Raw genomic sequence first — 129,778 nt, forward strand, 5'->3', positions numbered from 1 at the left:
AGCCATCGTGCTTGCTGGGAGTTGTAGCTTCCAAAGAGAGTTTTCCTAATTTCTGAAGACCTTGGGTGCATTTACACTATAGAGTTAATGCAGTTTGACACTACAGTACTTTAATTGCCATAATTCAAGGCTATTGAATACTCGGATTGGTAATTTTGTGAAACATCAGCACTTTTTCACAGAGAAAGCTTAAGCCCTTGTAAAATTACCATTCCCATGATAACATCCAGTTGAGACCGTTAAAGTGGTATCAAACTTCACTAATTCTATGCTATAGAATCACCCTTTGACGGGTTGGATATGCATATGTATGGATGAGTATTTATAGGAAAGGGGTTTTCTTTTAATTTGAATTGTTGTGTTTGTTTTTCTGTGTTTTCTGGACTTCGGGGGGTACTAATGCATCTCTGGGCACTATACATCCACTTTTAAGAATCTTCAATGGAAATGCTGAACTGTATCTCCTGAGACCATGATCCACTTTTAGCTCAACATGACCTGCAAATGCAAGGACTTTTTCCAATCGGATGAAAGCAGCAATGATTCACTTTTGTAGCAGGAAGTTGAGAGGCACATTCAAGGGTACTAGCAGAGAGAGACTGGACCTCCCCTTTATGGTCCTGGCATCTATGATGGTAGTCCACACCTCCCCTCAACTATATCCCACTCATTGGATGATACAATCCTCAGAAAATCCATATAATCAACTAAGTAAAGTGGGCAAAGCTTTTTCTGGACAGATTGGTTAGAAGAAGCTGTCCATACCAAAGTTTGAAAAGATTACTTCATGGAATACACATCTCTTCCCATTCAGTGCATGTATGAGACCCAAAAGGTGTACAAAGTTCTCAGAATACTTCATCCTCTTGTTTTTCTGCACAAGCAAAACAGCCAGACAGGTTGATCACATGGATAGGGATTGGCAAAGCGTTTTGTGGGCTTATGAGCCATCCACCCTTTCTGGGTTGGAAAACTATAAGTTAACTAACAATTTACTTTATAAATAGGTTAGAGCCCCCTTACAGTTTAATTTTAAAACAAGCAAGAGAAGGATAGAGAGATGGACTTCCAACCATTTCTGATGAGCTGTTGGCTATTTTTGGAAAGTCTGCACAGTTAGCACCAGGCTCCAAGACAAAGCATTGGCTCCTAGACTCAGCACAGTTGCCCACCTCTGCTCCTCAGCAGACACTAACAGAACAATGCAGTAATAAAGAACACTGCAAATGACAAGAGTCCAATTAATGTTTGTGGTTTTTCTATACATTATAACTGTATTCTCAACTTGCTTCTGACACAAAAGATAAATAAATAAATACATAACCCTAAAAATATTGAGGAGCATTGGAACAAACTGAAGACCTCCATCATCACAGTCTGTGAAGAAACCACTGGATACCAAACTAAGAAACATCTAGACTAGTCTGATGAAAATGACAAAGAGATCCAACAGTTATAAGAAAAGGAAGGCCTTCCAAACATGACAGAGAGACACCAGCTGCGCTGCTGAGAAAAAGACTACAGAGTCAGGTCAGGAACAACAACAAGCAATAGTCAAGGTTATAATCCAATAGTCAGATACTAGTAGTCCAATGACCAGGGCTCATAGATCAAAGACCAAGAATCTAGGGGTATTTATTTATTTATTTATTACAATATTTATATCCCACCCTTCTCACCCAACAGGGGACTCAGGGCGGCTTACAATAAAACGTATATATAAAATTGTACAATACACTATAAATCAGTTACAAAATTAACTTACATCGGACATTCATAAAACGCATTATAAAATACAGATAGGCATGTTCAAGTTTAAAATACTGGGTCTGTCAATTGAGTTCCAGCGTACATAATAGTAATTAACGCTGCTAATTGTTATTCGAAAGCCTGGCCCCACAACCAAGTTTTAACCTTCTTATGGAAGGATAGGAGGGAGGGAGCCTGCCTGACTTCACTGGGGAGGGCGTTTCATAGGCGGGGAGCCACTACTGAAAAAGCCCTGTCTCTCGTCCCCGCCAGCCGCACCTGTGAGGTACAAACGGAAGTCAGCTTTAAATAGTCAAACCAGATAGTCAAGAATACAAACTGATGATAAAGTCAATCCATGAAAACCAAGAAGTCAACCCAGAAGTCAGAGCCCCATGTCTTCACCTGCATGGCCCCACCCTCCCTGACAAACTACCAAGATTCCATAGGATGGAGCCATGGTACTTAAAGGACCATCCAACTTCTATACTTGTGCAGTGTGAATCTACTCTATAACAGTCTGAGAACATGGATTTTCTTCCTGTCTTGTATTTTTGGTATGTGTGGGGAACTGAGAGATGTAACAGCAGAGTCCTCAAGTCACCCTGGATGTTCACCGAAGTCAGCAGCGTGATTCCTAGTGTCTTCTGTTCCAAAAACTGCTTTTAAAATTGGTAACTACTCAAATTCGAAACTGCAGAAGGTAAAGTACGTGTGTGTGTTATATGTAAGCCAAAGGGCAATCAATAACTGGAGCATTCAAACACAGGAAGGTTCAGAGAGCTGGTTAATCTGTCTTTACAGTTGGCTGGTTTGATTGCGAGCAAGGAAATCCTATCTTCCCAGCTTTAGATCCTGGCTTCATTACATGCTGTGGATGCATATATGTGTGTATGTGTGTATATCTACTTTATTAGCAGGCAAGCCACATTCTTGCAACCTCAGAGAAAGACAAAGACAAACACTCTCTGAACATATCTTGCCAAGAAAATCTTGTGATAGGGTTGACATAAGTTGAACACTTTGTTTTTGTGTATTCCTGCATGGCAGGGGTTGGACTGGATGGCCCTTATTGTCTTTTCCAATTCTACAACAGCACACAACAAAATTACCTTTCCATTCAAGCAGATCTTCGGCAGATCATCTGGGTTACTCCAAAGAAGGCTGTTATATTGGATGGGTGCTACTGCAAAAAATAAGTTTGTTGGAAAATATTTGATTTTAATACGTTTTCTTTGCTTTTAACTTCTAGTTCTTTGTTAGCTACCTTACATCATGTCTGTGGGGAGAAAAGCATGGATGGTGTCAATGTAGTGAATAAAATTATTAACCTTTTAGTTTTTAGTACACGTGTGCTTTAAAGTTTGTTTGGAAGGTTCAAAGGTGTTCAGTACCCATGTTGGAGTGATGCGGACACTTTTGTGTTGCTTGTGGCATTATGACAAAATATTTCCAGATGCATATGCTGTAGAAACACTGCCCCCAATACAGCACGTGCCACAAATAAAATCCTGTGCAGACTGCAGACGTCTTCTAAGGAGATATAATTCTCTGTATATTCTCAAGATAGACAGCAGAACAGGGTTTTTATATTATATAGAACAAATGGACCATGTCCTAGGTATTAACACTATCCTAGTTCAATCCATGAAACACATTCAGTTCAAACAGTCAGGTATCAAATAATGGGAAAGACCCTCCTGTACCTGAGACCACAGAGAACTACAGGCAGTCACTGAGTTACAAACATCTGACTTACAAATGACTAATAGTTAAGAATGGGGGTGAGACAACAGGAAATTAGAGAAATCTACCCCTTGGAAGCGAAATTCACTCCTGGAAGAGCTATCACGGGGAAAAGGGGTCTCCACTGAAAATATGTGGCAGGAGTTACCATTTAAAATTTACCTGTTCCGACTTACAAATTCAACTTAAGAACAAACCTACAGAACCTATCTTGTTCGTAACTTGTGGACTGCACTAGATATATTTACCTCATCCAGGAGAGAAACAGCCTGCATCTCAGAGGAAGATACTTTTTATTGTTGCTAATGAAGTTGGAAGTTATTGCCTAGCTTTTAATTACTGTCTCCCAATGCTTACATGGCCATAGAGGGAGGCAATCTATGCTGGCTTTGATATCCTTCCAGACCATCTTAACTGATAACAAAAATCTTGATGAATATAGGTCTCTGACTTCTACTGGGTTTCTTTAACACCTTTAAGCAAGTGAAGAAGCCAGGAGAGCTCCCAAAGCTGGCATGTTTTGTGCATTTTTGGTTGACCCAATATATATATGTTTTGTGAATCTTGGATGTTGCTGGATTTTTGTATAATGCAATTTCCCAACTTCTTCCAAATCCAAAGATCAGAAGAAAGGCTGGTCATTATCAGATAAGTTGGTCTGAAACATGACAATTGGAGCACCATTGGTGTTAAGCAATAAAAACAGATACTTGGCTAGCTCCTTGGTGTCATGGCATAGTTTTGCAGATTCTAGGGAATCAATAATGAAGACAGAGACTAGAGGGATATTGCTGGAAACCTGGAACAAATCTGACTGAAAGTGTACTGAATGGCATCACAGATTTTTTGTTGCTGTGACCATTGAGAACTATTACACTGTTATTCAAATCGACAATGGAGCAATCTTGTCTCCTGTTTGTCTAGTACAGGGGTCCCCAAACTAAGGCCCGCGGGCCACATGCGGCCCATCGGAGCCATTTATCCGGCCCCCGGGGTGGTGGCTCCCTCCTCTGCCAAGAAAGTGTGGTGTGGAGAAGGAGGAGAAGTTTCTTGTCAACCTCTCCTCATGGGCACTTTTCCGGCCGCTGCCGCCGAGGAAGGGCCTCATGAGGCGAGGAAAAGGTGTGCGGCTTTCCTCCCTCACACCATGGGCAGCTTTCCTGCTGCCACCACTAAGGAAGGGCCGCACGGGGCGAGGAAAAAGCATGCACCTTTCAGCCCTCGCCCCGCGGGCAGCTTTCCTGCTGCTGCCGCCGAGGGAGGCAACGGGAAAGGTGCGCGCGGGGTGAGGGAGGAAAGAAAGGTGCACGCCTTTTCTTCGCCCTGCATGCACCTTTCCCGCTGCCTCCACTGAGAAGAAAGAGCCGCACTGGGCGAGGGAAAGGCATGTGCCTTTCCTCCCTCACCTCGCGGGCAGCTTTCCCGCTGCCGCCGCCGAGGAAAGCAGCGTGAAAGGTGCGCGTGGGGTGAGAGAAGAAAGGCTCATGCCTTTTCCTCGTCCCACACACACCTTTCCCGCCGCCGCCTCTGACGAAGGCCTGCACGGGGCGAGGGAGGAGGGAAAGGTGCACGCTTTTCCTGCCTCCATGCTCGCCTTGCATGCTCCTTTTCCGCCTCCTCCCCCACCTGGGATGGAGGAGTCAAAACAACAATGGAGGCATGCCTGTGGCAAAAGGTAGAGACCTCCCGTTTTATCTTGCCACGTAGACTCCCTCCTTTGCAACCCTGTCATTTTTCTTGAAGGCTAGCACTCTGCCAACCCCGAACATTACAGTATTATTATTATTATTATTATTATTGCCATTGTTGGTCAGGGGTGCTTTATGTTTTGGTTCACAAAGGGAGAAAGGGGTTGGACTATATGGCCCAAGGGGTCTCTTCCAACCATGTTTATTATGGTGTTGTTGTTGTTGTTGTTGTTGTCATTGGGTGGCTATCTGTCAGCGGTGCTTTGATTATGGTGTGGTGCACAAAAGCAGAAGGGGGTTGGAGTAGATATCCCAAGGGGTCTCTTCCAACCCTCTATTATTTTTATGATGATGATGATAATGATGATTAACATTGAGGCTGTATTTGTTCCCTTTTTGTTTTGTTTTTTACTTCAAAATAAGATATGTGCAGTGTGCATAGGAATTTGTTCATAGTTTTTTTAAAAACTATAATTTGGCCCTCCAATGGTCTGAGGGACCGTGAACTGGCCCCCTGTTAAAAAAGTTTGGGGACCCCTGGTCTAGTATTATTGAATACATTTCAATACGTGCTTGAGGATATGGGCAGGACCCTTGAGAGGTGACAGCCCCTATTTGCAAGCCAGACCCTTGCTCTTGTGGCTTATTATTAAATAGGCCAGAAAGGGATAGATCAAGGGACTAGATCAAGGATTTGGCCTGTGTTAGAAGAGGTTATATTCCCCCTGAAGAAATAGAAGGTTGCAATTTGGATGTACTCCTAGACTCAGCTTTGAACCTGGAGGCTAGGTTTCTGTGGTGGTCAAAAGTCCTTTTCAGACATTTAAAGCATCTGCACTTGTTCCTTGAGATGTTTGGTTTGGCCATGTTTGGACTACTGCAACACCCTGTAGAGTCTCACTTATCCAACATTCGCTTATCCAATGTCCTGGATTATCCAACACAGTCTGCCTCCCTCCCAGATCCACAGCTGTTTCTCTGGGCAGCGAAGACTGAAACTTTTACGCATTTAATTTCCAACAATGTTGTTACTGTAAGTTCATTTTATGCAATTCTATCATTATTTGTGGTCAATTTGTTAGTAGCCAATGTTTTTGTACTCAATGTTTTCAATACATTGCGATGTTTTGGTGCTAAATTCATAAATACAGTAACTACTACATAACGTTACCATGTATTGAGCTGCTTTTTCTGTCGATTTGTTGTAAAACATGTTTTGGTGCTTAATTTGTAAAATCATAATGTAAATTTGATGTTTAATAGGCTTTTCCTTAATCCCTTTTTATTATCCAACATATTCGCTTATCCAACGTTCTGCCGGCCCATTTATGTTGGATAAGTGAGACTCTACTGTACTTAGATCTCTGGTAACCCATTACTGTTAGTTTATTCTTAACCAAGTGTATTATTTATAAGAATGCCACTTTCTCTAAAGTAATACTTACAGTATTGTTGCATATGTGCCAGTGCAATAGGTTGTCACTTTCAGTTCCTTCACTCTAATTCCACATTAGTATTCTTTCATACATTTAACATTTACAATATAACATATACCCGCAAAAAAAGAGAAACTCTCCTAGAAGTGGTTTTTAAGGTGACAAAACACTGATATATTACTTTTAAAAATCCTAGGGAAACAATTTAACTTTTATTGAAATTGTTTGAACACTTTGTTACATTAAATCTGATTCCCAAGCAGAAACCACCTTAAGGAAACCAGTGTGATTAGGAAAAGGTATGAACAAGGAAGAGTGCCTGGCCAGTCCAAGGACTGCTTCATTATGTACTGGAACTCATGTATTCCCTGCGAGCCCCTTGAGAGACAACTGAGCAGAATGAAGTGAAATCTCCATTCAAGTCTTGCCAGCAATGTAGTTTCATCACTGAGGCTCCTGGGTTACTGGAATAGTTAGCAACAGTATCCAAAGGTGACCTTTTTTGCATCTTCTTTTCACCTATTAGCAGAAAAGGAGTATGTCTCTGTGCAACCAAGGCTTTTGAGACCTGTATCTTTAAAGTAGATATACAACTCCTGGGAGGGCAGTGAAGCTGATGTTCCAGAAATTCTAGTTTGGCTTGGAATAAACCATTCTCATATGGCAAGGCCACAAGCTTCCTCCAGAAGGAAAAGGATCCCTCCTTTCTTCTATGGCCAATGAAGCAGAATTATTTTTTTTTAGAAAAGTACAGCTTTTTCCCTCTCATCATGACAATTCAGTTAGGAGGAGCTGTACCTGTGAACTAGTCCTTCCATGCTGCTCTTCCAACAGCTTTGGAAATACTGATGAGATTTCATACGATTGGTACCGAAAAAGACTTATCATGCAAAGGACAGCCACTGTCCCAAGGCTAAAGCTATAGAGATTCGTACCTTCCAGTAAAAACATGTTTCAAATCATAACAAGTCATTTTAAGTTAGGATATAGGAATCAAATATACAGGCAATTTGAAACAGCTCCAAAAATGTACACCAAAGCAACCAAGCAAACATACACAACCTTCTATCTCCACTTCATATGATGTGTGAATCTGTAGAAGAAATACCCTGCCTGCAGGAAGAACTCATTGCCAATTATTATTTCTGTGAACCTGAGTTGTGAGAGCAATAAATACAAAGGAGAGTGTTAAAATTGCAAGTTTCATGTTGAAGCTGAGGGGATTTTGTTCAGATCTGACCCCACCCTTGGAAAGCATTACGCCATTTGTAACATCTATAGAGAAGGGAGAAGAAGAATAATCATGGTTCAAACTCACTGAATGCTAGAAATCCAGCAATCACTAAATAAATTGTAAACTAGGATTGACCCTCCTTCCCCCTTTCCCTTTGAAACAGTCCCTTACAGAAGGCATTTGAAGCTAAAGTCTTCATATTTGGTTGGAAGTGTTTTGTTGTCCCGCCTCAATACATACACATGGAATTGTGAATAGGCACAACAGGAGGTTTAAACGTTCAACAAGTCCTCATCGCTGTCATCATGAAATGATGCTGTGTTTGTTGAGTTCTGTAGCTTCTGCTGGCCAAAAGCAATGCTGCCTTTGCTTTTCTTGCTGTTACTAAGCAGGTTAGCTTTATCGTTGCTTGAAAGATTAAGAGGCTTATTGTAATGAGGCCTCATTGTGCCTAAGCCTCGAGACTGAATGTCTCTAGCTGAATGGATTTTGACCTCTGGTATTGTCAAAACTTCATCCTCGCTGTCCATGTCATCCACTTGAAGGGATGTTAGGGCATCTGATTTGACTGTTTTACTAGCAATGTGGCCATTTCCTTGCCCTTCATTTCCTGACTTCTGATTTGGAGCAGCAACTTCTTCCATAAGCCATTCAGTTTCATTTTCATTCACTTCTTCTGTATTTATCTGTTATGTGGAATTAGATGGAATTAGTAAACAGCATTTTAAAAGATATCCACAGACATAGTGCAGATATTTGAAACAAACCTGACCTTGGAGAGGAACTATAACTTAATGACAGAGTACATGCTTTGCCTCAGAATAACACAGGCCCAAGGTCCAATCCTTAAAATATTTAAACTTTTAAAAAAAGTGTGCTTGATAGGAAACATCTCAATTGCAAATTCTGGAGAGCTGATGTCAATCAGTGTGCAGAGTACTGGGCCAAATGGACAAGTAGACTGACAAGATATCATCACAGCAGCTGCATTCACTTATATTACTCCTGCTGGGAACTTTCTTATAAAAAATACAGAAGTTTAGCTCAAGTGAGCCCAGTGCTGCCTCTTGGTGTCAATGCACAACTTTCAGCATCCCTCAATGTTAGCTATGATGGTTAAACCCAATGAAGGCTACAGTTCAGAAACATTTGGATTGCCATACTTTCCTCATTCCTAAGTGACCAAAGCAATTCATGTTCACTCACATTTCACTGCTCTACAAATGGAGAAAATCCTATAGGAACACATATTTTAAACATTTATGGCCTTTTTTGCAGAAACATCCTCTACCCACCCACATTTTAGATCATGGGTGAAATCCAATTTTGTGCTAGTGGTGATTGTGGACCTTTTTCCCCTCCCTGCTGTGTGTGCCATGTAGAAAACGATGCCAGATGGTCACCTGGCTCTCTCCTGGAGTCTGTTGCTCCATCAATGGTTGATTCTAAATTTCAATTAGAACTGGAATTGCCCATAAAAGTGTGGTCTGCCCATGGTATCAGTGAGTTTCTTTCTTGTTGCTGAACTGCTCTACCTTAATAATCTAGCATAAATTCCCTCATATACAATCAGCTAGACATACTGAATATTTCCCTATGCTATTAAGACATGAAGATCAGAAAAGGCTCCATAAGTTATCTCCATAAGTGAAGTGAAATAAAATAACACTCTCAACGATTAGTGTTTTGAAACAATTTAAGCTTTGTATAACAAATAATTTTGTGACAGCACCTTTAATGATAATACCAACCTACTACCTAGTTGTTTATATCTCAGGTGGCTCATTCTCACATGGAATTTTAAAGGATTTTAAACACCATTAACAATAGTGAACACAGTCCATAGGCCTATACAACAATATTTTTGATATACCTAATACACATAGAAAAAAGTTACCTTTGTATACTTATAGGAAACATTTGACGTTCTCTGACAGCAATTGGCTATCTTTTGCTTCATAGTCTCCCTGCAAAACAAAATGTCACTGTTATTATGCACTGTAACAATATTATCTGTACATCCTCTTATTCAATTGGCTCTATTGATAACTGCTAACCCAGTCCTACGGCAGATTTTACAGCAACTGTTCATATTTCTATAGTAATGCATGAAGGAAAAGTTGCAGGATCTCTGACTAAAACTAAGGAATATACAGTAGAGTCTCACTTATCCAAGCTAAACGGGCCAGCAGAAGCTTGGATAAGCTAATATCTTGGATAATAAGGAGGGATTAAGGAAAAGCCTATTAAACATCAAATTAGGTTATGATATTACAAATTAAGCACCAAAAATCATGTTATACAACAAATTTGACAGAAAAAATAGTTCAATACGCAGTAATGTTATGTTGTAATTACTGTATTTACAAATTTAGCACCAAAATATCACGATATATTAAAAACATTAACTACAAAAATGGCTTGGATAATCCAGAGGCTTGGATAAGCGAGGTTTGGATAAGTGAGACTCTGCTGTACTAAGAGCAAACTCCTTTGCTCTCCACTGCAAATCCAGCACTAAAAGTATGAAGGGAAATACTAGCAAAGGGCAAACTGACATGTTAAAAGCTGAATGAATAGGTGTGTAGGTATCTCCTATGTGATATATATGTTCCGAGAGAAAAGTGGCAGGAACACTTGAGCATGAACTGGGGCTGAAGAAGGAGGGAACATTGTTTTATAATAATAATAATAATAATAATAATAATAATAATAATAATAATAATAATAATAATAATAATTATTATTATTATTATTATTATTATTATTATTATTATTATTATTATTATATCCTGCCCCATCTCCCCAAAGGGACTCGGGGCGGCTCACAACAAGAACAAGCCCGAAACAACAACACAACATATTTGACAAAAACTTAAAACATTTCAACGATACACAAAATAAAATAATGGACAATACATTAAAATCCAAGCAGATAAAATCAGAGTAATTAAAAGCAAACCAGCGGGGACAGGTTTCATAAAGTGCTGTACCAAGTATAAAGTATCAAGTATTTTACATGCAAGGATGTTCTTAGGGATTAACTCCCTCAAAAATAATTATCTCAAAGGAAGTTAAATGTCCTACAAACTCCTCTGGCAGGACAGCTCATCTGTTCAAACATGGGAAATGTTGATTTGTGAATAAGAGATTAAGTTGCTGTAAATACAGTAGAGTCTCGCTTATCCAACCTTCACTTATCCAACTTCTGTATTATCCAATGCAGTCTGCCTCCCACCCGGATCCACAGCTGTTTCTCTAGGAAGCAACGCACAGCAGGCCTGTTGTTGTATTTTGGGTGTAAGGGTGAAATGATGAATCAAGTGTTTTTTACTGTTTGCAACTATGTATACCAGATATGTGTTCCAGCAACTTAAGTGTTAACGGAAGGCTAGTTTGAGTGATAGCCTGCAACAACCAATAAGTCATGACTTCCAGTGGGAGAGGACGTTGGTCATTTCTGCTGTGGAATGTGCTCTTATCAGCAGTGTCTGTGTGCTTGGCTGATCGGCAAGGAGAAAGCATGTCTGCTATGAGCATGGACTCTGCAACTTGTAAATATCTTGTATATATGGAATAAAGTCTAGGAAGCGCTGCGTTCAGCTGATTAACGACTGTTGGTGTCGTTTGTCAGTACTGCTTCTTCGGATGGGCAAGCAGTCTGACCGAGGATGAATTGGTGAGAGTCAATGGATCACCAATAAATCAGGGTGCTGCGGAGCTGATGTTTTTTAAAACCCCACACCCTGACAAGGCCAACACGCCCAACAACAACACAAGTGCAGCCACGCTCCCAAACAAATGGTAGACTGGTTGTTAAACATGATGTTTTGGTGCTTAATTTGTAAAATCATAACATAATTTGATGTTTAATAGGCTTTTCCTTAATCCCTCATTATCCAACATTTTTGCTTATCCAACATTCTGCTGGCCCATTTATGTTGGATAATGCACTCACCAACCTTGTGGCTCGGAGGTACAGTAAACTTAGTCTTTGATGGTTTGGAAACAGTGAATGAACAAGATGGGCAGAAGAGACCAAGAACTCACAGAGCCTCTGTAATCTTTTCCAACTTACCTCCTTTCCTTTTTGTAAAGTAACATGATTATGAGGCACACTGTAAGAACCACCAGGAGGAAACTCAGTAATGCACCAACTGCTTGGCTTCTTCCTGAGAGGCCTTTATAAGAATGGTCTTCCACATATGTTTTGTCATTTGTAGTCTCTGAGGTTCTGTAGATGATACAGAAAAAAATACTGTTTATAACTAAAGAACTGGTCGATTGAGTACTATCTTTATTTGGAAACCACTTGTCAATTATGATACTTGTTTAAAAGATTGCTACTAACTAATTCATTAAATAGTGATTAAAGAATTACTATGGACACATTTATTATTAAATTAAATTACTCCAGTGTGGCCTTCTGTGACAAGCCCACCCTCTGCCATCCAAAAGGTAAGAAAGCTCAGGCCTTCCTGTTCAGAAAGGCACACTTACACCAACGGGCACACTGCTGAAGTGTACCAGGTAAAGAGGTATTGGCAATCGGAGGACTCATGAAGGAATTCAGGGATGCCTTCTCTGGCCTGCTCACTGCAGTGGAAGAAAATGGTTGAGGACACAAATTTGGTTGGATCTCTGCCACATTTGGAGTCAGAGGAAAACACGACATCAAGATCATCATCTATGAAGAGAGGAAAGATTGGCATGATTTCACCAGAAACTGCAACATTTCATTTCCCCCACTGCCAATACCAAGAGCTATAAACAGAAGATAATATCATGTAATTGCAACTACTAGGATGAACCCTTCAAGTCCAGTATTATCTAAATATTTTTAAATTGTTCCTTACTTTACAGGGAAGTAACTTTGGGCTCTAGCCTGCCTATCAGTTAACGAAATGTTTTCCAAAGTGCATCAACATATGCCCTAAAGAGAATACATCCTGCATAAAATATATACGTGTAACTGGGCAGGTCACACTCTCTTGAGCCTTAAAGGAAGGTAAAGGCAAACCTTCTCTGAAGAAAGCTTGCCAAGGAAAACCCAACTGCAGGTTGGGCTTAGAAATGACTTGAAGGCACATAATTTAAGTGATTACAGCTGTAGTCCATTTCTGTATGCAGGCTCCTTGGAGAGCAAGGAAATAATGAGCCATTTAAAAGTAGAAACATGGAAATAGAAATGGAGAAAAAGCAAAAGAAAAACACTTCATACTGTGGTATCCAACTGCACTTGTTATAGTAAAAATTGTCAGACCAAATGCGTATTTACCTTGAATGTAATATTTTGCCTTGTCGGAAGATCCAATTCTCCGTTTGCGGGATTCTGATTTTTTAACCTGGCATATGTTCGCTCCCAAGCATTCCTCATTCTTTGAGTGAGTGATAGAAGAAAGTTGAATCTCATAAATGTAGATATCACCATTTGCTCTGATATCACCAGAGGCATTGTATAATCTGAACCAGAGCAGATTTAAATCAAATTAAAATACAAATGTAAGCACCGTCAGTATCAAGATAAAAGATATTAGTATAAGATTCAGCATCCATTCTTATTTACAGTTCATAAGAATTTTCTATCCAAGGAGGTTTGTGCAGCTTTACAATTTTCAAGCCCAGTTCCATCTAACAGGGGAGAACAACATCTGTTCAATTAATCTGTGCTTGTACATGTTGCTTTCTGCAAAACTTTATTCCAGCCCCAACAATCTATTGGAGTTTGAAAGCCTAAGGGCAAGCTCAGAATCCTGTGTTTTCCTGTGTGTTGTGAAATTGAGGGAGGTACAGTGGATTATAGTCATTATCTAAATCTTCTAAATGGCAGGCAGTGGCAACCATATTTTGCTTGATTTTTCCCAGTCTTTTCAGAGAGAGTGTCCTGGAGTAATTTAGCCCTTCCTTTTCTATTGGTTTTATTATATAGACTTTGGGAGAGACTACTTACTTGTAATAGATATCACCCAAACTGAAATTTGCCCCAGTCACTGGATTTATCACTGTGCCATTCTTTATAGTCACTTCTTGAGGTTTCACTGCACAAGCTGCCCGTGTTTCCCAGGTGATGTAATAGGCACAATTTTCTTCATCAATCCTAATAAGAAAAATTTCAAAAGAGAGCTACAATTTGGAAACAATAAATGCCAGAAGGGGAAGAAACCAGGAGACTCAAAAGCAACACCACCACCCCAGAAAAAAAGATTGTATCACCATCTTTATTTTTGTCTGAGGTTAGGTAACAGAGTTATCAGTGTCACCCTTTTTTAAAAACCCATCAAAATCTACTGTCTATTCCAGAGAGAAATTTAAAAAGGAATTATTCAGCCTGAGAGGACTACATTATACCAGTAGACAGCAAAATGACAGAGTAAACAAAACAACACTTGATAGTGAAGGGACCAAGACAGAACTGACACAAGACACAACTACCAACATGTCATAACAACATGCCTGGATGGAAAGAACTGTCCAAGAGATGACTTTAGAGAGAATGTTTAAAAGATGAGGTTTACACATACTCTGCAGCATATTAGGAGTGTAACTAGCTGCAGAGAGGTATTCAAGGTATTAAGATTAAGATTATGAATTTCTATTTATCTTGCTTTTCTCCCCAATATTAGCAACCAAGGTGGCTTGCAAAACTAAAATATATACAATGAAAGCAAAGTAAAAGTATGTACACTATTATTATACTTTAATTCAGCTATTCCTAAAAATTAAATTCCCTTTAATACAGATTGATTAAAAACAGAAAAACAGCACACCATGAAAAACCCTCAGTGTCACTTCCTAGAAATATAAAGATACAGTAGTCCTATTACACAGAATAAAACAATGCTAACAGACAAATTATAATCCTTACAGGCGCATGAGTAATACACAAATACAAACTATTTATAGCATTACATCAAACATTATATTTGTGATGACTCATGGGCCATGTAGTCCCGTTCCTAGTACTGTTGTGAATGATGAAGAGGAAAACTTGGGTTTTCCACCATTTCAGCCAGAAAAGGAACTATCCCAGCCAGAAATTGAGCCTTTGCACCTGCAAGAGATTTGTCTTCCAGAAGTCTGTCAAACAAGCCCCGAGCCAAAATCTCCCCCGTTTTCTCGCCATGATTTTTGTAAACAACAGAGGGGAGTTCAACAGGCGTCTCGCAGGAGTGCTAGGATAGCTGCTAAGCATTCAGCTGATTAAGCCTGCTTTCCATGGGAAACTTTAAGGAGTCATGCATCTGGACTCAGAGAATAGCTTTCGTTTCTGGTTCTCCAGAGAACTGCTCTTTGGCGGGAAAACTAGACCCTATTTAGGTGTTTTGCCCACGGAGGGATCTTGCGGAGTCAATTCGTCAGCTACCGGAGCAGCGTGTGTGGACAGCTACTCCTGCTTTCAAGCCTTTGTTCCTGTTCCAAGCCTTCGTTCTCAGCCTTGTTTTCTCCCCGGATCTTGCCTTGTTTCCAGGACCTCGCCAAGTAATTACCACGGATCTTGTTCTTGCTCCTCGTTTCCTTGTTGCCTTGAATCAAGCTTTGTGTGCCAAGAATCAAGTTATTTCCTAGCCTTGCTCAAGTTCATGGACTAAAGGACCTTGTCATCTCCCCTCACTTGCTTGGCAAGTGAGAGTTTCGGTTATTGGATTACAACTTTGGACCTTAATATTTCATATTGGACATTGCTTTTTTGGACTAATTTTGACCTTTCCTGAAAGGTCTACTTCTGGACTATTTCCTATACTTGTTTTTATTAACTTTATATATTTCCTTAATAAAGATATTAGATAGAATCTGGCCTCTGTGTATGGTTATTGGTGCTCTGCAGCCTGGGTCGTGACAGTTTGACTCCGCCACCCTAAGCACCAATTAACCTAGGCCAGAATGTCTACCGGAGCCGGACCGGGGGCCCAACCACTCAGTTACACCATCGACAAGGATGAAGTGGACCGCATCCGTGATAAGCTCAATGCGCAGGAGGGAGAAATAAGGGGATTGAAGGAACGCGGAATCCGTCTCCCGGCCCTGGCGCTGCCAACCAAGTTTACTGGAGAAGCTTCTAAGGTTCATGTTTTCCGTCGCCAATGCCAGGCTTATCTAGAGGCCCGTAATGCCGAGTTTCCCCAAGAAGACATCAAGGTGGCGTGGATCTACAGTCTCCTAGACGGGCCAGCGGCCAACTGGGCGACGGCACTGTTCGACCAAGACTCCCCACATCTAAGATCAGCGCAACAATTCTTGGATCACATTAAGGCGACTTGGGGGATTGAGGACAATTTGGAGGCAGCCGGCCACAAACTCCGGCGCCTCTCCCAAGGGGACAGACCCATGTCCCAGTACATAGCCGAGTTCCGAGTGTTGGCCCATAACACCGGATGGAACGATATAGCCCTCAGAGGACAATTTCGGGAGGGTCTCAACATCGAGATGCTGGAGGAAATCTCCAAGGTGGATCCTCCACACTCTCTTGAAGCACTCATTGATCAATGTTTACGAGCTGAAGTCATGATTGCCAACAGAAGACAATGGATCCGAGGCCAGAGCGGTAGGACCGGAGCGAGACCTCCCGCTCCCACCGGCGTCCAGCCGCGCCCAGTGTGGAGACCCCCGCCACCAGCCCCATACCCCAGAGGAAGCGAGGAGGTGCCGATGCAGTTGGGCAATGTGCGCCCCAGATTAGATGCCGCCGAGAAGGCCCGTCGCCAACGCCTAAATCTCTGCTGGTACTGCGGAAACGGGGGCCACTTTGCCAGAGAGTGTCCAGCCAAAGGGAAGCCCGCCGCTCGTCTGGCGGCGGCGTCCTCCACGGAGACGAAGACGTCTGAGGCGGCTGGCGCACAGCCGGCGGGGGAAGCCAGCGACCGGGCGTAGAGAGGCTCGCCAACCCGGTCAAAAAACCCACTCAAGAGCCGCCAACCGGGGTCCTATTTCTTCTAGTGGTCACCTTGTGGTCAGTAAAAAAAGGACCCGTCATGGTCCATGCCATGATAGACTCAGGAGCCACAAACAACTTCATTGACAGAGAGTATGCCGACTCTCTGGGATTACAATATCACGACTTCAAGAACGCCCGTGTGGTGCAAGCCATCGATGGCCGCCCCCTCAAGACAGGTCCAGTAAGCCAGTGGTCGGAACCCACCAGAATGTGGATAAGGGAACACATGGAAGAGATTTCCTTCTTTGTTACCGAGGTTCCCCACTTCCCTGTGATTTTGGGAATTCCATGGCTGACACTCCACGACCCAAGCATCTCCTGGTCCAACAGAGAACTGCAGTTTGCTTCAAAATATTGCCAAAACCATTGCCTTGTAGCCAAGGTATGCCATGCCACAGACGCTGAACCCATCATCACCTTGCCCAAGAAGTACTCGGAATATTGGGATGTATTCAATGAAAAAGAAGCCGAGAGACTACCCCCACATAGACCTTATGACTGTGCCATTGACTTGGTGGAGGGGGCCCCGATTCCGCGAGGACACCTCTACTCCCTGACTGAACCAGAGCAAGAAGCTCTCAGGGAGTTCTTAGAGACAAACCTCCGCAAGGGGTTTATCAGACCCTCTCAATCCCCAGCCGCTTCCCCAGTGATGTTTGTGAAAAAGAAGTCAGGGGACCTACGCTTGGTGGTGGACTATAGAGCATTGAACAATATCACTAAACGAAACCGGTATCCCCTGCCTTTGATCTCAGACCTCTTAGACCGGCTTCGAGGGGCTAAAGTTTACACCAAACTGGATCTTCGAGGAGCTTATAATCTAGTTCGCATCAGGGAAGGGGACGAGTGGAAGACTGCCTTCCAGACAAAATTCGGTTTATTCGAAACCCTGGTTATGAATTTCGGTTTATGTGGAGCTCCCGCAACGTTCCAGCATTTTGTCAACGATATCTTTCAGGATTATCTAGATCGGTTCCTGATTATCTACCTGGACGATTTTTTGGTGTTTTCTAATTCACAATCAGAACATGAGAATCACGTCAGAATGGTGTTACAACGATTGCGGGACCACGGACTTTATGCCAAGTTGGAAAAATGCGCTTTTGATCTGCAAGAGGTAGATTTCCTGGGATATCGTGTCTCGCCACTAGGGCTCACCATGGACCCGGCAAAGGTCACAGCAGTATTGGAATGGCGGGCGCCAACCAACAAGAAAGAGGTGCAACGATTCTTGGGGTTCGCGAACTACTACCGCAAGTTCATTCCAGACTTTGCCCGCTGGTCTGACCCAATCACCAGCTGCATCCGTGGGAAACAGCCTTTCCGCTGGACAGATCAAGCAGAGAAAGGGTTCCGGCAACTAAAGAAATTATTCACGTCCCAGCCAATCCTTCAGCATCCAGACCCTGAAACCCCTTTCGTCGTGCAGGCGGACGCCTCCGATGTGGCGATTGGGGCTGTACTCCTACAACCAGTGGGAGATCATCTCCATCCTTGTGCCTTTTATTCCCGTCAATTGACCGCACCAGAGAGAAATTACACTATTTGGGAAAAGGAACTTTTGGCCATAAAGGCAGCCTTTGAAACTTGGAGACATTGGTTAGAAGGGGCCAAATTTCCCATTGAAGTACATACTGATCATCGGAATCTAGAGCATCTAAGAACTGCCCGCAAGCTAAATCAGAGGCAACAACGCTGGGCTTTATTCTTTGAACGTTTTAACTTCCAAATTCATTATGTAACCCCAGCCCAGACCAAGCAAGCAGATGCCCTGTCACGGAAACCGGAATACGCTGCAGGGCGCAAGGAGACCTCTGAGTCCCAGCTGCTACAACCCGAGAACTTTGCCACGCTCACAGTGGGAAACACCAAATCCACTCCCATTGAATCAACTCCCTCTACTCCAGGGCCCCTTTGTGTTCAGGAAATCAGGGCTAGTCAGCAAGCAGATGCTTGGGCACAAGACCAACTTCGCCAAGGGCTACGTTTTCCCTTTTCGCTCAAGGATGGGCTACTTTGCTATAGAAATCATGTTTACATCCCCCCAGGACCGGGCAGGGAAAAAGCACTCCGTCTGTGTCATGACTGCAAGCCAGCAGGGCATTTCGGACTATTCAAAACCATGCATTTGATCCTAAGAGACTTCTGGTGGCCCAAGATCCGCAAGGATGTGGAGAAATATGTCAACACCTGCCCAGTATGCCAGCGCTCCAAGACAAGAAGGGAAAGACCCTCAGGGCTTCTACATCCCCTCCCTACCCCATCCCACCCATGGGAAATAATCTCTGCGGATTTTATCACTGATCTACCACCTTCCTGTGGATTCACCACGATCCTAGTGGTGGTGGACCTTTTTACCAAGTTAGCCCATTTCATTCCCTGTGATGGCCTTCCCACGGCCAAAGAGACTGCAGATCTATTCCTTCAACATGTTTTCAGATTACATGGATTGCCCAAGAGTTTGGTCACAGACCGTGGGTCCCAATTCACCTCTCGTTTCTGGAAAGCACTACAAAAACTATTGGGCATAGACTCTCGTTTATCTTCGGCTCACCATCCCCAAACGGATGGGCAAACTGAGCGCACCAATGCCACTTTGGAACAATACCTTCGCTGTTATGTGAACTACCAGCAGGACAATTGGGTTTCCCTGTTACCGCTGTCAGAGTTTGCCTACAACAATGGGGTCCAGGCTTCTACTAAAGAAACCCCGTTCTTTGCAAACTACGGCTTCCATCCACGTTTCTTTCCTCCTGTCATTGAAACCTCAGAAGTTCCCGCAGCAGAGGACTGGCTGCAGGAACTCACAGCGGTGCAACAACTTTTGCTCCAGCAACTGGACCAAGCCAAGGAGGACTATAAACGCCACGCTGACAAACATCGCCAGCCGGGCCCCGAAATCAAGGTAGGAGACCGGGTTCTTCTGTCCACTCGCTTTTTGCCCTCCCATTGCCCTTGCCGGAAATTAGATGCCCGTTTCATTGGGCCCTACCCAGTGGTGGCGCAACTTAACCCCGTGACTTTCAAACTCCAACTTCCGCGCTCTATGCGCATTCATCCAGTGTTTCATCGTTCTCTGCTCCTTCCGGCGGAAGGTGTGCGCCCTGATGCAGACCGTCCGGCCCCCCCTCCTGTTTTGGTGGATGGGGAGGAGGAATTCGAGGTTCAGGACATTTTGGATTCTCGCTTTCACCGCCGCCGTCTACAATATCTCATTGACTGGGTGGGTTTTGGCCCCGAGGAACGTTCTTGGGAAGACGCTTCCACAGTCCATGCCCCCGATTTAACCCGCCGCTTCCATCTGACCTATCCCGCCAAGCCGCGGCCTCGCGCCTCGGGGAGAGAGCCCTATTTTGAGAGGGGGCTTGAGGAGGGGGATAGTGTGATGACTCATGGGCCATGTAGTCCCGTTCCTAGTACTGTTGTGAATGATGAAGAGGAAAACTTGGGTTTTCCACCATTTCAGCCAGAAAAGGAACTATCCCAGCCAGAAATTGAGCCTTTGCACCTGCAAGAGATTTGTCTTCCAGAAGTCTGTCAAACAAGCCCCGAGCCAAAATCTCCCCCGTTTTCTCGCCATGATTTTTGTAAACAACAGAGGGGAGTTCAACAGGCGTCTCGCAGGAGTGCTAGGATAGCTGCTAAGCATTCAGCTGATTAAGCCTGCTTTCCATGGGAAACTTTAAGGAGTCATGCATCTGGACTCAGAGAATAGCTTTCGTTTCTGGTTCTCCAGAGAACTGCTCTTTGGCGGGAAAACTAGACCCTATTTAGGTGTTTTGCCCACGGAGGGATCTTGCGGAGTCAATTCGTCAGCTACCGGAGCAGCGTGTGTGGACAGCTACTCCTGCTTTCAAGCCTTTGTTCCTGTTCCAAGCCTTCGTTCTCAGCCTTGTTTTCTCCCCGGATCTTGCCTTGTTTCCAGGACCTCGCCAAGTAATTACCACGGATCTTGTTCTTGCTCCTCGTTTCCTTGTTGCCTTGAATCAAGCTTTGTGTGCCAAGAATCAAGTTATTTCCTAGCCTTGCTCAAGTTCATGGACTAAAGGACCTTGTCATCTCCCCTCACTTGCTTGGCAAGTGAGAGTTTCGGTTATTGGATTACAACTTTGGACCTTAATATTTCATATTGGACATTGCTTTTTTGGACTAATTTTGACCTTTCCTGAAAGGTCTACTTCTGGACTATTTCCTATACTTGTTTTTATTAACTTTATATATTTCCTTAATAAAGATATTAGATAGAATCTGGCCTCTGTGTATGGTTATTGGTGCTCTGCAGCCTGGGTCGTGACAATATTCATGTTTGTATGTTTTTTCAGTAACAATTAAGTCTGTTCAATAACTGAGTACAACACTTTAAATTCCAGTATTGTCCCACGTAGATAATCCTTGTTGTTTCTGCATTCTTTTGTTCTACATTCCTTTATGGTTTATATTCCTTTTGCGCATCTCCAAAACATTAATTTACATGGGACTATGATAAAGTTATCTAAAGTGTGAACCACAGTACATAGTTGTTTACTCCATTGACCAAGCATTTCTAAGACGTTTATCTACGCCTGTAAGGATTATAATTTGTCTGTTAGCATTGTTTTATTCTGTGTAATAGGACTACTGTATCTTTCTACTTCTTATAGATTTCTGTGTACTTTAGTGTTCACTTCCTAGAAAGCCATGAAATGATGACAAATCCCAAAATCTAGGAGCAGCTAGTCCTCTTTCATGTTCCCACCAAGCACATCTAGGAAGGTAGTGGGACTGAAGATCTCAATGCCTGGCAGGCGCTTATAGGGATGTACTCTGATTTGGTAAGTAATTGCAGTAACTATCCAAGAGATCCAGGATTATCAATAATCAGCTCAGAAAAACTGAAGTAGAGGGGCACTGCGAATTCCTAACTCCTCTCCAAATACTTCTGCTTGAAAATTGTTTCCAGTTCCCCAGCTATCTGAGGGATGCAGAGAAAGGAAATGTGCTTTATCAGCAGAGCTAGAAATATACTTATGCTTACCTATCAAATCTTGGCATGCCAACTGTTTTTGCACATTTGAGCTCTATGACAGTTGTTGCCTTCTTCCCCCTCTGTTGACATTCATGACCATTGGAGTAACTGACAAGGACTTTATCATCTGAAACAAAATGAACAACAAAAGAAGCCCTTGAATTCAGAGGTTCTCACTGGTGGAATACGTACATTTGCTGCAATGCAAAATTAGTCTAGATTGGATGCAGAGTTTTAAAAATAATTTTAAGAACTATTCCTCACTCATCCTCCTGAGAGTGTGATATATTTTGTACCAAGCCAGCATGCTATGGATTATTCATCTATGCCATTTTCAACATGTTACCATTCTAAGTGCAATTTTCAGTTTTTGTGTTTTACTTCTAGCAAAAAAAGTATTCAAAAATACAACTACAATTTTCATACATTCTCTGTTATTATAGCAATAATACCTAGCATAATTACTATTTTCAACTGTTGTTTTAATTCCAACAATACTAACTGAAACGTTTATGCCCTTATAACATACCATAAGTGATAACTTTAATAACAGATTAGACATATCAGTGTCCTTCTAAATTATGTTCGCAAAAAAATAGTAAGCAAAGCTTGAAAACCAAAGAAAAAGAAAGAAAAAAGGAGAGACCAAAATGTTAAACCATGTGAACCATCACCAACGCCCTGACACTAGTATCCATCCCTTCTGACCTTATTCCCTTCAGAAAACCTGACTGGTACTGTCCCTTCTCAGACCAATATTTTAAAGTATATCATGTGATGTTACATTATTCAACTTATGTCTCAGCTTTATTTCCAATATGAGATGCAAAGCTGAATGATCACTGTGTGTGGTGAATTCATCTTTTTATCTTATGAAAGGATTAATCAGTTCCTTCAGCAATGTTTAATATTTTGGGAAGAAGTTGGGCTTTTCAACCATTACTGGAAACCCTGCACAAACCTTACATGTTTTGCTATAAATCCTAAGGATGTGGATTTCCCCTCATGCTCCATGTTAAAGTTTGTGCAGGGTTTCCAGTAATGGAAATACACATCCTTAGGATTTATAGCAAAACATGTAACAGTTCAAACACAACTGGACTGCACTTATGGATGTAATGAATTCAGGTTAAGGAGGCAATTAGAAGTCTATTTTAAGTCGACCAAGTGCAATGAAATATGAATTTTAACATAGTTTTTAAAATTAAAGATAAAGTTAATAAAATACACTTTACATGGAAGATTTTCTACAGATAATCACGGAAAAGTCATTTATTTATTTATTTATTTATTTATGGTATTTCTACCCCGCCTTTCTCCCCTAGGGGATTCAGGGCGGCTTTTATTGTGTTCCCTTTCCCATTGCAAAAAAGAGCTTCAAAAGAGTCAATATACCTGTCACATTCAGTTTCTGAGTATGCACTAATCCCAGAACCTGCACAGCTCCATTTGGATTTTTTCGGCAAACGCTTGCCTGTTCAGGGCAGCCTGTGGGCCCTTCGTGGACTCTCTGACAGAGATTCATGTAGTAACTATCAACAAGAGAAAAAAGGAAAGATTCAACACAACACTGCAAAATGAACAGGGCCCATATAAATATAATATATTCATATGAACAAATAGTTGCTTACCTGTAACTGTGGTTCTCTGAGTGGTCATCTGTGAAATCCGCACATGTGGTAGTTAGTTGCACATGTGCAGCTAATTCGGAACCTTTAACAGCTGTTTTCAATTAGAGGGCTATGGCCCCCGCCCCTCCTCCCCAGAGGGTATATATATGGCATGCTTGGGCCATAGCCTTAGTTCCTCCGCCGTGTAATGGCAGAGTCCCCAGGCATGACAACCAGCGGGGAGGAAGGGCGGGGATGTGCGGATTTCACAGATGACCACTCAGAGAACCACAGTTACAGGTAAGCAACTATTTGTTCTCTAACGTGGTCTCTGTGAAAACCGCACATGTGGTAGATTAACAAGCTACTCACCGAGGCAGGTGGGTGTCATGCCACCGCTGAAAAAAGGACTGCTCTTCCGAAGGCTGCATGGCGTTTCGATAGAATGTCCAGTTTGTAGTGTTTAACAAATGTTAATGGTGTGGACCAAATTGCTGCTTTGCATATGTCCTCCAAAGGGACACCATGGTTGAAGGCTATCGAAGTTGCCACTGCTCGTGTAGAATGCCCTTTGATATGCATGGGGGGGGGGGGTCCTTCCCCGCAATCTGGTAGGCTAGACGGATGGTGGCAACCACCCATCCCGAGAGTCGTTGTGGAGATACAGGGGAGCCTCTAGTGTCCTTACGGTATTTGAGAAATAGTTTGGGTGAAGAACGAAAAGATTTGGTTCTGTTTAGGTAAAAGGAAAGTGCTCTCCGTACGTCCAAAAGATGAAGGGAGCGTTCTAATGGTGTGGTCGGTGTTTGAAAAAAGGCTGGTAAAATAATATCCTGTGAGATGTGAAAAAGAGATGCTCTCTTGGGTAGGAAGGATAAATCAAGTCTCATTACTATTTTATCTGGGTGAAAGCGGATATAGGGTTCATCTGAACGGAGAGCACAGAGTTCGCTGGCCCTACGACCCGAAGTTACAGCTACGAGAAAGACTGTTTTCCACGTGACATATGAGAGATCTACTGTTGCCATTGGCTCGAAAGGCGGTTTCATGAGTGCGGAGAGCACAAGGTCAAGATGCCATGCTGGTCGTGGAGGGGCATGGGGAGGGTTGATATTTTTGAAGCCTTGCAGAAAAAGCTGTACCATGGGGTCTTGGAAGCAAGAAGAGTGACCATGTCGTCTTCTGTATGCGGTGATTGTGGCAAGGTAGCAGCGGATGGATGAGAGTGAGAGGCCAGCGGCTGCGAGGGAGGCGAGGTATTCCAAGAGGACAGAGGTAGGTGCTAATAATGGGTCTGCTCCATGAAGGTGGGCGAAGGAAGAGAATTTCAGCAAATCGACTCATAGGAGCGTCGGGTAGATGGCCTATGAGCTGCATGTATAATGTCCATTACTGCTTGAGAGAGAGGTCTCCGTGTATCCTCCAAGCTGTGAGGCGGAGGCGATCTATGTCTGGGTGGCGTAAACGACCTTGGTTGGCTGTGAGGAGGTCTGGGCAACGTGGAAGAGTGACATAGTTGCCCTTTGCCATGGTTGACAGAAGCGGAAACCAAGGTTGGCGGGCCCACCAAGGATACAGTTGGCTTTGTCGCTGTATACCTTGGCGATCACCTTGATGAGAAGAGGTACCGGGGGAAAGATGTAGAGGAAGGGACCGTTCCAATTGAAAAGGAAAGCATCGCCCAAACAGTTTGTCAGGTTTGGTGGGGATGCCCGGGCACAGTAAAGACGGCATTTGGTGTTGAGTGATGTTGCAAAAAGGTCGATTTGAGGTTAGCCCCATTTGTTGAATAGCTGTAGAGCTTGGGTGAGATGAAGGGACCACTCGTGCGTAGCTAGTGTGGCCCTGCTGAGATGGTCGGCCAAGATGTTCTGTTGGCCCGGTAGATGTATGGCTATGAGAAAGATGTTGTGATCGATGCACCAGTCCCAGATTGCTAGTGTGATGGCCAGGAAGGTCTTGGACCGGGTACCTCCTTGTTTGTTGATGTACCACATCACCGTTGTGTTGTCGGTGCAGACTTGAACTGTAGTATTGGATAGTATGTCCTGAAACACCCGCAAGCCCTTGAAGAGGGCCAAGAGTTTGAGGACATTGATGTGGTGTGTTATTTCTGTAGAGGTCCAATGGCCGTGGGTTGCAAGGTTTCCCGAGAATGTTCCCCATCCAGTGAGGGAGGCATCTGTTGTGATGGTGGTGGATAGGTCGCTTGGGCGGAATGGAACGCCCACGCAAATGTTGTTGCGATGAGTCCACCATTGAAGGGAGTGGCGGATGTGACTTGGGAGTGAAAGTCTGGTGTGTGGAGAGTCCTTTACGGGGTCGAAGGTCTTGATAAACCAGGCCTGAAGCGGACGCATCCTTAGGCGGGCATATGGAGTGACTGCCATTGTGGAGGCCATGTGGCCTAGAATGGTTTGTATGTCCTTGGCTGAAGAGAAAGGGTGGTGAAGAATGAGGAGGAGAGATGTGCGTAGAGCACGAAAACGGTCTTCTGGGAGTTGAGCTGTGCACGTGGTGGAGTCTAGTAACATGCCGATAAAACGGATCTGTTGAGTTGGCTGAAGGTGGGATTTCTTGAAGTTGACTACGATTCTGGAGAAGGGAAAGGGTAGTGTCAATATTGTGAAGGAGGGATTGTCGTGACCTCCCAATTAGAAGCCAATCATCCAGGTAGGGGTAAAGAGTGACTCCTTGCAGGCGGAGGTGGGCTACTACTGCCGCCATGCATTTAGTAAAAACACGGGAGGCTGTAGAAATACCGAAAGGTAAAACACGAAAACAAAAAGCTTGGTCACCGACCATGAAAGCAAGGCACCTGTGGTGTTCTGGAGCTATAGCCACATGAAAGTATGCATCCCGTAAATCCAGGGTAGCAAACCAGGCGCCTTTCGGTATTAGGGGTAAAATTGTGGTTATTGTCACCATTCTAAATTCCCGAGAACTGATATAAAAATTAAGGGGTCGCAAATCAAGGACTGGGCGTTGGCCCGCATCTTTTTTTGGGACCAAGAAATAACGAGAAAAAAATGAAAATTGAAAAAAGGAAGGGTGCAAGGGTACAATTGCCCCTTTTTCGAGCAGGGTACTAATCTCCTGGCAAAGGACAGGGGATGGGGTTGTGGATCTGATGTAGCCTGTCCTTGGCTGTGTGTGAAATTCAATAACATAACCATGTGATACTACATTAAGCACCCACTTATCTGTGGTAATATGGTGCCATTGATGTGCAAAGTGTGCTAAACGTGAACCAAAATAAACAGGAGGCTGGTGATCAGTGGAGGGAGGAGTAACAGGGTGGTGAATGTGTGCCCTTAACTCAGTGAGGGGAAATGGGTTTGGAGGTGAACAGGGGGAAGGTTTGTTAAAAACGACCCCGTGATCTAGGTTGGTATCGTCCCCTGCCCTGTTGGCGAGAGCGAGTAGATGCTGGCTGCCTCGAGGGCGGGGGGGGGGGGTTGGGATGGTTGCGGCAGTTGTCTGGTATTGGAACCGTAAGGCCTGCGCTGGTAAGATGAGTATGGGGTCCATCTATTCCTGGGAGGGTAGTTACCAGAAGAAGTAAAGCCGTAGCTATGAGTTGTCTTTTTCATCTCCTGAGTACTCTTTAATTGGCCATCTGTGTCCGGGTGGAACAGGGCATCATCATGGACTGGTAAGCTCTCCGCAGTATCTCTTCCCTCCTCGGAGAGTGTGGAAGCTCGAAGCCATGCATGTCTACGAAGAGCTGTCGCCGTTGCAAACATGCGACCTGCAGTATCCGCTGTATGTTTCGCCATCTCCTTTTGGGCTCTAGCAAGGGCAATGGCTTCATGGTGGCATGCCGTAGCAAAAGAGCGGTGTTGTGAAGGTAGCATGTCGAGGTATGGACCGACCTTCTTCCATAAGTAATCCTGGTAGGAAGCCATATAGGCCCCATAGTGAGCAAGCCTAGTCACGAACCCAGCGGTGAGGTGAACTTTTTTACCTAATCCCTCCAGTTTCCTGCCTTCCTTGTCAGCCGGGGTAGGGCATGACTTGGAGGAGCGCCTATCCTGAGTGACCTTTATTGCTAAAGAATTGGGCTTAGGTGGTCTTGCTGCCCAAAGGGCGGAGGTAAGGTCAATCCTATAGAGGCTGTCGTATCTCCTTGAAACCGGTGGGACAGCAAAGGGAGGGGTATCTGGGGTTCTGGCCAGTTGTAGGAGGTATGGTAAAGGAGGAAGTACCATAGCGGGGGTTGGAGTTTGTTGTTGTTCTGAAGGAAACAACGGGTCCTCTATAAGCTTCTGTGGGTTGGGTATTGGTAATGCTAAGTCTCGTGATAAGGGCTGAAAATGTTAACATTTCTTCAGGTGGTGCGGGGTCTGGCGGTGGTGGCCCCGCTTGGTCGCCCTCAGATATGTAAGATTCTGAATCGGAGGCAGAGAGGTATTGTGGTGGCTCTTCATGTTGGTATGAAGGTTGTGTCATGGGTGGGGTGTCTTGTGGAGAGAGCAAGGGTGGTTGAGCTCGATTAAAGGCTGCGACTGGGCCAAAAAAATATTCTCTACCACCAGGAGACCGGTGAATAAGGTCTTCATGTAGTGAAGGGAGTGCACTGTGCATAGGTGGTTCACTCCATGTAGCGCGACGAGGAAGAGATTGGAAGAGGTCATGAGAATAGGAGGCAGCCTTTGGTGAAAGGAGGTGCTGAGCAGGAGAGATTCGTTCAGGCGACGGGATGGTAGGAATGGAGGTGGTTGCCTGGCCCTCCTCTGCATTGTGAGCCTTGCGTGCCTCGGTCCCGAGAGCATGGGCCCGTGTGTCCAGCCTCATCGGGGTGGAGAGGCTTTGTTGAGACAACGGTGCGGGGGGATTGGCTGACTCCTTTGGGAGCAGGGCCGTTTCCTCACCCCGTGAAGGTGTTGCGTTCGGAGGCTGGGGTTGCCCCGCCTCCTGGCTAAGTTGACGCCCTGGTGTGGGCGGAATTGGCAATGGCGCCGCCCTCGGAGCGGTGAAAAGTGAGTGAGAGAGAGACTGGCTGGAGGAGGAGAAGCGATGCTTCTTTCGCTTTTTCTTCTTCTTCTCCTTTTCCCCTTCAGCATGCTCCTTGGTTGTGGAGGAGGAACGGCTGCGTTTGGCTGCCGCTGATGGCATTGGGGGAGAGACTGAGGCGGGAGACAAAGAGAGCGTCCTGGCGTTGGAGGTGCCGAGGGGTTTGCTTGAGCTGCCTGAGGAGGGAGGAGCGCTCGCTCGTAAAGGAGCGCTTTAAGTCTTGTTTCTCTATTTTTCCGCGCCTGGGGTGTGAAGGCCCGGCAGGCAGAGCAAGAGGCTGTGGAGTGAGCCTCTCCTAGGCAAAGAAGGCATTTGTCATGCCTGTCGGTGTCCGGGAGCTTTCCCCCACACGACAGGCATTTTTTGAAAACTAGAGTCGCCATGTTTGGCAGAAGGAGAACGAGGTAAGTAAGGGAAGGAAAGGGAGTTACAGGAGGTTCCTATAGACTGCTGCTTACACGGCGGAAAAAAAAGGAACTAAGGCTATGGCCCAAGCATGCCATATATATACCCTCTGGGGAGGAGGGGCGGGGGCCATAGCCCTCTAATTGAAAACAGCTGTTAAAGGTTCCGAACTAGCTGCACACGTGCAACTAACTACCACATGTGCGGTTTTCACAGAGACCATGTGAGAGAAGCATTTTTATCTCATTCCTCAGTCAAGAAAAATGGTCTAAAATTGGAAGTTTAATTTCTGCATGTATACAAGTTGAATCAGGAAACTTGGGAAAATTATGCCAACTGAGTAACCTTGCATAACTGCACTGATTTTTCCAGTTTATTCTGGCTATAACTACCTTGGCAGGTGTTTAAAATCTCATTCTCAGCCCTGGAAATCTGATTCAGCAATCTTTCTGCCATAAGAGATTCAGAAGACAGTTCATACACATTATGAATTATATTTTCATGGCTATTAGAGTTAAAGGGTCATTTTCTTTAAGATATAAAAGATATTGAGAGAACTGATTGCCATGCCCAATTATCACTGTTTATGTGTTCACATGAATACACATAATGAGAATATTCCCATTTATTGCCTTCATGATACCATTATGTGCATTTGTTGTGGTTGTTGCTATAATGTTATGTTGTCATTGTTTTTATGCTTATGTATTGTATATTTTTTATGCAGCACTTTGGAGTACTTTTGTAAGCTGTCCCAAGTCCCTTCAGGGAGATGGTGGCAGGATATAAATAAAATTTGTTGTTGTTGTTGTTGTTGTTGGTGTTATTAATTCTGTTCTTAAGACATTTTCCAGAACATGTCCTGTTATAACTGTTTAAATATTGTTCTTTCAGAGAAAAATGGGTGCAAGAACACCTACGATACTGGGAAAATGGTACTGGGAGCTATTTTTGGCCAGAAAGATGGACTTTGCCTACCTTGTTCTACATTAAATGAATTGAACATTCGTAATTTCCAATACTATTTCCCTTCCAGGGCTCCCATTAATTCTCCAGCATGATATAGGAGTTTCAGTGCTGGATAAGGGACTCTAGAAACATGGAGTTCAAATTCTCTCTGAGCTAAGGAAACAAACAGACGACTTTGGACAAATTGTACTCCCTTAGAGGAAGGCAACAGCAAACCTCTTCTAACCAAATTTTACTAAGAAAACCCTATGAGAGGGTTGCTGTAAATCTGGGGCAACTTGAAGGGATAAACCAAAAACAACAAATAAACCTTCTTAGTCATTTTCTAAATCCTTCCCCGCCTAGCAATTTCTTGAATTATTTCAAATTGGGACAGGCAGTCTCCGAGTTACATCCAATTTACACAAAACAATAGAAAGTGAGAGGAAATCTCCCCCAGGAAAGGAAATCCACTTCTGGAAGGGTTGTCATGGGGAAAAGGTGTCTCCATCGAAGCTTTCTCACCAATCCTTGTTTTCACAACGAGCCTTTTTTTTTTCAAAATTCAATTATTACAGGGAGAAATTAGATGAAATCTTCTAAACAGAGGCACAGATAGCAAAGCAAACATTACAGGGGTGTTAACCCTTCCATATGCTATCCAAAACTTTTATTTATTAGAGCTGCGGTGGCGCAATGAGCTAAACCCCCCGTGCCGGCTGGACTGCCAACCTGAAAGTTGGGTTGCTGATCTGAAGGTTGCTGGTTCAAATTTGCAAATGGGTGAGCTTCCGTCTGTCAGCTCTAACTTGCGGGAACATGAGATAAGCTTCCCAGCAGGATGGTAACACATCCGGACAACGACTCCCTGGGCAACGACTCTGTAGACGGCCAATTCTCTCACACCAGAAACGACTTGCAGTATGTTCTCAAGTTGCTTCTGACACGATTTAAAAAACCATTTATCTATCTATCTATTTATATTTGGCTGAAGTTACATTAAAATTGTACCTGTTCCAACTTACATAAAATTCAACTTGAGGACAAACCTACAGAACCTGTCTTGTTCATAATGCAAAGACTGCCTGTAGTCGAGTAAGACCTGGCCATAGCAAAGAAGCAAACTGAGCAGCACCATTTCATACTGGAATACCTTATTATGTACCTTTCAGGCCCTTGCTTTCATTATCATTTTATTGATAACAAGTACATAGGGACTAGAAATGACTTAGCCAAGAGGGTAAAATTGGTCAGTAGGTCTTGATTCAGGATATTCAATTCTTTAAGTAATATTTTTAAAAGCTTGCTAACTGAGTAATGCACACATAGTTTAAATGTGTTTATAACTTTGTTGTTGACTCACCTATTCCCATTTTGATCTATTTTTACTTTTACCTCTTTAACTCTTGTTATGAGCCACTATGGGAGAAAGGCAATAACAGTCATAAATAAATACAACTTCCAGCTGTGTTTCCAAATGAAACTTTTCTGGACCCAATAATTTCAGTGTGGAAGAAGCACTTTCCTCAGACCAAATTCTATGATCACAAGACCTAAAGCCATCTACAAAACATGGAAGTTAATCATTGTAGCAGTTTCCATTATTATTCTAATATACACTCACGATGAGCTGTCTTTGTCAGCAAAGACCCAGGATCCTGTGAGGGAGGAAAGCACTCTCAAATCATAGGTTTTGTGCTTCTGAATAAACTTGCACTCCATTTTCCTGGGTGGACAGACAACTTGTGTTTTCCATTCAAATGTTACAGCACAGCCAAGTGTCTCACTTAAAAGCTGAGGGCTCCCATTTCCAGCATTATCATCACATTTGAAAATAATAGTTGATTCTCGATGTCCGAATACTGCAAGACATGAACATTTATCATCATAAACTACTGTAAAAACCTAATTTCTGTAGATATACAGTGCAATGCCCATATCTTCTCTTCCAAAAAATCCCCCCCCCCAGGCCCAGATATTTAAAACCATAGATAATAGCATACTTTATATTTTGACAGTACTTTGAGTTGGAATAACACTGGAGGATTTAGAGAGGCCTATAAACACTTCCGTAGAGGAATATGTTTTTGAGCATTTTGAACAAAATAGATTTTAATAGCAATAAATGTTAAGATATTACATCCAGGCGGGAAAAATAAAATGAACTAAGATGAGCGATAACTGGCATGTGAAAAAGATATAGAGGTCTTAATAGAACACAAACTAAACCTATGTTAGCAGTGTAAGGCAGCAGCCATAAACACAATATTGCATTGCATTTGTCAGACCACACCTAGTAGAATTTCTAGTTCTGGGCATCATTGTTAAAGGAGGATATGGACAAGCTGGAACATGGCCAGAGAACCGTGACCAAGATGATTGAAAGTCTGGAAAGCAAGGCTTATGTGGAACAATTTAGAGAGCTTGGAGGAAACAAGTCTGAGAGCACATATGATAGCCATCTTCAAATACCCTGAAGGTATGGCATGTAGATCATTTTATTTTATGCTACTCCAGAGGCTAGAATATGAACCAATTGATCCAAATTATCAGAAAAGAGATTCCACCATTAGGAAGATCTTTATTACTGTAAGAGCTGCTTGACAGAGGAACAAACTGTCTCAGAAGGTGGCGGATTATCCATCTTTGAAGATCTTGAAACAAAAGTTGAATGGGTATCTTTCGTGAATGCTTCATTTGTGTATTCCTACTCATTTGTGTATTCCTACAAGACATGAATCTGGGCCAAATGAATTCTATAGTCCCATCCAACTCTACATTTTTATGATTAGGACAATAAAGAACTATGGATATTTCTATGTGTTACTGGATACCATGTTTGTATATAATTATGTTCCTTATTGCATTCTGATTCAAAATTGAATACATATATTTCTTCAATGCTCTCATCTTAAATCTGTTTTCTGTGAAGTTTATTTTTCAAGAAACCACAGGAGTTCAACCATTTGTTCCTTACCCCTGGCACTGTCAATGTATGCAACAAACTATATAATAAACATATTATATTATAAACAGGGAGTGGGGAATCCTTAGATTGAGGCATAAATACAAAATATAGGGATTCCCCATCTGTTCATAATGTTCTTCTATTGCTATTGAAAATCATTGGTCAAAGATGAAGTGGATATTCAAGTCCCATGAAGTTCTGATTTGCAGCTGAGCTCACTTTGTATATTGAGGAAAGGGAGCAAGGATTGCATCTTACCCCACTGTGTGCCAATACAATATGAGTAACCATTCTCATAATGTCTGAACACAGTTGTGTATTCCCACTTCTTTTCCTCTGGCTGCTACTACACATCCAGTTACCAACTTGTTCCAATGCTATGTAAAACAGATTTTCAGTTTAACCCACCACAGAAAGCAGGACTTGCTTACCATTCCCACAAAAGCCCCACTTGTTGTCTTTGTCCATGTTTTCAGTTGTGGCACACCATGGACGCTCATGGTCTTCTCTAATACACTCAGAATAGTATTTACCCTTGTACTGGAAAGGGAAGACACACATTTCACCCATTTCGGTCACTGAAAGTAAAATGAGAAAAATCAGAAACATGTACTGGGAAGGAGTGCACTTCTCATATGCACATGGCAGTGTAACATAAGCAATTCTTGACTATACCATATACAGAGGAATTCCTTTTGTAAAGACACGTCCATATCAACATTTCTAAAAGCTGCATCTTATGCATTATGGGAACAAATAGTTGCTTACCTGTAACTGTGGTTCTCTGAGTGGTCATCTGTGAAATCCGCACATGTGGTAGTTAGTTGCACGTGTGCAGCTAGTTCGGAACCTTTTAACAGCTGTTTTCAATTAGAGCGCTATGGCCCCCGCCCCTCCTCCCCAGAGGGTATATATATGGCATGCTTGGGCCATAGCCTTAGTTCCTCCGCTGTGTAATGGCAGAGTCCCCAGGCATGACAAACAGCGGGGTGGAAGGGTGGGGATGTGCGGATTTCACAGATGACCAGAGAACCACAGTTACAGGTAAGCAACTATTTGTTCTCTCACGTGGTCTCTGTGAAAACCGCACATGTGGTAGATTAACAAGCTACTCACCGAGGCAGGTGGGTGTCATGCCACCGCTGAAAAAAGGACTGCTCTTCCGAAGGCTGCATGGCGTTTCGATAGAATGTCCAGTTTGTAGTGTTTAACAAATGTTAATGGTGTAGACCAAATTGCTGCTTTGCATATGTCCTCCAAAGGGACACCATGGTTGAAGGCTATCGAAGTTGCCACTGCTCGTGTAGAATGCCCTTTGATATGCATGGGGGGGGGGTCCTTCCCCGCCATCTGGTAGGCTAGACGGATGGTGGCAACCACCCATCCCGAGAGTCGTTGTGGAGATACAGGGGAGCCTCTAGTGTCCTTACGGTATTTGAGAAATAGTTTGGGTGAAGAACGAAAAGGTTTGGTTCTGTTTAGGTAAAAGGAAAGTGCTCTCCGTACGTTCAAAAGATGAAGGGAGCGTTCTAATGGTGTGGTCGGTGTTTGAAAAAAGGCTGGTAAAATAATATCTTGTGAGATGTGAAAAAGAGATGCTCTCTTGGGTAGGAAGGATAAATCAAGTCTCATTACTATTTTATCTGGGTGAAAGCGGATATAGGGTTCATCTGAACGGAGAGCACAGAGTTCGCTGGCCCTACGACCCGAAGTTACAGCTACGAGAAAGACTGTTTTCCACGTGACATATGAGAGATCTACTGTTGCCATTGGCTCGAAAGGCGGTTTCATGAGTGCGGAGAGCACAAGGTCAAGATGCCATGCTGGTGGTGGAGGGGCATGGGGAGGGTTGATATTTTTGAAGCCTTGCAGAAAAAGCTGTACCATGGGGTCTTGGAAACAAGAAGAGTGACCATGTCGTCTTCTGTATGCGGTGATTGCGGCAAGGTAGCAGCAGATGGATGAGAGTGAGAGGCCAGCGGCTGCGAGGGAGGCGAGGTATTCCAAGAGGACAGAGGTAGGTGCTAATAATGGGTCTGCTCCATGAAGGTGGGCAAAGGAAGAGAATTTCCGCCACTTCGATTCATAGGAGTGTCGGGTAGATGGCCTATGGGCTGCATGTATAATGTCCATTACTGCTTGAGAGAGAGGTCTCCGTGTATCCTCCAAGCTGTGAGGCGGAGGCGATCTATGTCTGGGTGGCGTAGACGACCTTGGTTGGCTGTGAGGAGGTCTGGGCAACGTGGAAGAGTGACATAGTTGCCCTTTGCCATGGTTGACAGAAGCGGAAACCAAGGTTGGCAGGGCCACCAAGGCGCAAGTAGGATACAATTGGCTTTGTCGCTGTATACTTTGGTGATCACCTTGATGAGAAGAGGTACCGGGGGAAAAGATGTAGAGGAAGGGACCGCCCAAACAGTTTGTCAGGTTTGGTGGGGATGCCCGGGCACAGTAAAGACGGCATTTGGTGTTGAGTGATGTTGCAAGAAGGTCGATTTGAGGTTAGCCCCATTAGTTGAATAGCTGTAGAGCTTGGGTCGGATGAAGGGACCACTCGTGCGTAACTAGTGTGGCCCTGCTGAGATGGTCGGCCAAGATGTTCTGTTGGCCCGGTAGATGTATGGCTATAAGATAGATGTTGTGATCGATGCACCAGTCCCAGATTGCTAGTGTGATGGCTAGGAGGGTCTTGGACCGGGTACCTCCTTGTTTGTTGATGTACCACATCACCGTTGTGTTGTCGGTGCAGACTTGAACTGTAGTATTGGATAGTATGTCCTGAAACGCCCGCAAGCCCTTGAAGAGAGCCAAGAGTTCGAGGACATTGATGTGGTGTGTTATTTCTGTAGAGGTCCAATGGCCGTGGGTTGCAAGGTTTCCTGAGAATGTTCCCCATTCAGTGAGGGAGGCATCTGTTGTGATGGTGGTGGATAGGTCGCTTGGGCGGAATGGAACGCCCACGCAAATGTTGTTGCGATGAGTCCACCATTGAAGGGAGTGGCGGATGTGACTTGGGAGTGAAAGTCTGGTGTGTGGAGAGTCCTTTACGGGGTCGAAGGTCTTGATAAACCAGGCCTGAAGCGGACGCATCCTTAGGCGGGCATATGGAGTGACTGCCATTGTGGAGGCCATGTGGCCTAGAATGGTTTGTATGTCCTTGGCTGAAGAGAAAGGGTGGTGAAGAATGAGGAGGAGAGATGTGCGTAGAGCACGAAAACGGTCTTCTGGGAGTTGAGCTGTGCACGTGGTGGAGTCTAGTAACATGCCGATAAAACGGATCTGTTGAGTTGGCTGAAGGTGGGATTTCTTGAAGTTGACTATGAGTCCTAGATTCTGGAGAAGGGAAAGGGTAGTGTCAATATTGTGAAGGAGGGATTGTCGTGACCTCCCAATTAGAAGCCAGTCATCCAGGTAGGGGTAAAGAGTGACTCCTTGCAGGCGGAGGTGGGCTACTACTGCCGCCATGCATTTAGTAAAAACACGGGGGGCTGTAGAAATACCGAAAGGTAAAACACGAAAACAAAAAGCTTGGTCACCGACCATGAAAGCAAGGCACCTGTGGTGTTCTGGAGCTATAGCCACATGAAAGTATGCATCCCGTAGATCCAGGGTAGCAAACCAGGCGCCTTTTGGTATTAGGGGTAAAATTGTGGTTATTGTCACCATTCTAAATTTCTGAGAACTGATATAAAAATTAAGGGGTCGCAAATCAAGGACTGGGCGTTGGCCCGCATCTTTTTTTGGGACCAAGAAATAACGAGAAAAAAATGAAAATTGAAAAAAAGAAGGATGCAAGGGTACAATTGCCCTTTTTTCGAGCAGGGTACTAATCTCCTGGCAAAGGACAGGGGATGGGGTTGTGGATCTGATGTAGCCTGTCCTTGGCTGTGTGTGAAATTCAATAACATAACCATGTGATACTACATTAAGCACCCACTTATCTGTGGTAATATGGTGCCATTGATGTGCAAAGTGTGCTAAACGTGAACCAAAATAAACAGGAGGCAGGTGATCAGTGGAGGGAGAAGTAACAGGGTGGTGAATGTGTGCCCTTAACCCAGTGAGGGGAAATGGGTTTGGAGGTGAACAGGGGGAAGGTTTGTTAAAAACGACCCCGTGATCTAGGTTGGTATCGTCCCCTGCCTTGTTGGCGAGAGCGAGTAGATGCTGGCTACCTCGAAGGGGGGGGGGGGGTTGGGATGGTTGTGGCAGTTGTCTGGTATTGAAACCATAAGGCCTGCGCTGGTAAGATGAGTATAGGGTCCATCTATTCCTGGGAGGGTAGTTACCAGAAGAAGTAAAGCTGTAGCTATGAGTTGTCTTTTTCATCTCCTGAGTACTCTTTAATTGGCCATCAGTGTCCGGGTGGAACAGGGCATCATCATGGACTGGGAAACTCTCCGCAGTATCTCTTCCCTCCTCGGAGAGTGTGGAAGCTCGAAGCCATGCATGTCTACGAAGAGCTGTCGCCGTTGCAAACATGCGACCTGCGGTATCCGCTGTATGTTTTGCCATCTCCTTTTGGGCTCTAGCAAGGGCAATGGCTTCATGGTGGCATGCCGTAGCAAAGGAGCGGTGTTGCGAAGGTAGCATGTCGAGGTATGGACCGACCTTCTTCCATAAGTAATCCTGGTAGGAAGCCATATAGGCCCCATAGTGAGCAAGCCTAGTCACGAACCCAGCGGTGAAGTGAACCTTTTTGCCTAATCCCTCCAGTTTCCTGCCTTCCTTGTCAGCCGGGGTAGGGCATGACTTGGAGGAGCGCCTACCCTGAGTGACCTTTATTGCTAAAGAATTGGGCTTAGGTGGTCTTGCTGCCCAAAGGGCGGAGGTAAGGTCAATCCTATAGAGGCTGTCGCATCTCCTTGAAACCGGTGGGACAGCAAAGGGAGGGGTATCTGGGGTTCTGGCCAGTTGTAGGAGGTATGGTAAAGGAGGAAGAACCATAGCGGGGGTTGGAGTTTGTTGTTGTTCTGAAGGAAACAACGGGTCCTCTATAGGCTTCTGTGGGTTGGGTATTGGTAATGCTAAGGCCCGCGAGAGTCTCGTGATAAGGGCTGAAAATGTTAACATTTCTTCGGGTGGTGCGGGGTCTGGCGGTGGTGGCCCCGCTTGGTTGCCCTCAGATATGTAAGATTCTGAATCGGAGGCAGAGAGGTATTGCGGTGGCTCTTCATGTTGGTAGGAAGGTTGTGTCATGAGTGGGGGGTCTTGTGGAGAGAGCAAGGATGGTTGAGCTTGATTAAAGGCTGCGACTGGGCCAAAAAAATATTCCCTACCACCAGGAGACCGGTGAATAAGGTCTTCATGTAGTGGAGGGAGTGCACTGTGCATAGGTGGTTCACTCCATGTAGAGCGACGAGGAGGAGATTGGAAGAGATCATGAGAATAGGAGGCAGCCTTTGGTGAAAGGAGGTGCTGAGCAGGAGAGATTCGTTCAGGCGACGGGATGGTAGGAATGGAGGTGGTTGCCTGGCCCTCCTCTGCATTGTGAGCCTTGCGTGCCTCGGTCCCGAGAGCATGGGCCCGTGTGTCCAGCCTCATCGGGGTGGAGAGGCTTTGTTGAGACAACGGTGCGGGGGGATTGGCTGACTCCTTTGGGAGTAGGGCCGTTTCCTCACCCCGTGAAGGTGTTGCGTTCGGAGGCTGGGGTTGCCCCGCCTCCTGGCTAAGTTGACGCCCTGGTGTGGGCGGAATTGGCGATGGCGCCGCCCTCGGAGCGGTGAAAAGTGAGTGAGAGAGAGACTGGCTGGAGGAGGCAGAGCGATGCTTCTTTCGCTTTTTCTTCTTCTCCTTTTCTTTTTCCCCGCCAGCATGCTCCTTGGTTGTGGAGGAGGAACGGCTGCGTTTGGCTGCCGCTGACGGCGTTGGGGGGAAGAGACTGAGGCGGGAGACAAAGAGAGCGTCCTGGCGTTGGAGGTGCCGAGGGGTTTGCTTGAGCCGCCTGAGGAGGGAGGAGCGCTCGCTCGTAAAGGAGCGCTTTAAGTCTTGTTTCTCTATTTTTCCGCGCCTGGGTTGTGAAGGCCCGGCAGGCAGAGCAAGAGGCTGTGGAGTGGGCCTCTCCTAGGCAAAGAAGGCATTTGTCGTGCCTGTCGGTGTCCGGGAGCTTTCCCCCACACAACAGGCATTTTTTGAAAACTGGAGTCGCCATGTTTGGCAGAAGGAGAACGAGGTAAGTAAGGGAAGGAAAGGGAGTTACAGGAGGTTCCTATAGACTGCTGCTTACACGGCAGAAAAAAAAGGAACTAAGGCTATGGCCCAAGCATGCCATATATATACCCTCTGGGGAGGAGGGGCGGCGCCATAGCCCTCTAATTGAAAACAGCTGTTAAAGATTCCGAACTAGCTGCACACGTGCAACTAACTACCACATGTGCAGTTTTCACAGAGACCACGTGAGAGAAAATTTAGTGACAAGACCTCCCTGGGGGAAGTCCTCATGAAACATTTCTATCTTGGCCTGAGTTACCTCTCTAAACTGGAAAACTGACTTCAAAAGAACTGCTGCAAGGATATCAAACAAATAATCTTACGAACACCTTAACCAAAATTCTGAATAATACATGACTTGGAAGCACTCCTTTAGTAGCAGCTCTAAGAAGCCTTACCTGGAGGACACATATCACCACCCTTATACTGCAAAATGACAGCTTCATCTTGATGCCGGTAGTCCATTTTCATTTCATTTCTGTTGCCAAATGAGGTAGCCTTGTTGTCAGAGACCAAGCATACTGCTGCATCTTTGCATTTTCCTTGGGGCACATCTGCTGCATCAGAACAGACCCCTAAATGGTAACTCCTGCTTCCAGAAAGGACCTGAATGGGCAAGCAAAGCCACACTGTCAACCAAATGCAAACAGGACGATATGAATAGCCAGAATATCTCCACACACTGCCATTTAGTAACTCTGGAGCAGAAACCTCAGTCTGGTTGCCATTTCGGTTTAACACTAGGAACAGCAAAAGAAAGTGCAGTGAAACCTGCCCAGGAATGACAGATTTACTATGGTTGTTCTTTGTGAGCAGATACTGATGTTGGTTTCAAGGGAGAAGTGGTTTTCAAAAAAATATGTATTACTAAAGCTGTGGTGATACAAAGTCAAAAGAATGTAATATTCTCCAACATTGCTCCCATGTAGCCCTCTGGAGTGTCTCCTATTCCAGCTTAGGAAAACATAGCATACTTCAACTTGAAGCTTCCACTCTAAAAAAGGAATCATGTCTAAATTGTGGGAGTCCCTAAAGAAGTCTTCAGAAATGAAGATGTACACAACAAACCTATAAAGAGTTGTAAAGCACCAAATTATAAGTATTTTGGGAGGGAGCACATTACTGTGGTTGGTATATAACACTACTACAGATCAAGCAGGGATACTGGCAGATTGTATTATGCACAACATGTGTAGTACCACTGACTAACAGCATGCAGCTAGTACCAATACTTATTCTTTTCACTGTCATGAAAAAAGGAATCACAAAGTATACCGCTCCTTTATTTGCCAAAGCAGCATATCACCTTGTAAGATTTTCCAGAAAAGCTTGATAGATTGAAAGGGAAGTGCAACTGCTCATCAATCACGGAGCAGCCAGAAACCTCCACTTTATCAAGGCAGACAACTGGAGTGTTCCATTCAAATATATATTCACAGTTGGACTGGTCTATCATTTTGGGTTTGCCCTGTTGACAAAAAACAAAAAAGGAAATAAAGTGGTTCAGGTATGAAATTCAAATGCCTTAACAGCAAACTTAAAATAGTATGATTTATGCTTTTAGAAATTAATTCTGTTATATAATTTTTGTTTTAACATGCCTTCCCCATTCCACCTAGCTCCCACATATCAGACAGAATGGCAGCTCCCAGAAGTAGTCTCTCAACTGGCATAGTTGGCTGAGAGATTCTAGGTATTGCACCCCAGCACATCTGGAGGTACCAGGTTGGGGAGGACTGTAATAAGATGATCCACTTACCTCAGAGGCCTACTCTTCTGTCAACTGATTAATAGAGGTGTTAAAGATCATGTGACTTCTTCTCACATACTTTGGTGGCACAAAACTACTGTAGCCATATGGGAAGTGCAGTGCTGCTACCTTTCACTTCAGTGTGCCTGAAATTATCATTAACACTCCCTATATGACTAAGTTTCCTATTACTGGGTTTTTATTGAAGGAATTCCCATGCCCCTAGAGGCAAAAAAAGGGAGGGGGGCAAATATTGTATTTTCATGCCAGTTTTGCAAGGAGAAATTCAGAGAAAAAAACAAAGCAACTGTGTGTACTATGGTTTGTGCTCACACCTAAGAAACCATCTGGCACAAAGTCATATACTGTCTTTCTGCATAATTTGTAGAATCCTTAATTACTGTTGCCTTATAAGTGAATAAGATCAAGAGAGGAGGTTAGGGTTTCGTTTGAAATTGACTGTATAAACCTGCTTCTACTTCCAACATGCAAAAATGCTCAACTATGGACAATTGCAATGACTGAACTTGCAATACAAACATATCAAAAAGGCACTCCAAGAACTGAAGTTTTCATTCAAAGATTCAGAACCAGAGCCCTCATCCTTACAAGATTCAGTGCCTTTTCTCATTCTACTCCTTTTGTTGTCACTCCATTTATTACCCTAGTATTGTCCTTCATTCATCATTAAACATTAAAATCCTTTAAAACCAGCTCTACTATTTGACCTCTTCTATTCAGAAAGCAACTAGTGCCTTCAATCACAATATTATGTTGGCAATAAAAGTAAAAAAAACAAAAAAACAAAACAAGGTCAGCTTCAACAGATGTCTTTACTGCTGCAATGAGAGAGGATGGGAAATCTTAATTTCTGCCCCTTTATTTTGATTTGGGATGCAAATTCCAAGGAACAATAAAAAAAACAGGACTCAGATCTGGATTGGGTTCCAAACCAAACTGGAGAAATCCATGAATACTCCTAAATTGCTGTCCCTATGTCATGAAAGACTAATGCTCAGACAGTATCTTTAAATTGAGGGCCTTGTACCGAGACTTCTGCAGCAAAAAGATCTTACAAATTAGAACTCTGGAATTTTCCTGATATGATTCTGCAATTTTGTCTCCAAAACAAAACTCTTCCCCTCAAGCCTGGCAGTAAACAAGGATTCTTACCAAATTTGTTCCTCTATTGCAATGAAACAGGATACGGGAAGAATAGTTGAGGCTTTTATTTTCTGGACAAGGAGTGTTACTTTTGTAAACAATGAAGACATCTTTGGTTTCAGCATTCAACTTAGGAGGACCAATAATGCGACCAATATCCTAAATGAAAAACATTACGTGAATTGGTGCATTTTAACATAGTAGTTATCATAATGTTTCCATTTGTCATCAACTGGTGTACTTATGCTAACAAGAATACTTACCACTGGAGGACTAGCAAGTGGGACCATGCAGGCAGCTACTCCAGGTGGACAATTGACACCTCTGATGGGGTTCAGAGGTTGACAAATGTTTATATAAAAATCTGGACTGAGGTCAGAAGTGTCAGATGAGACATATGCCTCATAGGAGCCAGATGGGTGTATCAAAGGAGAAAGGTCAATTATTGTACTGCCATTCTTCACTGAGCATTCCACCTGTTTAGGTCAAGAAAGGGAAGCAAGAAGACAATTTACAAATCAGAATGTCTGAGAATCAGCAAGCAAAACTGAATAGTTTGTAAAGGTCTTACCACTTTTTCCATCTATCAGACATGACAATGCACTGTTTTTTGTTTCATTCCTGCCTAGATCTTCATTTGCTTTGTTGCAATCCTTTTGTACATTTCTGAATCCTAAACTAGACAACATTCCTCAATAGCAAATACCAGTAAAAGTCAACACATGTTCAACTTGGCTGAAAAGGTTATCTTGCAAATCCCTCAACAGCAAACCAGGAAGGAGCTTGCAGCATTGCCTAGGAAGAAATCAGCAAAGCATCAGCCAACTTAGAAATAACAAAGTCTGCAAACCTGATGGGATCTCTTCTGAAATCATTAACAAAGGTAGACCTGAGCTGACACAACAACCCAATAAATTCATTGAAAAAGTGTGGGTGACAGAACTCCCTAGCAAAAAGGGAGAAAGAATGGACTGTGGAAACTATTGACCTCTTTTAACCTCTGCTGGAACAATCTTTCCAAGAATCCTCACAAACCGCTTTCTACCTATTTCAGAAGACATCCTCTCTGAATCTCAGAATGGCTTCTGCCTTTCCACAGGAACAGTGGATATGGTCTTTACTGCACAACAGCTACAAGAAAAATGCAGGGAATAAAATCAACCTTTGTACATAGCATTCATCGATCTTGCAAAGGCCTTCGACACAGTGAATCATAATGCTCTCTGGACCATCCTCTTGAAAATCAAATGCCTTGATAAATTTGTGAAATGCTGCAGCTCCTCCATAATGGTCTCGAACAACAAAGTGACCCATTTAAAGTGGGATCAGGTGTCAAACAGGGACACATTATTTCCTCAATCTTATTTTCCACCTTTGTAACTATGATTACACACCTCACTGACAGGAAGCTTCCCACCAGTGTGGAAATCACCTATCGGACAGATGACAAACTATAACTTCAGCAAGCTGAAAGCCAAAAGTAAGGCCACAGCAACTTCAATAGAACTCCAATATGCTAATTATAATAGTCTGTGCTCATTCAGATGAAGACCTACGAGCCATTTCAAACACCTTCTCCGAAGTATATGAAAAACTTGGCCTCTCACTAAACATTGAGAAAACCAAAGTGCTCTATCAGTATGAAGCAACCAATCCCTCTGCAATGCCAGCAATAAAGCTTAATTGTGTAACGCTAGAAAAATTGACCATTTCCACTGCACAGACAGCCAGTTGTCTATAAAATTTGACATTGAGACTGAAATACAACACCACCTGTTCAAGGATTGGTTCATTCGTAGGGATACCAAGATGCTTGTTTATAAAACTATTGTTTTTCCAACTCACTACTTCCATCGGATTGCATCAGTATTGTCTCTGAAAAATCTTACAAATCTCTTAGGAAGGCAGGCGGACAAACGTCAGCATTCTGGGAGAATCAAAGACCACCAGCAATGGAAGAGAAGTGGTTATCCTCTTCCATCAACTTTGCTGGACCTAAAATATGCGGAATAAATACTGAGAACTTGGAAGCCCTGGCCCTTCAAGAGTTCTAACTGGTTAGCTTTTTCCAACAGTGATATGGATTGTAAAGAGGCATGCATAGAGGGTGAAAAAGAGAAACGTGACAAGAGGAAGGTGCATCAAGTAAACCCTTGTCATAACCACCTTCCACTTGGAAATCTATGCCCACACTGCAAAAGATCATGCAGATCCAGAATAGGAGTCTAGAGTCACATATGGACCCACCTCCCAAGACTCTACTATTTGAAGATGATCATACATGGCCACAAGTAATCACCTATGATGAGTGGCTAAATTGTAGTCTAAGTCAGCAGTTACATCGTTTTTAATGTATTGGTCAAGACGAGAAAACATGCCAAAAGTTTTCATTAGCTCTTATATCACAGGATTTAAGCTACTGCTTCAAGAACATGTTAGTTTCTCATGATTAAGAAGTATTTCCTAATGCACAATACTGCATTAACCTCAGGTTAAATAAAATCTCAGTTCACAATTAAAGCTATTTTTCTCCAAACATGGATGTTAGACACAGTTAACAAAAGTCTAGTATTGATATAATGCTGTTCAAACTGAAGAAGTTGTGTTGTGGGATCACCTACTCAATTATCTTGCCCTTTAACATGCAAGGTGGAATTGATTCTGCTGCCCAACAGATGAGGAAGCACTCTGTGTGACCTTGACTCATCTGCAAAAGAGGAATTTCAACTCTACTCAAATCCAGGATCTGATTTCTGCTCTCTTAACCCCAGATAGCATCATGTCAACTCTGAACCATCAGCAGGAAAAACATAATTTACCAAGTATTTCACCGACTTCTAACAACTTCGGTTCCACTGTTTTCTAATCAGAAAGAATCTTTGAATTCTATATTATCACGAATTTCTGTAAAACTGGAGAAGCATAACACTCACCTTTTCTAACTTCCAATGTCACCGGCAAGCAATGCTACTATTAAATTATATTTGTTCACAGGAACTTAATAAAACTGCCAATTCTCTTACCACTTTCTCTTCTTCACAGGCGACAGCAGTATGCCAAGAGAAATAATAAGCACATGTCACTTCATCAAGAGAGACAAGAACAGGTTGGCTTCCAGGTCCCGCATCAGGTTTGCACACAAAGCTGATATAGCTGGTGTACTTCAAGCTGGAATCAGCAGGGCACGGCTGTCCTCCTTCATAGACAAGCTTCAGAACTCCATCCTCATAGGTTACAGTTTTATTCAGTTTTCCTGCATCAACCAATGGCTGATGACCATCAGTGACACAGGCACCTATCAACAAATTCAAGAGTGCAGGTGTATTTTTTACAAGTGGCAAGTCTTGATCCATCTAATTCACTGACATGATAAATTAGTATAACTGATAGCAAGATGTAACGGTTACACAGTGTTTTACTGTTTTAATGGGGTATGATATTGGTTTTTAAGTGTGTTTTTACGATTGTTTGTTTTTACTATATTTTGTATTATATGTGGCATTAATCTTGCCATTATGTAAGACTGCTCTGGGTCTCCCTGGGGGAGAAGAGTGGTATATAAATTAAATAAATAAATGATAGCTGATGGCAAGTCATCTTTGACTCATGGTGACCCTATGGATGAGATAATTCTAATACACCCTGTTTTTAACACTTCCTTCTCTGCTGCTGCTAACTCAGAGTCATAACTTCTTTGATTGAATCTATACTCCTTCCTGTTTTCCTACTTAAACAAGCACTTTCATCTTTTTGTAAGAGGTCAAATTGCTTCATGATCTTCATTGTTTCAGCTAAATCATCTTAGCTTCTAAAACCACTCAGGCTTGATTTGCTCTAGGGTCCAGTTACTGTATGTGTTTTTCCAGCAGTCTACAGTACCTGCAGAACTCTACTTCAGCACCATTTTTCAAATGAGCTCTTCCTGTCATCTTTCTTCACTGTACAACAGAGAAATCAGAAATATGATGCCATGAGTAGTCCTGTCTTTGGTACTGAAATGCATCTTTATGAGGATTTTACCCCGTTCCTTTATATCTGCATTTCCAAGTTCCAATCTTTAGATTTCTTCACTATAGTCCCCATTTTGATTAATGATAAGAGTGAGGGTATAGAAAGTCACTATTTCTTCTCTTTTGAAGTTACATAAATCACATGTGGCAGTTTACTTTCTTAATGCTCAACTATAATCCTGTATTTGAGCTTTCTTCCTTGATCTTCCTAAACAGTTCAAATCTCTGCTATTTTTTGTTAGTAGTATTGTCTCATCTGCATATCTAGAGCCGTGGTGGTGCAATGGATTAAACCCTTGTGAGGGTGGACTGCTGACCTGAAGGTTGGGTTGCTACCTGAAGGTTGCCGATTCGAATCCGCAGAACGGGGTGAACTCCCGTCTGTCAGCCCTAGCTTGCAGGGACATGAGAGAAACCTCACAGCAGGATGGTAACACATCTGGGCATCCCTGGGGGAATATCTCTGTAGACAGCCAATTATCTCACACCAGAAGCAACTTGAAGTTGCAGAAGATAAAAAATCTGCATATTTCAAATTGTTCATGTTTATTTCTATGTATAAGTTTCATGCCTTTTTCCTTTGCTTCGGATAATACGGAGTGTTGGATTAGTGGAACTCAGATTAGCGGGACTCTATTGTAAATTAAATATACAGGTTGATAAACTGTCTTGACACTTTTATCAACTGGAAACTATTCTGCTTCTCCATAATCTATCTTGGCTGTGATTTCTTGTCTTTAGTATACAGCTTACTTTTCAGGATAATCAAATGTTTTGGCATTCCCAACAGTAAACCATCAGTGGCAAAAAATGCTATAAAATCTTCAGCATCATTTTGCTTGTATGAAGATTAATGCAATGGTTTGGTAGCTTCTGCAATCCCCACTGTCCCCTGTTTTTGATACAAAAATGTGCAGAATTTCAAAAAGATGGGCCCAATTTAAAATTACTTTATCTCCTCAACCATGAACCACACCCATGAATGAAACTTGAACCACTTGAAAGGGTGGGGCATAGTTTCCAGTAATTTCCACTCAATGCCACTCACAGTGCACAAACAGCCCCTGCCTTCAGTCATTCATAAAATAGCAAGCCCTCAACATAAGGCCAAATGAGAAATTCTCTATCAGAGTTATTTTTAAAATTTCCTGCTCAAAATGGCTACTAAAGCTTGGTAATTGATTGAACTGTTTGTAACTTTTTGTGTAATTGCAATATGTCATTGTGAAATATACTGCAGTTAGAAGGTGAATACATTCTGTTTCTCTAGCCTGAAACAGCTCGATTAATCTATTCCTGGTTATTTATTTCTCCCAGGTACTCTGAAAATGTCTTCTACTTCCCTTTCTAAAAACTATGTCATTATCAACAAAGTGTTCATAATTGCTGAATGTGTCATCCTTTCATCTCTGCTGGATAGTTCTTATGTGTATTGGTTCAAGTCTCTATTTTTCTTCATAAGAGAGTATGCTTCTCTGTGGTTACATAGCATTCCCATTCTTGCTTTGAATGTTCATTTGAATTTTCAGGTTTTCTGAAAGAGGTATCTTGTTCCACCGTTTTATAGTCTCCTGCTAAAGCAGGAGTGAGCGAAGTGTGGCTCATGGGCAATATTTTCCTAATTTTTGGATATAATTTTGTTTTAAAATACCCCTAAAAACCCTCGCCAGGGGATGGTTGAAGAGGGCATTTCCATCATTTTTTCAGACCCCCTACTTCCTTAAGAGTCAAATAAGTTTGCACCAAAATACTATATAAGGCACGAGGAGGCAAATTACTATCACATTTGGAGGCTACCACTAAACAATTTAGATCTTTTGAAAATACAATGTGAACAGGAAGTGATTTCTGTTCCCTTGTTTAAAAAGTGCTTTGCTGAGCATGAAATCAAGCAAGAAAATCCAAATGAGATCCCCTTTGTTCAATGTTGGGGACACAAAAATTTTGAATGCTGCCTAGACATTTACATGAATGTTCACAACAGCATGCAGCATTCACATTATACTCTATAAAAACCACTTCAGCTGCAGCACTTCCTTCATAAAAAGGAAATAATAATAATAAAATCTGCCTGTTTAGCAAGCCTTGCAAGTGCTGGTTTATTATCAGTAAGTGTTTGGTTTTATACCTATATGCTTGAGTTCAAGTAAAAAATTCCTCAGATGGAAATGGGTCACAAAACAATTATCATGTGGAAAGGGGTTATAAGTGGAAAAAGTTTAAGAATCCCTGCCTTAGATGGCATTTGAGGGCAAAAGAAGAATGTTTTCTTTTTGTGATAGTGGGTGTAACCCTCCAAGCTCTTGGGGGGTTAATATGCCCCCCTACCCTTTCACAGTTATCCACCCCCTTTCTAAAGTGAAAGATCAGCTTTGTGTTGTCAAAGGCTTTCATGGCCGGAAACGCTGGGTTGCTGTGAGTTTTCCGGGCTGTGTGGCTATGGTCCAGAAGCATTCTCTCCTGACGTTTCACTCACATCTATGGCAGACATCCTCAGTGGTTGCCTGCCACAGATGTGGTCAAAATGTCAGGAGAGAATGCTTCTGGAACCCAGCCATACAGCCCGGAAAACTCACAGCAACCAAGACCAGCTTTGTTTGACCGTATCAGGGATTTCTGCCTGCCCCACAGAAGTATTTTCCTTAACAGTCTAAAAAAGACATTGAGCAAACTGCTTATTGGATGCATTAATCTTACCGATTCCACTACCGCATAGATTTCTACCCTCATCACAGACACTCAAGTGGAGTGTTCTCGAGCTCTGCATGTCAGAAATAGTGTAGCCATCTTGCCTCTTCAGAGGATTAAGGTCAAAAAGATGGCCTGTAAGAAAACAGAGAATGAAGACAGCTGTAATAATATTACTTATGGATAACTCTAGATGGAAAAACAAGAATCACATAACTCCAATTGTATTCCTTTCTCTGTTGCCCACATTTTGAAAGGAGAGCCAATACTGCACATTAAATGAAGAAACCACATTCAAATCAGCCTGTATTTTTCTTTCAGTGAGAAGAAGGGGGGGTGGTGGCGAACTTAAGAATTGTTCTTGCTCTCTCACTAGTCTAATATCAGACAAATTTACAATATATATACAAAAATTACCTGTAAGAGGGTTGGATACTGTGCAATTATTGTGCACATTACTCTTCAGAGGACATGCTGCCGCTGTGAACCACAGGAAAGTATATTCACAGTCCTCAAGAGCTGTTATAAGTTCTGGCTTAGAATCCTGAATAAAAAAGAAAAAAGAAAAAGCATATTGCAGAAGTGATGCTGCCTATATTGAAAAACCCAGTCTTGCCATATGGGGAAAGCAGAAAAATGAGACAATACAGGCAATCTATGTGTTACAAACATACAAGTTACAAATGGGGGTGAAATCTATTCTTAGGAAGGAAAATTCACTCCTGGAAGAGTTACCATAGAAAAGAGTATCTTCAATGAATCTTTATCACCAATCCTTGCTTCTAGCACAACCCCAAATATTTCAAAATCCAATGATCACAGGAACAGAAAATGAGGTTTCTGAACATGGGCGCAGTCAGCAAAACAAATGTTACAGGGGTGTTAACCCTTCCCTATACTATCCAAAACTACAAAGCAACCCACACTTTTTTGGTGGGAGTTGCACTTTAAAAATGTATCTGTTCCAACTTACAGTACATACAAATTCAACTTAAGAACAAACCTGCACAACCTATGTTCTTCATAACTTGGGCACTGCCTGTAGTGGCATCTGAGGAACAGTTAAACTTTAAAGAAGATCTCATTCTCAAATCTGGATAATCTTTTGCTTGTGTTTCATACACAAAACATTCCTCTAGATATCCCCTATACCTACAGCTTAATAACAAATGATGCGAGCTCTATGCTGAAGATTGTAGTTTCAAACTATCACCGCCACCTCATCACTTGTCCAGTTAGGACTAGGAAAGAATTCTATTCAACTTTGAAGAGTGCTGCTACTCAGTGTTGGTAAAATTGGGCTACACAAACTAGGGGTCTCACTGTTAAACCTCCCATGTACTCTTACTCCTGGAATACAAATACAGTACAGTTTCGCTTATCCAACATAAATGGGCCAGCAGAATATTAGATAAGCAAAAATGTTGGATAATGAGGGATTAAGGAAAACCCTATTAAACATCAAATTACATCATGATTTTACAAATTAAGCACAAAAATATCATGTTTTACAACAAAACAACAAAAAAGCAGTTCAATACATGGTAACATTATATAGTAATTACTGTATTTACAAATTTAGCACCAAAATTTTGCAATGTATTGAAAACATTGACTACAAAAACATTGGCTACTAACAAATTGACTACAAATAAAGATAGAATTGCATAAAATGAACTTGCAGTAACAACACTGTTAGAAGTTAAATCCATAAAAAGTTCAGTCCTTGCTGCCTAGAGAAACAGCGGTGGATCCGGGTGAGAGGCAGATTGCATTGGATAATCCAGAATGTTAGATAAGCAAGGTTGGACAAGCGAGATCTACTGTAATCACTACCTCATTCTGTCAAGAGGTTTTACTTTAAATAAGGCAAAATAATGCATTTAATTTCCCTCAAGAAGTTATGTAGCAGCTATTTACTTCAAAATTATAGAATCTTATCCACTAAAGTATACTTACAATTCTACTTTCATCACACTTGAAGCGGATTATTGTAGATTTCTTCCGGATCTGATCTGGACACATTTCCCCATTGATATAAGTAAGTACAAGTACGCCGTTTTCCTGTCGCAGTCCCTCGCCTACTTCACCCATGCTTACATGTCCAGAGCCATCCACAACGCATGCTGCAGCATCTGGTGGACAGGAACCTAAATTTGTCATCAAATGTGGGACAAAAACAAGCATTCAGTATTATTTCAATAACACCATTCCGCACACAGTATTTCACTGTGTTTGTTTTCCTATAACAGTGTACTCAAATGCTTATTTGCTACCTACAAAACAAACAAATCTTAAGAGGCTGACTTCTGGCACATGAAGTTTTAAAGGCTATCATCTCAGAAATGCGTATTGCTGAATTCTATTCCCAGAAATACTAGCCCGCACCTGCACTTAAGACTTTTAAAGCATTTGTTCTCCAACTGGTTAGGCTTTCAACTCCCCAAAGCCCCACAGACAGCATAGTCAATAGTCATGGACTTTGGGAGATGGTGACCAAATCATCTGAAAAGATAAATGCTGTGTATTTTAGCAATCAGAAAAGACTTTTACATGTTCCCAGATTTACTAATCTGTTTTTATTTCTGGTGCAACTGTTTTATTGCATTTTATAAGGAACTAGCTGTACCTGGCCAAGCGTTGCTGTGGCGTTGTCTGGTGGTGTTGGTGAAAAATTGTTGAGGTAGTGGTGGTATTGAATGTCTGTTGTATGGTTGTCTTTATGTTTGGTATGCATTTGGTTGTTTGTGTACCGTGAAGGTGGTGAGGGTAGAGGGGGTCTATGTCCCTGTGTAGTATTGTATAGTATTTATACGTTGTCCATGTGTTGTGAATGCTTGGATTGTGTCCTGCTGCATAGTAGAAAGGGTTGGGCTGGATGGCCCTTAGGGGTCTCTCCAAACTCATGGATTCTATGCTTTTATCATTATCATCATCATCATCTTCATCACCATCATTATTATGTAAAGGCTGAATGGCCATCTGTCAGGAGTGCTTGGATTGTGTCCTCCTGCATGGTAGAAGGAAGTTGATCTGGATGATCCTTAGGGGTCACTCCAAACCTTAGGATTGTATGATGATGATGTTATTATTATTATTAGTAATAGTAGTAGCAGTAGTATTGAGAGGCTGGGTGGTCATCTGTTGAGAGTGCTTGGATTGTGTCCTGCATGGCAGAATTGGGTTGGACTGGATGGCCTTTAGGGTGTCTCCTGTCTGATGCTATGATTCGATGTGTATTATTGTGCAGATATTGGATGGCCATCTGTCAGGAGTGGTTGGATTGTGTCCTCCTGCATGATATAAGGAAGTTGAACTGGATGATCCTTAGGGGTATCTGCTAACCTTAGGATTGTATGATATTCTTATTCTTATTACTAGCTTGGGGACCCGGCAATGCCCGGGTCATTTGAGAATGGTATTATTTGTGTTTTAATGTTATGTATTCTGTTTGGAGTGGGTGAACTACAATTCCCAGAATCGTGGCTGAATCATCCCCAAACCCTGGCAGTATTATAAGTTGGCCATTTTGGGCATGTGTACCCGGTGTGGTGCAGTACTCTCTGGATGGGGGTGAACTACTACAATTTCCAGATTCCCAGGGCAATTGCCCCAAAATATCTATCAGTATCCACAGTAGGCAATATTCAGTCTGTGTGTCAAGTTTGGTCTAGATTCATCATTGGCTGGGTTCAGTGGTCTTCGGATGGAGGTGAACTACAACTCCAAAAATCAAGGCCCCTTCCCACAAATACCTGCAGTATGTTCAATAGGTCATGAGGATTCTCTGTGAAGTATGGTCCTAGTGCACTGCCGATGGGGGTCAGTGTTTATCTGGCTGCAGGTGAACTATAGCTCCTTTTTTCCCAAACTTGTCCAATATGTTGTATTGGTTATGGGGGCTCTGTGTGCCAAGTGTGATGCTCATTCATTGCAGGTGAACTATAAATCCCAGTACCTACTACTCCTCAACTTCCAGTTCAGTTCCCCTCCAAACCCACCAGTAGTCAAATCTGGGCATATCGGGTCTGCATAGCAAGTTTGGCCGAGAGCCATCATTGTTTGGGTTCATAGCATTCTAGGTTTAGGTGAACTACAACTCCTCTATATTCCCCAGTAGGAGTGATAGTGCTCTGAATTAATGCAAGGTGAACTACAACTTCCACCATGTGGAGTCAATCCCTAAACTCCTCCAGTAAGTTTAGTTGCAGCTCAGTTCTGCTCTGTTTGTTATGCAGATAGAATGGAAAGGGCAGTGGGCGGGGCCATGCAAATTCCACAGCAATGGAGAACCCTGGGATGCCTGCCTGTGGTGGAAGTGTTTGGAAAGGACATTAGCAGGGGCTGGACTGCATGTTCATGGCCCTCGCTGTAACCGCAATGTCAGTGGAAAAGAGTGACTTGCTGGATTCTTAACCCTGGGAACTATAGCCTGTTTGTGGAGGCCGGAGGCTGTCTGTGTGAGCAGACATCCGTGCCACATACACACATAAGGGTTTTTGCTTTTATTATGGATTTAGATTAGATTTAGATTAGATTAGATAGATTAGATTTAGATTTATATTAGATTAGATTTAGATTAGATTTAAATTAGATTTAGATTGAGAGGCTGGCTGGCCTTCTGTTGGGAGTGCTTGGATTGTATCGTCCAATGGCAGAGTTGGGTTGGACTGGATGGCCTTTAGGGGTCTCTCCTAACTGTCTGATTCTATTATTTGATTTGTATTATTATTGGGCAGATCTTGGATGGCCATCTGTCAGGAGTGCTTGGTTTGTGTCATCCTGCATGGTAGAAGGAAGTTGAACTGGATAATCCTTAGGGGTGTCTCCTAACCTTATGATTGTATGATATTCTTATTCTTATTCTTATTGAGAGGCTGGGTGGCCATCTGTTGGGCGTGCTTGGATTGTGTCCTCCACAGAATTGGGTTGGACTGGATTACCACAGTAATTATTTCATATTACAGTAGAATCTCACTTATCCAACATTTGCTTATCCAGTGTTCTGGATTATCCAATGCAGTCTGCCTTTTAGTAGTCAATGTTTTTGTAGTCAATGATTTAAATTCATTATGATATTTTGGTGCTAAATTTGTAAATACAGTAATTACAACATAGCATTACTGAGCACTGAACTACTTTTTCTGTCAAATTTGTTGTATAACATGATGTTTGGTGCTTAATTTGTATAATCAATACCTAATTTGATGTTTAATAGGCTTCTCCTGAATCCCCTCTTATTATCCAACATATTCACTTATCCAACATAAACAGGCCGGCAGAACGTCGGATAAGTGAGACTGTACTGTATATTTATAATCTTATATTATCTGCTTAGAACTGGGTTATATGAGGGCCCTTCTAAACAGCTGTATAAAATGAACACTGAAGTGAATTATCTGGCAGTGTGGACTCAAGATAATCCAGTTCAAAGCAGATAATATAAGATTATAAATGGGTAATATAGCTGTGTGGAAGGGCCTTGAGTCTACACTGCCATATAATCCAGTTAAAATCAGATAATCTGTATCTTATAGGCAGTGTGGAAGAGGCCTAAGTGAGGCCTAACTGTGCCTGTCCCCTGGGCTAAGTAGGTTGCTAGGAGACCAAGTGGGCAGAGCTTAGCCTTCTAACTGGCAGCAATTGGACAAAAAAAATTATTCCTCTCCCTCTAATTAGGACTTTATTTTTCTTTTCTTTTTGTTGTATGAACCTAGAGGCATGGATGAGGGGTTGTGCTGCCAAGTTTAGTGTTTCTGAGATGTGTGGTTTTGTTGTTTTGTCCTAGGCTGAAATTTCATTACCCTTTTATATATATAGATGGAAACCACTATTGGATGTTTTAAATGGAAGAATTGTATGAAAAAATGTAAACAAGCCAAACATTGTTTTAAGTAATTATGAACTGTCAATGTTGTATTTATGTCCAAAATGAAAGCTACATTTAGGTTTGATTTGCTCATGTGTCTGGGTCTCTCTAATATAGAATACTAGCTGTGCCCGGCCACGCGTTGCTGTGGCGAAATATGGTGGTATGGGAAATAAAGTATTGAGGAATTGGTGGTAGTTAAGGTAAAGGGTAAACGTTTTCCCCTGACATTAAGCCCAGTCATGTCTGACTCTGGGGGTTGGTGCTCATCTCCATTTCTAAGCCGAAGAGCCGGCATTGTCCGTAGACTCCTCCAAGGTCATGTGGGATGACTGCATGGAGCGGCGTTACCTTCCCGCCGGAGCAGTACCTATTGATGCACTCACATTTGCATGTTTTTGAACTTCTGGGTTGGCAGAAGCTGGGGCTAACAGTGGGGGCTCTCTCCGCTCCCCCAATTCAAACATGTGGCCTTTCGGTCCAGAAGTTCAGCAGCTCAGCGCTTTAACACACTGCGCCATCAGGGCATATTATTTCCTAAAGGTTGTGAATATACAATATTTCTGAATGGTTTTTTTTTCCTGTTGGACGCAAGTATGAATGCTGCAATTAGGAAAATGATTAGGATGTAATGGCCTTGCAGCTTTAAAGCCTGGCTGTTTCCTCCCTGAGTGAATTTTTTGTTGGGAGGTGTTAGCTGGCCCTGATTGTTTCCTGTCTGGAATTCCCTTGTTTTCAGAGTGGTGTTGTTTGCGATATTTTATGTGCTTCTACTGTCTGTGGCCCTGAGAAAACAGAGGATTTGCGAGACTTTGATGATGGGAATACTTTGTTGGGAGGTGTTAGCTGGCCCTGATTGTTTCCTGTGTGGAATTCCCCTGTTTATTTACTGTCCTGGTTTTAGAGATTATATTGTTCTGCATTATTCTATCCCAGTAATTATTTCATATTAAAGTAGAATCTCACTTATCCAACATTTGCTTATACAATGTTCTGGATTATCCAACACACTCTGCCTTTTCATAATCAATGTTTTTGTAGTCAGTGTTTTAAATTCATTGTGATATTTTAGTGGTAAATTTGTAAATACAGTACAGTAGAGTCTCACTTATCCAACATAAACGGGCTGGCAGAATATTGGATAAGCGAATATGCTGGATAATAAGGAGGCTTTAAGGAAAAGCCTATTAAACATCAAATTAGGTTATGATTTTACAAATTAAGCCCCAAAACATCATGTTATATAACAAATTGGACAGAAAAAGTAGTTCAATACACAGTAATGTTATGTAGTAATTACTGTATTTATGAATTTAGCACCAAAATATCACGATATATTGAAAACATTGACTACAAAAATGCATTGGATAATCCAGAACATTGGATAAGTGAGTGTTGGATAAGTGAGACTCTACTGTAATTACTACATAGCATTACTGCGCATGGAACTACTTTTTCTGTCAAATTTGTTGTATAATATGATGTTCTGGTGCTTAATTTGTATAACGATTGCCTAATTTGATGTTTAATAGGCTTTTCCTTAATCCCTTCTTATTATCCAACATATTCACTTATCCTGCCGGCCTGTTTATGTTGGATAAGTGAGAGTCTACTGTTTATTGATAATCTTATATTACCTGCTTAGAACTGGATTATATGAGGACCCTTCTTCACAGCTGTATAAAATGCCCACTGAAGTGGATTATATGGCAGTGTGGAGTCAAGATAATCCTGTGCAAAGCAGATAATATAAGATTATAAATGGGTTATATAGCTGTGTGGAAGGGCCTTGAGTCTACACTGCCATATAATCCAGTGAAAATTAGATAGCCTAAGTCTGCCTGTCCCCTAACTGAACCCTGGCTGTCCCTTGGTTTGCTAGGAGTTAGTTGCTAGGAGACGAAGTGGGCAGAGATTAGCCCTCTAAACTGGCAGCAATTGGATAAAAAAAAAATTATTGCTCTCCCTCTAATTAGGACTTTGTTTTTCTTTTCTTTTTGTTGTATCAATCTGGAGGCATGGATGATGGGTTGTGTTGTCAAATTTCGAGGTTGCGGGGCCTGTACTTTTGTTATTTTGTGAGTCGCCGTGATGCCATCACTCTTTTATATATATAGATGGTGGACAGTCATTCGGAAATCCACACAGTCCTTCTCACAATGTTTTAGGTAAAAAGCATACTCAGACACTACTGTAGCTACCTGTTCCTTGATATGGCACTAAAGATTTGCAGACATTGATATAATATTTCACTGCAGAATCCGTTCTCGAAATTGCTTCCCAGTTTTCCTTGTGTCGTGTCAGAGAAGAGAGATCATAAGAGTTGCCAGCACTATCTCTGGAACAAAGCAAAGGAAACATGATAAATTTACTGAAGGTAAAGGTTTCCCCTGACGTTAAGTCCAGTCATGTCTGACTCTGGGGGTTGGTGCTCATCTCCATTTCTAAGCCAAAGAGCCAGCATCCAAGGTCATGTGGCCAGCATGACTGCATGGAGTGCCGTTACCTTCCCGCCGGAGCGGTACCTATTGATCTACTCACATTGGCATGTTTTCGAACTGCTAGGTTGGCAGGAGCTGGAGCTAACAGCAGCCGCTCCCGCCGCTCCCGGGGTTTGAACCTGGGACCTTTTAGTCTGCAAGTTCAGCAGCTCAGCGCTTTAACGCACTTCGCCACTGGGGAACTGAAGATCTATTTGAAAACTACTAAGAAACAGTAGAAGAGCACCAATAAGTCTTAACAAAAGAACCCAAGCCAAATTTTCAATGCCCCGATTGCTTTTAAATGTACAGCAAGACTTATTTCAACATCTGGAAAAACACAACTTACTTATAGGAGCAGTCAACTGATCTGAAAGGTGGGCATGCCAAAGGAGTGTGCCATTCAAACATATAGGTGCAATCTTCAGTTTCTTTCAGGAACACTGGCTAAGGAAACAAAGACCCAAAAGAACTCTGTTAACAAATGCAATCCTACATAACATACTTCAGTCTGGAAAAACACAGCTCAACCTATCTATTATTCTAAACAAGTGACAGAAGACAAAACAGTAGTTATTCACAATGCAGGTTAAAATAAACGACTGTTCCAGTCAACTAGCACCAATATTGGATGGACTGTTGTGCCGTACAAATCTTGACATTTCTCACTGGATGGCAAAAATTCAAGCATTTCTGCCGTTGCTGTGCTTATTTCTCCCTGAGCAGGCTTTCCTGTTGAACATATTGTGTCTGTAACTATGATGATACTATTTAAGGAAGCCATAAAAAAGCTAGAATGATGTAACTGCTGGAGTGCTTCCCAAGCTTAGGAGATCTACGTTCAAGTGAACTGTGTGTGAGGCACAAAATTTACTCTGTGACTTTGGGTCAGTCACTCTCTCTTAGCACTAGAAATACACCTATTGTATGAGAAAAACATAGTGTAGTGCCGTGTATAGAGTCCTACAGACTGCCTTTATTGGATCAAACCTTTAGAATTTGAAGACTCTAAATCTGCCCTGAGCCTCTCCCCCCACCCCTTGCAGGGAGATAGGGCAGAATATAAATAATGTCTTATTATTAAGATGCCTTTCATAGGAGAAGCAGACCTCATCCTCTTTGCTCCTTCCTTCCAAGCCAACCATTTACCACTGCCACAAGTGAAGACAAGAAGAACATGTGTGTGGAGTCTTTGGTGCCCCCAGATATTTCTGGCCTATTTCCCATCAATCCTGGCCCTTAGTTATGTTGTCTGGAGATGATGGGTATCTGGAAGTACCCGTGACAACCAGACAGCTACAGTTTCTCCATCCTTGAAGAAAAAATAAGGCAGGTATGAAGAAAGTGCAGCCCTTATTCCTTTCTATTGAAATTCCCAAAGCCCTATGTATACACATAGATTTAATATCTGTAAGTTCTCAGTAACCTGAGTGAAGAAGACTATGAGCCTATTTACATGATGACATAAAAAATAATAGAGAGGAAACAACATACATCTATTAAGTTGATCATGAACAGGCCCTCTATGTAAACATGACACCTGAATTCCAGAGATGTAGTCAGTCTTTCACCTTCCATGTGAATACAGTCTGTGTAAAACATGGCTGTGTAAAACATGGCTCTCTTGTTCCAAATGCCATCAGTCCCAGCCAACCCGGAAACAGCAGTATGATGGCCATATGCATTCCTAAACACTGGAGGCTCAATTATCTCATCTTCTCATATACAGCAATATTGGCATACTATTTATTTATTTATTTATTTATTTATATAATCACATTTGATGAATTGAGAAGGAGTCACCTTGTACTTGGCTTACCTCCAAATTTGGATGGGAATCACAATAGAAAAATATGGCTGTTGAGCGCTGGTATATTTTGTGGCAGGTCTCTCCACTGGTGTAATTGATTTTGATTAATCCATTTTCAAATGTCAGTTTTGTTGTCTGCAAACCTAACAGAAAAATATGTCAGTGTATTAAATTAAGTTACACACACACATAAAAAGAATACAGTCTGGCACTAATAATATTCACTAAAAAATCTAAGCTGGCACACATAAGAAACAGGATTATTTTACTTCTCTGTGAATCTCCAGTTTCCTAAGACTAACAAGGGAGCTGCATTTTAAAAGGACAAAGGAATAAATTTATTTTCATCAGGGTGTATAAACCATATTCATCCCTAGGTTCTCCAAGGTATTGCTTCTTAAACTGTGGGTCCTGGTCCCAAATGAGATTCCCTTAGCTCAATCTTGGGGTCATGAAAAATTGGGAACAGTATACAAGTTTTCTGAGCATCACACATTTACACCAATATGTTAGCAATGTTTACTGTGGACTCTGCAGAAAATGCTTCAGATTTAATCTACAAAAAGGGAAATCAGCTTGTTTAGCAAGCCTTCCAAATGCTGATTTATTTATTCAGTAAATTATTATAATTATATTATGTTTATTTATATCCCACTTTTTTTCTCCATATAGAAACTCGAAGTCACTCATAACTAAAAGCATTGGAATGCAACTTAAAATATACAAATATTAAACATCATTAAAAGCATATAAAATCATAGCAGCCCCTCACTATCTTAAAAACCTTCTTCTTTAAAAGCCTGCCTGAATAAAAAGGTTTCAACCTGCCGCTGGAAGGACAGCAGGGAGGGGGCCTTTATGGCTTCCCTGGGCAAGGAGTTTCAGAGTTGAGAGACATCCACGGAGAAAGCTCTCTCTCTCTCTCTCTCTCGTTTTCATCAACTGAGCTTGAGATAGAGGTGGGAAATTAGCTAGGAAATGTCTCTAGCTAATTGTGAATGTGAGATAGAATGTGAGTAAGACTTACAGTGTAAGGTTTTTTTCACTGAAATATATTACTGACAACCCCACTGACGAAGATCAACTCAAATGAGCTATTTTTGGGTTATAAGCAAATGATGAGTTCTCCTGTTGCTTTAGATTTAGGAAATGGAGGGGAGGAAGGTTACAACTATCAACATCCTCCAGTGGCACAGCCAATTCCATACAGGGTCAGGAATTCCCATAACCATAGTCCAAAATATTACTTCTTCTAAGCTCTTACTCTTACACTAGCACCTAAAAATTCTAACAATGGTACAATGCCCAAAAACAACCCCTCTATAGCACTGGACTAAACAGGTAAATTATTATTAAAAGGAAAGTAAATGTGTTCCTGTAACACACCTTGATTCATCTCTATCCTTAAGGAGCCACAGAACAGAAATAATGTCCAATAGTAGACAAAACAGCCTTACCTGCTATTTTCTTAAAAGTTGGGGTTTGCTTCTTAATTTGACATGAAGACACAATATCAGTAGCTTGGTTAGGTGGTTTGCAAATTCCTGTTGGTAGTCCATCACAGACTCTGAAGACGTAGTCATATTCATCAGTGCTCACTTTTATATCTGTCCCACTAAGTGACTTCAGGTCATAAACATAACCATATCTTGGGTCTTTCACTTGACAGTTATCACCTTAAAGATTCAGAAAGGTAAAAGAAAAAAGAAAACGTAGGATTCACCTTACATATACAACACTTTATGCTCAATTGTACAGCAAGATCTATTTAACTAATGAAAGAATGATTTCCCTAAACAGAATACTGACTTGAGATAGTCAAACAACAATTTACGTATATATTAGCATGTCACTGCAATGTTACTAATCATCAAAAGAAATTTTCGTAAAAGAAAAATAATGCACATGAACTATGGAAAGGTACAATGTTTAAGAAGAAGCAACTGAGCACTAAGTGCAAGGGATGTCTCAGTGGTAGCAACATGATTTTGTAAGGCTTTCCTCAAAGACGTAGAGCTGGTACCTTTACTATTAGTCTCTTGATGCCTACCAAATTTATTCAGCTATTTTAAAACTTAATTTTTGACCAAATGGTGCAGTGGTTCTCAACCTATGGGCTCCTAGATGTTTTGGCCTTCAACTCCCAGAAAGCCTAAACACCTGGGGACCCACAGGTTGAGAACCACTGGGATAATGCTATTTCTCTGGCTCAAAGATCTTACTGTCCTTTTAGATTCAGTAAAGTTCTGTCATTTTGCAAATATATATATATTTCAAGCCTCCCAATTAGTGGGCATGATGCCAGTTCTGCTACACAGTTGCCATGGATAAGATGGATTTTGACCTGGATTCTATAAAATGCCAATATAAGACATATTGTTGTCATAAAACAAAATATACAACCCTACTAAAAACCATAAAAATTAAAATCAAGTTTTAGTCTATTCCATCAGATGGGTTCAAAGTACCAATGGTCAGAATATCAGAGTGGACATGGCCAACTATGAAGAGCTAGGCAAAGGCTGATAACAATTCTTCTAATATTAAGACTGACCATTTCCAAGTCAGCCCGCCTAACGAAAGGGGGCTCCAACTGCCCCCATGCCCTTTAGGAGTCTTGGGGGCATTTTGATCTGAAGAATTGGGTGGTTGGGGATGATGTGACCAAAGAACATTGGGGTACATGTATCCTAGAGTCTGGACTATGCCAGACTCCAAGCTTATACAACTGCTACACATAAAGTTTGAAAGATCCTCTTGGATTTTTATCAGCTGTGGAGGATGTTTTGGTCTGGAATGCACATCCAGATGTTTTCCACCTAAGCTACAATTTCAAACTTTTGTGAAATGTCTGCCTGCAGAAACTGTTGAACTACATACAGCTGTTATACTCTTGCAAATTAATAAGTTGTTTTCACATGTCCAACCTATTTTGTACTTCATGTGGCCATGATAGCTGCAAGATTCTTAAGAGTTTTTGACTAAAAAGTAACTTTTCAAACTGTAATCCAGAATTATAGTTGACAGGAGATAAAGAGAGAGATGGCTCAAATCAGAAACTTTCTGCAATGGACTTTTCCTCTTGTATCCCAAATGTGATATACTTTTAATTAATGTACTGCTGAAGGCTTTCATAGCTGGAATCACTGGGTTGCTGTGAGTCTTTCAGGCTGTATGGCCATGTTTCAGAAGCTTTCTCTCCTGACGTTTCGCCCAGATCTGTGGCAGGCATCCTCTAAGATTGTGAAGATGTGGGCGAACAGTCAGGAGAGAAAGCTTCTGGAACATGGCCATACAGCCCGAAAGACTCACAGCAACCCAGTACTTTTAATTATCTTTATAGAAAATAATTTTTCAAGCACTCATACTTGCCTTCTGCTCTATGCAAAGGACAAGCTGCTACTGTTCTCCAGAGAAAAACGAATTCACAATCCTCTTCATGTTGAAACACGGGTGATCCCTTAAACATAAAGATAAAGACTTACGCTGGCTGTTTGACATCTACAAGAAATTCTATTGATACCCTTCTTATTACAGCTCTGTCTAGAATCCCCTGGTATCATTGCTGAGAAAATCTGAGAAACAAAGAGACGTCTACTGGCTGAATCAGATGCTTAATATAATGAGGAATATATATTTTATTTTATGAAAATGAAAAGGGGGAAATATTAAGCTCCACCTCAGACATAAGCAGTTTTTTCCCCTATGAGCCCACTGCAGCAAATGATTTAGGGTGGTGATGGGAGTAACTGCTCAACTAGCATCAAATGTCAGATATAATGACATGCAGCAGGGTCCCCACTGTGAGTTCTCTCAATCTCCACTGCAGCAGCTTTGTCAGGTAAGAGTCAACTATTTCCCTTTCGTTTACCTGTTTAAGGTCCAAACAATATCTTTTAAAAAAAGGAAAAAAAAAGTCAAGCCTAGTTTTGAAAATGGGAAGACATTGTCCACTGAGTTTGGAGTGGGATGCAGTTAACCAAACTCTTGGTCAATACTGACAAGTTTTCATGTCACAATTGTCATCTATGGAACTAGTCCTGAATCTTTACTGCCATATTTCACACAAGATCCTATGGTATGTTTCATGACACTGTCTGTCAGGGTACAGGAAAAAATAAGACAGCTTCCCACAGGTTGAACTGACCACACAAAACCATTCTAACTGAAAGTGCTAAATACACACATATATACTGGAATCTTAAACAAGAAGAAAGAACTGGTGCCGATATTCACTGCAACAATTGCGTATCCTTGCACACAGAATAGGAAAAAATCAGTATTGCTGCCCTGTTTTTAAGGAAGCTATTATACTTCCTGAGTAAAATGAAATTTGTGATGCTCCCCAATCTTTTTGAAGTCACAAATGGATCAGTGCCACAATAGTCAAGGAATTCTTAGAACAACATTTCAAAAAAGGCAATTTTGTCAATCTCTGTATCACAGTACGAATGATAAAACACTGTTGTGAATTCTAAAGTCTCCAGCTCTTGCCAGATGAGAGAATGGGTAAAAATACTGTATCTAAGTCTACCTTCTAATTTGCCATGGTCTTCTTTGTCCCAATAAATAGAAAACTTCCAAGCAACTGAGGGAGCAAGTAAATAGCAATATCCTAACTCTGTGCACAGATGCAATAATTGTTATTACAATTATTATTTATTATAACTGCAGAATACTACTAATCAGGAAGAGTACTATACACAAGCACAGCTCATCTCTCTTCGTAAAGTGGAAGTCTGAAGGTGCAGAAAACCTGAGGTTCACATTACAGTTATGTAGGACGATGTAAACGATAGATGACGAACTTTCAAATAGCTTGCAAGGCTGCTCAAAGCAGTCAAATTATTACATGGAAAGACATCAGTATTTAGAACAAAACACACAACTTACGTTAGCTTGATCACACTGGAAGATGATACGAGTTGAGTACTGCTGGGTACCTCTGCATTTGTCTCCACTCAAGTACACAATACTAAGGGAGCCATCTGTGGCAGCCTGAGGACTTATCTGAATCATACCAAGATTCTGACCTTTACCACCCGATTTCATACAAGACCCTATTACACCTCCTGCAAGCAACAGAAAAACCAAAAAGAATGAATTGAATATCGCCACCAGAGCCATTCATCAATTTTGCATGCAAGAACAAAGATTCGTCAATATTGTATTTCCTTGCATAACAGTCATCATTGCATAATAGTTGCACTCTCATTTTCAGGGTGATAAAATTGGCACCCTTAGTATTCTTCGCATAATAGTTACACCCTTAGCTGACTCGAGTGAAACAATTATGCAAAGAGGGCGGATGCGTGAGCATGTGAAGCCTCACCCATCCTGAGCCTGCCCCCTTTCCAGCTATGAGCTTTCACTCAGCTGGCAGCCAAGTGTAGTCCCATAGCTGGAACTATTTTCCACTGTACAGGTATAATAGTCGTAGCAGCCAGATTGCTAACTGGGTGTGGCTGCAGGGAGTGTACAACTCTCTTGCAAGAGCTCCACTGGCTGCTAACACATTTTCAGGAACGATTCAAAGTGCTGGTTCTGACCTACAAAGCCCTATATGGCTTCAGTCCAGGTTATCTGAATGACTGTATCTCTTTCTCCAAACCTGACAGACATCTATGATCAACTAAAGAGGGCCTTCCCTGTCACACCACCCACACTAGTGTGTTTGTTAGGGAGAGGGCCTTTTTGGTGCCTGCTAACAGATTGTGGATCTCACTCCCAAGAGAAACCAGGATGGCCACATCCCTGCTTGCCTCTGCAGGCAGGTAAAAACCTTTCTCTGCCAGCAGGCATTTGGGGGATGATGAGGGGCAAGCTCCTGGGGATGTTCTGGGTGGGTTTTAAAAAGTAATTTTAATTGTATTTATTATATTTTCTCTGTATTTTAACCTAAATCCACAGAGTACTATGTAAAAGGGTTTTTTTTCAAATTTATATTCACTTTGCTTTAAACTGTAACCAAATTGTCTGGTTGCTAGAAGCCTTGAGTCCCCACGGGGAGAAAGGCGGGGTATAAATAAAGTAAGTATGTAAATAAATAAATATATAGTTCAGTAGTTCACTATAAACCAGTGGTTCCCAATCTTTGGGCTTCCAGGTGTTTTGGACTTCAACTCCGAGAAATCCCAGCCAGCTTACCATTGTACAATTGTTATATGTGTGTTTTGTTGTAAGCCGCCCTGAGTCCCCTGTTGGGTGAGAAGGGCGGGATATAAATATTGTAATAAATTGTAATAATAAACTGTGAAAGCTGAAGTCCAAAACACCTGGAGGCCCAAAGGTTGGGAACCACTGCTATAAACCACCCACTAACAGCCACCATATAAATTCTCATCCTTCCCTAGTAAAGTATAAAACCTGATTTTAAAGCTCTATTCCAGAGGTATGATAAAATGAACAAATAAGTTATTTTGCATGAAAATCTATTGCACATCGTTATTTCCATGAGAAGATTAGTTGTTTCAAAATTACTTTATATTATATGCAGCCATCACCATTTTTATGTCTAATCAAGATTCAGAAATTGTTTTATTAAATTCACTAATACTTGGAAGGCCTCTATGTTGCAAATTAAACTAAACAGAATTTTATGAGAAGATGCTCCTGCATGGAATTATGTGAATTCCAAATACTCTTGCCTACTGCACATTATTGTTTATTGTAACCTATTGTACTAAAATGCCCCCAGAAAAGGTGAACAAATTTGAATGAATTTATTACACTTACCTGGGCATCCTGGAATGTATGGAAGGGGTTTACAAACATTCAGATAGAAAGTTCTTGTTTTTGCCTCTTTAGATGTATCCAAGGCAACCCATGGCTTGTTATCTCTACTCAAGTCACTCAGGTCATATTCATTGCCAGCAGAATCTTTAAACAAATAAGAAATAATACAATGCTTGATTACTGTTTTTGCTACTGCTTTTTCATGTTATTCCTCAGAACATTCTATTCTTCAGACACCAATGATCTTTCTACAGAAGTCATAATCTCACTTGCATTTACTTACCAGTAACGTGGCAGTCAACTGGTGCAGGTGGGCAGGCTAGGGCTGTGTGAAATTCAAAGAACGTATCATGAATCCTTAGAGCTGAATTAATCTCTTCATGAACAAATGTGAGTTCTCCAGGATAGGACTCATTGCAGATGAAGGTAACAGTAAAAGTATCATTAGGACCTGAAAAATGAAAATAAAGTGTGAAGTCAAGGTATTCAAGAAGGTCTTTACATTTCATTGTATTTGTACATGGTCTCAGCTATGTCCTTATTCTTGTGGTACTTGTATCACCAAATAAATTGTTTGGTTTCTCAGAGTTACAGTAAAAGACCTCTAATGAAGGATATCAGTGCAATGTATGTGGCAGTTAGATGATGACAATAATACATTTCATTTGTTACCCACCTCTCCTAACTGCTCAAGGCCAGGAACATAAAATACATATGATAAAACACATAGATGAAAGTACATCATTATAAAAACATCCATCAAACACAAGGTACAAATCAACATATAGTGGTAATAGTATGTAAATTCAAAACTCATAATTCAGAATTTACTAGGTAGGCCTGCCAGAAGAGATTCATCTTAACTTGTGTCTTAAATTTTGACAGCTCATTCAGCTGTCCAGAGCTCTTCCAGCAGGTCATTCCATGGTCTTGGGGATGGCCAATGAAAAGGTACTCTGGATGATAGAAGCCATAATGCCTGCAACAAAGACTATGGGAAAAACTCCAGCATGGACCTAATGGTAAATAAAGTGCTGAGTAAACAATTAGCATCACTTTTTAGTCTCTCTGAATGCCTATTACCATGGTCATAAAGGATGAGGTCTACTTAAAACTCACAGCTGCTTGTAAGTGAACTACATTTTACAAAGCTATTCCACAGCTTTGAAGCTAGGTATTGAAATGGCAAGCACTGTCCTAAGCAACAAAGCAACCTGAAACTGCCTGCAGCCGGTGTTATAGGTTTTCAGTATCCACAGATTTTTATGCATGAATTCTATCTTCAATGCCTTGAAAATGATAAAAGAAAAAACAACCCAAAAGCAAACCTTGATTTTGTCATTTTATATAAGGGACACTGTTTTACTGAAGTATTACATAAAATAGGACTTGCATGTCCATTAGTCTAGAATGCAAAGGGTATCTTGAAACCAAACCACAGTGGATATCAAGGGCCCACAATATTTAAAAAAAAACCCTTAGGGAACAAAAAAGCTACCTCTGTATGTAAGAGACAGGTATCCTTCTGTAGAAAGTTGAAGAGTTTTATTAAGCTTCACCAAGCGAATGTGTTCCAGATTCTCTGCTTCACATCCACCAATAGAATCATTTGCAGGTGTACTTTTAGCTGTGCATCCTTTTGCTGGTCCACATATGTTCATCTAAAAGAAGTAACACAACCAGTATTAAATTTGTTGGCCTACAGAAAATCCATTCACTAGCAAAACAGCACAATTTCAGGTCCTGCCTTTTCCATCACAGACCCATGTTCATTTGTTCACTTGTGTACAATGACCTAAACTTGCCAAAGCCCTGACTTGGAGAGCCTAGAGACTGAATTTATGAGCTTGTGTATGCATATAGTACATGCCCTACTGCTAAGCCAAAACCCTTCTTTGTCTATTCAGATGTGACTTGCTTTGTTTACAAATATCCAACTGAAATTACTAATTTTGCATTCTTAAGAATACAATGATCTATACTATGAAAAGAAAAAAAATACCATATAGGTCTTCCCAATTCCAACGGTTACATATACGTCATCTATAGCTAATGGCTCCAGATTATATACAAATCCAGTGTTGGGATCCTTCACAGAGCAGCTCTGCAGCAAAACAAACAGAAGGAAACAATTTCATCAAAAAGAAACACATTAAGACAAGAAATGCATTCTCAGAACAATTACACTATGTAGCACAATTTTTGTTCTGGGAGGGCAAGTGGGAGGTCAGCAAGAGGGGGGTGGACAGGCAAGCAACAGCATTTGATAATAACAGAACTACTGGTGTCCACACAGTACTAATGGTTGGATAAGCACTCTTGAATTATATTCTGCTCTTCCTACATCTGACACCACATAGACCATACATACTATGTCCCATTCCTCTACAATCATGAGGTAAAACAAAGTTTCCAATGACACGGTCTTTAAGAAGAAAAGGATTTCCAAGTGTTACTCTCAATTTAAAATTATTCAGAAGGAAGGAGATATAAAGACTCTTAGTTCCACTTCTGCCGCACACATGTGTGAAGGTTTACATGCAGGATGATATTCTTCCTGATAGGAACTGGGATTCTGGATGGGAATGGTCCTCCAGCCATGGATCTGGAATTGCTAAAAAGTTCAGGGGCAAGGGAGGAACTGTGAGGCATTAATGGGAACCTGATGAGCACAGACATGTTCCCTAACACCTCACCTGTGCATCACCTTCTGTTGTCGTCACTGGACAAGCAGCTTCAGTCTCCCACAAAAACGTAGCAACACAATCTTTAACCTCTATGAATCTCGGGCTGCTATTCTGGAAATACATGGAGATCAGGAAGTTACAGCAAAGAATGAAGAAATAGACCACCTTCACAAAGCACTACATAAGTGTATTAAGAGTCTGCTGTCTTTTGGACACAATAATTTGGGACGGCAAGACCTGTTGTGCTGGCAAACAGGTATTCAAGAAGAACAGCATATTCACACTGATTTATTGCCAACTGCATCTCTTTATAAAATTATGTGACATTTTGAACAGTAAAGGATCAAATATGTACTCAAACATGGTGGGACACTTTTTCACTATATAGGTCCCCAAGGCTAGCTCCCAAGATGTAGTACTTTCCAAACAATACTACCAGATTTCATGTAGGAAACCATTCTAAAAATGGTCAAATTCAAACTGGGGGCTGTAATAGACAATGCAGTGCCCACAAATATTGTAGTACTGCAACTCCCATCAGCCTTAACCAGCATGGCTGATAGTCCTGGCTGATTGACCAGGGCCTGCCAGCACAAAATTATGCTAGTTTTAAAAACAATACTGGTCAACATATTTTGGTGCCTCAAATGTTAGCTCTATCCACTTTAGTTTTTGAGATACAGATGCCATCTTCCAGTCGTCATCTGCTCACCTATAAGAAATCATGATAATTATATCTAACAAACTAGAAATGTGGTCTATCCAATGCAATTTTCTGAACTAGCACCCCAAATAACCCCAGGAACAGGTCTAACAATCAAGGCACTGAGATTTAGTTGTTGCTGTTGCTGTTGGGCTGTGGAATAACTCAGATCACGGATATCAGGAGCCACAAGGGTGGGCCCTAAAACTGCATCCAGCCCATGAACTGTACTTTCCTACTCTGCATCAGGTAATTATTAAAATCATTTCAAACAGCATTGGTTATCTATATCTGTCTTGTAAAACAGCTCATACTTATGTCATTAGACAGCATTGAAATTCTTCTTAAATTGCTGGTCTGTAGAAATGTCCCTGTAATCCCAATCTCAGTGAAACAAAAGCCGCCCTGAGTCCCCTTGGGTGAGAAGGGCGGGGTAGAAATGTTGTAAATAAATAAATAAATAAATGTCACAGGAGGATGAGAAGGTGATACTCTAGTTACTTACAAGAGTTCCTTTGGAGCAGGAGAGATGGACGAGGCTTGAGAAAGGCACACTCTTATTATCTGGCCTGGTGCACAAAGAGCCATCAGTATAGTTCAAAAGGATTCTACCATGTCCTTCAATAATGGGACGCTTTCTAGCAATCCCCAAGTTACTATTAGAAACTGAAGAACCTGACTGAAATGAAAAAACAAAAGTCATTCCTGAGGCAAATATTGTTCAATTAAACAAAGTAAGGTTTCATGTTCAATCATTGTTTCAAAATAAGCAGAATCATGTTTTGAAATGAAAATGATAGATGAAACTCAATCTTATTTTAGGAAATTTAACACCTTGCCTATAAAATTACAACCAAAATCAGATACAGAAGATGTAAAGGGTTAAGGAAAAGAACTTGAGATTTCAAAGTTCTAAATATGAGATTCAATTTACAGTTTTTTTCATGAGCTGGATATACTCACACTTTCCCCACCCTGATATGTCACTTCACAGACTGATGCCCATCTATGACATCCTGGAATAGGGTTCAAGGGCCGACAGACATTTATATAGTATTTTTTGCGCTTATCTGGCTCAGAATTGTCCATTGCAAACCAATTTTCACTTTTGTCTCCAAATAATGACAAACTGAAAATATAAAAAACAAACCTCAGCTCACACATATCCCCTCATATTTAATAATGTTAAAATTATCAGGATCAATCATTCAGAATATATTGCAACCTTTCACTCTATTCATCTCATACTACTGCAAGAATACTACACATTCAGAACATCATAAAGCACAGATTTAGAAAGAGACATACTATCAGAATTGGAAGGAGGGCAATAGGTCATCAGGTCCAACCCCTAGCTCAGTGCAGGGTTCTACATTCACAGCATCTCCAGCAAGTAGCTATTCAGTCTCTTTCCAAAGCTTATTATGACCTCAATGCAATTGATTCCACCGCTGACTTCTCTTATTGTAAAGAAGTTCCTTCTAAATGTCTAATCAAAATCTACTCTACTATGAATTCAAACCATCAGACCTGGTCCTAGCCTCCAGAGGAGCAGAGAACAGGCCTGTCTCTTTCTCTCTGTGGCAACCCTTGCGGAACCTCAAGAGTACAATCATGTTACCTATCAGCCCTCTCTTCACCAAGCTAAACATGGCCAAGTTCCTTCAACATTTCCTCATATGCCTTGTTCTTTTTACCTCTTATCATCCTCCTTCCCGTTTTCTGAACCTGCTCTAATTTGTCAAGATCCTTCTTTAAATCAAGTGTTCAGATCCAATGAGTCCTGACTATAGGTGAACTATTATTTTCCCCTATGTGAACTATTACTTCTCCAGCTCTGAATATAAGTGGACTATAACTCCCCCCAATTAGCCTGCATTAATAGGTAAAGGTAAAGGTTTCTCCTGATGTTAAGTCCAGTCATGTCTGACTCTGGGGGTTAGTGCTCATCTCCATTTCTAAGCCGAAGAGCCGGCGTTGTCCGTAGACACCTCCAAGGTCATGTGGCTGGCATGACTGCATGGAGCGCCGTTACCTTCTCACCGGAGCGGTACCTACTGATCTACTCACATTGGTATGTTTTTGAACTGCTAGGTTGGCAGAAGCTGGAGCAAACAGCGGGTGCTTACTCTGCTCCCGGGATTTGAACCTGGGACCTTTCAATCTGCAAGTTCAGCAGCTCAGTGCTTTAACACACTTCGCCACCGGGGCTCCTTACAAGGCTTGAATTAATACAGGTTAAAATAGAATCTGCTTTTTTTGCTACAGCATCATACTGCTAGTTCACATTCAACTTGAGAATAAGCACCAAGGATCTTTTTACATGCAGTTCTCTCAAACCTCATCCTATACCTGTGTATTTGGTTTTCATGGCCTGAATGAAAAAGTCACTTCTATGTTAAATTTCATTTTATCAATTGCAGTTCAGTTTTATTTTAGTTTCTTGTAGTTCTTTTGAATTTTATTCCAGTGTTAGCTAACCGTGCAAGTTTTATATTATCTGAAAATTTGATATGGATTTTTTCCATCCCATCATCTAACTTACTGATAAAAATGAGTAAGGATTTTAGGACAGATCAAGACCTCTTTTCAATTTGAAGCACAGCCAATTAGGATGATTCTGATAATAGTTTTCCAACCAGTGATGGGTTCATCTGACAGCGTTTCCATCTTTCCATACTGAATAAGTTTGCTGATCAAAATCTCTTGAGACCTTTGCTGAAATTCATATAATTCACATTCATAACATTCCCACAAATGAATTTTTTTTAAAGTTGGTGCTCTTTTATGACATCCAAAATATACTGCTTATCTTACCCTGACTAATGAGGCTGCCCGATCATCTATAATCCATATATCCCCCAAGTCTGGAACATTAAATGACAAGAAATCAGAGCAGCCCCCTCCTTGATGTCTTACAAAAATGAGCGAAGACTTTCCTTTGCAACAAAGCCTGTAATAAATTTTATTGAGTCCTTGCTTCTGTGGCTATTTGGGAATTTGAGATGGATTTTATTGAATCTAATTTTACCACCTTTTATAGCTTTTATTACTTTTTATGGGTTTAACTACTTTTACGTCTTGTTTTATGAATGGTTTATGTGAGGATGATGTTTCAATTATGTTGTAACCCACCTTGGATCCAAATGGAAAAAGGCGAGGTAAAAATGCCCGAAATACACAAACTCTAACATAAACACATACTCTGGACAGGACGTACTTATTAACTGACCATTTCCTCTGTCATTTTGTACTTAAAAGACACTGTCTGTTTTGCTCACCTTGAAAGATCATACTGCTCCATGGTTTGAGGATCAGTTACAACACACTCTATGGGTATCTCTGGACAAGCATACTGAGTGTACCACTTGAAGTTGTAGGTGAAATTGTCTTCTGCCTAAGTTACACATAAAGACAAAACCAAATTAAAGCTGGAGAACCTTACAGTTTTGAAAAATAAGAAGCTATTTATTTATCATGTCAGAAGCCAACCGAGGGTACACTTATAATACTGTATATTTAAAAACACAAAGTTAAAAACTTGGCATTATATAAATGTCGTTTGACCAGTAGCTGGCCACTTGGAGTGCCTCTGGTGTGCATTGTGCATGTGACAGGGCTCAGACTCTATTTTAATACGTGGTCTGTGGTTTGCTCTTCTCCACACTTGCATGTTGTGGACTCCACTTTGTGGCCCCATTTTTTAAGGTTGGCTCTGCATCTCGTGGTGCCAGAGCACAGTCTGTTCAGTGCCTTTCAAGTAGCCCAGTCTTCGGTGTGCCCAGGAGGGAGTCTCTCATTCAATATCAGCTATGGCTCGAGATTCTGGGTTTTAGTCTGCCGCTTTTGGACTCTTGCTTGTTGAGGTGTTCCTGCAAGTATCCTTATAGACCTTAGAACACTATTTCTTGATTTGAGGCATTATCATAATGGCTGATATCTGAACAGGGGATGGGTTAGAGATGTCACTGCCTTGGTCCTTTCACTGTTGGCTGCTACTTCTCAATGGATGTCAGGTGGTGCAATACCAGCTAAACAGTATAATTTCTCCAGTGGTGTGGGGCATAGACATCCTGTGATAATGTGGCATGTCTCATTAAGAGCTACATCCACTGTGGTGAGATGTGTTCCACACTGGGCATGCATAATCAGAAGCAGAGTAGCAAAATGCAAGGGCAGATGTCTTCACTGTGTCTCGTTGTGATCCCCAGGTTATGCCAGTCAACTTTTGTATATTATTTCTAACACCCACTTTTTGCTTAATAGTCAAGCAGTGCTTCTTGTAAATCAGAGCACATTCCAGGGTAACTCCCAGATATTTTGGTGTGCTGCAATGCTCCAGTGGGATTCCTTCCCAGGTAATCCTCAGAGCTCGAGATGCTCGTCTGTTCTTAAGATGAAAAACACACACCTGTGTTTTAGATGGATTAGGAATCAGTTGGGTTTTTTTCCTGTAATAGACAGTAAGAACATCTAAAGTTTCAAAGAACTTATGTTCAACCATTTCAAAGCTCCCTGCTCAAGCAGTGATGGCACTATTGTCAGCATAGATGAAACTCTGTCCCTTCTGTCAGTGGCTGATAATTTGTGTACATGATAACACTGATGGAGCAAGCACACCCCCTGAGGCAATAAGAAACTGAGCTTTATATATAGGGAAAAGACTTTTTACTTTATTTTAATGGGCGTGGAAAATTGAGGTAATTGAGGGAATAAAACCACTAAGCAGAGAATGTAAAGCCCTTAGGTTAGGCATTTTAAATCTATACGTAGTCAACGTTTAATGGTTGTAGCGTAGTGTGGGTTTTGGTGCGATTTCTACCTTTTTGCCCATGTATTGTGTCTTATGTTTAGTATTCCTGTTTTTTTATGTCTGTCTGTAGATTTTGTGTTAGTTCTTTGAATAAAATTATCCAAAAAGGGGGGCAGAAAAGCAGAGCTTTATTAACACACATTTTTTCTGGCACATAAAAGCACAAATACAAGAAGCCCACTGGAATCTGTACTGATATTCAGAATTATAAGTACACAATATAAGATAATACTCTGAACAAAAGCCTTTAATCTATCCATCCAGGTACAGTGATCCTTCCACCACTACAAAGTACAGATCTGTTGCAAACATACTTTACAGAAGTATTATAATATAAATCACTTCGTGATAAAGAGATATCCATACGTCATGATAAAACTAGATACTGGTTATCAAAGACCAAACCTTGGCAGTACTGAGACTCTACCATATAAAACTTTAAATGAAGTGGCATTGTGTACTTTTGAACTGTTTCCTTTCCCTTTACAGTAATATTTGTGGAGTTGAACCATCATGACCTTAATTCAGATCTTAATAATGCTACTACTTTAGATTAAAACTCCTAGAATTGCATGATGGCTTGAAAATTCAATGGAAAGGAGGAAAACAAGGAGAAGGAATCTTACCTGATATTCAGGTATTCCTGGCCCTGCCTCACGATCACACAGGAAGGTTATATGAGTAGACCGCTGTGTGTGGTTTGCATTGTTATAGGGTGTGCCATTTTGATAGTTCAACTGAATCATTCCATCATAATAGGAGAGCTCAGAACTGGGGGTCCCCAAACTCCATTTGTCTGTACCACTAAAAGCAGATATGAACACAACTTCAGACTGATATCAACATGTACCAAAACATCTTTATACATTTTTCTCCAAAAGAGTAGACTGCCATTGTAATTACAATGTCTAATAGGGACATGAGAGATCCAAGTTCAAATCCCCAATGACCTATAAAACACGTTGTTAGCCTTAAGCCAGATACTTGCTCAATCTGACCTCAGAGGATAGCTAGGAGGACAAGGTGGAGATAAAAGGAGATCCACACACCTTTGAGCTCAATGGAGGGGGGAAATGACAAAAATGTACATAGTAAATGATATATATATATATTAAAAATCGCATAAAGGAAACCGGTTTGCTTTACAAAAGCTGATGAAACACGCACAAGAAAATCAGTGAGGGTATATGCATAAAAGTAGCCTGGTCTTTGTTGCCTGGAGGCATCCTCTGAAACTGAACAAAATCTGGTTAGCAGTATTAAAAAACAGAATTAAGATAGTAAATATTAAACACCACTAAGAAACAGGAGAACTCCAGACAACAAGCCATCAAGAGCCAGTTAACACCTCCCAAACAGAGGCAACAAAGGTCAGGCTCTATGCAGATACCCTCACTGATTGACTTTGCAAACTTAATGGCTACTCAAATGCTAACTCAAGCTTGCTAACTGCAACATTCACACTTGCTTTAAGCAGACAAGGGCCTTTTCTCCCACCCTAGACATTCCACAAGTATATATACCAGTGGTTCTCAAGCTGTGGATTCCCAGATGTTTTGGCCTTCAACTCCCAGAAATCCTAACAGCTGGTAAACTGGCTGGGATTTCTGGGAGTTGTAGGCCAAAATACCTGGTGACCCACAGGCTAAGAACCATTGATATATACTCCACTTGCCTCACTGCCAACAAAATCTCTCAAGTTACCAGCCACAGCGGCAGGCAAAAAGTTAGGAGACAATGCTGCTGGAACATAGCCATATAGCTCAAAAAACTCACAGCAAACTCAATGATTCCAGCCATGAAAGCTTTGGACAATACTCATCATAGTAATTCAGAAGTATATTCCAATATTATGTGATACTTACTACCAGGTAATAACAAGATAGTCTGTACAGAACTGCAGTCTAAGTAACTGTTACAAGACATTTTGAAAGGCCCACACTACAAGAGGGAAAACCACACAAGCAACATACCTTTTTTTTACTTGACATGCTGCTGACTTTGACCCACAAAATGAGTCTGGCAAACTGCCGCAAATACTGATCTGAAAGGTATAGTCACTTGTGCTTACTGGATAAATCTTGTTCATTAGTGGTGATAAGTCAAAAGAATACCCTGAGTAGAAATAAAAATCCTTGTTTAGTAAACAGTTTATTACTGCACTTGAATTTTTAAAAAAGTATTCGCAAGAAGGAAGCTGTACAAGCATGGCTTAAAGGTTTCCTTCTGCTGTGTTGGAAAAAACTACAATAGAGTCTCACTTATCCAACATAAACGGGCCGGCAGAACTTTGGATAAGTGAATATATTGGATAATAAGGAGGGATTAAGGAAAAACCTATTAAACATCAAATTGGGTTATGATTTTACAAATTAAGCACCAAAACATCATGTTATACAACAAATTTGACAGAAAAAGTAGTTCAATATGCAGTAATGCTATGTAGTAATTACTGTATTTACGAATTTAGCACCAAATATTGCGATGTATTGAAAACACTGACTACAAAAATGCATTGGATAATCCAGAACGTTGGATAAGCGAGTCTTGGATAAGTGAGACTCTACTGTATTTGTATATACAGATGCTGAAGGTACACATGACAGCACTGATGCACAACAATGTGCAAGATCTGATTTTTAATGTTTGCAATTGCTATGTAATTATACTTAGCAAAACACCCAAGCAATGATCTATGCTATGCACCAGGAGTCATTCATATAAATCCCAAAAAACTATTCATACTATAAAAAAGACGGGAAAGGGGAAATGAGGTTTTAACTGGTTTTATAGTCAAATCTGAAATGGAATGAAAATTTAAAACTGGATTGCTATTTTTAAGAAGTGAAAACAATCCTGCCTTTGCTACAAAGGCAAAGCAACTAAATCAATCAAATAAAAGCCCATCAGGGTTGACACAAACCAACACTCTGTATCCCAGATCCTGCTTAACTTGTTTCCACAAGCTACCTGCTTGCGAGTCAGAAACTCTGCAGTCTTCTCCTTTTGTTTTCGAAAGGACACAGGCAGCAGCAGTATGCCATTCAAACTCATAAAAGCAGACATCATACGCTGAGTTAATCAAAACAGGAGCGCTTTCCAGGTCACCTGGCAAGGGAACAGTCAGAAAAATCTTGCTGAAAACTAGAAGCAATACAAGTACCTTGTTACATCGGGAGAGCCAATTGTTTAATATAACCCTAAAAATAATAATTTCCATCTCCCAGGAAAACTATGAATGAGGACAAACATGTTATTTCCTGATTAATCTATCTCAAGCAAAAAACTGTAACTTTTTGAACAATCAAAATATTTGTATGCCCATGCCCCCTCCTGGCCCCCAATGACAGTAATAAAGCATTTAACAGGTGTGACAAGGTAGTCAGGGAATGTTAGGGAATGGTTTCAAACTTTGGGTCCTTCAAATGTTTCAGACTTTAACTGCAAAAAGCCCTCTCCAAGCAGACAGGAGTTCTGGGAAAGAAATCCCAACATATGATGAGGGCCAAAGACTGAAAACCACTGGGAAGATTCTGTTTTGTTGTTCTTCTGACATTTTGAACGTAAGACTACTATGTTCATAGTCTAAAATACATTGATACTAATTGCCAAAAGCTCTGGACAGTTTATTGTTCATTTCTTCAAAGTTTTGAGTATGTTCCCACAAAGATTAAACTAACCTAAAGGAAAGTCCCTAAAAACTTGGTCCCAGAGGAAGTTAGGAAGAGCCAATCTCATCATACAATTGGTATGTATAGACTGTTTCTGATTAGTGAATTTCAATAATAACCTACTTCCTCTTAACCTAATTATTATGTCCAAAATACGTGGAGTCAAGTGGGAAAATGCAACTGCACTCTTATTTTCTACATTTCACTTCAATTTACCCACAACAAGGAGAGAAACAAGTAAGTCAAAACATGCGCATGACACTACTATATTGCATTCTAGGTGGGGGTATTTTTGCAGTTGAAGACTGCATCTGGTGTAAAAATAAGTAGTTTTTGGGATCATATTGAAATGATTCCTTCTATTTCTATTCTAGGAAAATTCAAAATATTGGTTGTTATTGATAAAGCCCTAAGTGAGTAAGGACCAGAATATTCAAACAACTGCTCCCTCCTACTTGATCCTGCACACCAGTTGCATTCAGAGGCCTTGCTCTATGTATCTGAGGGAAGCATGGCTAGTCATCCTAAAATATAGACCTCCTTGGTAACAGCATCTCAACTGTGCCTGTTAGCTTCCTGGCACAATTCAAAGTACTAGCTTTGGCCTACAAAACCTTAAACGGCTCTGTTCCAACTTACCTCTCAGAACGTATCTCCCCCTAGGGGCCGTGCCACAGATTAAGATCTTCGAGTAAGGCCCTGCTCTTGGTCCCGCCGCCATCACAGGTGCGGTTGGTGGGAACGAGAGACAGGGCTTTTTTGGTGGTGGCTCTGCAACTGTGGAACTCCTTGCCAAGGGAGATTAGAGAAACCCCCTCATGTCTTTTAGGAAGCAGCTGAAGACCTGGATGTGGGGCCAAGCTTTTGGCCCATCCTAGGATATGGGTTGATATGACCTGATGGATTCTGTAGATTAATATGAAGTTGAACATGGACTGGCTCTGACTTTGGCTCAATTCTACTGCCGCTATTGAAATGGTCATATGGTTTTTATTGTTTTGATTTGGATACCGGCTTTTAATTGTGTTTTATGTTTGGTTTTACAACATTTGTATTATATGTGGCATCTAATTCTGCCATTGTGTAAGACTGCTCTGGGTCCTTCTGGGGGAGAAGGGCAGTATATAAATTAAATAAATATATAAATATTCTCCAAAAAGAAGTTTCAATAATCACGTTGATATGTTTAAGGAGGAAAACTTTTTTTAAAAAATCACCAAGCTTTTAGTGAGTCTTTGCTGTTTGTTAAATTTTAATCTGTTTATTTTGTAATAACTACTGTGATTACAAGATAATCACTTCTGCATCAAGATTGTTTTAACAATTGGAACCCTGCATACTAGAACCAGAGAAAAGTGTATATACCGATTTCAAAACAGTAAAAATAAAAGGTCTTCTCGTGTTTTCAGAGAAGCCAGGATGCAGGAAAGCATTTAGTAATTAGGCCACACCCACGTACTGTCCTTCCTCCCTAGTACGCATCTGCATGCCCCAGGCATGACAGATATCCAGATAAACAAATATGTCAAGACAAGGGTGTGGACATGGGCAAAGCCAAGCTTAGGAACATTACTCTTTTGGATAACAAGTCCATAAAAGAAATTTCCCAATCCTTGAAAGAATTACCTTGACAGAACAGAAGAAAGCAAAAACCTCAGCAGATGTACTATATAATGCACTAAACATATTCTGAGAATTATATACTAAGCAACATACAATCACCATCTCCTGCACTGGAGGAGAGGCAGCTAATTCTGAAAGTAACCAATGCAACTTTCACAACTTTTATGACCTCCATGAAACTGAACAACTTGAGACTGTACTTGCAAACGTGACTTTAACAAAAATCATAGTACTTACCTGGCTTGCATATAAGTAGTATCCTTGTTTCAATTCTCTTGTTTGGTCTACACTCATCACCATCTGAATAGAGTAGCTGGATCTTCTTTCCAACAATTGTGGGGGGAGACATAAAGGTGCCAAGATTCTTTGTGATATTGTTTTTATCTAAAAAGAAATGTACCAATAGGAAAAAATGATACTTACATTAAAGGAAAAATATTGTGGCCTAAATTCAAGTAAAACACAGTTCAAGTCTACTTCAAGAAAGACTCAAATTTATGAGATGTTTTTCTTTTTCTTTTTTTTTGTGACCTTATTTCTAGGAGTATGCTAAGCGATCTTATAGCACCTCAAATCTGAGAGAATTAAGTTGATAACATAAGCTTTCATGGACTAAATCTACTTCTTCTTGCATCTGAAAATATAGACTTAGTCTACGAATGCTTTTGTTACCAACAGTCTCTTAAGGCCCTACAAGATCACTTCGCATATTAATCTTCCAGACTAACAGGGCTATGTATTTGAATTCTTATTCTTAAGAATAATTTGTAATGAAAAAAAGTTTTAAAGTTATGGAAGCTATCCAAAGAAGGAAGAAGGTAATTCTCAATACAGTTATCAAAAATTAAACAACCATTTGAAACAAAAACAAGGGTTACATTCTATTGTGAAAATAGATGGGAAGCAAAAAAATTGCAAGAATGCAAAAAATGAAAATCCATATATGGAAAATTTTACCATGCCCAATCTGAGCATCTGCTGTTCATCAACATTTCCCCGGACATCACTGAAGAATCATCTCAAAAAGACTCAGTCCTTTTATATTTTTTATCATTAGTTTGTCTATTGACAGTTTCAACTGCCAGAACAGCAACGTTCTAACACTGCAATTATACAACATAGAGAAACTGCTTATAGAGCCTTGCAAAATATTTCCAGTTAAGATACTGAAGGGGATGGAAGCTCCTGGATCCCAAAAGCATTATGTCTTTGATACACAGATTGTACCAAATGCTTAGACCAATGGTTTTCAACCTGTGGGTCCCCAGATGTTTGGGCCTACAACTCCCAGAAATCCTACTGGTAAAATGGCTGGGATTTCTGGGAGTTGTAGTCAAAAAATCTGGGGACCCCAGGTTGAGAACCACTGGCTTAGACCTTTCACATGGTGACTTTATACATAAAAGGTATAAAAGGTACATAAAGTCCTGAAACGTATGATCATAAGTCCAACAGCAGCTGCTCTCTCCTTGCACACACAAAAATAAAAGTTTATCACTTCTCTAAACAAATAAAAAGCACTATGTTTATTTGAGAGACTGGGTCCAATCATCTACTTACCAACTGAGCAAACAGATGCCTCTTTTGAACAGTTTACTGCTCCTCCTTTCTGAAGTACTTTGTGACAGATATTGATGAAAAAGCGTTTCCTTACTGCTTCCACAGGGTTACCATCTACAGCCTCCCAATTCTGTTCTGACTCTAGAAGAAATAAACTACATTCAAAATTTAAAATCCTTTATTTGGAGTTGTCTAACCCCATCTTTCTCAAGTTGCATTGCCATTATAAAAATAACACAAATTTCTAGTTTTTTTCACATTTACTTTATATATTCACCCTTGAGCTCTCCAACAGGACACAGAAAACTTGGTAGCACTTTATTTTGAGTAACTGCAAAACCAGAACGGCTAAAACTTTTAGCAATAAGATCATCTTTCAGAACCAGATACAGGATCCCTCTATTAAGAACCTATAATGCAGCTTATCATTTGTGCCATTTATTTTAATAAACAAAAAGCAAACTCAGCAATTGATACAAACTGAAAATTTGTTATTAATTCTGCGATAGTCAAACAAGTCTTGTTTATGAAAAAGAATCTGCTTAAATATGTGACATGCAAATACTGAACTGAGCAGCAGTTAGAATGTAGAAATTCAGAAAAGAGGCTCTGATGCTTTGTATTTCACCACTAACTGCACTACATTGCCATTGAGTCTCACACAGAAGAAAAACAATATAATGCAAAGCTTTTTGATAGAATAGAATTAACTGAATTGCAAGATTTGTACTGATGCCCAACCACTTTTACAAGATCTGTGGAAGAATAATCTTAAAAGGTTTAAATATAAATTGGTTCACATAGTATTAGATTTGTAATTGGTTATCTATTAGCAGCTGCCAGATTGAGCATTACTTCATTTTGGAAAGATTTAAAGGCAAAAAGGGATCTGTCTTTATATAACAGTTTGATTAATTTCAGTGTGGGCATCTCAGAAGACCAAGTAAAACTGACTATTTGCTTAGATATGGACAAACCGGATAATATATTAGACAAGTTGCCTTTCAAAAACAACTCTGCTTCAGTATGGGAAAATGCATTTAAAAGTTTGTTTTTGACACTGGTGTAGCTGTCATACCTAGTCCCCACTCTTTCCCTTCTTTATTATAGAAATTATAAAACGGCCAATTCCTGTGAACATTTATGGAAGTACTGTAGGAAATTTGGCAAAGCAATCCTTTCCGAAGTAAATATCATGAATCAGTATCTTAACAAAGATTACAGAACTGGTTCCCTTGAGTTTGTTTCATGCAGACAATGCAAAGACTCTAAATTGACTCAGCTGCCAGGTTGATGATGACTTCGTTTTGGAACGATTTAAAGCCAATATTTGTTACAACCCTGGTATAACTGAGTATGGCAACTAAGTCTAATTGAAAAAATCAGAACTTTCCGCCATACTCTAATTCTGGGCTTCCTGGGACATTCAAAAATGTGTTTGGCTAGCTAATGACCTATTTTTTTTCCAGTATGGCTAAGCAACAAATTGCCTACTATGTTGGCTGGGGGACATTCAGGGAAGGTATTTTGGAAATGCTTTGGGCATTAATTGAAGTTAGCCTCTGGAATCTAGTTAATCAGTTAAAAAAACACACACAGAGACACACACACACACCCATTTTACAACCGAAAAATATGTCTAAGAACATTGCCACCTCCCACAACATACGCACACAAAAATATATTTCTGAGATAATTTTACCACGGGTAAATGAAGAACTCCTTTGAAAAAGAGTCTAGAAAACACAATTATGGTATAGTGAGCTGTTTAAGCTGAATGGGCCAAGAAGTTGACTAATTACACACAGCCTGTAATACTGTAGATAGAGAATGTAGTGCAGAAGTGAAGAAACCAGATTGCAAACATGATATATATGATTGTGGGATAGCTCTTAAAAAACAAAGTGAATGGGTAAAAACTCAATTAAGAGAAAGAAGGCCATTATCCAAGAACAATTAGGTGGGAATCCACTTTCTGTAATAGACAAGAGAAATGCAGTGTTTCTGGATTCCTTGGGCTGTGAATTCAGATAGCAACACAGAATGCAAATGCTCTTTTAATCAAAGTGCAATGAAAGAAATACACCCTTCCCAAAAGCCACACCTCACAATTCCTATGATCTCATGCCTTCACTGCTGTAACATATATTCATTTTTGTTCTTCATGGTTATTCAAAGGTTGCAGTTAGATCCATAAGCATATTATATCAGTGCTCCATCTCATGTTGTTGAGCATACATTCACTGTTTAGCAGCAGTATATTCTACTTAAATAACATTTTAAAAACAGGCATTCTGGTTTAATTTTTACAGTTGTCAGGTTTTAAGAACTTCCTACTAGGAGGTCTAAAATAAGGGAAAATAACAAAGAGAATAACTCTTCTAATAACAAAATTTTAAAACATTCTTACCAGAATGACGAATCAGTCGTGCCAAATCATAGCGTTTCTTCTTATCAGTAACCACACAAGGAATATCTTCCTTTTCTCCAACACATGCATATTTTGTCTGCCAACTGAAGAAATATGTACAGTCTGTTTCACCCGAGAACTCTGGGTATCCCTTTCCATCATCATCTTTAAGAAGTGGATCAAGACAGAGGAAGATTAGGCATGGACAGAGAAGACGCAAGGAGAGAGAATATATTAAAATTTCAACAACTACTTCATAATATTTGTATCTCACATTCCACTAACCTATTCTTAAAGTGAGCTTACAGCATATAGGATTATTATTAACACTGCATGATTTCAGCTAGCACACGAACAAAATCCTAAATTCCATATGCTACATTTTGGCAAACATTTCAAATTTAAAGTAACTATGAATAGAGGCTCAGCACCCACATTATGACCCAGGAAGAACTGGCCTAAGGTGTATGCACACTATAGAAGTACTACAGTTTGACACCACTTTAACTTCCATAGTCCAGTGTTATAGGATCCTGGGAGTTGTAGTTTAGTGAGGTACCAGCACCCACTGGCAGAAAATGCTAAAGACCTTGTAAAACTCCAACTCATATGATTGCATAACATTGATCCATTGCAGTCAAAGTATTGTCATACTTCTGTATGCTATAGTGTAGATGCACCCCTGTCTAACCATTAAGAACGAAGAAACAGCAAAGATTATTGAACATTTGCTATCTGAGATTAAAAGGGAAGTGATTTCCACAACAGAGGTAACAATGATGTGATAGGCATTTGCTGGTGCTCTTAAAAGATAGTTGTAATAGGAGAGCAGACATGGTAGCTCTAGTAGTTGTAATAGGAGAGCAGACTTCGGTGAGGAATTGATTCTTATCTAAGAATGAATATTGCAAGGACTGGGCATAAAATTGTTTATGCAATTTCTGACTAATACAAATTCTGCTATATATAATGTTAGAATGGTGTGGACCACATAAAGCAGGAATCCCCACACTAAGGCTTGTGGCCAGATGCGGCCCTACAAGATCATTTACCCACCCCCTGCCCTAAATTTTAGACTGAGGGTTGCCCTAAGTCTGTAAAGACTTGAAAGCACACAACAACAACAGTACTAATTAATTTGACTATCTCATCAGTCAAAAGCAGGCCCACACTTCCCACTGAAATTGTGGTAAATTTATGTTGGTTAAAGTTGTTCATTTTAAATATTGTATTGTTCTTTCTTTTTTTGGAACGACAAATAAGATATGTAGAATGTTCACAGGAATTTGTTCATGCTTTTTTTATACTATAGTCTGCCCCACCCCACCCCCACCCTACCCCCCCACCAACAGTCTGAGGGACAGTGAACTGGCCCTCTGCTTTAAAAAATTGAGAACCCCTGAAAGAAAGGGTCTCCATCATTTCATACCCAGCAATAGACATATTCAAATGCTCTGCCAAATCACTGAACAAGAAAAAAAAGGTTATCTTTAATGTGTCCCCAACGAATACTGCTGTTGACCATCAGGAGTCTATTTTATGGTTAATAAAATATATATCATTCCTGCATGGCTCTGTGGTATGTCTCAATGGAACAATAACAGTTACTATGATTTTTTTGTGTCAGGAGCGACTTGAGAAACTGCATGTCGCTTCTGGTGTGAGAGAATTGGCCATCTACAAAGGACGTTGCCCATGGGATGCCCGGATGTTTGATGTTTTACCATCCTTGTGGGAGGCTTCTCTCATGTCCCCGCATGGGGAGCTGGTGCTGACAAGAGGGAGCTCACCCGCTCTCTCCTGATTCAAACCACCAACCTGTCGGTCTGCAGTCCTGCTGGCACAAGAGTTTAACCCACTGCACCACCAGATGCTCCAGTTAATATGATAACATATATACTTTAGATCAGGCCTTCCAAACCTGTGGCACTCCAGGTGTTTTGGACTTCAGCTCCCATAATTCCTGACCATTGGATAAGTTGGCTAGGGCTTCTGCGAGTTGGAGTCCCAAAAACCTGGAGAGTCGCAGGTTGTGCACACCTGATTTAGCCCCATCACATTAACAGTTATCAATAGGAGATGGATGCAACTGTGCTGAAGGCAAAAAGTGTTCCTCCAGCCATTAACAGCATTTAATGTATACACAAGCACTCTCGGCCTTTAAAGAAACAGATACTGTAATATAACAGACACAATAGAAGAAAATACAATGCTCAGACCCAGCAATGATAGTTGGCTTTGTTCATCACCTGCTGTTTGATTGCACTCAAAGTTTATGACAGTCATTCGCTGGAAACCAGAACTGCAAGCATCACCTCCTGGATATGTTAAAATTAGGTCCCCATCAGCATACCTAGATTTCAAAAGTCAGAGTAAGGTTCTAAATAGTTACAACAGTCCAATATAAAGAGCGGAGAACTTATCAGTGGCCTATGTTCAATGGAAGATATAAAAGGAGAACATGGATACAAACAGCCACAAAGGTAATTAGTAATATTCAACTCTTTTTTTAGAATTTGAGAATTTTAGAATGTTGTATACAAATTTGATAGAAAAAATTACAATGTGGCCACTCCTTATCTACCCCAAAGCAAGCACTGAATTGCGTGTAGGCATCATGTGGATTTGCACAACAACGTTACAGTACCAAGATTAAAATATCAATGAACATTTTGGACAACTGATTTCTGTGAATAAAAATAAATCCAAAACCTATTATCTCCCCTCATTTGTGGCAAATTCAGTCCAACTAGGTTAACAGAGTGCCACATACTACATATTCTAGAATTACTGAGGGCTTGTATATCAATTTGTCAACCCTGAAAAATATTTATTTTGTCTGCTTTTCAGTAGTGGCAATAGGAACTCAGAAGACGACTTGGTTAGATGACTACAGTAATGAGCAGTCTGGAGGACAAACAAATTAAATGTGACTCTCAGGGTGAAAACTTGAAAGTACTTCTAGTAACCTTATAATACACATTTAGAACAAAGGTGAGCAAATAATGAGCAGGTTTTAAGAACTATCTTTGACATTACAGATGAATAGTTTACTATTGTGCCTACTGTTGTGAAAAAACTTTCATTGCTTTTAATATAAAGCCAAATAAAATTATTGAGAGATCATTCCACCTTAGATTTCACATGGTCATTTTTTTCCAAAACTATAAAAGTGACAACTAGACAGCAATAGTACTCTCTGACTGGAATTAATCTAAATCCCTTCACTATATAGTTATTTCATTATTCTAATCAAATATTACACATAAATACTTTTAGAAACCCAGTCACTCACCTGAGAGTTTGATTAGTAAATCTTCCTGCCACTTTATACTGATTATTTTGAGGTTTGACTTGACATGACGAAGCATATGGATCATGACAAGAGTCTTCTGTTGTTTTCCCACATATATTTAGGTAGTATAAATACTCTTCTCTCTCTTTGGCAACATACGGTGTCACATAACCTGTAGAAATTGATAACTAAATGTCATTTTCAGAAAGGGTATCTGATAAATATATGAACAGAAACAGTCATTTGCTGAAGTAACAACTGTCTAACAAGTTTTAGCCCTATTATAACCCATTATAACCCAATAGGATTGCTTTATTTGGACAAAATTGGTTACCTTTTGTACTACAACTCCCAAATTTTCTCTACTGACTAGAGAGACACTTTAACAATTTGAACTTCATCTCATTATATGGCTTCAAGTTCTTTCAACTGCCCACATTAAAAATTCACCTCTGAGACAATTCAACTACAAGATGAAGTAAGAAAGATTTGATAATGGTGAAAATAAAAATTGGAATTTGAATCTTCAGGATCTAGAGCTCTTTTTCTCCCATTCTCAGATTTAAATAGAAGGTCTTCAAGAACTCGTTAGTGGCTTTTTTGATGTGTTGTGTGTGCATTCCTTCTCTCTCTCTCTCTTTTTTTTTTTTTGCACAAATCCTGGGTGATTGACACTTAATGCATCCATCTGTTACAGTCTGTATGGGACTCTATCACCTCTAAAATATAGGTGTAAGTGTAGGAAAACATTTGTTTCTATTTCAAGTCCCCTGCTTCTAGATACGTTACTTTTTTCCTCTGACAGGGAGCTTTTTACACATAAACACTTTCAAAAAAATTGTATATGTAGTATAATCCCATAAAACACTTTATGCTACATTTCTTTTATCTCCAAATTGCGTTGCCTAGATTGCAGGGGAATGGAACTGCAAGGATAAAGGCATAATTCTCTTATGGATATTCTCCATCCATCAAGACAATGCCTTCTGTCCTTATCTCCACAATCAGTGAGGAAGTAGAGGGGCTATTCAAAGTCCTAGAGGGTTTGGCAATGAAATATTTAGTTTGAAACCTTAGAAAGCTTTGAATGGGACAAGAGCTCAGGTCCAGACTGGGAAGCCTTTGTTATCAAGTACATTGGCAAGATTTACACTTAAGCTTCCCCATAGCCTTCTTCCAAGTCATTCCTAGAATGTATCCTTCCCAAATTAGAATTCAGCCCATTGGCCCAAAAGAGATTGTTACTCCTTCTTCTAACTTTGCAAATAGTTTTGTTCTGGTTGCTTTTTTTTTAAGCAAAAGGATGCTGACCTGGACTTTGCGTAAGTGGTGTCAAATTCACATAGATGCCATGCTGGTCATTAGTCAGAACACAGCTGTTACTCTCTAGATAGTCCCTAACACAGGCTGACTCTGTGACCCATTCAATCTCATACCGGCAGTTGCTCTGAGCAGTAAGTTTGGGACTTGTGTCCTGTTGGTAAGAAAAAGTAGAAATTAAACTCATAACCAAAAATATCAAATTGCAGAAAACTGCCAAAAAGATCCACGATTTGTAAAATTGCCTCTTTACCTCACTCTCAGAATCCATCAATTAACATGGCCATGACTGCTGGCTGGGGGATTCTAAAATGTATGATTCAAAAAAGTAACTTTTCCTACCACCAGGTAAGATGCAATTCCTCAGAAATAAGGAACAGAAGCAAACGCTTCCATTTAATACACAAAAATAGAAGTGATGGGCTTAGAAGTATTTTATTACAGGATTCCTCATGTATCAGAAATCTACATTCACATTATTGCAATTACTTGATACATGTAATGGTGTCTTCTATTTCAGTATGCTTTCATTACCCGCTACCTCAGTTATTTGCATGGATCTGCACTGGATGAGAGTACAAAATTCTAGTAACACAACTAAAATTACACCTTTCCTTATTTTTTTCAGTAAACAAAGTACAGAGAATGTCCTACATTCCACTGAATTTGGAGAAAACATGCATGCTTCTGAATAGCCCAATCGTCACAAAGATTATAAACCAACTTTCTGCCAAAAAAGGTTCTCAAAGCAATTAATAGTAAAATACACAATTAAAAACAACATCTTGTTGAAAACATAATACAAAAACCTATACATTAAAATGCAACAATTAAAGATAAAATCGGAAGTATTTAAAATCTTCTGAATAACAGACCACTTCCCATTCAAAGTGCATGCTAGGATAAATAGCTCTTTGTCTGCTGGCTGAAAGAAAAAGCCAACTATATCTTATTTATTTACAGCATTTATATTCCGCCCTTCTCACCCCGAAGGGGACTCACATTGCACACATAAAGGCAAACATTCAATGCCATGACACAGAACAGAGACAGAGACAAGACGTAGGTACCGGGCTGGCCTCGAACTCATGACCTCTTGGTCAGAGTGATTTGTTGATTTGTAGCAGCTGGCTTGCTTTCCAGCCTACGCCACAGCCGGTCATCAGCAGAAAATTCCAAGGGTTGCAAGAGGTCACTGAAAAATACTGAACTCTTCACAAACAGGAACTGTAAGAGGGCAAGAATCATTTGGCACACCAAATGCTACTGGACTGCAACTCAAAGGAGTCCTTATCAATGATGCTGCTGCCTAGGAAACTGGAAGTTGCGGTACACATCCATCTGAAGTGAAATTATTGCCATTCTTGGATTATATTAGCTAAACAGATGTGATACTTATAGTGCTACAAACATGGTGGAGTCTCACCACATCCCTAGTGAGAAACAAATACAGTGGGTCCTTGATATCTGTGTGGGGTTGATTCTAGGACCTCCCATGGATGCTAAAAAACATGGATAATCCAAGTATAATAGCAGGGGTGTTGAACTCAATTGATGACAACATCAGGCTTATTGCTGCCTTCAAAGGGTTATTAAATTCATGGATATAGAATCCGTGGACACCGAAGGGCAATTTTATTTTTATTTTTTTACATAGTGGTTGGTGTTCTTTAGTTTTTACTCAGTTTGGGTCCCCAGATGTTATTGAACGAAAACTCCTATCACTTTTGATTATTTATCAGGCAAGCTGTGGATAATGTGAATTGCAACCCAACAACACATGTGGCTTTGAAGTTGGGGAAAGGTTAAAGGATGTTTTAATGTCAGACATCATATCCACAAGCCTTTTATCTATATTCAAATCTCACTATCTTGATGAAACAGAAAGAACTGCAGCCTTCCAGATATTACTGCAACACAACTGCCATCAGCTATAGTCATGATGTCTAATGATTAGGAATACAGGAGTTGTAGCCCAGCATCTGGAGAGCCACATGAAATGACATAGTGGGCCGGATTTAGCCCATGGTCCCAGAGTTTGACTATGTGCCTTATATAAGAAGACAGGAAAGGCATTAAGCAGTGTACTATCTGACACTTCTTTATGCATTTAGACTTCTATTTTCTCCCTACAAAACAACTAATCTCCCAATCCTTGCACTCTCTTTTCTACCATCCAATCTCTTCCTCTCCGCATGCGCCCTGGGAAGGCAGCTGTCATTACACATACAGATCCCAGCTTTGCCTTCCTATCCCAAAAATCAGTTTTCCTCACACTCTTTCATTTGCCACTCTCCCATTTCCATACACACTCCATGCAAGCAGCCACAACTACATCTATAATTCCCAGCATTTCCCCTTCATCCTGACAACTAGACATTTTTGCACTCTCCCTCACTAAACAATTTCTTCTGCCCTTTCCATGAACAGTACAAAAGTAGTCACCATTGCACCCATTGAGTTCCAGCTTTCCCTGTTTGCACCAACAACCAGTGTTTCTCACATTTTCTCCAGAGCCCCACCTCTGTAACTTCTTTTCCCTCAGGAGGGGAATCCTGCATAACAGCTTCTGCCACAGTACTCTTGCAAGGCAAACAGGCAAATCACAGGAGAAGAGGATACATGCTGCACTTCTATTTTAAAATTTTAATACTGTTTTTTGGATTTTTAAATATTGGAATTATTATTGATTTGCAATTGTTTGAATTCATGGATGCAGAGTCCATGGATAAAGATGCTCAATAACAGATTTTAAATATATAAGGAGTGAATGAAACCAACAATACAAAAGAGTTAAGAGGGAAAGAGCACTTGACAAGATGCACAGCTAAAAATTCAGATGTTGTCCAACTATCATCATCAACTTCATTTATTGTACATCCTATCTTTTCCCAAAACCAGTACTCAAAGAAATTTACAAATGCCTACAATCCTATTAAGCATACAAAATACTATGTGTTGTCGAATGCTTTCATGGATGGAATCGCAGGATTGTGTGTTTTCCGGGCTGTATGGCCATATTCCAGAAGTATTCTCTCCTGACATTTCGCCCACATCTATGGAAGGCATCCTCAGAGGTTGTGAGGTATATACAAACAAAATACTATTATACTATTAGAAATGTTAAAAAATAAACTATACAATTAAAATGATAAAAAGTAATCTTAAAAATAACAGTCAAAATCATACAGAACGTGATTACAGTATTATTATGAACTAGAATCTCATTAAGTTGCATGGGGACATCAAAGCACAATCAATGAGCTGTAAAGTTTGGAATGAGACAAAGCAATTGGTTATGTTATCTGTCCCTGATCATTTCCTGCTCTCTAGACAGAAATTACTCATGCGAAATTTGATCTTATCATTGAAACTGTATAGTGATGCCACACGTCTCTAGAATACTAAAGCTGCTGTACCAAAAATAGTGGCTTATCTGTTCTATGATGCATTATTTTGTACTAATGATGTAGTCACCTTCAGTCTTATCTGAGATAGAAAAAAAGGAATATACATCTCAAATAAGATTAATTTTAGGGCTGAGGACCTGATTTGTCATATTTCCCTATTCAATCAACATGATTTAGCATCCCGCATCTCATTCTCATGGTAGAATTCTATTACCTCTCTTCTCCTCCCTTCTGGACATACAAAGGTAACTGTCACTGCAGGATCGTGGCCACTACAGAAGTCTGGTCTGTCTCTCTCATTGCTATATTTTTTCTCATACCTCACAGAAAGCCTGAAAGACAAGAACAAACCCAGATAAAATACAATGTAAAAATGTAAGCAGCAAGACAGAACTCATCAAGAACATAAAAGTGGAGCTGAATACAGATAGATTTTCTAATACTGTTTAGCTTGGGTAGTTCCTAGCATATAATTCCAATACATTTCTACCACAAAACTTAAGTGCTATGTATTGGCAAAGCCTTTCACAACCGGAATCACTGGAGTGTTGTGTGATTTCCAGGCTGTATGACCGTGTTCTAGCAGCATTTTCTCCTGACGTTTCACCTGCATCTGTGGCTGGCATCTTCAGAGGATCTAAAGATACCAGCCACATCTTTAGATCCGGAGAAAATGCTTCTAGAACATGGCTATACAGCCCAGAAACCACATAACACTCCTTTGGTCAGTGGTTCGCAACCTGTGGATCCCCAGGTGTTTTGACCTACAACTTCCAGAAATCCCAGCCAATTTACCAGCTGTTAGAATTTCTGGGAGTTGAAGGCCAAAACATCTGGAGACCCACAGCTTTAGGTGCTATGTCTTACAATGTTATCATGTGCTTGTTTCTAGTAACTGTGGGAAAGAATTGAATTCTCGTAAAAGCACTTAGTTTAAAAAATACAACAAACCAGTATATTAACACGAGAGATATGATAGCCATAAAGGGAATAAAATACATTTAAATTACTATAATACATTACTATAACTTGCTCTTCTACATCCCAAAATAGGGTTAAAAATAAAGTTAAAATATATAATTTGAGGGTGCATCTATACTGCATTGTGAATGCAGGCTGACACCATGGATCAATGCTATGGAATCATATGAGTTGTAGTTTTACAAGGTCTTTAGCCTTTCTGTCAAAGTGCTAGTGTCTCTCCCAGGTTTCAATAGCAGTGAGGCATGACAGTTTAAGTGTGTCAACCTACCACTGATTCTACAGTGTAGATGTAGACTAAATACTTTCAACTGCATAATAGCGCATCCATGCACCCTCAAAATATGAACTATACGGCTGGCTGGTGCACCCCTGCTGGATCAGATTTGATTAAGGGAGAGCTGTGGCAAAAAGGAAAGGTCCCAACATAATATTCACAGGTGTCTATACACATTACACTGGATTTCAGTTATGGATAAAAAGAAATCCCAGATGTTCTCTTACAAAGAGAGCCTCCAAAACTTTAACAAATACAAGCCACTTTAATTCCAGAGGTGAAGTGTCAAGCAAGGACTGGAGTCGTAACTCTGAAGCCACTATTAATTCTAACAGCAATAGTATAATCTGAGGCTAAATTTTCCCCTTTTAATATTTGTATCTTACAATACCACAATGATTGAAGGGTTACCTGTCTTTGTCAAGCTGTTTGAGTTGCTCTTTAGGTTGCCCCAGATCAAATACATGCCCCCCCTTCAACAGGCAAGCAGCACTCTCTTCTGGACACTTCTTGGTTTCACCTAAAGACCTCCCTGTTGATATAATATAAATGTCCACATATTTTAGGTTTTGGGGGAAGAATGCACCAGAGTCCCTGAATTCAAAAGAGGTTTCTATTCTAATTAGTTTACATATAAGGTTTAAAATGTTAATAAACACAGTAGAGTCTCACTTATCCAACATAAACGGGCCGGCCGAACATTGGATAAGCGAATATGTTGGATAATAAGGAGGGATTAAGGAAAAGCCTATTAAACATTAAATTAGGTTATGATTTTACAAATTAAGCACCAAAACATGTTATACAACAAACTTGACAGAAAAGGTAGTTCAATATGCAGTAATGCTATGTAGTAATTACTGTATTTATGAATTTAGCACCAAAATATCATGATGTATTGAAAACATTTACTACAAAAACACTGACTACTAAAAGGCAGACTGCGTTGGATAATTCCAGAACGTTGGATAAGTGAATGCTGGATAAGTGAGACTCTACTGTACATAGAAATGGGAAGGTGCTACCAAAATCTAGATTTTATTTTATGCACTATTAGGCACAGGCAAAGGTTTGAGCGCGTGCTGCCCTTCACAGTTATTTTTCCTTCCCAACTTCCTTGGATCTCCCTTTCTTTAGCAAACAAAACAACAAATTGCTTCTTCTGGATGCACTGAAAAGTAGTCAAACCATTTTTAAAGATATTGCCCCCTCCTTATACTGCTTAATATCATAGTATTTCCAGTTTTTAAAAACAGAAATGGGCCTCAAGCAATTCCAGGTTTTGTTTTGTTGATGAAGTTTCCCATCCTTGTAGCAAACCCACTAAACTAGGCGCCTAAGCAAGAATGATACTGAAATTTGCATATAGATAAATTGAAAGTGTAGAAGAATGTGTCTGGAAATATAGTTCGAACAAACTGGATTTGTTTTCTCTATGCTTCATTTTAAAAGAAACGCAGTATAAAGGTATAACTGGAGAATGCCTTGCTCTGTAAAGCAAAAGTAGAGACTATTTTTGCTTTAGGGGCTAAAACTTAGCCCTTCTTGGTCCCAAGGTTCTGAGGCGTTGGGTTATATTTTAAAGTTATTGCTACCCTATCCAGTGCTTTTGATCATGGGAAGAGGGAGTGTTGTTTCGTTAAACAGAAAACTGGGGAACCAGGGGAAAGAGGAGGATCTCAAAAAGAAAAGTTTAAACCTATATTTTCATAGAGGTCAGAAAAAATTACACTAATAGATTTTAGTTTATATTAGAAAGAGTGTAACACTGAGGTGTTCCTATATAATTATGTAATAAAGTACCCTCCAAATGAAAAGACAGTTGGTAGACAGTTACTAAGCATTCAAACAGCCACCGCTTACACTTGCTTCATTAGAACTGAATTTTTACTGATACCATATACAGAAATTGTATTTGGGGAACAACCATGAACGTATTCTTATGCATTGAAATATTTATTTATTTACTTTGTTTTATATCCCGCCCTCTCTCCCTTGTAGAGGGACTCAGAGTGGTACCATATGGTGGATGAAAGTATCTAATCTGAAGTTTTGATCTTTATATCTGCATGTAAAATTAAAGAAGGCAATATTCAGACACAAGTTATTTTATAACACCTAGTGATCATATACAACAGCCATGTATAAATATGTGAAAGGGTGTCATAAGGAAGCGGGAGCAGAATTGTTTTCTGCTGCCCTTGAAACTAGGACAAGGAGCAATGGGTTCACATTACAAGAAAGGAAATTCCATCTGAACATTGGGAAGAATTTCCTGACCATACAAGTTGTTCAACAGTGGAACTCTCTGCCTCAGAGCGCGGTGGAATCTCCTTTCTTGGAAACTTTTCAACAGAAGCTGGATGGCCATCTGTCAGGGATACTTTGTGTTTTTCCTGCATGGCAGGGGCCCATGTGGTCTTTTCTAACTATTATTCTATGATTCTATGATCACACACAGGAAAAAATTAAGATTAAAAATTGTTCTGAAAATGCAACAGTGAATGTTGAAAAAAGGAATTGTGATGATTGCTCTATGCTCTCTTTAATGTTGCTGATTCTTCTTGCTGTAAATAATTAACCTCACATTTAATTTTTTTTTTCGTGTCAGGAGCAACCAGAGTTGCTTCTGGAGTGAGAGAATTGGCCGTCTGCAAGGACGTTGCCCAGGGGATGCCCGGATTTTTTTAATGTTTTGCCATCCTTGTGGGAGGCTTCTCTCATGTTCCTGCATGAAGCTGGAGCTGATAGAGGGAGCTCATCCGCGCTCTCCCCGGGTGGGATTCGAACCTGGCAGCCTTCAGCTCAGCAACCCAACCTTCAAGTCACAAGGCTTTTATTCCCTAGGCCACAGGAGGCTCCATACATTTAAATTTATATAACTATTATAATAACAAGCTTAAGATACCTATCCAAGAAGTTGTCACTCATTTCAGGTAATTTCAAGCACAAGCAGAACTATGTTCTTGAGGCTCAGTGCCACAAGATGTTGCAACTAATGGATCTCAAAACTGCTAAAGTATTTATGGAACGTTACATTGGTGGCTGCCAGGGCAATTTCTGAGAGAAAAACCTTGGATACGCCTATCTCCTTTGTTAGTAGAGTTCTTTAATGGTTAGTGCACTGTTGACAGAAAGCCAACACCATTACATAGTTTCTAATAGTCAGAAAGCAACTGTTTCGGGATCCACTACTATGACTATGACTTCAGGAGATTAGCTGCCACTCTTTGCACACAACTAAAGGACAAAAAGCTTGAAAATAGCAGCTTGAAATCTGTTGCGACCGAGAAATGAATAAATTTCTACCAAGCTGTTCTCGGGATGACTTCTTCAAAGTTAATACACTTACTGCATCAAATTTTGGAAAAATAAATCAAGCAGAACTATTTTAACATGCTATACACATTAAGGTTCAGACCTATGTTTCTACAGATGTTGATATACAGCTCCAACTCTTCATCAGAGTCCTCTACCAAGTATCCTCCAGACGTCTTAATCAAGGGATTCAAATCACGTTTCTTTAAAGCTTCATCAAATACATAGCAGGGCACCTAGAAAAAGAGAATGGACAACTTCATGGACATTACAGAACACACTCCAACCCATCCAAGCAACAAAACATCTGGCCATTAACAGAGAACAGGTCTATTATTATTGCACAAAGACAGTTTTTCTTATTATACACAACCACAGCCAACCTGAGTGTGGAATGTTTAAGAACATGCCAAACAGAAAGTCAGGTTTCCAACATTTCAGAAATCAAGGCTATAGAATGTATCTTCCTTGTTACTTATTACCTAAATGTTGCTGGTAGTTTCAACAAAAAGATATAACTTATATGTGAAGGTCATTGATTCAATTGTTCTATTCTAGTTGGGACTAATAACAGGATTCAGGCTATTGTCACTAGGGCAAGCATAAAGAAGCAACTGCCTCCACATTATGCTCTTCTGCCCTTCCCCTTTCCCAAAGGGATATGGCAGGAATATGCTGTCCCAAAAGTATTGGATTGCTTAAACCAAAACTGAAAAAAAATATTTAATTTGATACTTTTGTTGAATCCATCACATCATCATAAACTTATTTATAAATGCTACCCAATAGCACTTATTTTGAACAGAATAGGCAGATCTCTGAACATCACACACTGAAAATACAGTAACAAAAAAAAACATTCTTTCAGTCCTAAAAGAAGTTGCCGAGCTACAATTCCCACTGAACTAGATGCACAGAATTACAATAATAAATTATTGTATAAACAAACATGTTTTACCTCTTTTGTTGGTTTGAACGTATTCTTCTTGCATGCAAGATATGTCTTCCACTCAAAGTAATGCACACATTCACTTGATGTCACAAATTCTGGAGAACCCTAATTTAGAAAGCAGTGGAAAAGAACATTTGTAATTTTGTGTCTTTAGAGTGAAAACTTCACTTCATCATCAAACAGCCAATAAATTTAAAAACAATCAAATAACTCCTTTAAGATAGGAGTACTTTAATTGGTTATTCCCCTGAATAACCTTCTGTAGACAAGATATTGCTTCAGCCTAGACACTTAAGGGAACTGGAAGGACATGCATGTATGCATGCCATTAGTTATAACACCCATAAGAACAAACAATTACATCATTTGAGAACCTCAGTACATCAAACACTGATAACTCAATAGAAACCTCCTAACAATGATTTATCACTTATAATACTACATCTTTATAAGGCACATTACTTAAAACTGCCCCATACCTAATTTTAGCTGAAAAGAGTGGTATATACTAAAACAAATTATCTTGAATAACAAGAAAAACAGTGTTTATTTTTAAGTTTTCAGAAAAGCGTTCATAATAATATCCATATATATTTTGTATGGAGCAAATTTAGTATTTTTCAATCTGTCTTTGCAGAGAGGGGGGAACACACTACTTGATATTTGTATTGATATTTTCTCATTAAATATCATTAAGAAATGTTTCCAAATGGAAACATTTCCACACCATGAGAAAGAATGACCCTAAGGAGTCATTAATGAACAACCTCACACAAGCAGTCCCCGAGTTATAAACATCCAACTTACAAACAACTCATAGTTAATAACGGGGGGTGAGACAACAGGAAGTGAGAGAAATCTACCCCTAGGAAGTTTGTATCTTGGGTACTGTCTGTATTACGGAAAAGCACAAGTATATCCAAGAGCAAAAGCTAATCAAACTCCACAAGGGAAAGAATTTGACTCACAAATTATTGCAAGCACACCAGCATTATTACATATTTTTGCAACCAGAACAATATTTAGCAGTAAAGTTATACTAACTAGAGTCTTCCCACAATAGAAATTGATGTTGCTTTGGAACACACGCTGAGGGCCTTGTTGCAAACAAGAGTTTGTAGTGTTGAACTCCAAGAGCAAATTAGAATCTCTCATCAGTGAGGAGTCACCTACAACAGAAGAGGTACAACAAATGAGGTGTGAAGTTTTTTTGCTTTAATGCCCTGATCTTTTAGATTAATTTCTTCACAAGGTAGCTTCCAACAGAAAAATAAATACAAAACATAAATAAAAATATCAGATAAGCCAATATAAAACCAGAATAAAAAAGAAAAATCAAAAGTTAAATCAACGGAGCATGAATAGATTAAGATCCATGACATAACACTCTGAAACAGGTTTCTCCCCATATGCAGGTCAATTACTAGGTATAAGTCTAGTAATTTTAGTCAAAAACTCAACCCACCAAAGCTGGGTTAATTTATCTAGCGTGTACTATACCTTTACTATTTTTTTTAAAAGGAACTATCCCATTATCTGTGTAGAAAGGAAAAAACTGAGACTTTAGTTTGTCCAGGAAGAACTTAAAAGGAGCACTAATCCACCCTACTTTCCCCCTTTCTAGCCTTTTAAATGTCTGGGCAGGAAATTGGCAGCAGTAGTAGCCAGGGCAGCTGGTTTCTGAAAGCGGTACTGGTGCTTTCCCTTCCCTGTCAAATGGCCATCAATTTGGTCATATCAAAATCCATAATTTTGCCCTAAAGGCTAGTCTTGATTTATATATGAGTATATAGGGTAAATATTAGTGTTGTGCTTTTGTATGGAATTGCTGTTAGTTTTGTGTAGTTGTATTCATTTCCTCTCATTTTCGTATTTGTTCCTGCTAATGAAAATGGGACTATACGAACAGGACTGGCTTATGAAAAAAACAAAAATTTTCAGATCATTGGCTGCAATGGAAGGGCTTCCGAGACTCCCCCCCCACCACCACCACTCTCCATTTTTGGACTAGAGGGGTGAAAATCGCCACACACGGAAGGCACTTTGACCCCTTTTTAGCCCACCAACTTTTTTAAAGTTTGGGTCTTCCCCAGAATACTATTATTATTAATATTATTATTAAGACCCATTGGTACTCATCAGATATAATGGGAAAGCAGCCCACTGTGCAGCTTTCATTTTTGTGTTGCTGCTCGTTTCTTACAAAAATGTCGTCATTTGTTTTGTGTAGATAAATGGTCAAAACGAAACGGTAGCATGAAGGAAACGAAGGAAAAAATTTCATGCACACCTCTAATAAATATGTATATACTGTTACTAAAATGAAGAAATACATCCTACGATCTAGAGATAAGTACTGTTGATGGAAAATCTTCCATCCCAATATTACTAGCACACATAACCTAGAAAACTTTGTACATCCCTTAGTCTAAAAAAGTTATTGTTCATCCAGATAAAGGTGAAAGAAGTTTGAGAATACCTAATGTGGACCCTAGATACTGAACTGCCAGACTTCGTCCAGTTTCAGTACTCTTGCTTTTAAATTATCCCAAACAGGGGGCTAAGGGAGCAGTTCTTCTTGAACAACCTTTCTGAGGACTGCTCTAGTCAAGTTATTATTGTGTGCTTTCAAGTTTCTCAACTTACGGCAACCCTAAGGTAAACCTATCAAGAGCTTTTCTTGGTAAGATTTTTTTAGAGAGTTCACCCTTTCCATCCTCTGAGGCTGAGAATGTGATTTGGCCAAGGTAAACCAGCAAGTTTCTGTAGCTGAGCAGAAATTAAAATCCTGATCTCCAAAGTCACAGTCAAACCACTGAACCAGGTGAATGAAGCATACTAAAATACTAACATGTTGATTATAATGATATTACATTGGTAGTAGAACAGTGGAAAAAACTGAAAAATTTAAGGAACCCTGGAGCACAATTACACATTTTCAGAAAAGTAAGCAACCTGAGGCTTGTCTGGATAACTAGAGACTGACCATCCCAGAATCAATATTTTAGTTAGTTTGTTTGTTTAAATGTTTCTTTAAATACCAGCCAACTTTACACACAAGATTCCCTGCCAAGGCAAATCTTTATAACAAAACTCAAAACACAGAAATAAAATACCTGGTATTTCTTTTTTTAAATGCAGCACAGAAAGTGGTAGTTTTTAAATACAGTACATCTTCAGTATTAGCAAGACCAGTACCCACAAGTTATTCTCCATTTAAAAAAACTCTGTCCTCTCTAGGCAATTTCTGCGTCCTTCGGGGCACTTATATGGCGTATTTCCACCAGAAATTAATCATAAAGTCACAGTGGAGACCCTGTAAATACCTAGAGAGATATTCTCTAGGCATAAGTCCTCCAATACAATTCTATAGTATACATCTGCCAGAAATTATTCATTTCACTAGTGTTCACTATGTGTACTTTAATGTTTCACTGCAAGTCTTTCAACGTATCCCTCATAGATATGAGGGTTGTACTGTATAAAACAAACAATAAGCATATGCGATTTTATATAACAAATATAGAAGCATTAACAAATTAACTGAAAAATCTTGAGAAAAAAACAAGTGAAATTAATGGCCCACTGGACTCATGGGTGGTAACGAACCTGGAGATTGAGATTTGTATGAGTAACAGGGTTGTTGTATGTCTTTCGGGCTGTGTGGCCATGTTCCAGAAGCATTCTCTCCTGACGTTTCGCCCACATCTATGGCAGGCATCCTCAGAGGTTGTGAGGTATGGATATCCATACCTCACAACCTCTGAGGATGCCTGCCATAGATGTGGGCGAAACGTCAGGAGAGAATGCTTCTGGAACATGGCCACACAGCCCGAAAGACATACAACAACCCTGTGATTCTGGCCATGAAAGCCTTCGACAACACATTGTATGAGTAACAATTTCTACCCATTTCTGTTTTCTGCCCATAATGAGTGAGATTTATCGGAATTGGAGGTGAGAAAAGGGAACATGTGCTGTCCTAAGGAAAAAAATTCTTACTGCATCTCTAACTCTCTCCAGTTTATTCCCAACCAGAGAGGAAAAAGGAAAATGGTCTTGCCACCACATGGTGGGGTTTGATGTCTCCTTCTCCATGGCTAGAACGTTCCGCAGTAAGTTATCAATCTGCCATTCTCAATTAGTAATTCATGGAAATTACCAGAGTGTAGAGAACTTGCTGGAGCAACCATCTACTAAAGGATGCCCTAGTAGAGGCAAACTGGCCCGGCCTATAGCATTTTGTACAAGTGGCAGGAGCAACCCCAGGTAGCACCCACTTTAAATGTCACTAATACTCATGTAAAAATAAAAACCACTTAAAAGTGCTGCCATATTTCCTTTTTCTTGTTTATTCCCCCTCACTTTCTTCATCCTTTGAATGTAGGAAGAGGTTAACAGAACTACTTCTTTGAAAGCATCTGGAGGGTGTCATATAGAGGAATCATAGCCCTGTAAAGGCCATGGTAACTTTGGGAAACCAGCCAATGCATAGAATTAGTTATGAAAATCAGATTAACGTTACAAAATCCTTGTCGAGATCTATAGGAAATTTTACTCTTTGAGAAGGAGCTCTGTTTCATCACATCCAAAAACTGAAGGTCAGGCATCTTGAAGTCGAAAGCATGGACACATGACAGATCAATAGCCAAACAAAGTCTTCAGCACAGAAGAGGAAACACCATATACAAACAGAGAAGCTGACAGAGTATAGAAACCTTTGCACTTACCTACTGAGAAATAGGTTTTGGCTTTTATGTCATATGCACAAATAGTACTGGATCCTCCACATGCTAGGGCATTACCACAGAGATTTATTTTATAGTGCACTTTTTCTGGATCAACAGCTTCCCATGTATAACTGAAAGAGAGAGAAAAAAAGATACAGTTGATAGGAGTAACTCAACTCAATTCAGCTAAGGCAACTCAAATAAATCTTTAAGCTAGCAAGCTTTTTATTCAGTTTACACCTTCAAGAAGCAAGGACTTGCTCTTTGATCTTGTATGATGCCTCCAAATTCAGTGCTGTCATAACCCCTTTCATGTTGAAATTAAGAAAGAGCTTAGTGAATTGATGGAAGTGAAGTAGTGCCTTAGAATCACCATTTTTCAGTGGATCCATACTATAGCACCACTATAAAACTCATCGCCACACCATGAATTAAAGCATTCAGATTCCAGACAGTTGTCACATTTATTTCTGAGAGTGTACTCTCACTGTATACTGAAAATACTTTATTGAACTAAATGCATTTTAAATCACTTTTTCAAGAACTGTTACTTTTGTCTACTTGAGACAACCAAAACAAAGGCATGAGAGGAACCCAAAGGAGTACTGCTTCAACATCAAAATTCATGGAAGACGGTCCATTCCAGCCAACTGCTTCCTTTTTCATGCAATATAGATTTTCTTTAAAGGGACATGTTTTGGAAGCGCATTCAATTCAACAGAGCTTTGCAAGAAAACACTGTCCACTTTGGAAAATTTCTGTCACTTTTAGATATTTGTTTACCCAGAAATATGTGCAATCTGCATCCACTCCATTTTCCGCTTCACCAAGTGGCAAAAGGCAACTATTTATGGCAATTTAAATAAATTGCCTTTAAATACAGTCAATTTTTCACATTCACTGGGGTTGAGGCACAGGACCCACATTAAAGAATAAAATTACTATGAAGACATAGAGACTCCTATATAAGTCTTCTATCTACAAATCGCTAAGTCCCCTAGCATGACTTTATGGTCAACTTCCAGCAAATAACAGAATCACACTGGAGGTGCTGAAGCATTCCAAAAATGACATTTTAATCAAATCTACAAATAATCAAATCAGCAAAAGCTATACCCATAAATTTGGAGGCCTGACAATATTATGTGCCCCAAATCTTGAACTTCAGAATACAATAACCTAAGAATTTCAAGATTACTTAAGAAGAGAGAATAACTGGAAAGATATGCATTTAAATTCACTACTAAACTGCACATTTAGTGTACTGGCAAGAAAGTAAGAACAGCGCATATAACATATTGTCAGAAACAGTATTCATCTTTTTTAAAACTGACACTGCTAATTGAACATGAAACTATAATCGCACACTGCCATACAAACAGTAGATGAGATAAGAAGGTGGAGTTCAAAGTATTGGTAGAGTTGTTCATGCAGCACTGTCCAACTTTCAGTAATTCACAGGGTTTCTAACATTGTTGCTTGGAAGTGCATCCCACTCTTTAATTTTTGATGTAAAAGCAGCTAATGCATCTTGTATAATTTAACAAAACCAAAAATATCACTATTATTAAGAATTGCCATTGGCAAAAAGAAAGTGTGCTTCATCTAGGTTATTAATCTTTAATCCCAGGGTAGGCAGTATAAGACTTTCCAGAGTTGTTGTTTGACTACAATTCCCACTTGCCTCCTTCTTTGGTTATGCTAGCTAGGGCTGAGGGGCGCTAAAGTCAACATATGACGGCCATATGTTGCCCATGGCTATGTCAGTCCAGGCTATGTCAATCTGAATTTATATACACATATATTGTATGTAGGGTAGCTATCCAATCACCTGCCTGCCATATTCTACTCTATGACTGTAAGGTTTGCATTGCTCTGTGATGGAAAATTACAAGAGCTAAGCAGTTTAAAATACAATGCATTTATACTGCAATACTGCATTGCTTCACTAATTCAAGAGGCTGTTTCATTAGTATACAAATGAAACACCGCCCTTTTGACAAAGACCGTCAAGAAGAACACACCTTAATCATATAGTAAAGCACTATTTCAAGCGTGTGTTCATTCAATCAGAATAACAACAACTCCTTTTTCATACTGCCCTGAACAAAATATATTCAATTATAAGCAATTATCTTTCATTTCTAAATTGGTCGTGCTAGGTTCTATTCTTTCTATTGAAAAAATTATTCCTATTTGAAAAGTTTCACAATCTGTGCTTGTAAACTTCAAATTCTAATGAAGCATAGCAGCTAAGAACAGAAACTGAGCAACAACAAAATTCCTGGTTCACCTCTCGCCTCTGCTGTGAAATCACGTGACATTAACAGCAACATTTACTCACTCTCAAAAGTAACTTAAGGCATAAAAATACTAAAGCAGGCATACTATTGTTTAAGAGTGTAATTGAGAAGATTTGGTCCTCCAGATTTTCCTAGACATGCTTGGACATCCTCTGATAGAGGAAATCATTACAAAAGTGAAGTCCTCCTATGCAAAACAAAACACAGTTCATCAAGAAAACTGTGTGGGTTGACAGTGACAGTGTGTCTACAAATTAATTGTTTTGATAACTTCCATACAGGACATGAAAGATTGAAATTTCTGAGAAGGCAAGCCAAACCTGTTTTAAATTATCCAGAGAGCCTCATGAATGCCTTCTTTTCCCTACAACATGAAGTTGTGATGCATTAAATAGGGTTCTGATTCCTTATCATTTCCTTGGTAAGAGAACTGGTTTCATCTTCAAAAACTGACTTAGGCTTTGATCCTATACACACTTACCCAAGCACCACTGAAACTATAGGATATATTGCTGAACAAACATACATTGGATTGGATAATAAGTAGACTGAGAACATGAAGTTGGTAGAATGAGCTTTCATAGACTAAGTCTACTTCCTCAGATGTAGAAAGAAACTATAAAATGTAGCTTTAACATTGTGGTTTTAACAGTAACATGGTTTTAAAAAATGGGAGTAGAAGAATGTTTCCACTGCAAGGGGCTGGGAGCAGAAACTTTAGGACCTAAATTGGCCTCTTATCTGTCCACCTGCATGTCTGACCAGACATGCTTTTCTCATCTAGACAATACACATGAATGAGCATTTGTAATATTTCAGGTAATATATGCATAGGCAAAGGTAAAGTTTTCCCCTGACGTTAAGTCCAGTCGTGACAGACTCTGGGGGTTGGTGCTCATCTCCATTTCTAAACCGAAGAGCCGGCGTTGTCCATAGACATCTCCAGGTCATGTGGCCGGTACGACTGCATGGAGCGCCGTTACCTTCCCGCCAAAGCAGTACCTATCGATCTACTCATATTTGCATGTTTTCGAACTGCTAGGTTGGCAGGAGCTGGGGCTAACAACGGGTGCTCATTCCGCTCCCAGGATTTGCACCTGGGACCTTTTGGTCCACAAGTTCAGCAGCTCAGCACTTTAACACACTGTGCCACCAGGGTGATAAATAATATTGTATGCAATTAGTCACATTACCCTCTGCATCTGTCTTTTATTCAGGAAGTAGTGTTGCAACTACTCATAAACCATCACTGAGTCTGTCAAATGCTTAAAGTCAGCTAAAATTCTTGCACTGGGAGAGTGACTTTGAGAGAAACTGAGAGCATATGACCCTACCAATATATAACTGCAGCTTTCATCACTCATTACCACTGACTATCCTGGCTAAGGTTAATGGACGCTCTTGTCAAACACTATCTAGAAGACCACAGGTTTCTCATCCTTTGAGTTAGAATACAGTCTTCTGAATTGAAGTTCACCCACAAACAGGTACACCCTTCCTCAAAAAAATGCTCCACAATGGGAATATAAGCATGAAAGGAAGACTGCCTAGATAGAAAGAAAATGAAACAGAAAGCTTGAAACATAGGTTTCATTAGTCTAAAGGACAATCTCATTAGAGGTAAATGAGCAGATCATTAGGATGCTAATACAGTCTCAGTGGAGACAATGTCTACGTATCTGGCCTGCATATTTTTAAAAGAAAGCAATGAATATAAAGTCAACAGAAGATATCAAAGCTGTCTCATCCTACAGGTTTAGATTACATTGGAACCTACCACTCAGCAAAATGAGTATCAATATGGTGAGACAAAACATCAGAATCATAGCTGTAAGGTTAAAAGGGATCCTAAGAGCTATCTAGTCCAGTGATTGTTAAGCTCCTGATTTGGACAGACTGGTGGATAAACTAGCTTTCACCATTATTAATGGGTACATGATGAATTCTGTGAGACACCATTTTAACTGCCATGGCTCAATACTATGGAAACTTGAGATTTGTAGTTTAGTGAAACACTGTTTGACATAGAAGACTTTGTAGAATGATGTCTCCAATGAATCCATGACACTGAGCCATGCCAATTAACATAGTATCAAACTGCTTTCATTTTACAGTGTAGATATGCTCAACAAACTAAACTTTTGAACCATTTATCACAAATCCATGAGATTGTTCAAAACTTACTTTTTTATTTTATCACCAAAAAAGCTATTTCACATCACAATTTAACATACCTTATGCTTATGCTGGAAACAGAACAGGTTTTTCCTGCTGCTTATATTTACAGCTGCACACATTACAGCAAGTATAAGTTATCATTTTGATTTCACTAGATCCAGCCTATAAACCAGCCACATACACCACCAGATAGAGTTATATCTGCTTACATAGAAAAAAATCCTATGCCAGATAATTCAGTAACATCCTATAACAGCATTCTTCTAGGGAAATTTTCATTCAAATGCTTTTGGCAAAGCGTAATAGTGTGCATTAAAAAAAATCTTGTTGCTATCCTAGTCAGAAAGCTAACCAGAAATGAACAATGTTCTAACAAAGAACGAGGAAAGGAGGCGTACATTCCTCAGGTTTGCCATTAAAGACACAGTCCCAACAAACAATGCTCCCTAAAAAGATTCCTTGTAGAACTTCTCTTGTTGTGAAATAACTTCTCAAACTTGTAGAGAAGCACATTTTGTGCACGGCTCCTCAGTTAAAATAACTTCCTTGTTGATAAACCCTGCATGTAAATGGATTTAAAAAAACACCTAGCTTGTTTGCTAGAGAACAGACATAAAGTACAATTAAAGAGATAGTATTGGGAGCTTTTTTTACAAAAAATATACACATTTAAACAGCTGCAACCAACACTACAGAAAGAGAAATTATTCCAACAGAAAGAAGGCCAGTTTGAGAAGTAAATCAGTTGCATATCCCTCACCAGGAAGTTCAATATGTTACAAAATATGTCCATATGGATGGCTGAGAAAGTGATACCTTTGTTTCCTAATGGTTCCATCTAACACAAATTTTGTTTCATGCATAAAATTGTTCAAAATATGGTAGATAAAATTACCTCCATGCTATATTTGGAGTGTACAGGCAGTCACCACGTTACAAACATTGGTTCTGTAGGTTTGTTCTTAAATTGAATTTGCATATAAAACAGAACAGATACATTTTTAAAGTGCAACTACAGCATATATGAAAGGTCTTTAAGATTGGAAACACACAGTGCATTTTTGAAGTAGTCATCTGATGCTTTATTACTGGGCAAGCATTACCTCACCTAAAAAGCAAGAGTGGCCTTCCTTAGGATGCATCTCCACCAGACATAGGCCAACTTGGACCTTCCCCTCCAGGTGTTTTGGATTTCAACTCCCACCATTCCTCACAGCCTCAGGACCTTTCCTTTTCCCCCTCAGGAAAGGGCCTGAGGCTGTGAGAAATGGTGGGAGTTGAAGTCCAAAACACCTGGAGGGGAAGGTCCAAGTTGGCCCATACCTAGTCTACACTGTAGAGTTTGACAGTACTTCAACTACCCTGGCTCAATGCAACGAGGTCATGGGAGATGTAGTTTTGCAAGGTATTTAGCCTTCTCTCGCCAAACTACAACTCCCAGCACACCACAGCACTAAGCCAAACTGTGTTAATTCAACAGTGTAGATGCACCCATTGATTATTTCTAATTCCCACTCACCTGCACAGGTCCTGGTAATTGAAGGCGCTCTGGGCCGCTCCCTTCTGGCCCAAGAGGAGAAAGAGAAGAGACAACGCGAGGGGAGCCCCGAAAAGCGGGGCGAAAGCGGGGTGCCTCATGGAGAGGCCTCTGAGGGGCGCCGAGGCTACTCCGCTGACATGTCGAGAGGCAGCCAAGAGGGCGGGGTCACGTGACACATACACACTCTCTTTCGCCCTCGCTCGCCGCTGCTCAGGTGACCAGCCCCGCGCCCATCACGTGCCGGCAGTCATGTGAGCCAGGACCAAGAAGGAAGAGAAGACGGAGCGGGCGAAGCCGATTGGCTGTCGTGATACCACTGCCTCCAATCACAATGATTGAATCAAAAAGAGAAGCCGTTCTCATGAGAAACCCCGCTGTGTCCGGTTCGCTGATTGGACGAGACGTTAGGCGTTTCTCCTCGGAGCACAGCTGCTGGGTATTGGAGAAGGGTTGTGAAACAAAAGCGTTTAATTACAAAGGGGGGGGGGGTGCAGAATGGGGCTCACACATGCAAGTCATTCATCCCCTTGATGTTGCAAATCACGTGTGATGGTTTCATTTCTAAAGCCCCTTCCTCTCTCTCTCTCTCTCTCTCAGTCGCATAGTAGTTTCCGACTCTTCGTGACCTTATGGACCAGTCCACGCCAGAGCTCCCTGTTGGCCGTTGCCACCCCCAGTTCCTTCAAGTTCATGCCAGTCACTTCAAGGATACCGTCCATCCATCTCGCCCTTGGTCGGCCTCTCTTCCTTTTTCCTTCCATTTTCCCCAGCATCGTGATCTTTTCCAAGCTTTCCTGTCTTCTCATGATGTGGCCAAAATACTTCAACTTTGCCTCTAGTATCCTTCCTTTCAGTGAGCAGTCGGGCATTATTTCCTGGAGTATGGACTGGTTGGATCTTCTTGCGGTCCAAGGCACTCTCAGGATTTTCCTCTAGCACCAAAGTTCAAAAGCGTCTATCTTCCTTTGCTCAGCCTTCCTTATGGTCCAGCTCTCACAGCCATAGGTTACTATGGGGAATACCATTGCTTTGACTATGCGGACCTTCGTTGCCAGTGTGATGTCTCTGCTCTTCACTATTTTGTCAAGGTTGGCCATTGCTCTCCTCCCAAGAAGTAGACGTCTTCTGATTTCCTAGTTGCAGTCTACATCTGCAGTGATCTTCGCGTCTAGAAATATAGTCTGTCACTGCCTCAGCTGTATAATAATAATAATAATAACAATACTTTATTTTTATACCCCGCCTCCATCTCTCCAAAGGGACTCGGGGCGGCTTACATGGGGCCAAGCCCAGATAAAACAGCAAACAACATGCAGTAACATCAGAAAATACAGACAAAAAGTAAATTAACACTCTAAACATAATAAAAAAACCTATATGTATAAAAGACAATCATGGTAAAAATATTGATTTGGCACCCAAGTAGATAAAATAAAATGAACTGGGTAAAGTGCAGTGAGTGAAAATTGCAAACGAGGTAGATATTTAAGTGCTATCATCGAATAGAAGAGCAACTTGGGTGGGGGAACCCTGTGACTATAGTACACTAATAGAGCAAGATAAAGTGCAACCAAATGAGGAAATTGTCGAAGAAACAGGTCTGTCATGGAGATGGGGAATTCACTCCCCAAAAGCCTGTTGGAAGAGCCAAGTTTTTAGGCTCTTCCTAAATATTGCCTAATCTCCCTGGGGAGCGAGTTCCAGAGCCGGGGGGCCACCACTGAGAAGGCCCTCTCCCTCGTCCCCACCAGCCGTGCTTGTGACAGTGGCGGAAGTGAGAGGAGGACCTCCCCTGACGAACGAAGGGATTGTGTAGATTCATAGGATGAGATACGGTCACAAAGGTAGACGGGTCCTGAACCGTTCAAGGCTTTTTAGGTGATCACCTGCACCTTGAATTGGGCCCGGAAGATTAATGGCAGCCAGTGGAGCTCCTTAAACGGGGATTGATCGCTCCAGTAAGGAGTCTGGCTGCTGGACTAGTTGGAGTTTCCAGGCGATCTTCAAGGGCAGCCCCACGTAGAGTGTGTTGCAATAATCCAATCTAGAGGTAACAAGGGCATGGCCCACCGTGGCCAGATTAGACTTCACGGGATATGGTTGCAGTTGGCGCACAAGTTTTAATTGTGCAAAGGCCCTCCCAGCCACTGCTGACACCTGAGCATCAAGCATCAGGGTTGAGTCCAGGAGGACCCCCAAACTGCGGACCTGTGCCTTCAGGGGGAGTGCAACCCCGTCTTTGCTATGAGATTTCCAGGCTGTATGGCCACGTCCCAGAAGTATTCTCTCCTGACATTTTGCCCACATCTATGGCAGGCATTCTCAGAGGTGAGAATGCTTTTGGAACATGGGCATACAGCCTGGAAAACTCACAGCAACTCAGTACATCTCCCATAATTCCATAGCATTGAGAAATGGCAGTTAAAATTGGGGTAGAATTAATGTCAAAATGCATTAATTCTACCCCACCTTTCACTGAAACACATTATTCTGTAATCTAAAGCAGGAAATCCTGTCGGCAGCTTAATACGGAAACCCTAAATCATTTAAAATTATCCCAATTTGTGGTTGTTTTTTGAGGGTTCACAAACTTTATTTCATGCACAGAATCATTCAAAATATTGTGTATAAAATAACCTTCTGGTTATGCCTCTTAACATGTATGTGAAGTATAACTGAATTTTGTGTTTGGATGTGGATCCCATCTCCAAGATAACTCAATATGCAGGTTCAAATATTTCAAAATCCAAAAATAATCCAATAATAATAATAAATAATCCAATACTTCTGGCCCCAAATTCAAAAGACCAAGGCCCAAGTTGAATAAAATCCACATTGAACTGGATTATATGGCGGTGTGGACTCAGATAACCCAGTTCAAAGCAGTTATTGTGGATTATCTGTCTTGATATTCTGGTTTATATGGCTGTGTGGAAGGGCCCCAAATGAAGTTGTGAATTGTATCTGGAAGCTCTTGGGGAGTCCTACTTTGTGGTTTTCGTTCCCCAGTTCCCACAGTAAATTAGAAACAGTTCAGTCATTACACTAAATTTGAAACATTAGTCATTAAACTAAAAGAGGAACTGGAACAAATATGCTTTTCGACAACACAAATAAGCTTTTGCATACAAAAATAAGTTCTAACCCATTGTCAGGTCATGTTTCTCAGTTATTGTGTGACTGCCCTCTTCAGTCCTCCCACAACACTTCTTTCAGTTAAAACCTATTTTTGCATAATTCTGCACTTTTACAGCCGTAAAACCAGGAATATCAAAGCAGAAAACTCCACAATATCTGCTCTGAACTGGGTTATCTGATTCCATACTGCCATATAACCTAGTTCAAAGCATATAATGTGGATTTTAGTTTCTGGAATACCTATTAAATTTTTGCTTGACAAACAATTTGGATTTGCTACTATTCTCATTAGGCAAAGCTTCAAATTTATACCAGTTAATAATGTGGTCGAACCAGGCGGGCCATCTGCATTCAGTCTAATCTGACCTCCAGCAGTGAGTTCCACCGATTGGAAGGAACCATGCTGAGACCAATCTGGCCATGTGTGTGTGTTCCAACAGTAGCTTAAGATATATCTTTTGCTTCTTCCCTATCCCCTTCTCACCTTCAACTATGTAGGTAAAGGTAAAGGTTTCCCCTGACGTTAAGTCCAGTCATGTCTGACTCTGGGGGTTGGTGCTCATCTCCATTTCTAAGCCGAAGAGCCAGCGTTGTACATAGACACCTCCAAGGTCATGTGGCTGGCATGACTGCATGAAGTTCCGTTACCTTCCCGCCGGAGCAGTACCTATTGATCTACTCACATTGGCATGTTTTCGAACTGTGAGGTTGGCAGGAGCTGGAGCTAACAGCGGCCGCTCACGCCGCTCCCGGGGTTTGAACCTGGGACCTTTCGGTCTCCAGCTCAGTGCTTTAACGCACTTCGCCACCGGGGCTCCTCAACTATGTAACACATCCCTAATAAAAAGTATCTTTTCACTCCAACTTCTTCCCAAATGGCTATTTTGTATCCTTTCTTTGGCTATAGCATGAATCTCCCCCCGATCTCAGGACCTTTGCCGCTTTCTCTCTCTCACTCCGAGCAGGACAACCCGCCGGAGAGAGAGGATTTTCGCTTCCAAATCGCGGACTAACCCCCCCAGCCTCTATTTCCAGTCATATCTTTCTCATTTTGACCCCCAGCATGACCATCTTCCTAACCTATAACTTCTAAGACCTCCCCGTCACGAGGAGACCTCCCATTCTCAAATTAATCAAGTTTTAAGGAGCAAATCAGCTGATTGTCAAAACTGTCAAAATGGAGCTTCCCGCGCTACGGCACAGTTTTCCCTGCGAGATTGGGTCATCGGAGGTTCGGACTGCGTGCTGGGCACAGAGGGGGTCACCCAGGGTTTCCTGCTTGCCATCTATGAACTGCCCTCGCCATTGGAGTGACCCCCCCGCTGACCTTTGGCCCAGAATTGCCATTTCACCTGGATTGCCACAGACTCCTTCCCCTTTTCTGAACTTTTATCACTTTGTGAACCCCCTGCATTAAATCTTGGGCTCTGGGATTGGTGATACAAGATGAGTTATGTTCTCACATGTATCCTATGTACCCCGCATGTTCCCTTCTCCCTTTATTACCATGAAATATATATTATATTATGAAATATTAAGGGTGACCGAGATCTGACCTGGAAACCAGTATGGACAGACAGTTGCCACACAAACCGGAGGAGATTGCCCCTCACCACAGGGGACAACCAGATACCATCTTGCATGGACAATAGACTTGGCCTCCCCTATTCTTAACTTCGGAGCAGACCATTACATGGAATTGGCTGCTTGGTTGACATTTCATTCACACCTGGAGCAGCAAAGCCCGGATTATTCTGGGTGACAGCTCTCCTTTTGTTAACGAACCGGACTCATTCATAAAACAAATGCTTCCACAAGCTGACTCACCGGATCTGACAAGGCTTGTCAGACACATATGTATATTTGCACCCTCGGAAGCTGCCTTGAGGGCTCAGCATGGTCCTCGGTGTTTCCTTTTGACATATCAGGTCATTTATCTATCTATAATCCGCTCAGCAATTCATTGTTCTCGGCTCAGCCGCCTCCTCACCTCTGATTGGCAAAGAAACGGAAGCGAAGGGAGCTCTCTGGACAAGGGTTCGCGCCTCTCCCTCAGGGACCAATCAGCGCACAGGTGGGTGGGGAAACGAGTGGCACGAACTTCAAATCGTGCCTCCCTGTTTTCTGTATTATAAAAGTTGATGCTCTGTGTTGCATGATATGGCTTCCTGACGAGTGATCGCAGGTGTCATCCTTTTCAGCTGAACTGAATAAATCAACAACTCGGTGCTCTTTCTTCACGTCTGCGGGTGAGATCATTGGGAACAGGGTAACCTTGATCTTTAGCGACTCCCCTCTTGCCAGGATCGTTGGACCTGAGCCGGGGAGAAGCTAGGGTTCCCTCCCCAAGGAAGGGAACCCCCAAATTCTAGATCGATTTCAATAATATAATTAAATTGATTTGCTGCAATGAAACAAATTTCAATGTAAAGATTGACAGTAAGAGGGCATCAGCATGAAGAACTCCCCTGTAATTTGTATATTGTATCTTGTTGCATGGCTAACATGACAATACCTAAATATGTCCCCTGTATTTGTGTTTTCTATTAATAAACCCAAGAGGATGCTGAATTTTGCATTATTGCACATGTCAAAGAACATGCTCTTTTGAAATAACACCAGCAGACACATAATAAGGTGTTTTTCATTGAAAGATAAAATGCAAGTTTGGGCAAGAAAGGAGGCTTGGATATTTGGACCAACAAATGGTAATATGCCCTCACAAGCCCTTCTAGACTGCCATATAAAATCCAGATTATCTGCTCTGAACTGGATTATATGGCAGTATAGACTCATATAATGTGGATTGCCTGCTTTGATAATCTGGATTATATGGCAATGTAGAAGGGGTCGCAGAATCACTATTCAGGCTAGATTTACCATTGCCATGTCATGCAGTTTCAGAATGCAAATTAACTGCATTGAGCTGGTTATATGAGTCTATACTGTCATATAATCCAGTTCAATGCAGTTAATCTGCCTTCTGAAACTGCATTATCAGCAGTGCAGACCCATATGTGTGGCTATAGTTATTTGTACAGTGCTTTTCATATGAAAGGTGCCTCACTGCTCCACCCATTTTATTAGTGGATATGAATTACAACTGTAAAGCTGATGGTCTGATATGGAGAGAGATTTCTGCATGCTCAGCAGTACTCTCTTGCAAAGTCTATTTTATAGAGACACCAAACCAGTTTTTATTGTTCCTGTTATTTATTGAAACTATATTGAAGTCAATGCTCATGGTGCTTTTAAAAAGCTGCGCCTTCTGTACATTGACTCTACCTTTTGTAGACTTTTTAGCTATTCTTCCTTGTTTGTCAAGGATCCTAGGCGGGGAGCCCTAGAGGTGGTCTGGTCTGGTGACATGGATGAGGAAGTGTTCCCAGGAATGAGTCAGATCCTATCAGGGAGAAACAGGAAAAGACCCAAAGGTTCTTTCACAAATCCACTGCATGTCCCCTGAGTCTTTCCGGTGCATTGTGAGGGGATTATGTTAATTAGAATAATAGAGTTGTAAGGGACCACATGGGCCATCTAGTCCAACCCCCCCAGCCATGAAACAAAAGCACAAAGTATGTACAGGATTATAGTTTGAAGTTGGAGGCCCCTTCCACACAACTGAATAAAATCCCACATCATCTGCTTTGAACTGGAATATATGGCAGTGTGGACTCAAATAACCCAGATCAAACTGATGACCGTCGCCCCCGCTTTCAAATTGATTAAAAAAAAAAAAACGCAGCAGAGAGTTCCATAGATTACTCTCCAAAAGAACGGAGCGGGACCGCAACAGACTATTATTAAAAGACCTTTTTTCCTTCATTTTCCTCTTCCCTGAACTATGTAACAAATCCCCCCAATAAAAGTAGCATTTATTTTAACAGTAACCCTCTCTATCTGGTTATTTTGTATCTTTTCTCTGACTCCTTTCCTTTGCATGCAATCTCTCTCTCCCTCCCGTCCCTTTAAACTCCGGTTGAGGTTTCTCCGCCATAGATTAACATGGCGGTCGATATAAATTGGCTCATATCTCTATCAAAATTACCCCTAGAACGCTCCTCTTTTAGTCTTAACCCTTTCTAAGGCTCCTGACTCGAAGACAACCAGCAGACCCGGAATCGGTCCAGTTTTCGGCATCTCAACAGCTGACTGTCAAAACGGAACCGCGTCTCTTTCCAAGCCAAGTTGCTGCTTTATCCCGGGTTTTTCTCTCCCCGCGACTCGCGGAATGGCTTTCCCTAGCCCCTTTCTGTGAATTGGGGATGGGGGGGATCGCTCTCTCGCGGGGGAGACATAGTTCTCCAAGGACCCTCACCCTCTACAGCTGCCAGGGGGTGACGGACGGGTGCACTCCACGTTCCATGCATACTTTTGTGATTTTATGAAGAAGAAGAACACTCTTCCCCAGACCTACCCTTGGACTTATGAAATCCTATACCTCCAAAGACTTACTAACCCATATGTGCCCCTTCCCCATGCCATCTCTATGAATTCCCTATGAACTCTTTCTCCTCATGCATTTGTGAATATTCATATTCTATGTACTTGGACACACTCATGACTCGCTGTGTATGAATTTCAAATCGTTGGGCTAACTTCATGAATTGTGAAATCATGCTGCTTGAACCCCACTTCTATATTGGATTCCCCAGATGTTGTGAACTTCGTCCTTATCAAATGTTTTCTATTGCTTATTTCTATTGTTTATATCATTCATGATTCCCCTTTATGCAATGTCACCCACCTTTATGGATTCTCCTTTATCTCCTTTATCTACCTATCTGCCTATATGTATTTATACTCTTTGGGATCCCCGGAAAATATGTGTTTTTCCCAGCTGGGTTTATATTCCAACTTTATTTTTAATTTTCATTTTATCCCATATAATTGGCAGATCATGAAATCAAATGGGAAATATTATGACCCCAACCTGAACTCTAGCCCCATGACTCAGACCTCCCTTCCCAAAAACAAAAGGATAATCTGCCACAGTTTAATCCCATCTCATTCCGATCGCATGGACAATATAGGGCGAGTCACCAAACTAAAGGTGACTCGCCCCCAAGGCAAACATTGTCACATCTCAGGCCAGGACGCCGCAGGAAGGCACCCTGTGGGGCCGTCAATGATGGCTCATCAAATCACCACTTCCCGTCTGACACCCCAAAGACATATCTAAAATCTGTGAACGTGACAGGACCCCGGACATCCTTGATGGGTGTCATTAATTCCTTTAGAAATTGGCTGGGCCAGAATTAATCAGATGTTTCCTGTCCGGTCACCTCTTTGTCTCAATAGCTCCCGCCTCCTCCTCTCTGATTGGCCCGAGAGGGGACAAAAAGTGGCTCCCCATTGGGCCAGCAGAGCAAGGCGGGAAACGAAAGCCCGCCTCGTTCAACCTCTCAGCCTATCCGCGATCAGATGGGCAGGGAAGCGGGGCGGGAAATTCAAAGGGCTGTCAGACCAAAACATTGTATAAATATGGCTTTATTTGAAACATATGTTACGCTAGTAGATTGAATGATCACTATTAGCGTCCTTTTCAGCTGAATTGCTCAATAAAACTCCTTGGCGGATTTTCCTTCAACGTGGCGGACCTTCTTCATTTCAGGCTTCAGGTTGTATTGCGGCTTATATTCTTCTTTTGGCTTCGCCAAGGTCCGTTCCCTCAGGACCGGATCGGCTTCCTTCTAAAGGGGCCCGATCCCCCAAACGCGGTCGACAACATAATTTGGCTTTACCACGAAGGGACTCGCTTGGAAGTTCCAAAAATCAATTTTTTAGGCTAAAATTCCAAGCGGCGACCTTGGTCCAGATATTCTGGGACAGGTTGGGGAGAGAAACGGCTGCAAGGAGGGCCCTCCGACCAACAATTGACCTCATTTCACATCCAAATTTCTCTGGCAGCCCCTTTCTCTCTCTAGATCTGATTCAGGGTACTGAACAAAGGAGCCAGATAGGAGGAAGCAGATTTTTAGCTCCTCGAAGGAAAGGCGCCAACGTGAAACAGGGGACGCCCTGTAAAAATAAAAGGGAACCGGCCCCGTTGTTGAGACCCAGGTGGGCGGAGCCTTGGAGGTATTGCACTTCGGATCAGGGCTCGGTAACAAATTCCTGGTGAAACGCGGGAACATCTGGCGCCCCGTGGTGTGTGAGAACAGTCTGGCTTGTAAGATTACAGGTTCTAGGATCGTGGGGTAGGGGAACGATTGTGTTCCCGGGGCACCTGCGGATTCTACGAACGCCAGCCATTCAGCCTTGGTGTAGGGAGAACTCTTGAAAGGACGAGTGCATCCCGCCGGTGGGTGAGTCGTTACTCCATTAACTGTCAGGTACTGGGCAGGGGCTGAGCCAAGGATGGGTGTTTGTTCAAGCACGTCTAGGGTGTCCCACCCCAGCAGACATCCCCAGGGATTCTCCATTGGGAAAGATCCTGGCCAATTGGGGTGAGCTTTGCATCGAAAAACATGGTGCAGGCCAGGTTGGGCTAACTCAGAGCACATAAGTGGCCCCTTATGGCCCTTGAAGGGGGAACAGCTTGCCCCCCCATTTGAGTCACCGAATTCGGAGTGTTGACCTAAAGGTGACTCACCATGGGGAGGGCAAGTGGTCCCAACTTGCTTATGCTGCGATGTTCATAGCCTCAAGCCAGAGGGAGAGTGGAAGGAGGGAGGGGGGGTCCAAGTCTTCCCATGCAGGGACGTGGGCTCCAAAACCTACCCTCAGAAGCTCCTCTCTAGACCTACTTCCCTTCCCGCCTCCACCAGAAGAGGAACTTCTGGAGACATTTGCTTACCCCCACCTTACCAAACCCGACCCCCATCCCTTGCCTCACCTCATCCCCCGTTTTCCCCCTTGTTCTGAGTCTTGCACCGACCCAGAACCCCCAAATCGACCCTTCAAGGGAACCTCTGCTTCCCGGGATCCCACTCTCCCAGACTCACTCTCCCAATTCCCATTTCCCCCCGTCTCCCTTCCGTTTCCCAGCCCTCTATTCTCTCTCAGCCCCCCTCCCTTAATCTCTCCCTCTCTTCCTCTCGCTCGTCCTTTTTGACCAGAGGAACAGGGGGAAAGGAGGGGCCATGGGGGGAATGAGGACCCTCAGAGGAAGGAGGAATTGACTGTTCAGAGACCAAAGAACATTCATTGCCATCCTCTGTTTCATCAAAAGCCTGAATATTGGATCAATAGTTCTCCAAAGAATTATTTTCCCCTCTCTCCCTCCTTTTCAAAGCAATCTGCTTCTGAATTTTTGAGTCACAGTTCAATCCCCTTTTTCCTTCTTCTTTTCTGTTTGCTTTCAAAACGTTACCCAAAATCTCTGGAAACTCCCCAAAGATCCCAGAGGAACATAAATTTTTAGACTGTCAATTTGCATTTTTGTTGGTTACAATTTGCAAGTGGGACCTTTGATCTGGCATTCTTTCCAAATCATCAGGTCACACCTTAAAATTTGTTCAAACTAAAGGATCCTGTGTCCTCAGAGACTCCTTTCCCTTTTTTTCCTTCACCCAATCCCTTTGGGCAACCCTGCAAAACCCCTCCCCCTTTTTTGAATCTCCCTCTCAGCCCCCCCCCCTTCTCTCTGGGGGATATTGTGTATCTTTGGAAAACCTTCCATCTTCAGAGACTGGCTGAGTCCTGCCTGGGGCTTCCCTGTTCTCTGAGTAGTATTCTTTGTTTGATTGCCTTGACATTGGAGCTTTGTATGTCCTTTAAATGTGGGGAACCAAGTTTTGTTCCTTTTCCTCATGATTTTCTTCCTTGAGCTATCCTCTCTGTTTCTCTCTCTCTCCCTCTTGTTTGCTATCTCTTGAATGACTGTGTATACAATGGGTTAGGGGTTTTACTAACACTCTCTCAGTATAAAAGGGACCGTTGGGAACTGTAGAATGGGGATCCTGGCACCCCACATGAAAGGCACCCCACTCCGACCTGGACTACCAGGACCATCATCCGCTCCTGTGGCTATCAAGGGACTCTGAGAAACCCAGCTCAGATAAGGCGAGAGCAACCAGTGGGGTGCCATCACGGTGATGAGGCCCCCACCCACAAGCTGGCTCCAACCCCTGGCAGGGGTCGTAAGGCTGATCCTGAGCAGAAGAACATCCCCTTCAACTGCAGGGAGGAAAGGGCGCCCCCACGAGACCAGGAGAAGGCTGGCAGGTAAGGGCGACCCCTCCTCACCTGAAGAAGAGGTGGCAGAGGCTAAAGGTGCGTCCCCATGGAGCCACAAACAGGACCCGCGCTGTTGGTCGCTGGGTCATGCGCGAGTGGGGAGCCCAAACATGGCTGCGAGGGTGCCAGAGGAACCTTCAGTATTGAAAATGTCCCAGAAGGTATGAATGATTTATTTCCATTTTTTTTCCTCCTTTTTTTTCCTCCTTATAAAACTAACCCTCCACTCTTAGGGTCTTGGGGGAAGGGGAGTGGGGAGGGGACACGTGATCTCTTTTCTTTGCTGTCTTGAGGCATTCTCTATCCCTTGGACCTCCTCCCGGGTGGAGGTGCTGGACCTGGCTGTGGACACTAGGAGGCGCCTGGTGGAGATGGCATCACAACCTCCTCGAAGCCCTCCTGACCTCCTACATCGCTTGCAAGGTGCTGGAATCCATGCCAGGATCCATCAAGAGTGCTCCTGGACCAGAACCAGCCCCCACCAGCGGTGAGGAAGACAAAGATCTGTGGACAGCTGAGCTGGGAGACGACCTGAAGGTGTTGTTCCGGAAAACACCTCCTCAGGGCCCGCCGCCCGCGAACTGTCCTGACCCACACCCTCCCGAGGCCCGGAGAAAGACCAAAAGCCAGAGACCAAAGCACAAGACCCTCTCCAAGGACCTCTCAAAATTCCATCCTTCTAGCACCACGGGAACACCCCCATTTGGACCTACAAACATTTGACAGCTCGCTTTGACAGCTGTCAAATCGGCCCTCACTTCAACCCCCGCTCGGAAGAACTAACGCTGCGATCCCACTGGGAGCTGTCCGGCGTGCTGAATCAGGAGCCGTGAGTTCTAATTTCCCTTCTATTTTTTCTCCCTGTTCTTTCCCTATCTTTTCCACTAAGAGCTGTCCAAGGTACTACCCTAACCCTAACCCTAACCCTAGAAGATGCTAAAGGAAAGGTTTTCTCCTCTTTCTAGCTGTCATCCTTCTCCTTCTAATAATAAGCTGCTGTTGGTCACATTTGCCCGCTCTGTTCCAAATTTGTCGCAAAAAGAACCATTCGAACCCCTCTCAGCAGATGGCCATGCTGCCGCTAAGAGGTTATAATGCTTATGCGGTAGGGCAGGGGCGAAGTGGGCTCCTCCCATCTTCGCCCCGCCCTTACCGAGTGGGGAATATGATGACCGTCGCCCCCGCTTTCAAATTGATTAAAAAAAAAAAAACGCAGCAGAGAGTTCCATAGATTACTCTCCAAAAGAACGGAGCGGGACCGCAACAGACTATTATTAAAAGACCTTTTTTCCTTCATTTTCCTCTTCCCTGAACTATGTAACAAATCCCCCCAATAAAAGTAGCATTTATTTTAACAGTAACCCTCTCTATCTGGTTATTTTGTATCTTTTCTCTGACTCCTTTCCTTTGCATGCAATCTCTCTCTCCCTCCCGTCCCTTTAAACTCCGGTTGAGGTTTCTCCGCCATAGATTAACATGGCGGTCGATATAAATTGGCTCATATCTCTATCAAAATTACCCCTAGAACGCTCCTCTTTTAGTCTTAACCCTTTCTAAGGCTCCTGACTCGAAGACAACCAGCAGACCCGGAATCGGTCCAGTTTTCGGCATCTCAACAGCTGACTGTCAAAACGGAACCGCGTCTCTTTCCAAGCCAAGTTGCTGCTTTATCCCGGGTTTTTCTCTCCCCGCGACTCGCGGAATGGCTTTCCCTAGCCCCTTTCTGTGAATTGGGGATGGGGGGGATCGCTCTCTCGCGGGGGAGACATAGTTCTCCAAGGACCCTCACCCTCTACAGCTGCCAGGGGGTGACGGACGGGTGCACTCCACGTTCCATGCATACTTTTGTGATTTTATGAAGAAGAAGAACACTCTTCCCCAGACCTACCCTTGGACTTATGAAATCCTATACCTCCAAAGACTTACTAACCCATATGTGCCCCTTCCCCATGCCATCTCTATGAATTCCCTATGAACTCTTTCTCCTCATGCATTTGTGAATATTCATATTCTATGTACTTGGACACACTCATGACTCGCTGTGTATGAATTTCAAATCGTTGGGCTAACTTCATGAATTGTGAAATCATGCTGCTTGAACCCCACTTCTATATTGGATTCCCCAGATGTTGTGAACTTCGTCCTTATCAAATGTTTTCTATTGCTTATTTCTATTGTTTATATCATTCATGATTCCCCTTTATGCAATGTCACCCACCTTTATGGATTCTCCTTTATCTCCTTTATCTACCTATCTGCCTATATGTATTTATACTCTTTGGGATCCCCGGAAAATATGTGTTTTTCCCAGCTGGGTTTATATTCCAACTTTATTTTTAATTTTCATTTTATCCCATATAATTGGCAGATCATGAAATCAAATGGGAAATATTATGACCCCAACCTGAACTCTAGCCCCATGACTCAGACCTCCCTTCCCAAAAACAAAAGGATAATCTGCCACAGTTTAATCCCATCTCATTCCGATCGCATGGACAATATAGGGCGAGTCACCAAACTAAAGGTGACTCGCCCCCAAGGCAAACATTGTCACATCTCAGGCCAGGACGCCGCAGGAAGGCACCCTGTGGGGCCGTCAATGATGGCTCATCAAATCACCACTTCCCGTCTGACACCCCAAAGACATATCTAAAATCTGTGAACGTGACAGGACCCCGGACATCCTTGATGGGTGTCATTAATTCCTTTAGAAATTGGCTGGGCCAGAATTAATCAGATGTTTCCTGTCCGGTCACCTCTTTGTCTCAATAGCTCCCGCCTCCTCCTCTCTGATTGGCCCGAGAGGGGACAAAAAGTGGCTCCCCATTGGGCCAGCAGAGCAAGGCGGGAAACGAAAGCCCGCCTCGTTCAACCTCTCAGCCTATCCGCGATCAGATGGGCAGGGAAGCGGGGCGGGAAATTCAAAGGGCTGTCAGACCAAAACATTGTATAAATATGGCTTTATTTGAAACATATGTTACGCTAGTAGATTGAATGATCACTATTAGCGTCCTTTTCAGCTGAATTGCTCAATAAAACTCCTTGGCGGATTTTCCTTCAACGTGGCGGACCTTCTTCATTTCAGGCTTCAGGTTGTATTGCGGCTTATATTCTTCTTTTGGCTTCGCCAAGGTCCGTTCCCTCAGGACCGGATCGGCTTCCTTCTAAAGGGGCCCGATCCCCCAAACGCGGTCGACAACAAAACCAGATATTGTGGGATTTTCTGCCTTGATATTCTGGGTTATATAGCTGTGTGGAAGGGCCCTAAGGCAGTGTAGATGGGCCTTAGGATGGTACAGTATAGACAAGCAACCAAATGTGGCTGATTTGGAACAATACAGGACAAGACCACTATAACGTAGCCTTACCCTGCATTACCCAAAATTGGGCAAAATCTGAATTCTGTGCTTGTTGTTTTTGGACTATTACCACATAAGGCTGGTACAGCATGATTGTAAGTGTGTAATATTGCCTAAGGAGTATTGCCCCAGATGAGATAGGCCCTTTCCTCTGCAGCTCTGATACATGTGGTGTTAAGGAGCATCTCTCTACTCCTCTCTCCTTCCCTGTTCCCAAGCTATGCTAAGTCAGTCAACTTCCAGCAAACAAATGGAGAGTCCTCATGGTGCATTTGAAAATAATGTCCCCTTGTGTTCTCTAAGGGCCCTTCCACACAGCCATATAACCCAGAATATCAAGGCAGATAATCCACGTAGGCCCCTTCCACACAGCTGAATAAAATCCATATTGAACTGGATTATATGTCTGCATTGACTCAATAACCCAGTTTGAAGCAGATATTGTGGACGATCTGCCTTGATATCCTGGGTTATATGGCTGTATGGAAGGGTCCTATATATGCTTTTGTTGCAGCCCAGCTGCCTACTTGATCCGTTTTTCACCCAGACACCTCATAGATGAACAAGAATAGTAAGTTTATTAAGAAAAGAGTATCTAATATAAAAGCAGTTTCAAAATACATCCATGAGCTAGATTTCCAGAAGCTTAACAAAAGGAAGGACCAACTTTGAACAGGAATTCCAAAAAATCACTTAATGCAAAAGCAAGAAACTGTATCCCAAAATTTGTTACACTTTAATAGAATTATATCCAAAAGCTTGAAAGCATGAACATGAGCATAATCCAAAGGCTAGATCACTTGAACTTGGCTATACTCCCAAAGGTTTGAAACTTGAAACAAGATGTGTAATCCAAACAGGAGGCATGGAACTTAAACAGGAAAAGAAGATACAGAACTCCTAACTCGTAGCTCCCAAGACAGGCAACTTCACATGAAAATCCAACGATCTCCCCACCGAACATTGACTCAAATTCCTTAAGAATACTCCCTCTTTCCCCTAACACCACTCTTTCTCACACCTGGGTTCCCTTTCTTTATCTTTTATTCTCTAGGAACAAAGGAATTGTCTCTGTTTTGCACTTCTGAATTGCAAACGCTGGGTTATCTGTAACCCTCCTGTCTCTTCCACATTCCTTTCAGAGTCAATCCCTGGCCAATTCTCATGAGAATTGCTGCCTGTGTCCCTGACAACATATCTACCCAAAACATTCCCATCGTCTGGAAAAACACTTTTACTTTCCCTCATAGAAACATCAGGCTCAACCAGAAAATCCTCATAGGCTTCACAGGCCGCAACAGCTTTGAACTGGGTTATCTGAGTCTATGCTACCACATAATCCAGTTCAATATGGATTTTATACAGCTATGTGGAAGGGTCCTCTCTCTCTCTCTCTCTCTCTCTCTCTCTCTCTCTCTCTCTCTCTCTCTCTCTCTCTCTGCCCTTCCAGATAGGCCCTACATCCCAGAATCTGATCCCAGGTTTTCTGTTTATCCCAGATAATCTGGCAGCACACTCATATAATCCAGTTTAAAGCAGAAAACCTGGGATAAGATGCTGGAATATAGGGCCTGTCTGGAAGGGCCCTAAGTCCACACTGCCATATAATCCAGTTCAATGTGGATTTTATACAGCTGTGTGAAGGGTCCTGACAGGTAGCAATAGTCCAAAACCATATGAAAATTTCCATGACCAAGAAAGAATTTGAATTCGGCAGTCTCTATATCACATCAAGCCTTTTAAACATTACACTCTTTCACTCAGATCATTGTTTATATTTTTAAAATGATACCAAAGTTGACACATAGGCAGTAGAAAATGTAACATTTAATGTGCTGACTTTAAATCATGTAAAATACAAATTGTAATAATATTCAGGATAGGAATAGTTTCTATAGTGTGCAAATGTGATGCATAGATTTCAGGAACTGGAATATGACAGTCATCTCTGGAAGTGGACATAGTTCCTGGCAGCTGGAGTATTTTGGGGCAACAATTACCACCAGGCCTTCCAAAGTCAGTGGTGCGGGATGATGGGAGAGGCAGTCCAACATCATCTGGCAGGCCACAGGTGTCCAACATACATCATTCAAGAAATACTTCAGCCCTCAAGAGAAACTTTGAAGGTGACAGCAAAATTCCAGTGTGTGGACATCTTAAGGTTAATATATTTCAAAATCCCAGACGTAGTTTAGTTATACTTTATTGAATTTGTCGGTAATTTACAACAGCACACTAATGTCGCCAACAAATGTCTCAGACTCATACGGACAACCCCTTTTATTAACATTTATAAACAGCAAATGATCTGACAACTGTTTTAGGCCCCTTCTACACTGCCATATAAAATCCAGATGATCTGCTTTGAACTGGATTATATGGCAGTATAGAGTCATATAATCCAGTTCAAAGCAGATAATGTAGATTGTCTGCTTTGATAATCTGAATTATATGGCAGTGTAAAAGGGGCCTTAGCCAAATATGCATAATGATGAAACAAAAAGTGTGGGACTTGAATCCAGATATTTCTCTTCCAAGTTTTTATCTTATAGGCCACTTTGCTTTCCCACTTTCTGTAGAGCTTGAATAGTTCCAAGGCACCTTTGTCCATACGCACGCACACACACACACACACACACACACACATATATATATATATATTCTTTTTCATTTACTAATTTCTCCCGGAAGACATTTTTAATAACATTCTATTTTACAAGCACCATTTTATGATGCAGTTGATGGAATACAGGCTTCTCCAGTTTTGTTCTGTAGAACAGCAGACAGGGAACTAATACAAAAATTGGTTTATTTCCTGGTGTATTTCTTCGGCTCTCTACACTTGAAGAACTGTATTCCTTGAAGTCCTGCTCAAAGTACTTAAAAAGTAAGTAGAATTAAATAAAGTAATCCATATTCTTCATATTATGGAGGCATAAAAGTATTGTTGCAATATTCTCTGTATCTATCCTTGCACAGATGAATTGTAGCAATGGGTTGAGGTCTCTACTGTTCTTCTGCTAACCTACATTTCTTTATCATGATCTTCTCTTTTATCTTTTCTAGCGTATCCTGTGCATGCACAATTGCATTCTTTTTTGCATTGGTCAAAGGGGCCAAAATCTTAAAATGGGTTTAAATGTGTCATGCTTTCTGACCAAGGCTAGATTTCTGACTCATTGTATTGCTAGATCTTTTAGTTTCACTCTACACATAAATGGAAACCCAGATGTGCAGTCTGTGGCTTATAGGACCTGTAGTCCAATAATATCTGACGGCTTAAGACTATAGATCACTGATATCCTACACTGGCTGAAATTAATACAAGGGTCACTTCAAAAGTAAAATACAACTTTTAAAAAAAGATCCAAATTTTATTCAATATCTTTGGTATTCACTAAGGGCACAGAATAATCCTTCTCACTTCTATTCAAATCCAATTCAAACCGTTCCCTCATATGGCATTGTCGTAGCACTCCTCCAAGATGACCACTGCTCTTGATATCCATCAGGAGCAACTTACTGTAATTGAGTTCCTGATTTGCGAGAATGAGAAATCTTATCTTTTTGTAATTTATCTTGAGGCTGAGAGACTGGAGTTCGGGCAGGGTTGGGAGTCACAACATAATATTGGCTCCAGGGGTATCCTCAGAATCAAAAAAGAAGACTTCAACAGAATAAGATGTTAGGGCTCCCTGAATGTTCCCAATGAGTTTCCCAAGCTCATATATTATATCAAATTTCTTTGGGTGCCCAGGAATATGTCTATGATTGCATCCCAGTTTAGAGATATATCTATATCCCCCTCTGTTTATTAATAAAGCATGAACCTGAATCTAGACACAGGAGTTTCAAAGTATTTTGTCAAGGCAAACCTCTATAAGGGGTGTGAAGCCATTGTCTTCTTTGGATTGGCACTGCCTCTGGCCTGAGGGGTTTCCTGGCAAATCAGAGTTGGGCTTAGTGAATGATTAGACTAATCCTCCGAGGAATGTTTGGGACTGCACTGGTGCTAGAAACCTATCTGAAATCTGTAAAAATATGTAATAAATGTATAATTATTATTAGAGGAGGGGGTCATTTTTTCGATCACACAGCCTCTTTTTGATTCTTTCAGTTACATTCAGTGGAAATTTGGGGGATTGTAGTTTAGTGAGACATTTGAGCTCTTTTTCTGAAAATTTTAAATGGTTTTCCTTTGAAAATCTCAGGGTTGCAAAGAGTGTTGTCTTAGCAGTAAAAAGGGTAAAAACTAGTGCAGCATGAAAGGGCCCTTGCTTTTGCATCATCTTTGTCACCTTCCCCAAGACATACGGTATTCTAATTAATCAATGCCTTTCTTAAACTTCTGTGTGGATACTTTGAGTTGTTTGTTGAATAGTGTTAGAAGACAAATTGCCATCCCTGAACCCTTTAAGAATAGCAATTAAAAATGCTTGCCTCCTCTAGGAATGATTTTTACTCTTCTGCGGCAGGAAAAGGGGACATTCTTTTCTCATCCCTTATGTAATGTTTGAATATACTCTATTTTTTGTTTACCTATAAGTCTTTGTTGCAATGCACACTTAATCTGTAGTTTTCTGCCACACATGCATCAATGGGGGTAAAGGGCATGCTGGAACATGCCAACAGAGATGAACAGTGAATTGGTTCTGGATTCAGGAAATCAATAACATTATTTGACAAAGACTGTACCGTCTTGCTGTGTGATTTCTTTTAGCAAATCATGCAGTGATGGGAGGCTAATCAAAACTTGCTCTTAATATTTCCATTGGGACTAAAAGTCTCTAATCTTTCTCCAGCCATCACGCTCAATATGACATAAATCATGAAGTTTTGCTAGATCCGTGAGGCATTTCCAACCCCTTCCGAGAGAGAGCAGAAAATGTTTAACAGATACAGCCAGTCAATAATCTCAGGAGTAGAGAAAACATCTGGTCAGATGGGACATACTCATGGGTTTGGGGGAATGAGATATTGTTTATTGCCTCATATTCTCAAATAATTTACATCCGTTTCTTTGCCAGCCAGATTTGCTCTGCCGACACAGAGGAAATCAGATAATAGACATTGTCTTTCTCCTGTCGGTGACGTTTTTTTCCCCTTCTGCTCATTACTTTGGAAGATCAAAAATTCCCCCGACTAGATTTTCCGAGAAGGACTCACTTTTAATCACTACACTGGATGATAAGTGGTAAGTAATAGTAATGAGACATACTTATGTATTTATTAGAAGATTATTTCATTTCAGGGTTCCTGCTTTCTTCTAATTTATGTTTGGATAATTTATTTTTATTTTTATTTATTTTTTAAATAGTTTTATTAAGGATTTTCTGTGTACAGAATATTATAAAATTGAAAGAAAAAGAAAAAAGAAAAGAGAACCAAAGTCGAAAGAAAGAGATAAAGAGAAAAATAATAGAGCCGATTAGAATGGGTGTAAGAATTGAAGGGTAGCAGAGGGGTGGAAGTGGGGGGAGAAAAGGGGAGGAGAGGGAGATAGAGTGGGGCGGAAAAGGGAGAGAGAGAGAGAGAGAGAAATATAGAGGTAAAAAAGAAAAAAGCTGAGTTGAACTTCCATTCTTTTTTATAATGGTGTCTTGTAGTCTCTTTTAGTGTTGATTTCTTCGTGTTACTGTTTGCTTTGCAAGTATTTTTCTACTCTTCCCTTGATCTTTAGATTAAAATCTTTAACTTCTTGTCCTTCATCCATTCTTTGAAAGGGGACCAGTCTCTTCTTTTCCTGAGATTGCCCTGTGATTTGGAAATCAAAAATGTCAATTGGTAAATATTCATAATGTCCATCACTTTTTCCATCCAGTCTTCGTTAGATGGGGTTAATTTCTGCTTCCATACCCTAGCATAGATTATTCTAGTTGCGGTTATGAAGTAAGTGAAGAGCTTGTCTTTATTCAGATCCCATTCCATATTCATTATCCCTAACAGGAGACATTCTGCTTTTAGAGGGATTTTTACTCTCAGAATCTTTTGGCAGAGTTCATGAATTTCTTTCCAGTATCATTTTGCCTTATCGCATGACCAGCGCATGTGGTGGAATGTTCCTTCTATTTTTCCACATTTCCAACACTTAGCATTTAAATCTTTTGTGTATTTCGCCAATTTTTGTGGGGTCATGTACCATTGGTAAAACATTTTAATACAGTTTTCTTTCAAGTCATACGAATATGTGTAATTTAATTTCCTCTTCCAGATTAAGTCTCATTCCTCTATTGTTATTGTTCTGCCAATGTTTCTTGCCCACTTTACCATACATTCTTTAACATACATACCATGGATAATTTATTTTTCTTGCATGTCCCTGTGCCCCCTCTTTTTATGCCTCTGCTTTTCTGAATTCAAAACTCTCTCTGAGAAGATTTCTTTTGTTATATGTGCAGGAGCAAGGACCCTTGTATGAATACGTGTTATATACCATGAAGTCATTCTCTTTGTCCATACCTCATCTGTTGGATTGGAATATAGCTCAATTCAGCTGTTTCTCTTTCTAGTCTCCCTTTATGATTACCTTGTTCAAGGATTGTGACCTGTCAGTCCCATACCATATGTCCAGGCAGGTTGAAGTGTTCTGCAACTGGGTTTTCAGTGTTGCCATTTATACTATCAGATTTGTGTTCCAGTTACCCTCTTGCCTGGAGACTATCCTATTTGTCCAGTGTATAGGGGCTTTGCTGGCAAGGGGTGCCATAGATATGGAGAAGAAGAAAAAACAAATAAATACACCTCCAAACACAGCTACTGCTTTGAAAACTCCACAACTCAAATTCTTCTACCTCACAACCAATGTGATGTCAATATATTGGTGGAGAGGAGAATAAATGTTGTTTTCAGCTCTCTTTTTCTCTATGAAAATACACAGTGGGGGAATGAGTTTCCAAACTGTATTGGCAGCAATGATGGAGTGTGGTAGTTACTAATTAATTTCTTAACTTCAGATTTCTTTCTTAAAAACATCAGAAAATGTTGTATTCCCTGAAGAAATATCAATAATACATGGAACTGTTGTGTTTGTCAAATGTTTGGATCTTATACATGACAATTCCAATATGAACAAAACTTTGATTTGCATGATTTTTTTCCCCTCTAGGGATAAAGAGGGAAACTAAACTAACAGCGTCTTCCTTTTTTGGTGTTGCTTAAGGAGTTCCTTCTTCTGGTATGCATCTGTGCAAGACTCCTTGCTTTTTGTCTCTTCTTTTTCTTCTGTATTATTCAACTTATTTCACTTTTCATGAGAACAACTCTGACCTTTATCCAGTGGGTGTTTATTAGGAAGTAAAACCGATACCCTCAGTTTAAGATTGCAGTTCTAATTTAATGATTAGAAAATTAATCCAGCAGGTGTAGACAGACCGGTTTCTGTTTCATTATAAAAACACCCCACCCACCCACCCAAAAAAGCATAAATGGCAACATATAAGAACAAAATAAAGATATTGTGATCAAGTAGGAGAGGAAGCATTACATAGGGAGTCTTGCCCCATCAGATGGGTTGATTTACCCGTCGTATGCCACCACTTCTCCTCTTTCACCACAGAGCCCTTCCCATGATGCACATAAACTTCCAGCAGGGCTCTGTGGTGGAGGGGAAGCAGCACACGCCGCCACCGCTGCAACATGGGAGGGTTCCCGTGTTGCTTTAGGAGCTATGGGAGTGAATGACAGAAATATATATGTACAAGAGTGAAAGTTACAGTTGATATAAAAAGATTTATGAGATTCATTGGATGTTATGTGTTTGATGTATAACAAATGTATTAAATTGTTTTAAAATAATTGATTTTAAAGAGGAGCAATGTGGGGAAACCGGGAGGCAATGCTTTACCTCATGGGATGGGGATCCGGGTAAAGCGGGTGA

The 129,778-nt window shown here is 41.1% G+C and overlaps 1 protein-coding gene across 1 annotated transcript; it reads right to left on the bottom strand.

The window, feature by feature from the left end:
• Nucleotides 1-6,809: 6,809 nt before the first annotated feature.
• On the bottom strand, nt 6,810-107,461 carry igf2r (insulin like growth factor 2 receptor). Its single transcript, XM_062976611.1, has 48 exons — nt 107,204-107,461; nt 101,204-101,334; nt 97,518-97,642; nt 96,480-96,578; nt 95,625-95,757; nt 92,615-92,735; nt 91,160-91,277; nt 87,527-87,689; nt 86,216-86,387; nt 85,170-85,273; nt 82,921-83,085; nt 80,511-80,651; nt 79,188-79,334; nt 76,627-76,764; nt 75,630-75,771; nt 74,283-74,460; nt 72,125-72,240; nt 69,807-69,972; nt 69,349-69,522; nt 68,150-68,251; nt 67,456-67,557; nt 66,952-67,114; nt 65,737-65,904; nt 65,454-65,597; nt 63,612-63,790; nt 62,091-62,178; nt 60,176-60,394; nt 58,728-58,861; nt 57,258-57,355; nt 56,630-56,766; nt 50,519-50,709; nt 48,977-49,103; nt 48,569-48,694; nt 44,885-45,156; nt 42,125-42,337; nt 41,871-42,020; nt 40,254-40,415; nt 39,346-39,553; nt 33,169-33,315; nt 31,394-31,631; nt 23,186-23,322; nt 21,800-21,917; nt 13,804-13,950; nt 13,132-13,316; nt 12,354-12,540; nt 11,932-12,087; nt 9,751-9,820; nt 6,810-8,539 (listed from the first exon to the last, which is right to left on the bottom strand). Exons 1-48 carry the CDS (start codon nt 107,320-107,322, stop codon nt 8,126-8,128), a joined length of 7,434 nt encoding a protein of 2,477 aa, XP_062832681.1. The 5' UTR covers nt 107,323-107,461; the 3' UTR covers nt 6,810-8,125.
• Nucleotides 107,462-129,778: the final 22,317 nt, after the last annotated feature.

This window comes from Anolis carolinensis, chromosome 1, assembly GCF_035594765.1.
Source record: "Anolis carolinensis isolate JA03-04 chromosome 1, rAnoCar3.1.pri, whole genome shotgun sequence".
NCBI lineage: Eukaryota > Metazoa > Chordata > Lepidosauria > Squamata > Dactyloidae > Anolis > Anolis carolinensis.

Excerpts from the sequence above, each read along its gene's own strand:
- igf2r (XM_062976611.1), bottom strand. The coding sequence starts at position 107,322 with ATGAGGCACCCCGCTTTCGCCCCGCTTTTCGGGGCTCCCCTCGCGTTG. Across the intron at positions 62,179-63,611 it reads TCCAGTGTGATCAAGCTAAC|GGATCACCCGTGTTTCAACA; the intron begins GTAAGTTGTGTG and ends TTTATGTTTAAG. Across the intron at positions 21,918-23,185 it reads TCAGAAACTGAATGTGACAG|ATGATAAAGTCCTTGTCAGT; the intron begins GTATATTGACTC and ends ATTTTGTTTCAG.